This window comes from Anser brachyrhynchus (assembly GCF_964034855.1).
Source record: "Anser brachyrhynchus genome assembly, contig: SCAFFOLD_39, whole genome shotgun sequence".
NCBI classification, from domain to species: domain Eukaryota; kingdom Metazoa; phylum Chordata; class Aves; order Anseriformes; family Anatidae; genus Anser; species Anser brachyrhynchus.
In genome coordinates, this window is record NW_027663823.1 from 1,353,934 (window position 1) to 1,498,112 (window position 144,179).

Genomic DNA, 144,179 nt, shown 5'->3' on the forward strand with positions numbered 1-144,179 from the left:
AAGTAGGAATTGAACCCACACAAGAGAAATCAAAATTCTCCATACTTCCCTTATATTATTTTCTAGTAGAGTCAGCTAATCAAGCTATCGGGCCCATACCCCGAAAATGATGGTTTAACCCCCTCCTCTACTAATGAACCCTTACGCGACCCCAATCATAACCTTCAGCCTCATCTTGGGCACCACAATCACAATTTCCAGCAACCACTGAGTTCTGGCCTGGACAGGACTGGAGATCAACACACTAGCCATCATTCCCCTAATTGCCAAATCCCACCACCCACGAGCAGTAGAAGCCGCAACGAAATACTTCCTAACCCAAGCAGCTGCTTCCGCCCTGGTCCTATTCTCTAGCATAACCAATGCCTGAGTCACTGGCCAATGAGACATCACACAAATAAACCACCCAACCTCCTGTCTACTACTGACAGCAGCAATCGCTATTAAACTGGGCCTAGTGCCATTTCACTTCTGATTCCCAGAAGTACTACAAGGATCGCCACTAATAACAGCCCTGCTACTCTCGACCCTCATAAAATTCCCCCCACTAACCCTGCTCCTACTAACATCCAAATCCCTCGACCCAGCTCTACTCACCGCCATGGCCCTAGCCTCAACAGCACTAGGAGGCTGAATAGGACTGAACCAAACACAAACACGCAAAATCCTAGCCTTCTCGTCCATCTCCCACTTAGGCTGAATCGCCATCATCCTAGTTTACAGCCCCAAATTGGCCTTACTTACCTTCTACCTATACACAATCATAACATCAGCCGTATTCCTAGCCCTTAACAAAATCAAAGCCCTTAACCTATCCATGATCACAACCTCATGAACAAAAACCCCAGTGCTAAACGCCACCCTAATACTAGTACTTTTATCCCTAGCAGGCCTCCCCCCATTAACAGGCTTTATACCAAAGTGACTTATCATCCAAGAACTAACTAAACAGGAAATAACACCAGCAGCCATGGCAATTGCCATGCTATCACTGCTCAGCCTCTTCTTCTACCTACGCCTCGCATACCACTCAACAATTACCCTTCCCCCCAACTCCTCTAACCACATAAAACAATGATACACTAGCAAAGCCCCAAGCACACCTACTGCGGTCCTTGCCTCACTATCAATCCTCTTACTTCCCCTGTCCCCAATAATACATGCCATTGTCTAGAAACTTAGGATAACACCCCAAACCGAAGGCCTTCAAAGCCTTAAATAAGAGTTAAACCCTCTTAGTTTCTGCACATTAAGACTTACAGAATATTAACCTGTATCTTCTGAATGCAAGTCAGACGCTTTAATTAAGCTAAAGCCTCCCTAGACAGATGGGCTTCGATCTCACAAAACTCTAGTTAACAGCTAAATGCCTAAACCAATTGGCTTCTGCCTACAAAGACCCTGACGCACCCTAGTGCGCATCGATGAGCTTGCAACTCAACATGAATTTCACTACAGAGCCGATAAGAAGAGGAATTAAACCTCTGTAAAAAGGACTACAGCCTAACGCTTCAACACTCAGCCATCTTACCCGTCACCTTCATCAACCGATGACTATTTTCCACTAACCATAAGGATATTGGCACCCTGTACCTCATCTTCGGGGCATGAGCAGGAATAGTCGGCACCGCACTCAGCCTATTAATCCGCGCAGAACTAGGACAACCAGGAACTCTCCTAGGCGACGACCAAATTTACAATGTAATCGTTACCGCTCACGCCTTTGTAATAAGCTTCTTTATAGTCATACCCATCATGATCGGAGGATTCGGCAACTGATTAGTCCCCCTCATAATCGGTGCCCCCGACATAGCATTCCCGCGAATAAACAACATAAGCTTTTGACTCCTCCCCCCATCATTCCTCCTCCTACTAGCCTCATCCACTGTAGAAGCTGGCGCCGGCACAGGCTGAACTGTCTACCCTCCCCTAGCAGGTAACCTTGCCCACGCCGGAGCTTCAGTAGACCTGGCTATCTTCTCACTCCACTTAGCCGGTATCTCCTCCATCCTTGGGGCCATCAACTTTATCACCACAGCCATCAACATAAAACCCCCCGCACTCTCACAATACCAAACCCCACTATTTGTCTGATCCGTACTAATTACCGCCATCCTACTCCTTCTATCACTCCCCGTACTCGCCGCCGGTATTACAATATTACTAACTGATTGAAACCTAAACACCACATTCTTCGACCCCGCTGGAGGAGGAGACCCAATCCTGTACCAACACCTATTCTGATTCTTCGGACACCCAGAAGTCTATATTCTGATCCTACCGGGGTTTGGAATCATCTCACACGTAGTCACGTACTACTCAGGCAAAAAGGAGCCCTTCGGCTACATGGGAATAGTCTGAGCCATACTATCCATCGGCTTCCTAGGATTCATCGTCTGAGCTCACCACATGTTTACAGTAGGAATAGACGTTGATACCCGAGCCTACTTTACATCAGCCACTATAATCATTGCCATCCCTACCGGAATCAAAGTATTTAGCTGACTAGCCACCCTGCACGGAGGAACAATCAAATGAGACCCCCCCAATACTATGAGCTCTAGGATTTATCTTCCTATTTACCATCGGAGGATTAACAGGAATCGTTCTTGCAAACTCTTCCCTAGACATCGCCCTGCACGACACGTACTACGTAGTTGCCCACTTCCACTACGTCCTATCCATAGGCGCCGTCTTTGCCATTCTAGCAGGATTTACTCACTGATTCCCACTACTCACTGGGTTTACCCTACACCAAACATGAGCAAAAGCCCACTTCGGGGTAATATTTACAGGAGTAAACCTAACGTTCTTCCCCCAGCACTTCCTAGGCCTAGCAGGAATACCCCGACGATACTCGGACTATCCCGACGCCTACACACTATGAAACACCATTTCCTCCATCGGCTCCCTAATCTCAATAGTAGCCGTAATCATACTAATATTCATCATCTGAGAAGCCTTTTCGGCCAAACGAAAAGTCCTACAACCAGAACTAACTACCACAAACGTTGAATGAATCCACGGCTGCCCTCCCCCATACCATACTTTCGAGGAACCGGCCTTCGTCCAAGTACAAGAAAGGAAGGAATCGAACCCTCACATGCTGGTTTCAAGCCAACTGCATTAACCGCTCATGCTTCTTTCTTATGAGACGTTAGTAAACCAATTACATAGCCTTGTCAAGACTAAATCACAGGTAAAAATCCTGTACATCTCATGTGGCCAACCACTCCCAACTAGGATTCCAAGACGCCTCATCACCCATCATAGAAGAACTCGTTGAATTCCACGACCACGCCCTAATCGTTGCCCTAGCTATCTGCAGCCTAGTTCTCTACCTTTTAGCCCACATACTAACAGAAAAACTCTCGTCCAATGCTGTAGACGCCCAAGAAGTAGAGCTGATCTGGACAATCCTACCTGCTATCGTCCTGGTACTCCTCGCCCTCCCATCCCTACAAATCCTCTACATAATGGACAAAATCGATGAACCAGACCTCACCCTAAAAGCCATCGGCCACCAATGATACTGAAGCTACGAATACACAGACTTCAAAGACCTATCATTCGACTCCTACATAGTGCCCACCCCAGACTTACCCAACGGCCACTTCCGACTGCTAGAAGTTGACCACCGCGTAGTTATCCCAATAGAATCCCCCATCCGCGTGATCATTACTGCAGGAGACGTACTCCACTCCTGAGCAGTCCCAACGCTCGGAGTTAAAACAGACGCAATCCCAGGCCGACTAAACCATCAACAGTCCTACGTGATCTGAGTTCAGACCGGAGCAATCCAGGTCGGTTTCTATCTATGACACACTCTCCCCAGTACGAAAGGACCGGGAAAGTGGGGCCAATAACACAAGCACACCCCCCCCCCTCTAAGCAGTGAAACCAACTAAACCGTGAAGAGGGCCTTCCCCCACCACTTTCAATCCTAGAAAAGGACCAGCTAGAGTGGCAGAGCCCGGCAAGTGCAGAAGGCTTAAGCCCTTTCCCCAGAGGTTCAAATCCTCTCCCTAGCTTCACCCATGATTCAAATAACAACACTAAGCTGCCTCGTTATATCCCTCCTATACATCATCCCAATCCTGATTGCCGTAGCCTTCCTAACCCTAGTAGAACGGAAAATCCTAAGCTACATACAATCCCGCAAAGGCCCTAACGTTGTCGGGCCTTTTGGCCTACTTCAACCATTTGCGGACGGACTGAAACTATTTACCAAAGAGCCCATCCGACCCTCTACCTCTTCCCCACTTCTATTCATTCTGATACCAATACTAGCCCTTGTCCTAGCCCTCACCACTTGAGCACCACTACCACTCCCATTTCCCCTAGCAGATCTAAACCTCGGAGTTCTCTTCCTAATAGCCATGTCAAGCCTAGCCGTCTACTCAGTCCTATGATCAGGCTGAGCCTCGAACTCAAAATACGCACTAATCGGAGCCCTACGGGCAGTAGCACAGACCATTTCATACAAAGTGACACTGGCCATAATCCTGCTATCAATAATCATACTAAGCGGAAGCTACACACTCAGCTCCTTTGCCGTCGCACAGGAGCCTCTATACTTCATTTTCTCCTCATGACCCCTAGCAATAATATGATACGTATCCACCCTAGCAGAGACAAACCGAGCTCCTTTTGACCTCACAGAGGGCGAATCTGAGCTAGTCTCAGGGTTTAACGTTGAATACGCCGCAGGACCCTTCGCCTTATTCTTCCTAGCTGAATATGCGAACATTATGCTAATAAATACACTTACAGCCATCATATTCCTAAACCCAAGCGCCCTAGGGCCACCCACAGAACTATTCCCCGTCATCCTAGCCACAAAAGTCCTCCTACTATCTTCTGGTTTCTTATGGGTCCGAGCTTCATACCCACGATTCTGATATGACCAACTAATGCACCTACTATGAAAAAACTTCCTACCCCTCACACTAGCTCTGTGCCTCTGACACATCAGCATACCTATCTGCTATGCAGGCCTACCTCCTTACATAAGGAAATGTGCCTGAACTACAAAGGGTCACTATGATAAAGTGAACATAGAGGTATAACAGCCCTCTCATTTCCTGTTGACCTTAGAAAAGTAGGAATTGAACCCACACAAGAGAAATCAAAATTCTCCATACTTCCCTTATATTATTTTCTAGTAGAGTCAGCTAATCAAGCTATCGGGCCCATACCCCGAAAATGATGGTTTAACCCCCTCCTCTACTAATGAACCCTTACGCGACCCCAATCATAACCTTCAGCCTCATCTTGGGCACCACAATCACAATTTCCAGCAACCACTGAGTTCTGGCCTGGACAGGACTGGAGATCAACACACTAGCCATCATTCCCCTAATTGCCAAATCCCACCACCCACGAGCAGTAGAAGCCGCAACGAAATACTTCCTAACCCAAGCAGCTGCTTCCGCCCTGGTCCTATTCTCTAGCATAACCAATGCCTGAGTCACTGGCCAATGAGACATCACACAAATAAACCACCCAACCTCCTGTCTACTACTGACAGCAGCAATCGCTATTAAACTGGGCCTAGTGCCATTTCACTTCTGATTCCCAGAAGTACTACAAGGATCGCCACTAATAACAGCCCTGCTACTCTCGACCCTCATAAAATTCCCCCCACTAACCCTGCTCCTACTAACATCCAAATCCCTCGACCCAGCTCTACTCACCGCCATGGCCCTAGCCTCAACAGCACTAGGAGGCTGAATAGGACTGAACCAAACACAAACACGCAAAATCCTAGCCTTCTCGTCCATCTCCCACTTAGGCTGAATCGCCATCATCCTAGTTTACAGCCCCAAATTGGCCTTACTTACCTTCTACCTATACACAATCATAACATCAGCCGTATTCCTAGCCCTTAACAAAATCAAAGCCCTTAACCTATCCATGATCACAACCTCATGAACAAAAACCCCAGTGCTAAACGCCACCCTAATACTAGTACTTTTATCCCTAGCAGGCCTCCCCCCATTAACAGGCTTTATACCAAAGTGACTTATCATCCAAGAACTAACTAAACAGGAAATAACACCAGCAGCCATGGCAATTGCCATGCTATCACTGCTCAGCCTCTTCTTCTACCTACGCCTCGCATACCACTCAACAATTACCCTTCCCCCCAACTCCTCTAACCACATAAAACAATGATACACTAGCAAAGCCCCAAGCACACCTACTGCGGTCCTTGCCTCACTATCAATCCTCTTACTTCCCCTGTCCCCAATAATACATGCCATTGTCTAGAAACTTAGGATAACACCCCAAACCGAAGGCCTTCAAAGCCTTAAATAAGAGTTAAACCCTCTTAGTTTCTGCACATTAAGACTTACAGAATATTAACCTGTATCTTCTGAATGCAAGTCAGACGCTTTAATTAAGCTAAAGCCTCCCTAGACAGATGGGCTTCGATCTCACAAAACTCTAGTTAACAGCTAAATGCCTAAACCAATTGGCTTCTGCCTACAAAGACCCTGACGCACCCTAGTGCGCATCGATGAGCTTGCAACTCAACATGAATTTCACTACAGAGCCGATAAGAAGAGGAATTAAACCTCTGTAAAAAGGACTACAGCCTAACGCTTCAACACTCAGCCATCTTACCCGTCACCTTCATCAACCGATGACTATTTTCCACTAACCATAAGGATATTGGCACCCTGTACCTCATCTTCGGGGCATGAGCAGGAATAGTCGGCACCGCACTCAGCCTATTAATCCGCGCAGAACTAGGACAACCAGGAACTCTCCTAGGCGACGACCAAATTTACAATGTAATCGTTACCGCTCACGCCTTTGTAATAAGCTTCTTTATAGTCATACCCATCATGATCGGAGGATTCGGCAACTGATTAGTCCCCCTCATAATCGGTGCCCCCGACATAGCATTCCCGCGAATAAACAACATAAGCTTTTGACTCCTCCCCCCATCATTCCTCCTCCTACTAGCCTCATCCACTGTAGAAGCTGGCGCCGGCACAGGCTGAACTGTCTACCCTCCCCTAGCAGGTAACCTTGCCCACGCCGGAGCTTCAGTAGACCTGGCTATCTTCTCACTCCACTTAGCCGGTATCTCCTCCATCCTTGGGGCCATCAACTTTATCACCACAGCCATCAACATAAAACCCCCCGCACTCTCACAATACCAAACCCCACTATTTGTCTGATCCGTACTAATTACCGCCATCCTACTCCTTCTATCACTCCCCGTACTCGCCGCCGGTATTACAATATTACTAACTGATTGAAACCTAAACACCACATTCTTCGACCCCGCTGGAGGAGGAGACCCAATCCTGTACCAACACCTATTCTGATTCTTCGGACACCCAGAAGTCTATATTCTGATCCTACCGGGGTTTGGAATCATCTCACACGTAGTCACGTACTACTCAGGCAAAAAGGAGCCCTTCGGCTACATGGGAATAGTCTGAGCCATACTATCCATCGGCTTCCTAGGATTCATCGTCTGAGCTCACCACATGTTTACAGTAGGAATAGACGTTGATACCCGAGCCTACTTTACATCAGCCACTATAATCATTGCCATCCCTACCGGAATCAAAGTATTTAGCTGACTAGCCACCCTGCACGGAGGAACAATCAAATGAGACCCCCCCAATACTATGAGCTCTAGGATTTATCTTCCTATTTACCATCGGAGGATTAACAGGAATCGTTCTTGCAAACTCTTCCCTAGACATCGCCCTGCACGACACGTACTACGTAGTTGCCCACTTCCACTACGTCCTATCCATAGGCGCCGTCTTTGCCATTCTAGCAGGATTTACTCACTGATTCCCACTACTCACTGGGTTTACCCTACACCAAACATGAGCAAAAGCCCACTTCGGGGTAATATTTACAGGAGTAAACCTAACGTTCTTCCCCCAGCACTTCCTAGGCCTAGCAGGAATACCCCGACGATACTCGGACTATCCCGACGCCTACACACTATGAAACACCATTTCCTCCATCGGCTCCCTAATCTCAATAGTAGCCGTAATCATACTAATATTCATCATCTGAGAAGCCTTTCCGGCCAAACGAAAAGTCCTACAACCAGAACTAACTACCACAAACGTTGAATGAATCCACGGCTGCCCTCCCCCATACCATACTTTCGAGGAACCGGCCTTCGTCCAAGTACAAGAAAGGAAGGAATCGAACCCTCACATGCTGGTTTCAAGCCAACTGCATTAACCGCTCATGCTTCTTTCTTATGAGACGTTAGTAAACCAATTACATAGCCTTGTCAAGACTAAATCACAGGTAAAAATCCTGTACATCTCATGTGGCCAACCACTCCCAACTAGGATTCCAAGACGCCTCATCACCCATCATAGAAGAACTCGTTGAATTCCACGACCACGCCCTAATCGTTGCCCTAGCTATCTGCAGCCTAGTTCTCTACCTTTTAGCCCACATACTAACAGAAAAACTCTCGTCCAATGCTGTAGACGCCCAAGAAGTAGAGCTGATCTGGACAATCCTACCTGCTATCGTCCTGGTACTCCTCGCCCTCCCATCCCTACAAATCCTCTACATAATGGACAAAATCGATGAACCAGACCTCACCCTAAAAGCCATCGGCCACCAATGATACTGAAGCTACGAATACACAGACTTCAAAGACCTATCATTCGACTCCTACATAGTGCCCACCCCAGACTTACCCAACGGCCACTTCCGACTGCTAGAAGTTGACCACCGCGTAGTTATCCCAATAGAATCCCCCATCCGCGTGATCATTACTGCAGGAGACGTACTCCACTCCTGAGCAGTCCCAACGCTCGGAGTTAAAACAGACGCAATCCCAGGCCGACTAAACCATCAACAGTCCTACGTGATCTGAGTTCAGACCGGAGCAATCCAGGTCGGTTTCTATCTATGACACACTCTCCCCAGTACGAAAGGACCGGGAAAGTGGGGCCAATAACACAAGCACACCCCCCCCCCTCTAAGCAGTGAAACCAACTAAACCGTGAAGAGGGCCTTCCCCCACCACTTTCAATCCTAGAAAAGGACCAGCTAGAGTGGCAGAGCCCGGCAAGTGCAGAAGGCTTAAGCCCTTTCCCCAGAGGTTCAAATCCTCTCCCTAGCTTCACCCATGATTCAAATAACAACACTAAGCTGCCTCGTTATATCCCTCCTATACATCATCCCAATCCTGATTGCCGTAGCCTTCCTAACCCTAGTAGAACGGAAAATCCTAAGCTACATACAATCCCGCAAAGGCCCTAACGTTGTCGGGCCTTTTGGCCTACTTCAACCATTTGCGGACGGACTGAAACTATTTACCAAAGAGCCCATCCGACCCTCTACCTCTTCCCCACTTCTATTCATTCTGATACCAATACTAGCCCTTGTCCTAGCCCTCACCACTTGAGCACCACTACCACTCCCATTTCCCCTAGCAGATCTAAACCTCGGAGTTCTCTTCCTAATAGCCATGTCAAGCCTAGCCGTCTACTCAGTCCTATGATCAGGCTGAGCCTCGAACTCAAAATACGCACTAATCGGAGCCCTACGGGCAGTAGCACAGACCATTTCATACGAAGTGACACTGGCCATAATCCTGCTATCAATAATCATACTAAGCGGAAGCTACACACTCAGCTCCTTTGCCATCGCACAGGAGCCTCTATACTTCATTTTCTCCTCATGACCCCTAGCAATAATATGATACGTATCCACCCTAGCAGAGACAAACCGAGCTCCTTTTGACCTCACAGAGGGCGAATCTGAGCTAGTCTCAGGGTTTAACGTTGAATACGCCGCAGGACCCTTCGCCTTATTCTTCCTAGCTGAATATGCGAACATTATGCTAATAAATACACTTACAGCCATCATATTCCTAAACCCAAGCGCCCTAGGGCCACCCACAGAACTATTCCCCGTCATCCTAGCCACAAAAGTCCTCCTACTATCTTCTGGTTTCTTATGGGTCCGAGCTTCATACCCACGATTCCGATATGACCAACTAATGCACCTACTATGAAAAAACTTCCTACCCCTCACACTAGCTCTGTGCCTCTGACACATCAGCATACCTATCTGCTATGCAGGCCTACCTCCTTACATAAGGAAATGTGCCTGAACTACAAAGGGTCACTATGATAAAGTGAACATAGAGGTATAACAGCCCTCTCATTTCCTGTTGACCTTAGAAAAGTAGGAATTGAACCCACACAAGAGAAATCAAAATTCTCCATACTTCCCTTATATTATTTTCTAGTAGAGTCAGCTAATCAAGCTATCGGGCCCATACCCCGAAAATGATGGTTTAACCCCCTCCTCTACTAATGAACCCTTACGCGACCCCAATCATAACCTTCAGCCTCATCTTGGGCACCACAATCACAATTTCCAGCAACCACTGAGTTCTGGCCTGGACAGGACTGGAGATCAACACACTTGCCATCATTCCCCTAATTGCCAAATCCCACCACCCACGAGCAGTAGAAGCCGCAACGAAATACTTCCTAACCCAAGCAGCTGCTTCCGCCCTGGTCCTATTCTCTAGCATAACCAATGCCTGAGTCACCGGCCAATGAGACATCACACAAATAAACCACCCAACCTCCTGTCTACTACTGACAGCAGCAATCGCTATTAAACTGGGCCTAGTGCCATTTCACTTCTGATTCCCAGAAGTACTACAAGGATCGCCACTAATAACAGCCCTGCTACTCTCGACCCTCATAAAATTCCCCCCACTAACCCTGCTCCTACTAACATCCAAATCCCTCGACCCAGCTCTACTCACCGCCATGGCCCTAGCCTCAACAGCACTGGGAGGCTGAATAGGACTGAACCAAACACAAACACGCAAAATCCTAGCCTTCTCGTCCATCTCCCACTTAGGCTGAATCGCCATCATCCTAGTTTACAGCCCCAAATTGGCCTTACTTACCTTCTACCTATACACAATCATAACATCAGCCGTATTCCTAGCCCTTAACAAAATCAAAGCCCTTAACCTATCCATGATCACAACCTCATGAACAAAAACCCCAGTGCTAAACGCCACCCTAATACTAGTGACACACTCTCCCCAGTACGAAAGGACCGGGAAAGTGGGGCCAATACCACAAGCACGCCCCCCCCCTCCAAGCAGTGAAACCAACTAAACCGTGAAGAGGGCCTTCCCCCACCACTTTCAATCCTAGAAAAGGACCAGCTAGAGTGGCAGAGCCCGGCAAGTGCAGAAGGCTTAAGCCCTTTCCCCAGAGGTTCAAATCCTCTCCCTAGCTTCACCCATGATTCAAATAACAACACTAAGCTGCCTCGTTATATCCCTCCTATACATCATCCCAATCCTGATTGCCGTAGCCTTCCTAACCCTAGTAGAACGGAAAATCCTAAGCTACATACAATCCCGCAAAGGCCCTAACGTTGTCGGGCCTTTTGGCCTACTTCAACCATTTGCGGACGGACTGAAACTATTTACCAAAGAGCCCATCCGACCCTCTACCTCTTCCCCACTTCTATTCATTCTGATACCAATACTAGCCCTTGTCCTAGCCCTCACCACTTGAGCACCACTACCACTCCCATTTCCCCTAGCAGATCTAAACCTCGGAGTTCTCTTCCTAATAGCCATGTCAAGCCTAGCCGTCTACTCAGTCCTATGATCAGGCTGAGCCTCGAACTCAAAATACGCACTAATCGGAGCCCTACGGGCAGTAGCACAGACCATTTCATACGAAGTGACACTGGCCATAATCCTGCTATCAATAATCATACTAAGCGGAAGCTACACACTCAGCTCCTTTGCCATCGCACAGGAGCCTCTATACTTCATTTTCTCCTCATGACCCCTAGCAATAATATGATATGTATCCACCCTAGCAGAGACAAACCGAGCTCCTTTTGACCTCACAGAGGGTGAATCTGAGCTAGTCTCAGGGTTTAACGTTGAATACGCCGCAGGACCCTTCGCCTTATTCTTCCTAGCTGAATATGCGAACATTATGCTAATAAATACACTTACAGCCATCATATTCCTAAACCCAAGCGCCCTAGGGCCACCCACAGAACTATTCCCCGTCATCCTAGCCACAAAAGTCCTCCTACTATCTTCTGGTTTCTTATGGGTCCGAGCTTCATACCCACGATTCCGATATGACCAACTAATGCACCTACTATGAAAAAACTTCCTACCCCTCACACTAGCTCTGTGCCTCTGACACATCAGCATACCTATCTGCTATGCAGGCCTACCTCCTTACATAAGGAAATGTGCCTGAACTACAAAGGGTCACTATGATAAAGTGAACATAGAGGTATAACAGCCCTCTCATTTCCTGTTGACCTTAGAAAAGTAGGAATTGAACCCACACAAGAGAAATCAAAATTCTCCATACTTCCCTTATATTATTTTCTAGTAGAGTCAGCTAATCAAGCTATCGGGCCCATACCCCGAAAATGATGGTTTAACCCCCTCCTCTACTAATGAACCCTTACGCGACCCCAATCATAACCTTCAGCCTCATCTTGGGCACCACAATCACAATTTCCAGCAACCACTGAGTTCTGGCCTGGACAGGACTGGAGATCAACGCACTAGCCATCATTCCCCTAATTGCCAAATCCCACCACCCACGAGCAGTAGAAGCCGCAACGAAATACTTCCTAACCCAAGCAGCTGCTTCCGCCCTGGTCCTATTCTCTAGCATAACCAATGCCTGAGTCACCGGCCAATGAGACATCACACAAATAAACCACCCAACCTCCTGTCTACTACTGACAGCAGCAATCGCTATTAAACTGGGCCTAGTGCCATTTCACTTCTGATTCCCAGAAGTACTACAAGGATCGCCACTAATAACAGCCCTGCTACTCTCGACCCTCATAAAATTCCCCCCACTAACCCTGCTCCTACTAACATCCAAATCCCTCGACCCAGCTCTACTCACCGCCATGGCCCTAGCCTCAACAGCACTAGGAGGCTGAATAGGACTGAACCAAACACAAACACGCAAAATCCTAGCCTTCTCGTCCATCTCCCACTTAGGCTGAATCGCCATCATCCTAGTTTACAGCCCCAAATTGGCCTTACTTACCTTCTACCTATACACAATCATAACATCAGCCGTATTCCTAGCCCTTAACAAAATCAAAGCCCTTAACCTATCCATGATCACAACCTCATGAACAAAAACCCCAGTGCTAAACGCCACCCTAATACTAGTACTTTTATCCCTAGCAGGCCTCCCCCCATTAACAGGCTTTATACCAAAGTGACTTATCATCCAAGAACTAACTAAACAGGAAATAACACCAGCAGCCATGGCAATTGCCATGCTATCACTGCTCAGCCTCTTCTTCTACCTACGCCTCGCATACCACTCAACAATTACCCTTCCCCCCAACTCCTCTAACCACATAAAACAATGATACACTAGCAAAGCCCCAAGCACACCTACTGCGGTCCTTGCCTCACTATCAATCCTCTTACTTCCCCTGTCCCCAATAATACATGCCATTGTCTAGAAACTTAGGATAACACCCCAAACCGAAGGCCTTCAAAGCCTTAAATAAGAGTTAAACCCTCTTAGTTTCTGCACATTAAGACTTACAGAATATTAACCTGTATCTTCTGAATGCAAGTCAGACGCTTTAATTAAGCTAAAGCCTCCCTAGACAGATGGGCTTCGATCCCACAAAACTCTAGTTAACAGCTAAATGCCTAAACCAATTGGCTTCTGCCTACAAAGACCCTGACGCACCCTAGTGCGCATCGATGAGCTTGCAACTCAACATGAATTTCACTACAGAGCCGATAAGAAGAGGAATTAAACCTCTGTAAAAAGGACTACAGCCTAACGCTTCAACACTCAGCCATCTTACCCGTCACCTTCATCAACCGATGACTATTTTCCACTAACCATAAGGATATTGGCACCCTGTACCTCATCTTCGGGGCATGAGCAGGAATAGTTGGCACCGCACTCAGCCTATTAATCCGCGCAGAACTAGGACAACCAGGAACTCTCCTAGGCGACGACCAAATTTACAATGTAATCGTTACCGCTCACGCCTTTGTAATAAGCTTCTTTATAGTCATACCCATCATGATCGGAGGATTCGGCAACTGATTAGTCCCCCTCATAATCGGTGCCCCCGACATAGCATTCCCGCGAATAAACAACATAAGCTTTTGACTCCTCCCCCCATCATTCCTCCTCCTACTAGCCTCATCCACTGTAGAAGCTGGCGCCGGCACAGGCTGAACTGTCTACCCTCCCCTAGCAGGTAACCTTGCCCACGCCGGAGCTTCAGTAGACCTGGCTATCTTCTCACTCCACTTAGCCGGTATCTCCTCCATCCTTGGGGCCATCAACTTTATCACCACAGCCATCAACATAAAACCCCCCGCACTCTCACAATACCAAACCCCACTATTTGTCTGATCCGTACTAATTACCGCCATCCTACTCCTTCTATCACTCCCCGTACTCGCCGCCGGTATTACAATATTACTAACTGATCGAAACCTAAACACCACATTCTTCGACCCCGCTGGAGGAGGAGACCCAATCCTGTACCAACACCTATTCTGATTCTTCGGACACCCAGAAGTCTATATTCTGATCCTACCGGGGTTCGGAATCATCTCACACGTAGTCACGTACTACTCAGGCAAAAAGGAGCCCTTCGGCTACATGGGAATAGTCTGAGCCATACTATCCATCGGCTTCCTAGGATTCATCGTCTGAGCTCACCACATGTTTACAGTAGGAATAGACGTTGATACCCGAGCCTACTTTACATCAGCCACTATAATCATTGCCATCCCTACCGGAATCAAAGTATTTAGCTGACTAGCCACCCTGCACGGAGGAACAATCAAATGAGACCCCCCCAATACTATGAGCTCTAGGATTTATCTTCCTATTTACCATCGGAGGATTAACAGGAATCGTTCTTGCAAACTCTTCCCTAGACATCGCCCTGCACGACACGTACTACGTAGTTGCCCACTTCCACTACGTCCTATCCATAGGCGCCGTCTTTGCCATTCTAGCAGGATTTACTCACTGATTCCCACTACTCACTGGGTTTACCCTACACCAAACATGAGCAAAAGCCCACTTCGGGGTAATATTTACAGGAGTAAACCTAACGTTCTTCCCCCAGCACTTCCTAGGCCTAGCAGGAATACCCCGACGATACTCGGACTATCCCGACGCCTACACACTATGAAACACCATTTCCTCCATCGGCTCCCTAATCTCAATAGTAGCCGTAATCATACTAATATTCATCATCTGAGAAGCCTTTCCGGCCAAACGAAAAGTCCTACAACCAGAACTAACTACCACAAACGTTGAATGAATCCACGGCTGCCCTCCCCCATACCATACTTTCGAGGAACCGGCCTTCGTCCAAGTACAAGAAAGGAAGGAATCGAACCCTCACATGCTGGTTTCAAGCCAACTGCATTAACCGCTCATGCTTCTTTCTTATGAGACCTGGATTGCTCCGATCTGAACTCAGATCACGTAGGACTGTTAATCGTTGAACAAACGAACCCTTAATAGCGGCTGCACCATTAGGATGTCCTGATCCAACATCGAGGTCGTAAACCCCCCTGTCGATATGGGCTCTTGAGGGGGATTGCGCTGTTATCCCTGGGGTAGCTTGGTCCATTAATCAATTATATTGGGTCTGGTCACTGTTAGCACTTTGAGGGGTAGCTCTAGGTAAAGAGGTATGGTCTTGTTTTTGGAGGATTTGTTCTCCTCCAAGGTCGCCCCAACCGAAAAATATCGACCAGGCTCTGCGATGGTAGTGGCCCCAGTGGGGTTGATTGAGGATTCGCGGTGGTCGTTGATTTTTAAGTTCCACAGGGTCTTCTCGTCTTATGTTCACATCCCCGCTTTTGCACGGGGAGATCAATTTCACTGATTATCTGTGAGAGACAGTTAAGACCTCGTTTAGCCATTCATACAAGTCTCGATTTATGGGACAATTGATTGCGCTATCTTTGCACGGTTAGGATACCGCGGCCGTTAAACCTAAGTCACCGGGCAGGCATCACCTTCAATACTTGTTTAATTTGCTGAAGGCTATGTTTTTGGTAAACAGTCGGGCCTTATTAATTTGCCGAGTTCCTTTCACAGATTTTAATCGCTCTTATAGGCGCTCCTGAGTCGGGTTAACAGGGTTAGTTAATACGTGGTCTTGTAGGGGTTTTTGTATCTGTCTAGGTCTGTTAATAATGTTTCTATGTAAGCTTGCGCTGTTAGAGGGGTGTGGCCCTGTACATGAGGGGCCTAGGATGATTCCTAGGATTGTTATGAGGATGGCAGCGGTTTTGGTGATAAGGGGTATGGTTATTGGGGGGGTTTTGGTTGGTGTGATGAAAGAGGTAATGATTATTCCTGCTGTAATGCTGCCTAGGGCGAGTCGGGTTAGGGGGGCGGTGATTAGTGGGTTGTTTTCGTTTATTGATACTACTGGGGGGATTCGGGTTTGTCCAGCTTGGACTAGGATGGTTATGCGGATGCTGTAGGTTGCGGTGAATGCTGTGGCTATAAGGGTTAGGAGTAGGGCTCAAGTATTTAGGTATGATGTGTTTAAGCTTTCGATGATGAGGTCTTTTGAGTAGAATCCGGCTAGGAATGGGGTTCCTATCAGCGCCAGGTTTCCGATGGTTAGGCAGGAAGTAGTGACTGGGAGTATTTTCTGTAGGCCTCCTATCTTTCGGATATCTTGTTCTCCGTTTAGGTTGTGGATGATAGACCCTGAGCATAGGAATAGTATGGCTTTAAAGAAGGCATGGGTTGAGATGTGTAGGAAGGCTAGTTGTGGGAGGTTTAGTCCGATAGTGACTATTATTAGTCCTAGTTGGCTGGATGTTGAGAAAGCAATGATTTTTTTGATGTCATTTTGGGTTAGGGCGCATGTGGCAGCGAATAGGGTTGATAGAGCACCTAGGCATAGGCAGGCAGTTAGGGCTGTCTGGTTGGTGGCTAGCAGGGGGTGCATGCGGATGAGCAGGAAGATTCCGGCTACTACTATGGTACTGGAGTGCAGTAGGGCTGATACTGGGGTGGGGCCTTCTATTGCTGCGGGCAGTCATGGGTGGAGTCCAAATTGGGCGGATTTTCCTGCGGCTGCGAGGATTAATCCTATGAGGGGGAGGATTGGGGTTTGGTGGGGGTGTACGGCTTGTTGGATCTCTCAGGTGTTGAATGTTGAAGCTAGTCATGCTATGCTCAGGATCAGTCCGACGTCTCCGATTCGGTTGTAGATTACGGCTCGTAGGGCGGCGGTGTTGGCATCTGCTCGGCCTTGTCATCAGCCGATGAGAAGGAAGGACATGATTCGTACTCCTTCCCAGCCTACGAATAGGAGGAATATGTTGTTTGCGGTTGTTAGGAGGAGTATGGCGACTAGGAATGTCAGTAGGTAGGTGAAAAATTTTGTTACGTATGGCTCTGAGGCCATGTATCATATGGCGAATTGTAGGATTGATCATGTTACAAATAGGGCGATTGGAAGAAATGTTATTGAGTATTGGTCTATTTTTAGGCTCAGGGGGATTTTAAAGTTTATAATGAATTTTCACTCCCAGTGGCAGGTGACAGATTCTACTCCCGAGTAGATGAATGCGGTTGTAGGGGCTAGGCTAATTAGGAATGCGGTTTTAACAGCGCGGGTGGTGGCTTGTGGGGTGTTTTTAAAGTTTTTAAATAGAAATGGCAGGATGATTGGGGTTAGGAGGATTGTCAGCGTGAGTAGTGTGAGGGAGTTGATTAGTAGTGTGGGGTTCACTATTTTTACTTGGATTTGCACCAAGATGGGTGGTTCCTAAGACCAGTGGATTGCTGTTATCCTTTAAAAGTAAGGGGGCTGAGGTTTTAGGCTCAGATGTAAGAGTTAGCAGCTCTTGTTGGTTAAACCCTCCCCTCGGCAGGTAAGAAGGTTTGAACTTCTATTCTTAGAATCACAGTCTAATGTTTGGTTTAAACTATACTTGCATGAGGGGATTCCGGAGATCAGTTCGGGTTTGAGGATTAGGAGGAATATTGGGATAATGTGGAGTGTTATGAGCAGGTGTTCTCGCGTGGTTGAGTTTTGCATAGATGTGATGTGGGAGGGGATTGAGCCTCGTTGGGTCATTAGTAGTATGAATAAGGTGTAGGAGGCGGTTAGTAGGGTTGCGATTCCTGTTAGGATGATCGTGAAGGCAGATCAGTTGAATAAGGTGATTATAATGGTTAGCTCTGCTATGAGGTTTGTTGTTGGGGGTAAGGCTATGTTTGTTAGATTGGCCAGCAATCATCAGGTAGCTATGAGTGGTAGGAGAGGTTGTAGGCCTCGTGTGAGTAGTAGAATTCGGCTGTGCGTACGTTCATAGTTTGTGTTGGCTAGGCAGAATAGTATGGAGGAAGTTAGTCCATGGGAAATTATTAGGATCATTGCCCCTGAGAATGATCAGTGGGTTTGGATTATTCCTGCGGCGATAACTAGGCCTATGTGGCTAACGGATGAATAAGCGATTAGTGATTTTAGGTCTGTCTGTCGTAGGCAGATTGAGCTAGTCATTAGGGCGCCTCATAGGGCCAGGGTTAGGAAGGGGTAGTGCAGGAGGTTGGACAGTGGGCCCATAAATAGAGTGACTCGTATAATTCCGTATCCTCCTAGCTTTAGTAGTAGGGCGGCGAGGAGTATTGAGCCTGCGATGGGTGCTTCTACGTGGGCTTTTGGCAGTCAGAGGTGTAGGCCGTATAGTGGGGCTTTTACTATGAATGCTATGAGCAGTGCTAGACCTGATAGTATTCCTGTCCATGAGGTGGATAGGGTTGGGTGGGTTACTTGTAGGGTTGGCAGGTGCAGGGTGCCAATTTTCACGTATAGGTGTATGATTGTGATTAGCAGGGGTAGAGAGCTTACTGGCGTGTAGAATAGCAGGTAGATGCCAGCGCTTAGGCGTTCTGGTTGGTTCCCCCATCGGGTGATTAAGATTAGGGTGGGAATGAGGGTTGCTTCAAATGAGATGTAAAATAGTGCTAGTTCTGTGGTGGAAAAGGCTAGTAGGATGAATGGCTGGACTGCGACTAAGGTTGAGATAAAGATTCGTTTGCGTTGTAGGGGTTCTTGTTGCAGGTGGTTTTGGCTTGCTATGATTATGAGTGGGAGTAGTCAGCAGGATAGTACTAGGAGGGGGGATGAGATTTGGTCAATTCCTGTTCAGTTGGATAAAAATTTGTAGGGGTAGTAGGTTGGGATTAATCACTGTAGGCTTAGGGCAGCGATTAGGAGGCTGTATAAGGTGGTGTTAGTCCATAGAAATTTTGGTGGAGACAGCAGGGCTGTTGGAAGAAGTATGATTGTGGGTAGGATGATTTTTAGCATTGCAGGAGGTTTAGGTTGTGTAGATGGTCGGAGCCATGTGTGCGGGTGGAGGCTACTAGGATGGCCAGGCCTGTGCCCGCCTCACACGCTGAGAAGGTTAGCATGAGAATTGGTACCATGGTGAATGAGGAGACTTGGTTTTCGATGGATCATATTGATAGGCCTACGAATATCGATAATATTATGCTTTCAAGGCATAGTAGGGCGGATACTAGGTGGGTTCGGTGGAAGGCTAGTCCTAGTCCGCTGAAAATGAAGGCTGAGTAGAAGCTTAAATGTAGGGGCGACATAAGAAAGTTACAGGGTTGGCTGTAATCTGCTGGGTCGAAACCAGCTATCTTTTTGGTTAGACTAACTTTCTGTTATTCTGCTCATTCTAGGCCCCCTTGAATTCACTCGTAGGCCAGTCCGAGTGTTAGGAGAAGGAGGATCACTACAGTTCAGGTGAGGGTCATTAGGGGGGATTGGAGTTGGACGGCTCATGGCAGGGGGAGTAGGAGGGCGATTTCTAGGTCGAATAGGACGAACAGGATGGCTACTGAGGAAGAATCGGACTGAGAATGGTAATCGAGCAGATCCAAGTGGGTCGAAGCCACATTCGTACGGTGAGAGTTTCTCTGAGTCGGGGTTTATTTGGGCGAGTCAGAAGTTTAATGCGGTTAGGGCGGCGCTTAGGATTGATGATAGGGCGAATATGAACATGAGTGCGTTCATTGCTCTCCTCTGGGTTTATACCAGATTCTAGAGATTGGAAGTCAATTGTAATTAATATACTAGAAGAGCAAGATCCTCATCAGTAGATGGTTATGTAGAGGAATAGTCAGATGATGTCTACGAAGTGTCAGTATCAGGCTGCTGCCTCGAATCCGAAGTGGTGGTCTGATGTAAAGTGGAACTTGATCAGTCGGAAGAGGCAGACGGTCAGGAAGGAGGATCCGATGATTACGTGGAGTCCGTGGAATCCAGTGGCAACGAAGAAGGTAGATCCGTAGACGCTATCGGCGATTGAGAATGGGGCTTCGTGGTATTCTATTGCTTGTAGGGCTGTGAAGTAGAATCCCAGGAGGATCGTTAGGGTTAGGGCGTGGATGGCGTGTTTTCGGTTTCCTTCTGTGATGCTGTGATGGGCTCACGTTACGGTAACGCCTGAGGCTAGTAGGATGGCTGTGTTTAGTAGGGGGACTTCTATCGGGTTGAGTGGTTTAATTCCTGTTGGGGGTCGTTGGCCTCCTAGTTCTGGGGTTGGGGCCAGGCTCGAGTGGAAGAACGCTCAGAAGAACCCTAAGAAGAAGAATGCTTCGGATGTGATGAAAAGGATTATGCCGTATCGTAGGCCTTTTTGGACTGTGGGAGTGTGATGGCCTTGGAAGGTGCTTTCTCGTACAATGTCTCGTCATCATTGGAGTATTACTAGGAGTATTGAGATGAGGCCTAGGGTTAGTAGTATGGATGAGTTGTAGTGGAATCACATGATTAATCCTGAGGTTGTGAGTAGGGCGGCAGCTGCCCCGAAGATTGGTCAAGGGCTTGGGTCAACTATGTGGTATGAGTGTGCTTGGTGTGCCATTAGATGTTTTCTTGTAAGTATAGGCTTAGAAGGAGCACGAAGACGTAGGCCTGGATTATGGCTACTGCTACTTCTAGGATGGTTAGGAGTAGTAGGATGATTATTGTTAGGATGGATACTGCAGGAAGGGTGGGTATTAATGCAATGGAGGCTGTAGAGATGAGTTGGATGAGTAAGTGTCCTGCTGTAAGGTTGGCTGTAAGGCGGACTCCGAGGGCTAGGGGGCGGATTAGTAGGCTGGTTGTTTCGATCAGGATTAGTGCGGGGATTAGGGGTGTAGGGGTACCTTCGGGTAATAGGTGGGCTAAAGAGGCTGATGGTTGGTTTCGTAGGCCTGTTAGTAGTGTGGCGAGCCATAGTGGGAAGGCTAGGGCTATGTTCATAGATAGTTGGGTGGTTGGGGTGAATGTATATGGAAGGAGGCCTAGAAGGTTGATTGTAAGAAGTATGATTATTAGGGATGTAAATATTATGGCTCATTTGTGGCCATTTTTGTTGAGTGGGACTATTAGTTGTTTTGTGATTAGGTGAAGGAGTCATGTTTGGATAGTAGAAAGGCGGTTGTTGATTCATCGGTTGTTTGGGGACGGGAATAGTAGGGCTGGGAAGAGTAGGGATAGTAGGATTAAGGGGATGCCGAATAGATTGGGGCTGGAAAATTGGTCAAAGAAGCTTAGGTTCATGGTCAGGATCATGGTGTGGGTTTGGTAGTGAGGGAGGTCTTATTTGATGGGGGGTTGGTTGTGGTGAAGGCTAGTAGTTTTGGTTGGATGAGGAGTGCTAGGGTTAATCAGGTTATAATTATGATTGAAAATCATGGTGCGGGGTTAAGCTGTGGCATATCATTAAGGAGGGGGAAGTCCCTCTTTGGCTAGCTTAAAAGGCTAGTGCTGTTGCATAGCTTCTTAATGATTAGGATGATGATAGAAGGGACAATCAGGCCTCGAAATGTGGGAGTGGGGTTGATTCTACTACAATGGGTATGTAGCTGTGATTAGCCCCGCAAATTTCTGAGCATTGTCCGTAAAAAATCCCAGGCCGGGTGGTAATGAATGAAGTTTGGTTTAGTCGGCCTGGGATTGCGTCTGTTTTAACTCCGAGCGTTGGGACTGCTCAGGAGTGGAGTACGTCTCCTGCAGTAATGATCACGCGGATGGGGGATTCTATTGGGATAACTACGCGGTGGTCAACTTCTAGCAGTCGGAAGTGGCCGTTGGGTAAGTCTGGGGTGGGCACTATGTAGGAGTCGAATGATAGGTCTTTGAAGTCTGTGTATTCGTAGCTTCAGTATCATTGGTGGCCGATGGCTTTTAGGGTGAGGTCTGGTTCATCGATTTTGTCCATTATGTAGAGGATTTGTAGGGATGGGAGGGCGAGGAGTACCAGGACGATAGCAGGTAGGATTGTCCAGATCAGCTCTACTTCTTGGGCGTCTACAGCATTGGACGAGAGTTTTTCTGTTAGTATGTGGGCTAAAAGGTAGAGAACTAGGCTGCAGATAGCTAGGGCAACGATTAGGGCGTGGTCGTGGAATTCAACGAGTTCTTCTATGATGGGTGATGAGGCGTCTTGGAATCCTAGTTGGGAGTGGTTGGCCACATGAGATGTACAGGATTTTTACCTGTGATTTAGTCTTGACAAGGCTATGTAATTGGTTTACTAACGTCTCATAAGAAAGAAGCATGAGCGGTTAATGCAGTTGGCTTGAAACCAGCATGTGAGGGTTCGATTCCTTCCTTTCTTGTACTTGGACGAAGGCCGGTTCCTCGAAAGTATGGTATGGGGGAGGGCAGCCGTGGATTCATTCAACGTTTGTGGTAGTTAGTTCTGGTTGTAGGACTTTTCGTTTGGCCGAAAAGGCTTCTCAGATGATGAATATTAGTATGATTACGGCTACTATTGAGATTAGGGAGCCGATGGAGGAAATGGTGTTTCATAGTGTGTAGGCGTCGGGATAGTCCGAGTATCGTCGGGGTATTCCTGCTAGGCCTAGGAAGTGCTGGGGGAAGAACGTTAGGTTTACTCCTGTAAATATTACCCCGAAGTGGGCTTTTGCTCATGTTTGGTGTAGGGTAAACCCAGTGAGTAGTGGGAATCAGTGAGTAAATCCTGCTAGAATGGCAAAGACGGCGCCTATGGATAGGACGTAGTGGAAGTGGGCAACTACGTAGTACGTGTCGTGCAGGGCGATGTCTAGGGAAGAGTTTGCAAGAACGATTCCTGTTAATCCTCCGATGGTAAATAGGAAGATAAATCCTAGAGCTCATAGTATTGGGGGGGTCTCATTTGATTGTTCCTCCGTGCAGGGTGGCTAGTCAGCTAAATACTTTGATTCCGGTAGGGATGGCAATGATTATAGTGGCTGATGTAAAGTAGGCTCGGGTATCAACGTCTATTCCTACTGTAAACATGTGGTGAGCTCAGACGATGAATCCTAGGAAGCCGATGGATAGTATGGCTCAGACTATTCCCATGTAGCCGAAGGGCTCCTTTTTGCCTGAGTAGTACGTGACTACGTGTGAGATGATTCCGAACCCCGGTAGGATCAGAATATAGACTTCTGGGTGTCCGAAGAATCAGAATAGGTGTTGGTACAGGATTGGGTCTCCTCCTCCAGCGGGGTCGAAGAATGTGGTGTTTAGGTTTCGATCAGTTAGTAATATTGTAATACCGGCGGCGAGTACGGGGAGTGATAGAAGGAGTAGGATGGCGGTAATTAGTACGGATCAGACAAATAGTGGGGTTTGGTATTGTGAGAGTGCGGGGGGTTTTATGTTGATGGCTGTGGTGATAAAGTTGATGGCCCCAAGGATGGAGGAGATACCGGCTAAGTGGAGTGAGAAGATAGCCAGGTCTACTGAAGCTCCGGTGTGGGCAAGGTTACCTGCTAGGGGAGGGTAGACAGTTCAGCCTGTGCCGGCGCCAGCTTCTACAGTGGATGAGGCTAGTAGGAGGAGGAATGATGGGGGGAGGAGTCAAAAGCTTATGTTGTTTATTCGCGGGAATGCTATGTCGGGGGCACCGATTATGAGGGGGACTAATCAGTTGCCGAATCCTCCGATCATGATGGGTATGACTATAAAGAAGCTTATTACAAAGGCGTGAGCGGTAACGATTACATTGTAAATTTGGTCGTCGCCTAGGAGAGTTCCTGGTTGTCCTAGTTCTGCGCGGATTAATAGGCTGAGTGCGGTGCCGACTATTCCTGCTCATGCCCCGAAGATGAGGTACAGGGTGCCAATATCCTTATGGTTAGTGGAAAATAGTCATCGGTTGATGAAGGTGACGGGTAAGATGGCTGAGTGTTGAAGCGTTAGGCTGTAGTCCTTTTTACAGAGGTTTAATTCCTCTTCTTATCGGCTCTGTAGTGAAATTCATGTTGAGTTGCAAGCTCATCGATGTGCACTAGGGTGCGTCAGGGTCTTTGTAGGCAGAAGCCAATTGGTTTAGGCATTTAGCTGTTAACTAGAGTTTTGTGGGATCGAAGCCCATCTGTCTAGGGAGGCTTTAGCTTAATTAAAGCGTCTGACTTGCATTCAGAAGATACAGGTTAATATTCTGTAAGTCTTAATGTGCAGAAACTAAGAGGGTTTAACTCTTATTTAAGGCTTTGAAGGCCTTCGGTTTGGGGTGTTATCCTAAGTTTCTAGACAATGGCATGTATTATTGGGGACAGGGGAAGTAAGAGGATTGATAGTGAGGCAAGGACCGCAGTAGGTGTGCTTGGGGCTTTGCTAGTGTATCATTGTTTTATGTGGTTAGAGGAGTTGGGGGGAAGGGTAATTGTTGAGTGGTATGCGAGGCGTAGGTAGAAGAAGAGGCTGAGCAGTGATAGCATGGCAATTGCCATGGCTGCTGGTGTTATTTCCTGTTTAGTTAGTTCTTGGATGATAAGTCACTTTGGTATAAAGCCTGTTAATGGGGGGAGGCCTGCTAGGGATAAAAGTACTAGTATTAGGGTGGCGTTTAGCACTGGGGTTTTTGTTCATGAGGTTGTGATCATGGATAGGTTAAGGGCTTTGATTTTGTTAAGGGCTAGGAATACGGCTGATGTTATGATTGTGTATAGGTAGAAGGTAAGTAAGGCCAATTTGGGGCTGTAAACTAGGATGATGGCGATTCAGCCTAAGTGGGAGATGGACGAGAAGGCTAGGATTTTGCGTGTTTGTGTTTGGTTCAGTCCTATTCAGCCTCCTAGTGCTGTTGAGGCTAGGGCCATGGCGGTGAGTAGAGCTGGGTCGAGGGATTTGGATGTTAGTAGGAGCAGGGTTAGTGGGGGGAATTTTATGAGGGTCGAGAGTAGCAGGGCTGTTATTAGTGGCGATCCTTGTAGTACTTCTGGGAATCAGAAGTGAAATGGCACTAGGCCCAGTTTAATAGCGATTGCTGCTGTCAGTAGTAGACAGGAGGTTGGGTGGTTTATTTGTGTGATGTCTCATTGGCCGGTGACTCAGGCATTGGTTATGCTAGAGAATAGGACCAGGGCGGAAGCAGCTGCTTGGGTTAGGAAGTATTTCGTTGCGGCTTCTACTGCTCGTGGGTGGTGGGATTTGGCAATTAGGGGAATGATGGCTAGTGCGTTGATCTCCAGTCCTGTCCAGGCCAGAACTCAGTGGTTGCTGGAAATTGTGATTGTGGTGCCCAAGATGAGGCTGAAGGTTATGATTGGGGTCGCGTAAGGGTTCATTAGTAGAGGAGGGGGTTAAACCATCATTTTCGGGGTATGGGCCCGATAGCTTGATTAGCTGACTCTACTAGAAAATAATATAAGGGAAGTATGGAGAATTTTGATTTCTCTTGTGTGGGTTCAATTCCTACTTTTCTAAGGTCAACAGGAAATGAGAGGGCTGTTATACCTCTATGTTCACTTTATCATAGTGACCCTTTGTAGTTCAGGCACATTTCCTTATGTAAGGAGGTAGGCCTGCATAGCAGATAGGTATGCTGATGTGTCAGAGGCACAGAGCTAGTGTGAGGGGTAGGAAGTTTTTTCATAGTAGGTGCATTAGTTGGTCATATCGGAATCGTGGGTATGAAGCTCGGACCCATAAGAAACCAGAAGATAGTAGGAGGACTTTTGTGGCTAGGATGACGGGGAATAGTTCTGTGGGTGGCCCTAGGGCGCTTGGGTTTAGGAATATGATGGCTGTAAGTGTATTTATTAGCATAATGTTCGCATATTCAGCTAGGAAGAATAAGGCGAAGGGTCCTGCGGCGTATTCAACGTTAAACCCTGAGACTAGCTCAGATTCACCCTCTGTGAGGTCAAAAGGAGCTCGGTTTGTCTCTGCTAGGGTGGATACGTATCATATTATTGCTAGGGGTCATGAGGAGAAAATGAAGTATAGAGGCTCCTGTGCGATGGCAAAGGAGCTGAGTGTGTAGCTTCCGCTTAGTATGATTATTGATAGCAGGATTATGGCCAGTGTCACTTCGTATGAAATGGTCTGTGCTACTGCCCGTAGGGCTCCGATTAGTGCGTATTTTGAGTTCGAGGCTCAGCCTGATCATAGGACTGAGTAGACGGCTAGGCTTGACATGGCTATTAGGAAGAGAACTCCGAGGTTTAGATCTGCTAGGGGAAATGGGAGTGGTAGTGGTGCTCAAGTGGTGAGGGCTAGGACAAGGGCTAGTATTGGTATCAGAATGAATAGAAGTGGGGAAGAGGTAGAGGGTCGGATGGGCTCTTTGGTAAATAGTTTCAGTCCGTCCGCAAATGGTTGAAGTAGGCCAAAAGGCCCGACAACGTTAGGGCCTTTGCGGGATTGTATGTAGCTTAGGATTTTCCGTTCTACTAGGGTTAGGAAGGCTACGGCAATCAGGATTGGGATGATGTATAGGAGGGATATAACGAGGCAGCTTAGTGTTGTTATTTGAATCATGGGTGAAGCTAGGGAGAGGATTTGAACCTCTGGGGAAAGGGCTTAAGCCTTCTGCACTTGCCGGGCTCTGCCACTCTAGCTGGTCCTTTTCTAGGATTGAAAGTGGTGGGGGAAGGCCCTCTTCACGGTTTAGTTGGTTTCACTGCTTGGAGGGGGGGGGCGTGCTTGTGGTATTGGCCCCACTTTCCCGGTCCTTTCGTACTGGGGAGAGTGTGTCATAGATAGAAACCGACCTGGATTGCTCCGGTCTGAACTCAGATCACGTAGGACTGTTAATCGTTGAACAAACGAACCCTTAATAGCGGCTGCACCATTAGGATGTCCTGATCCAACATCGAGGTCGTAAACCCCCCTGTCGATATGGGCTCTTGAGGGGGATTGCGCTGTTATCCCTGGGGTAGCTTGGTCCATTAATCAATTATATTGGGTCTGGTCACTGTTAGCACTTTGAGGGGTAGCTCTAGGTAAAGAGGTATGGTCTTGTTTTTGGAGGATTTGTTCTCCTCCAAGGTCGCCCCAACCGAAAAATATCGACCAGGCTCTGCGATGGTAGTGGCCCCAGTGGGGTTGATTGAGGATTCGCGGTGGTCGTTGATTTTTAAGTTCCACAGGGTCTTCTCGTCTTATGTTCACATCCCCGCTTTTGCACGGGGAGATCAATTTCACTGATTATCTGTGAGAGACAGTTAAGACCTCGTTTAGCCATTCATACAAGTCTCGATTTATGGGACAATTGATTGCGCTACCTTTGCACGGTTAGGATACCGCGGCCGTTAAACCTAAGTCACCGGGCAGGCATCACCTTCAATACTTGTTTAATTTGCTGAAGGCTATGTTTTTGGTAAACAGTCGGGCCTTATTAATTTGCCGAGTTCCTTTCACAGATTTTAATCGCTCTTATAGGCGCTCCTGAGTCGGGTTAACAGGGTTAGTTAATACGTGGTCTTGTAGGGGTTTTTGTATCTGTCTAGGTCTGTTAATAATGTTTCTATGTAAGCTTGCGCCGTTAGAGGGGTGTGGCCCTGTACATGAGGGGCCTAGGATGATTCCTAGGATTGTTATGAGGATGGCAGCGGTTTTGGTGATAAGGGGTATGGTTATTGGGGGGGTTTTGGTTGGTGTGATGAAAGAGGTAATGATTATTCCTGCTGTAATGCTGCCTAGGGCGAGTCGGGTTAGGGGGGCGGTGATTAGTGGGTTGTTTTCGTTTATTGATACTACTGGGGGGATTCGGGTTTGTCCAGCTTGGACTAGGATGGTTATGTGGATGCTGTAGGTTGCGGTGAATGCTGTGGCTATAAGGGTTAGGAGTAGGGCTCAAGTATTTAGGTATGATGTGTTTAAGCTTTCGATGATGAGGTCTTTTGAGTAGAATCCGGCTAGGAATGGGGTTCCTATCAGCGCCAGGTTTCCGATGGTTAGGCAGGAAGTAGTGACTGGGAGTATTTTCTGTAGGCCTCCTATCTTTCGGATATCTTGTTCTCCGTTTAGGTTGTGGATGATAGACCCTGAGCATAGGAATAGTATGGCTTTAAAGAAGGCATGGGTTGAGATGTGTAGGAAGGCTAGTTGTGGGAGGTTTAGTCCGATAGTGACTATTATTAGTCCTAGTTGGCTGGATGTTGAGAAAGCAATGATTTTTTTGATGTCATTTTGGGTTAGGGCGCATGTGGCAGCGAATAGGGTTGATAGAGCACCTAGGCATAGGCAGGCAGTTAGGGCTGTCTGGTTGGTGGCTAGCAGGGGGTGCATGCGGATGAGCAGGAAGATTCCGGCTACTACTATGGTACTGGAGTGCAGTAGGGCTGATACTGGGGTGGGGCCTTCTATTGCTGCGGGCAGTCATGGGTGGAGTCCAAATTGGGCGGATTTTCCTGCGGCTGCGAGGATTAATCCTATGAGGGGGAGGATTGGGGTTTGGTGGGGGTGTACGGCTTGTTGGATCTCTCAGGTGTTGAATGTTGAAGCTAGTCATGCTATGCTCAGGATCAGTCCGACGTCTCCGATTCGGTTGTAGATTGCGGCTCGTAGGGCGGCGGTGTTGGCATCTGCTCGGCCTTGTCATCAGCCGATGAGAAGGAAGGACATGATTCGTACTCCTTCCCAGCCTACGAATAGGAGGAATATGTTGTTTGCGGTTGTTAGGAGGAGTATGGCGACTAGGAATGTCAGTAGGTAGGTGAAAAATTTTGTTACGTATGGCTCTGAGGCCATGTATCATATGGCGAATTGTAGGATTGATCATGTTACAAATAGGGCGATTGGAAGAAATGTTATTGAGTATTGGTCTATTTTTAGGCTCAGGGGGATTTTAAAGTTTATAATGAATTTTCACTCCCAGTGGCAGGTGACAGATTCTACTCCCGAGTAGATGAATGCGGTTGTAGGGGCTAGGCTAATTAGGAATGCGGTTTTAACAGCGCGGGTGGTGGCTTGTGGGGTGTTTTTAAAGTTTTTAAATAGAAATGGCAGGATGATTGGGGTTAGGAGGATTGTCAGCGTGAGTAGTGTGAGGGAGTTGATTAGTAGTGTGGGGTTCACTATTTTTACTTGGATTTGCACCAAGATGGGTGGTTCCTAAGACCAGTGGATTGCTGTTATCCTTTAAAAGTAAGGGGGCTGAGGTTTTAGGCTCAGATGTAAGAGTTAGCAGCTCTTGTTGGTTAAACCCTCCCCTCGGCAGGTAAGAAGGTTTGAACTTCTATTCTTAGAATCACAGTCTAATGTTTGGTTTAAACTATACTTGCATGAGGGGATTCCGGAGATCAGTTCGGGTTTGAGGATTAGGAGGAATATTGGGATAATGTGGAGTGTTATGAGCAGGTGTTCTCGCGTGGTTGAGTTTTGCATAGATGTGATGTGGGAGGGGATTGAGCCTCGTTGGGTCATTAGTAGTATGAATAAGGTGTAGGAGGCGGTTAGTAGGGTTGCGATTCCTGTTAGGATGATCGTGAAGGCAGATCAGTTGAATAAGGTGATTATAATGGTTAGCTCTGCTATGAGGTTTGTTGTTGGGGGTAAGGCTATGTTTGTTAGATTGGCCAGCAATCATCAGGTAGCTATGAGTGGTAGGAGAGGTTGTAGGCCTCGTGTGAGTAGTAGAATTCGGCTGTGCGTACGTTCATAGTTTGTGTTGGCTAGGCAGAATAGTATGGAGGAAGTTAGTCCATGGGAAATTATTAGGATCATTGCCCCTGAGAATGATCAGTGGGTTTGGATTATTCCTGCGGCGATAACTAGGCCTATGTGGCTAACGGATGAATAAGCGATTAGTGATTTTAGGTCTGTCTGTCGTAGGCAGATTGAGCTAGTCATTAGGGCGCCTCATAGGGCCAGGGTTAGGAAGGGGTAGTGCAGGAGGTTGGACAGTGGGCCCATAAATAGAGTGACTCGTATAATTCCGTATCCTCCTAGCTTTAGTAGTAGGGCGGCGAGGAGTATTGAGCCTGCGATGGGTGCTTCTACGTGGGCTTTTGGCAGTCAGAGGTGTAGGCCGTATAGTGGGGCTTTTACTATGAATGCTATGAGCAGTGCTAGACCTGATAGTATTCCTGTCCATGAGGTGGATAGGGTTGGGTGGGTTACTTGTAGGGTTGGCAGGTGCAGGGTGCCAATTTTCACGTATAGGTGTATGATTGTGATTAGCAGGGGTAGAGAGCTTACTGGCGTGTAGAATAGCAGGTAGATGCCAGCGCTTAGGCGTTCTGGTTGGTTCCCCCATCGGGTGATTAAGATTAGGGTGGGAATGAGGGTTGCTTCAAATGAGATGTAAAATAGTGCTAGTTCTGTGGTGGAAAAGGCTAGTAGGATGAATGGCTGGACTGCGACTAAGGTTGAGATAAAGATTCGTTTGCGTTGTAGGGGTTCTTGTTGCAGGTGGTTTTGGCTTGCTATGATTATGAGTGGGAGTAGTCAGCAGGATAGTACTAGGAGGGGGGATGAGATTTGGTCAATTCCTGTTCAGTTGGATAAAAATTTGTAGGGGTAGTAGGTTGGGATTAATCACTGTAGGCTTAGGGCAGCGATTAGGAGGCTGTATAAGGTGGTGTTAGTCCATAGAAATTTTGGTGGAGACAGCAGGGCTGTTGGAAGAAGTATGATTGTGGGTAGGATGATTTTTAGCATTGCAGGAGGTTTAGGTTGTGTAGATGGTCGGAGCCATGTGTGCGGGTGGAGGCTACTAGGATGGCCAGGCCTGTGCCCGCCTCACACGCTGAGAAGGTTAGCATGAGAATTGGTACCATGGTGAATGAGGAGACTTGGTTTTCGATGGATCATATTGATAGGCCTACGAATATCGATAATATTATGCTTTCAAGGCATAGTAGGGCGGATACTAGGTGGGTTCGGTGGAAGGCTAGTCCTAGTCCGCTGAAAATGAAGGCTGAGTAGAAGCTTAAATGTAGGGGCGACATAAGAAAGTTACAGGGTTGGCTGTAATCTGCTGGGTCGAAACCAGCTATCTTTTTGGTTAGACTAACTTTCTGTTATTCTGCTCATTCTAGGCCCCCTTGAATTCACTCGTAGGCCAGTCCGAGTGTTAGGAGAAGGAGGATCACTACAGTTCAGGTGAGGGTCATTAGGGGGGATTGGAGTTGGACGGCTCATGGCAGGGGGAGTAGGAGGGCGATTTCTAGGTCGAATAGGACGAACAGGATGGCTACTGAGGAAGAATCGGACTGAGAATGGTAATCGAGCAGATCCAAGTGGGTCGAAGCCACATTCGTACGGTGAGAGTTTCTCTGAGTCGGGGTTTATTTGGGCGAGTCAGAAGTTTAATGCGGTTAGGGCGGCGCTTAGGATTGATGATAGGGCGAATATGAACATGAGTGCGTTCATTGCTCTCCTCTGGGTTTATACCAGATTCTAGAGATTGGAAGTCAATTGTAATTAATATACTAGAAGAGCAAGATCCTCATCAGTAGATGGTTATGTAGAGGAATAGTCAGATGATGTCTACGAAGTGTCAGTATCAGGCTGCTGCCTCGAATCCGAAGTGGTGGTCTGATGTAAAGTGGAACTTGATCAGTCGGAAGAGGCAGACGGTCAGGAAGGAGGATCCGATGATTACGTGGAGTCCGTGGAATCCAGTGGCAACGAAGAAGGTAGATCCGTAGACGCTATCGGCGATTGAGAATGGGGCTTCGTGGTATTCTATTGCTTGTAGGGCTGTGAAGTAGAATCCCAGGAGGATCGTTAGGGTTAGGGCGTGGATGGCGTGTTTTCGGTTTCCTTCTGTGATGCTGTGATGGGCTCACGTTACGGTAACGCCTGAGGCTAGTAGGATGGCTGTGTTTAGTAGGGGGACTTCTATCGGGTTGAGTGGTTTAATTCCTGTTGGGGGTCGTTGGCCTCCTAGTTCTGGGGTTGGGGCCAGGCTCGAGTGGAAGAACGCTCAGAAGAACCCTAAGAAGAAGAATGCTTCGGATGTGATGAAAAGGATTATGCCGTATCGTAGGCCTTTTTGGACTGTGGGAGTGTGATGGCCTTGGAAGGTGCTTTCTCGTACAATGTCTCGTCATCATTGGAGTATTACTAGGAGTATTGAGATGAGGCCTAGGGTTAGTAGTATGGATGAGTTGTAGTGGAATCACATGATTAATCCTGAGGTTGTGAGTAGGGCGGCGGCTGCCCCGAAGATTGGTCAAGGGCTTGGGTCAACTATGTGGTATGAGTGTGCTTGGTGTGCCATTAGATGTTTTCTTGTAAGTATAGGCTTAGAAGGAGCACGAAGACGTAGGCCTGGATTATGGCTACTGCTACTTCTAGGATGGTTAGGAGTAGTAGGATGATTATTGTTAGGATGGATACTGCAGGAAGGGTGGGTATTAATGCAATGGAGGCTGTAGAGATGAGTTGGATGAGTAAGTGTCCTGCTGTAAGGTTGGCTGTAAGGCGGACTCCGAGGGCTAGGGGGCGGATTAGTAGGCTGGTTGTTTCGATCAGGATTAGTGCGGGGATTAGGGGTGTAGGGGTACCTTCGGGTAATAGGTGGGCTAAAGAGGCTGATGGTTGGTTTCGTAGGCCTGTTAGTAGTGTGGCGAGCCATAGTGGGAAGGCTAGGGCTATGTTCATAGATAGTTGGGTGGTTGGGGTGAATGTATATGGAAGGAGGCCTAGAAGGTTGATTGTAAGAAGTATGATTATTAGGGATGTAAATATTATGGCTCATTTGTGGCCATTTTTGTTGAGTGGGACTATTAGTTGTTTTGTGATTAGGTGAAGGAGTCATGTTTGGATAGTAGAAAGGCGGTTGTTGATTCATCGGTTGTTTGGGGACGGGAATAGTAGGGCTGGGAAGAGTAGGGATAGTAGGATTAAGGGGATGCCGAATAGATTGGGGCTGGAAAATTGGTCAAAGAAGCTTAGGTTCATGGTCAGGATCATGGTGTGGGTTTGGTAGTGAGGGAGGTCTTATTTGATGGGGGGTTGGTTGTGGTGAAGGCTAGTAGTTTTGGTTGGATGAGGAGTGCTAGGGTTAATCAGGTTATAATTATGATTGAAAATCATGGTGCGGGGTTAAGCTGTGGCATATCATTAAGGAGGGGGAAGTCCCTCTTTGGCTAGCTTAAAAGGCTAGTGCTGTTGCATAGCTTCTTAATGATTAGGATGATGATAGAAGGGACGATCAGGCCTCGAAATGTGGGAGTGGGGTTGATTCTACTACAATGGGTATGTAGCTGTGATTAGCCCCGCAAATTTCTGAGCATTGTCCGTAAAAAATCCCAGGCCGGGTGGTAATGAATGAAGTTTGGTTTAGTCGGCCTGGGATTGCGTCTGTTTTAACTCCGAGCGTTGGGACTGCTCAGGAGTGGAGTACGTCTCCTGCAGTAATGATCACGCGGATGGGGGATTCTATTGGGATAACTACGCGGTGGTCAACTTCTAGCAGTCGGAAGTGGCCGTTGGGTAAGTCTGGGGTGGGCACTATGTAGGAGTCGAATGATAGGTCTTTGAAGTCTGTGTATTCGTAGCTTCAGTATCATTGGTGGCCGATGGCTTTTAGGGTGAGGTCTGGTTCATCGATTTTGTCCATTATGTAGAGGATTTGTAGGGATGGGAGGGCGAGGAGTACCAGGACGATAGCAGGTAGGATTGTCCAGATCAGCTCTACTTCTTGGGCGTCTACAGCATTGGACGAGAGTTTTTCTGTTAGTATGTGGGCTAAAAGGTAGAGAACTAGGCTGCAGATAGCTAGGGCAACGATTAGGGCGTGGTCGTGGAATTCAACGAGTTCTTCTATGATGGGTGATGAGGCGTCTTGGAATCCTAGTTGGGAGTGGTTGGCCACATGAGATGTACAGGATTTTTACCTGTGATTTAGTCTTGACAAGGCTATGTAATTGGTTTACTAACGTCTCATAAGAAAGAAGCATGAGCGGTTAACCTCCTGGGAGACCCAGAAAACTTCACCCCAGCAAACCCGCTAGTAACCCCACCACACATCAAGCCAGAATGATACTTCCTATTCGCCTACGCCATCCTACGTTCAATCCCAAATAAACTAGGAGGCGTATTAGCACTGGCCGCCTCCGTACTGATCCTATTCCTAATCCCATTCCTGCACAAATCAAAACAACGAGCAATAACATTCCGACCACTCTCCCAGCTCCTATTCTGAGTACTAGTCGCCGACCTCCTCGTCCTAACATGAGTAGGAAGCCAACCCGTCGAACACCCATTCATCATCATCGGCCAACTCGCTTCAATCGCCTACTTCACTATCCTCCTATTTCTCCTCCCCGCCGCAAGCACCCTAGAAAACAAAATACTCAACTGCTAAATACTCTAATAGTTTATAAAAACATTGGTCTTGTAAACCAAAGATTGAAGACTTACCACTTCTTAGAGTACCCCAAACTCAGAAAAAAAGGACTCAAACCTTTATCTCCAGCTCCCAAAGCTGGCATTTTCAATAAACTATTCTCTGACCCTAACCCCTAAACCGCCCGAATAGCACCCCGCGACAACCCCCGCACAAGCTCCAATACAACAAACAAAGTCAACAACAGCCCCCAACCCGCCACTAAAAACATCCCTGCCCCATGTGAATAAAACATGGAAACTCCACTAAAGTCCGACCGAACAACAAACACCCCAACATTATTCACAGTAGAAACCCCGAACTTCCAAGCCCCCATAAATCCCCCAAACACCAACCCCCCAAAAACAATTGCCACAAACGCTACTGCACATCCAATCACCCGTCAATCCCCCCAAGCCCCAGGGAAAGGCTCCGCTGCTAAAGCTACTGAATAAACAAACACCACCAGCATACCCCCCAAATACACCATAAACAGCACTAAAGCCACGAACGAAACCCCAAGGCCCAGCAACCACCCGCACCCCGCCACAGACGCTAACACCAAACCAACAACCCCATAATACGGCGAAGGATTCGACGCCACACCCAAAACACCCACCGCAAAGCAAATCCCTAAAAAAAACATAAAATAAGTCATTATTCCTGCCCGGACACTACCCGAGGCCTGCGGCTCGAAAAGCCGCCATTGTTCTCAACTACAGGAACTAACCGCAAGCCCCCAATAATTCTACCCCATCTATGCCATTATGCTTAACCCCCCCCCCCTCCCCCCCCGAGGCGGGGGTATTTGGTTATGCATATTCGTGCATAAATTTATATACCCCATATACATACATACTATAGTACCAGTAATATACATTATATACGGACTATCTTATAAGCAGGTGCTAAACCCATACATGTACACGGCCATTAAACCCTTAAACACACTCCTACCAAACCACCCGGCATGAATGTTCTAGGACCATACCCCACAACACCCAATACAACTCCACTCAAGCGCATAACAAGACCCCATTTTAATGAATGCTCACAGGACATGCTCCAACAACAACTCTCCACCACATATCTCATGCAGTTCGTATCAGACGGATTTATTAATCGTACTCCTCACGTGAAATCAGCAACCCGTTGCACATAATGTCCGGTATGACTAGCTTCAGGCCCATACGTTCCCCCTAAACCCCTCGCCCTCCTCACATTTTTGCGCCTCTGGTTCCTCGGTCAGGGCCATCCATTGGGTTCACTCACCCCTCCTTGCCCTTCAAAGTGGCATCTGTGAGTACTTTCACCTTCTCAATGCGTAATCGCGGCATGTTCCAGCTTTTTGGCGCCTCTGGTTCCTCTTATTTTTTCCGGGGTTACCTCACAGGTGGCTATTCCCAGTGATCTCGGGGGTCCCACAATCTAAGCCTGGACACACCTGCCTCACGGCCTATCCTATATTTCAAGGGTCCCTCGATGAGACGGTTGGCGTATATGGGGAATCATCCTGACACTGATGCACTTTGACCACATTCAGTTAATGTTACCTCCACCCTCCGGGTTAAATGGGGCTATTGGATGAATGCTCGTTGGACATAGCACAAAACAACAAATCATTAAGCGCAACCCCTGCGCTTCACAAACTAAACCAGTAAACTTTCGCTAACCACCATGTAGCATAAACCTTCATCGCCCAATCCCAGCAAACTACCTCTAAAACTCCATTAATCATCCCTTCCATGACATCATCGGAACGATGTACATATACACACAAACACATACAAAATAACTTAAACTTATTAGAGAAACTCCAGTACTAAAAATAGTAAACACAAGCAATAATTTCATATACTTCACTCTCACTCACCACTCAACTATCAGCTAACCACACCCCCGTCCACATAGCTTAACACAAAGCATGGCACTGAAGTTGCCAAGATGGCATAAAACATGCCTGCGGACAAAAGACTTAGTCCTAACCTTACGGTTGGTTTTTGCTAAATATATACATGCAAGTATCCGCGCCCCAGTGTAAACGCCCTCGACCACCTACCCCCATACAGGCCTTGAGGAGCGGGTATCAGGCACACCCAAGTAGTAGCCCAAGACGCCTCGCTAAGCCACGCCCCCACGGGTATTCAGCAGTAATTAACATTAAGCAATGAGTGCAAACTTGACTTAGTTATAGCAACAGCCTAACTTCAAGGGTTGGTAAATCTTGTGCCAGCCACCGCGGTCATACAAGAAACCCAAATCAACCGTCCTATTGACACGGCGTAAAGAGTGGTAAAATGCCTATCCTAGCTAACTAAGATCAAAATGCAACTGAGCTGTCATAAGCCCAAGATGCACCTAAACACACCATTAAGATGATCTTAGGAACTAACGACTGATTTAAACCCACGAAAGCCAGGGCCCAAACTGGGATTAGATACCCCACTATGCCTGGCCCTAAATCTTGATACTTACTTTACCGAAGTATCCGCCAGAGAACTACGAGCACAAACGCTTAAAACTCTAAGGACTTGGCGGTGCCCCAAACCCACCTAGAGGAGCCTGTTCTACAATCGATAATCCCCGATTAACCCAACCACCCCTTGCCAACACAGCCTACATACCGCCGTCGCCAGCCCACCTCGAATGAGAGCACAACAGTGGACACAATAGCACCCCGCTAATAAGACAGGTCAAGGTATAGCCTATGGAGTGGAAGAAATGGGCTACATTCCCCATTCATAGGGCACACGGAAAGAAGCGTGAAACCACTTCTGGAAGGCAGATTTAGCAGTAAAGTGGGACAATAGAGCCTACTTTAAGCCGGCCCTGGGGCACGTACATACCGCCCGTCACCCTCCTCAAAAGCCACATCCCACATAACTAATACCATAAATACGCTGAAGATGAGGTAAGTCGTAACAAGGTAAGTGTACCGGAAGGTGTACTTAGAATATCAAGATGTAGCTATAACACCAAAGCACTCAGCTTACACCTGAAAGATATCTACTAGACCGGATCGTCTTGAAGCCCCCCCTCTAGCTCAACCACACAAATAGTACACCAAAACTAAAGAATTTACTAAACTAATTAAACTAAAGCATTTTACAGTCTTAGTATAGGCGATAGAAAAGACACTTAGACGCGATAGAGACCCCAGTACCGTAAGGGAAAGATGAAATAGCAGTGAAACAATCAAAGCGACAGACAGCAAAGATCAACCCTTGTACCTTTTGCATCATGGTTTAGCGAGAACAACCAAGCAAAGTGAACTAAAGTTTGCCCCCCCGAAACCCAAGCGAGCTACTTTCAAGCAGTTAAAGAGAGCGAACCCGTCTCTGTTGCAAAAGAGTGGGATGACTTGTCAGTAGAGGTGAAAAGCCAACCGAGCTGGGTGATAGCTGGTTACCTGTGAAACGAATCTAAGTTCCCCCTTAATCCTCCCTACCGGACATCCTGAACCCTAATGAGATGATTAAGAGATTGGCTTAAAACCAGCATGTGAGGGTTCGATTCCTTCCTTTCTTGTACTTGGACGAAGGCCGGTTCCTCGAAAGTATGGTATGGGGGAGGGCAGCCGTGGATTCATTCAACGTTTGTGGTAGTTAGTTCTGGTTGTAGGACTTTTCGTTTGGCCGGAAAGGCTTCTCAGATGATGAATATTAGTATGATTACGGCTACTATTGAGATTAGGGAGCCGATGGAGGAAATGGTGTTTCATAGTGTGTAGGCGTCGGGATAGTCCGAGTATCGTCGGGGTATTCCTGCTAGGCCTAGGAAGTGCTGGGGGAAGAACGTTAGGTTTACTCCTGTAAATATTACCCCGAAGTGGGCTTTTGCTCATGTTTGGTGTAGGGTAAACCCAGTGAGTAGTGGGAATCAGTGAGTAAATCCTGCTAGAATGGCAAAGACGGCGCCTATGGATAGGACGTAGTGGAAGTGGGCAACTACGTAGTACGTGTCGTGCAGGGCGATGTCTAGGGAAGAGTTTGCAAGAACGATTCCTGTTAATCCTCCGATGGTAAATAGGAAGATAAATCCTAGAGCTCATAGTATTGGGGGGGTCTCATTTGATTGTTCCTCCGTGCAGGGTGGCTAGTCAGCTAAATACTTTGATTCCGGTAGGGATGGCAATGATTATAGTGGCTGATGTAAAGTAGGCTCGGGTATCAACGTCTATTCCTACTGTAAACATGTGGTGAGCTCAGACGATGAATCCTAGGAAGCCGATGGATAGTATGGCTCAGACTATTCCCATGTAGCCGAAGGGCTCCTTTTTGCCTGAGTAGTACGTGACTACGTGTGAGATGATTCCAAACCCCGGTAGGATCAGAATATAGACTTCTGGGTGTCCGAAGAATCAGAATAGGTGTTGGTACAGGATTGGGTCTCCTCCTCCAGCGGGGTCGAAGAATGTGGTGTTTAGGTTTCAATCAGTTAGTAATATTGTAATACCGGCGGCGAGTACGGGGAGTGATAGAAGGAGTAGGATGGCGGTAATTAGTACGGATCAGACAAATAGTGGGGTTTGGTATTGTGAGAGTGCGGGGGGTTTTATGTTGATGGCTGTGGTGATAAAGTTGATGGCCCCAAGGATGGAGGAGATACCGGCTAAGTGGAGTGAGAAGATAGCCAGGTCTACTGAAGCTCCGGCGTGGGCAAGGTTACCTGCTAGGGGAGGGTAGACAGTTCAGCCTGTGCCGGCGCCAGCTTCTACAGTGGATGAGGCTAGTAGGAGGAGGAATGATGGGGGGAGGAGTCAAAAGCTTATGTTGTTTATTCGCGGGAATGCTATGTCGGGGGCACCGATTATGAGGGGGACTAATCAGTTGCCGAATCCTCCGATCATGATGGGTATGACTATAAAGAAGCTTATTACAAAGGCGTGAGCGGTAACGATTACATTGTAAATTTGGTCGTCGCCTAGGAGAGTTCCTGGTTGTCCTAGTTCTGCGCGGATTAATAGGCTGAGTGCGGTGCCGACTATTCCTGCTCATGCCCCGAAGATGAGGTACAGGGTGCCAATATCCTTATGGTTAGTGGAAAATAGTCATCGGTTGATGAAGGTGACGGGTAAGATGGCTGAGTGTTGAAGCGTTAGGCTGTAGTCCTTTTTACAGAGGTTTAATTCCTCTTCTTATCGGCTCTGTAGTGAAATTCATGTTGAGTTGCAAGCTCATCGATGCGCACTAGGGTGCGTCAGGGTCTTTGTAGGCAGAAGCCAATTGGTTTAGGCATTTAGCTGTTAACTAGAGTTTTGTGGGATCGAAGCCCGTCTGTCTAGGGAGGCTTTAGCTTAATTAAAGCGTCTGACTTGCATTCAGAAGATACAGGTTAATATTCTGTAAGTCTTAATGTGCAGAAACTAAGAGGGTTTAACTCTTATTTAAGGCTTTGAAGGCCTTCGGTTTGGGGTGTTATCCTAAGTTTCTAGACAATGGCATGTATTATTGGGGACAGGGGAAGTAAGAGGATTGATAGTGAGGCAAGGACCGCAGTAGGTGTGCTTGGGGCTTTGCTAGTGTATCATTGTTTTATGTGGTTAGAGGAGTTGGGGGGAAGGGTAATTGTTGAGTGGTATGCGAGGCGTAGGTAGAAGAAGAGGCTGAGCAGTGATAGCATGGCAATTGCCATGGCTGCTGGTGTTATTTCCTGTTTAGTTAGTTCTTGGATGATAAGTCACTTTGGTATAAAGCCTGTTAATGGGGGGAGGCCTGCTAGGGATAAAAGTACTAGTATTAGGGTGGCGTTTAGCACTGGGGTTTTTGTTCATGAGGTTGTGATCATGGATAGGTTAAGGGCTTGGATTTTGTTAAGGGCTAGGAATACGGCTGATGTTATGATTGTGTATAGGTAGAAGGTAAGTAAGGCCAATTTGGGGCTGTAAACTAGGATGATGGCAATTCAGCCTAAGTGGGAGATGGACGAGAAGGCTAGGATTTTGCGTGTTTGTGTTTGGTTCAGTCCTATTCAGCCTCCTAGTGCTGTTGAGGCTAGGGCCATGGCGGTGAGTAGAGCTGGGTCGAGGGATTTGGATGTTAGTAGGAGCAGGGTTAGTGGGGGGAATTTTATGAGGGTCGAGAGTAGCAGGGCTGTTATTAGACCGGATAGACATGTCTATTCGGCATCCCCTTAATCCTACTATCCCTACTCTTCCCAGCCCTACTATTCCCGTCCCCAAACAACCGATGAATCAACAACCGCCTTTCTACTATCCAAACATGACTCCTTCACCTAATCACAAAACAACTAATAGTCCCACTCAACAAAAATGGCCACAAATGAGCCATAATATTTACATCCCTAATAATCATACTTCTTACAATCAACCTTCTAGGCCTCCTTCCATATACATTCACCCCAACCACCCAACTATCTATGAACATAGCCCTAGCCTTCCCACTATGGCTCGCCACACTACTAACAGGCCTACGAAACCAACCATCAGCCTCTTTAGCCCACCTATTACCCGAAGGTACCCCTACACCCCTAATCCCCGCACTAATCCTGATCGAAACAACCAGCCTACTAATCCGCCCCCTAGCCCTCGGAGTCCGCCTTACAGCCAACCTTACAGCAGGACACTTACTCATCCAACTCATCTCTACAGCCTCCATTGCATTAATACCCACCCTTCCTGCAGTATCCATCCTAACAATAATCATCCTACTACTCCTAACCATCCTAGAAGTAGCAGTAGCCATAATCCAGGCCTACGTCTTCGTGCTCCTTCTAAGCCTATACTTACAAGAAAACATCTAATGGCACACCAAGCACACTCATACCACATAGTTGACCCAAGCCCTTGACCAATCTTCGGGGCAGCTGCCGCCCTACTCACAACCTCAGGATTAATCATGTGATTCCACTACAACTCATCCATACTACTAACCCTAGGCCTCATCTCAATACTCCTAGTAATACTCCAATGATGACGAGACATTGTACGAGAAAGCACCTTCCAAGGCCATCACACTCCCACAGTCCAAAAAGGCCTACGATACGGCATAATCCTTTTCATCACATCCGAAGCATTCTTCTTCTTAGGGTTCTTCTGAGCGTTCTTCCACTCGAGCCTGGCCCCAACCCCAGAACTAGGAGGCCAACGACCCCCAACAGGAATTAAACCACTCAACCCGATAGAAGTCCCCCTACTAAACACAGCCATCCTACTAGCCTCAGGCGTTACCGTAACGTGAGCCCATCACAGCATCACAGAAGGAAACCGAAAACACGCCATCCACGCCCTAACCCTAACGATCCTCCTGGGATTCTACTTCACAGCCCTACAAGCAATAGAATACCACGAAGCCCCATTCTCAATCGCCGATAGCGTCTACGGATCTACCTTCTTCGTTGCCACTGGATTCCACAGACTCCACGTAATCATCGGATCCTCCTTCCTGACCGTCTGCCTCTTCCGACTGATCAAGTTCCACTTTACATCAGACCACCACTTCGGATTCGAGGCAGCAGCCTGATACTGACACTTCGTAGACGTCATCTGACTAGTCCTCTACATAACCATCTACTGATGAGGATCTTGCTCTTCTAGTATATTAATTACAATTGACTTCCAATCTCTAGAATCTGGTATAAACCCAGAGGAGAGCAATGAACGCACTCATGTTCATATTCGCCCTATCATCAATCCTAAGCACCGCCCTAACCGCATTAAACTTCTGACTCGCCCAAATAAACCCCGACTCAGAGAAACTCTCACCGTACGAATGTGGATTCGACCCACTTGGATCTGCTCGATTACCATTCTCAGTCCGATTCTTTCTCAGTAGCCATCCTGTTCGTCCTATTCGACCTAGAAATCGCCCTCCTACTCCCCCTGCCATGAGCCGTCCAACTCCAATCCCCCCTAATGACCCTCACCTGAACTGTAGTGATCCTCCTTCTCCTAACACTCGGACTGGCCTACGAGTGAATTCAAGGGGGCCTAGAATGAGCAGAATAACAGAAAGTTAGTCTAACCAAAAAGATAGCTGGTTTCGACCCAGCAGATTACAGCCAACCCTGTAACTTTCTTATGTCGCCCCTACATTTAAGCTTCTACTCAGCCTTCATTTTCAGCGGACTAGGACTAGCCTTCCACCGAACCCACCTAGTATCCGCCCTACTATGCCTTGAAAGCATAATATTATCGATATTCGTAGGCCTATCAATATGATCCATCGAAAACCAAGTCTCCTCATTCACCATGGTACCAATTCTCATGCTAACCTTCGCAGCGTGTGAGGCGGGCACAGGCCTGGCCATCCTAGTAGCCTCCACCCGCACACATGGCTCCGACCATCTACACAACCTAAACCTCCTGCAATGCTAAAAATCATCCTACCCACAATCATACTTCTTCCAACAGCCCTGCTGTCTCCACCAAAATTTCTATGGACTAACACCACCTTATACAGCCTCCTAATCGCTGCCCTAAGCCTACAGTGATTAATCCCAACCTACTACCCCTACAAATTTTTATCCAACTGAACAGGAATTGACCAAATCTCATCCCCCCTCCTAGTACTATCCTGCTGACTACTCCCACTCATAATCATAGCAAACCAAAACCACCTGCAACAAGAACCCCTACAACGCAAACGAATCTTTATCTCAACCTTAGTCGCAGTCCAGCCATTCATCCTACTAGCCTTTTCCACCACAGAACTAGCACTATTTTACATCTCATTTGAAGCAACCCTCATTCCCACCCTAATCTTAATCACCCGATGGGGGAACCAACCAGAACGCCTAAGCGCTGGCATCTACCTGCTATTCTACACGCCAGTAAGCTCTCTACCCCTGCTAATCACAATCATACACCTATACGTGAAAATTGGCACCCTGCACCTGCCAACCCTACAACTAACCCACCCAACCCTATCCACCTCATGGACAGGAATACTATCAGGTCTAGCACTGCTCATAGCATTCATAGTAAAAGCCCCACTATACGGCCTACACCTCTGACTGCCAAAAGCCCACGTAGAAGCACCCATCGCAGGCTCAATACTCCTCGCCGCCCTACTACTAAAGCTAGGAGGATACGGAATTATACGAGTCACTCTATTTATGGGCCCACTGTCCAACCTCCTGCACTACCCCTTCCTAACCCTGGCCCTATGAGGCGCCCTAATGACTAGCTCAATCTGCCTACGACAGACAGACCTAAAATCACTAATCGCTTATTCATCCGTTAGCCACATAGGCCTAGTTATCGCCGCAGGAATAATCCAAACCCACTGATCATTCTCAGGGGCAATGATCCTAATAATTTCCCATGGACTAACTTCCTCCATACTATTCTGCCTAGCCAACACAAACTATGAACGTACGCACAGCCGAATTCTACTACTCACACGAGGCCTACAACCTCTCCTACCACTCATAGCTACCTGATGATTGCTGGCCAATCTAACAAACATAGCCTTACCCCCAACAACAAACCTCATAGCAGAGCTAACCATTATAATCACCTTATTCAACTGATCTGCCTTCACGATCATCCTAACAGGAATCGCAACCCTACTAACCGCCTCCTACACCTTATTCATACTACTAATGACCCAACGAGGCTCAATCCCCTCCCACATCACATCTATGCAAAACTCAACCACGCGAGAACACCTGCTCATAACACTCCACATTATCCCAATATTCCTCCTAATCCTCAAACCCGAACTGATCTCCGGAATCCCCTCATGCAAGTATAGTTTAAACCAAACATTAGACTGTGATTCTAAGAATAGAAGTTCAAACCTTCTTACCTGCCGAGGGGAGGGTTTAACCAACAAGAGCTGCTAACTCTTACATCTGAGCCTAAAACCTCAGCCCCCTTACTTTTAAAGGATAACAGCAATCCACTGGTCTTAGGAACCACCCATCTTGGTGCAAATCCAAGTAAAAATAGTGAACCCCACACTACTAATCAACTCCCTCACACTACTCACGCTGACAATCCTCCTAACCCCAATCATCCTGCCATTTCTATTTAAAAACTTTAAAAACACCCCACAAGCCACCACCCGCGCTGTTAAAACCGCATTCCTAATTAGCCTAGCCCCTACAACCGCATTCATCTACTCGGGAGTAGAATCTGTCACCTGCCACTGGGAGTGAAAATTCATTATAAACTTTAAAATCCCCCTGAGCCTAAAAATAGACCAATACTCAATAACATTTCTTCCAATCGCCCTATTTGTAACATGATCAATCCTACAATTCGCCATATGATACATGGCCTCAGAGCCATACGTAACAAAATTTTTCACCTACCTACTGACATTCCTAGTCGCCATACTCCTCCTAACAACCGCAAACAACATATTCCTCCTATTCGTAGGCTGGGAAGGAGTACGAATCATGTCCTTCCTTCTCATCGGCTGATGACAAGGCCGAGCAGATGCCAACACCGCCGCCCTACGAGCCGTAATCTACAACCGAATCGGAGACGTCGGACTGATCCTGAGCATAGCATGACTAGCTTCAACATTCAACACCTGAGAGATCCAACAAGCCGTACACCCCCACCAAACCCCAATCCTCCCCCTCATAGGATTAATCCTCGCAGCCGCAGGAAAATCCGCCCAATTTGGACTCCACCCATGACTGCCCGCAGCAATAGAAGGCCCCACCCCAGTATCAGCCCTACTGCACTCCAGTACCATAGTAGTAGCCGGAATCTTCCTGCTCATCCGCATGCACCCCCTGCTAGCCACCAACCAGACAGCCCTAACTGCCTGCCTATGCCTAGGTGCTCTATCAACCCTATTCGCTGCCACATGCGCCCTAACCCAAAATGACATCAAAAAAATCATTGCTTTCTCAACATCCAGCCAACTAGGACTAATAATAGTCACTATCGGACTAAACCTCCCACAACTAGCCTTCCTACACATCTCAACCCATGCCTTCTTTAAAGCCATACTATTCCTATGCTCAGGGTCTATCATCCACAACCTAAACGGAGAACAAGATATCCGAAAGATAGGAGGCCTACAGAAAATACTCCCAGTCACTACTTCCTGCCTAACCATCGGAAACCTGGCGCTGATAGGAACCCCATTCCTAGCCGGATTCTACTCAAAAGACCTCATCATCGAAAGCTTAAACACATCATACCTAAATACTTGAGCCCTACTCCTAACCCTTATAGCCACAGCATTCACCGCAACCTACAGCATCCGCATAACCATCCTAGTCCAAGCTGGACAAACCCGAATCCCCCCAATAGTATCAATAAACGAAAACAACCCACTAATCACCGCCCCCCTAACCCGACTCGCCCTAGGCAGCATTACAGCAGGAATAATCATTACCTCTTTCATCACACCAACCAAAACCCCCCCAATAACCATACCCCTTATCACCAAAACCGCTGCCATCCTCATAACAATCCTAGGAATCATCCTAGGCCCCTCATGTACAGGGCCACACCCCTCTAACGGCGCAAGCTTACATAGAAACATTATTAACAGACCTAGACAGATACAAAAACCCCTACAAGACCACGTATTAACTAACCCTGTTAACCCGACTCAGGAGCGCCTATAAGAGCGATTAAAATCTGTGAAAGGAACTCGGCAAATTAATAAGGCCCGACTGTTTACCAAAAACATAGCCTTCAGCAAATTAAACAAGTATTGAAGGTGATGCCTGCCCGGTGACTTAGGTTTAACGGCCGCGGTATCCTAACCGTGCAAAGATAGCGCAATCAATTGTCCCATAAATCGAGACTTGTATGAATGGCTAAACGAGGTCTTAACTGTCTCTCACAGATAATCAGTGAAATTGATCTCCCCGTGCAAAAGCAGGGATGTGAACATAAGACGAGAAGACCCTGTGGAACTTAAAAATCAACGACCACCGCGAATCCTCAATCAACCCCACTGGGGCCACTACCATCGCAGAGCCTGGTCGATATTTTTCGGTTGGGGCGACCTTGGAGGAGAACAAATCCTCCAAAAACAAGACCATACCTCTTTACCTAGAGCTACCCCTCAAAGTGCTAACAGTGACCAGACCCAATATAATTGATTAATGGACCAAGCTACCCCAGGGATAACAGCGCAATCCCCCTCAAGAGCCCATATCGACAGGGGGGTTTACGACCTCGATGTTGGATCAGGACATCCTAATGGTGCAGCCGCTATTAAGGGTTCGTTTGTTCAACGATTAACAGTCCTACGTGATCTGAGTTCAGACCGGAGCAATCCAGGTCGGTTTCTATCTATGACACACTCTCCCCAGTACGAAAGGACCGGGAAAGTGGGGCCAATACCACAAGCACGCCCCCCCCCCTCTAAGCAGTGAAACCAACTAAACCGTGAAGAGGGCCTTCCCCCACCACTTTCAATCCTAGAAAAGGACCAGCTAGAGTGGCAGAGCCCGGCAAGTGCAGAAGGCTTAAGCCCTTTCCCCAGAGGTTCAAATCCTCTCCCTAGCTTCACCCATGATTCAAATAACAACACTAAGCTGCCTCGTTATATCCCTCCTATACATCATCCCAATCCTGATTGCCGTAGCCTTCCTAACCCTAGTAGAACGGAAAATCCTAAGCTACATACAATCCCGCAAAGGCCCTAACGTTGTCGGGCCTTTTGGCCTACTTCAACCATTTGCGGACGGACTGAAACTATTTACCAAAGAGCCCATCCGACCCTCTACCTCTTCCCCACTTCTATTCATTCTGATACCAATACTAGCCCTTGTCCTAGCCCTCACCACTTGAGCACCACTACCACTCCCATTTCCCCTAGCAGATCTAAACCTCGGAGTTCTCTTCCTAATAGCCATGTCAAGCCTAGCCGTCTACTCAGTCCTATGATCAGGCTGAGCCTCGAACTCAAAATACGCACTAATCGGAGCCCTACGGGCAGTAGCACAGACCATTTCATACGAAGTGACACTGGCCATAATCCTGCTATCAATAATCATACTAAGCGGAAGCTACACACTCAGCTCCTTTGCCATCGCACAGGAGCCTCTATACTTCATTTTCTCCTCATGACCCCTAGCAATAATATGATACGTATCCACCCTAGCAGAGACAAACCGAGCTCCTTTTGACCTCACAGAGGGTGAATCTGAGCTAGTCTCAGGGTTTAACGTTGAATACGCCGCAGGACCCTTCGCCTTATTCTTCCTAGCTGAATATGCGAACATTATGCTAATAAATACACTTACAGCCATCATATTCCTAAACCCAAGCGCCCTAGGGCCACCCACAGAACTATTCCCCGTCATCCTAGCCACAAAAGTCCTCCTACTATCTTCTGGTTTCTTATGGGTCCGAGCTTCATACCCACGATTCCGATATGACCAACTAATGCACCTACTATGAAAAAACTTCCTACCCCTCACACTAGCTCTGTGCCTCTGACACATCAGCATACCTATCTGCTATGCAGGCCTACCTCCTTACATAAGGAAATGTGCCTGAACTACAAAGGGTCACTATGATAAAGTGAACATAGAGGTATAACAGCCCTCTCATTTCCTGTTGACCTTAGAAAAGTAGGAATTGAACCCACACAAGAGAAATCAAAATTCTCCATACTTCCCTTATATTATTTTCTAGTAGAGTCAGCTAATCAAGCTATCGGGCCCATACCCCGAAAATGATGGTTTAACCCCCTCCTCTACTAATGAACCCTTACGCGACCCCAATCATAACCTTCAGCCTCATCTTGGGCACCACAATCACAATTTCCAGCAACCACTGAGTTCTGGCCTGGACAGGACTGGAGATCAACGCACTAGCCATCATTCCCCTAATTGCCAAATCCCACCACCCACGAGCAGTAGAAGCCGCAACGAAATACTTCCTAACCCAAGCAGCTGCTTCCGCCCTGGTCCTATTCTCTAGCATAACCAATGCCTGAGTCACCGGCCAATGAGACATCACACAAATAAACCACCCAACCTCCTGTCTACTACTGACAGCAGCAATCGCTATTAAACTGGGCCTAGTGCCATTTCACTTCTGATTCCCAGAAGTACTACAAGGATCGCCACTAATAACAGCCCTGCTACTCTCGACCCTCATAAAATTCCCCCCACTAACCCTGCTCCTACTAACATCCAAATCCCTCGACCCAGCTCTACTCACCGCCATGGCCCTAGCCTCAACAGCACTAGGAGGCTGAATAGGACTGAACCAAACACAAACACGCAAAATCCTAGCCTTCTCGTCCATCTCCCACTTAGGCTGAATCGCCATCATCCTAGTTTACAGCCCCAAATTGGCCTTACTTACCTTCTACCTATACACAATCATAACATCAGCCGTATTCCTAGCCCTTAACAAAATCAAAGCCCTTAACCTATCCATGATCACAACCTCATGAACAAAAACCCCAGTGCTAAACGCCACCCTAATACTAGTACTTTTATCCCTAGCAGGCCTCCCCCCATTAACAGGCTTTATACCAAAGTGACTTATCATCCAAGAACTAACTAAACAGGAAATAACACCAGCAGCCATGGCAATTGCCATGCTATCACTGCTCAGCCTCTTCTTCTACCTACGCCTCGCATACCACTCAACAATTACCCTTCCCCCCAACTCCTCTAACCACATAAAACAATGATACACTAGCAAAGCCCCAAGCACACCTACTGCGGTCCTTGCCTCACTATCAATCCTCTTACTTCCCCTGTCCCCAATAATACATGCCATTGTCTAGAAACTTAGGATAACACCCCAAACCGAAGGCCTTCAAAGCCTTAAATAAGAGTTAAACCCTCTTAGTTTCTGCACATTAAGACTTACAGAATATTAACCTGTATCTTCTGAATGCAAGTCAGACGCTTTAATTAAGCTAAAGCCTCCCTAGACAGATGGGCTTCGATCCCACAAAACTCTAGTTAACAGCTAAATGCCTAAACCAATTGGCTTCTGCCTACAAAGACCCTGACGCACCCTAGTGCGCATCGATGAGCTTGCAACTCAACATGAATTTCACTACAGAGCCGATAAGAAGAGGAATTAAACCTCTGTAAAAAGGACTACAGCCTAACGCTTCAACACTCAGCCATCTTACCCGTCACCTTCATCAACCGATGACTATTTTCCACTAACCATAAGGATATTGGCACCCTGTACCTCATCTTCGGGGCATGAGCAGGAATAGTCGGCACCGCACTCAGCCTATTAATCCGCGCAGAACTAGGACAACCAGGAACTCTCCTAGGCGACGACCAAATTTACAATGTAATCGTTACCGCTCACGCCTTTGTAATAAGCTTCTTTATAGTCATACCCATCATGATCGGAGGATTCGGCAACTGATTAGTCCCCCTCATAATCGGTGCCCCCGACATAGCATTCCCGCGAATAAACAACATAAGCTTTTGACTCCTCCCCCCATCATTCCTCCTCCTACTAGCCTCATCCACTGTAGAAGCTGGCGCCGGCACAGGCTGAACTGTCTACCCTCCCCTAGCAGGTAACCTTGCCCACGCCGGAGCTTCAGTAGACCTGGCTATCTTCTCACTCCACTTAGCCGGTATCTCCTCCATCCTTGGGGCCATCAACTTTATCACCACAGCCATCAACATAAAACCCCCCGCACTCTCACAATACCAAACCCCACTATTTGTCTGATCCGTACTAATTACCGCCATCCTACTCCTTCTATCACTCCCCGTACTCGCCGCCGGTATTACAATATTACTAACTGATCGAAACCTAAACACCACATTCTTCGACCCCGCTGGAGGAGGAGACCCAATCCTGTACCAACACCTATTCTGATTCTTCGGACACCCAGAAGTCTATATTCTGATCCTACCGGGGTTCGGAATCATCTCACACGTAGTCACGTACTACTCAGGCAAAAAGGAGCCCTTCGGCTACATGGGAATAGTCTGAGCCATACTATCCATCGGCTTCCTAGGATTCATCGTCTGAGCTCACCACATGTTTACAGTAGGAATAGACGTTGATACCCGAGCCTACTTTACATCAGCCACTATAATCATTGCCATCCCTACCGGAATCAAAGTATTTAGCTGACTAGCCACCCTGCACGGAGGAACAATCAAATGAGACCCCCCCAATACTATGAGCTCTAGGATTTATCTTCCTATTTACCATCGGAGGATTAACAGGAATCGTTCTTGCAAACTCTTCCCTAGACATCGCCCTGCACGACACGTACTACGTAGTTGCCCACTTCCACTACGTCCTATCCATAGGCGCCGTCTTTGCCATTCTAGCAGGATTTACTCACTGATTCCCACTACTCACTGGGTTTACCCTACACCAAACATGAGCAAAAGCCCACTTCGGGGTAATATTTACAGGAGTAAACCTAACGTTCTTCCCCCAGCACTTCCTAGGCCTAGCAGGAATACCCCGACGATACTCGGACTATCCCGACGCCTACACACTATGAAACACCATTTCCTCCATCGGCTCCCTAATCTCAATAGTAGCCGTAATCATACTAATATTCATCATCTGAGAAGCCTTTCCGGCCAAACGAAAAGTCCTACAACCAGAACTAACTACCACAAACGTTGAATGAATCCACGGCTGCCCTCCCCCATACCATACTTTCGAGGAACCGGCCTTCGTCCAAGTACAAGAAAGGAAGGAATCGAACCCTCACATGCTGGTTTCAAGCCAACTGCATTAACCGCTCATGCTTCTTTCTTATGAGACGTTAGTAAACCAATTACATAGCCTTGTCAAGACTAAATCACAGGTAAAAATCCTGTACATCTCATGTGGCCAACCACTCCCAACTAGGATTCCAAGACGCCTCATCACCCATCATAGAAGAACTCGTTGAATTCCACGACCACGCCCTAATCGTTGCCCTAGCTATCTGCAGCCTAGTTCTCTACCTTTTAGCCCACATACTAACAGAAAAACTCTCGTCCAATGCTGTAGACGCCCAAGAAGTAGAGCTGATCTGGACAATCCTACCTGCTATCGTCCTGGTACTCCTCGCCCTCCCATCCCTACAAATCCTCTACATAATGGACAAAATCGATGAACCAGACCTCACCCTAAAAGCCATCGGCCACCAATGATACTGAAGCTACGAATACACAGACTTCAAAGACCTATCATTCGACTCCTACATAGTGCCCACCCCAGACTTACCCAACGGCCACTTCCGACTGCTAGAAGTTGACCACCGCGTAGTTATCCCAATAGAATCCCCCATCCGCGTGATCATTACTGCAGGAGACGTACTCCACTCCTGAGCAGTCCCAACGCTCGGAGTTAAAACAGACGCAATCCCAGGCCGACTAAACCAAACTTCATTCATTACCACCCGGCCTGGGATTTTTTACGGACAATGCTCAGAAATTTGCGGGGCTAATCACAGCTACATACCCATTGTAGTAGAATCAACCCCACTCCCACATTTCGAGGCCTGATCGTCCCTTCTATCATCATCCTAATCATTAAGAAGCTATGCAACAGCACTAGCCTTTTAAGCTAGCCAAAGAGGGACTTCCCCCTCCTTAATGATATGCCACAGCTTAACCCCGCACCATGATTTTCAATCATAATTATAACCTGATTAACCCTAGCACTCCTCATCCAACCAAAACTACTAGCCTTCACCACAACCAACCCCCCATCAAATAAGACCTCCCTCACTACCAAACCCACACCATGATCCTGACCATGAACCTAAGCTTCTTTGGCCAATTTTCCAGCCCCAATCTATTCGGCATCCCCTTAATCCTACTATCCCTACTCTTCCCAGCCCTACTATTCCCGTCCCCAAACAACCGATGAATCAACAACCGCCTTTCTACTATCCAAACATGACTCCTTCACCTAATCACAAAACAACTAATAGTCCCACTCAACAAAAATGGCCACAAATGAGCCATAATATTTACATCCCTAATAATCATACTTCTTACAATCAACCTTCTAGGCCTCCTTCCATATACATTCACCCCAACCACCCAACTATCTATGAACATAGCCCTAGCCTTCCCACTATGGCTCGCCACACTACTAACAGGCCTACGAAACCAACCATCAGCCTCTTTAGCCCACCTATTACCCGAAGGTACCCCTACACCCCTAATCCCCGCACTAATCCTGATCGAAACAACCAGCCTACTAATCCGCCCCCTAGCCCTCGGAGTCCGCCTTACAGCCAACCTTACAGCAGGACACTTACTCATCCAACTCATCTCTACAGCCTCCATTGCATTAATACCCACCCTTCCTGCAGTATCCATCCTAACAATAATCATCCTACTACTCCTAACCATCCTAGAAGTAGCAGTAGCCATAATCCAGGCCTACGTCTTCGTGCTCCTTCTAAGCCTATACTTACAAGAAAACATCTAATGGCACACCAAGCACACTCATACCACATAGTTGACCCAAGCCCTTGACCAATCTTCGGGGCAGCTGCCGCCCTACTCACAACCTCAGGATTAATCATGTGATTCCACTACAACTCATCCATACTACTAACCCTAGGCCTCATCTCAATACTCCTAGTAATACTCCAATGATGACGAGACATTGTACGAGAAAGCACCTTCCAAGGCCATCACACTCCCACAGTCCAAAAAGGCCTACGATACGGCATAATCCTTTTCATCACATCCGAAGCATTCTTCTTCTTAGGGTTCTTCTGAGCGTTCTTCCACTCGAGCCTGGCCCCAACCCCAGAACTAGGAGGCCAACGACCCCCAACAGGAATTAAACCACTCAACCCGATAGAAGTCCCCCTACTAAACACAGCCATCCTACTAGCCTCAGGCGTTACCGTAACGTGAGCCCATCACAGCATCACAGAAGGAAACCGAAAACACGCCATCCACGCCCTAACCCTAACGATCCTCCTGGGATTCTACTTCACAGCCCTACAAGCAATAGAATACCACGAAGCCCCATTCTCAATCGCCGATAGCGTCTACGGATCTACCTTCTTCGTTGCCACTGGATTCCACGGACTCCACGTAATCATCGGATCCTCCTTCCTGACCGTCTGCCTCTTCCGACTGATCAAGTTCCACTTTACATCAGACCACCACTTCGGATTCGAGGCAGCAGCCTGATACTGACACTTCGTAGACGTCATCTGACTATTCCTCTACATAACCATCTACTGATGAGGATCTTGCTCTTCTAGTATATTAATTACAATTGACTTCCAATCTCTAGAATCTGGTATAAACCCAGAGGAGAGCAATGAACGCACTCATGTTCATATTCGCCCTATCATCAATCCTAAGCGCCGCCCTAACCGCATTAAACTTCTGACTCGCCCAAATAAACCCCGACTCAGAGAAACTCTCACCGTACGAATGTGGATTCGACCCACTTGGATCTGCTCGATTACCATTCTCAGTCCGATTCTTCCTCAGTAGCCATCCTGTTCGTCCTATTCGACCTAGAAATCGCCCTCCTACTCCCCCTGCCATGAGCCGTCCAACTCCAATCCCCCCTAATGACCCTCACCTGAACTGTAGTGATCCTCCTTCTCCTAACACTCGGACTGGCCTATGAGTGAATTCAAGGGGGCCTAGAATGAGCAGAATAACAGAAAGTTAGTCTAACCAAAAAGATAGCTGGTTTCGACCCAGCAGATTACAGCCAACCCTGTAACTTTCTTATGTCGCCCCTACATTTAAGCTTCTACTCAGCCTTCATTTTCAGCGGACTAGGACTAGCCTTCCACCGAACCCACCTAGTATCCGCCCTACTATGCCTTGAAAGCATAATATTATCGATATTCGTAGGCCTATCAATATGATCCATCGAAAACCAAGTCTCCTCATTCACCATGGTACCAATTCTCATGCTAACCTTCTCAGCGTGTGAGGCGGGCACAGGCCTGGCCATCCTAGTAGCCTCCACCCGCACACATGGCTCCGACCATCTACACAACCTAAACCTCCTGCAATGCTAAAAATCATCCTACCCACAATCATACTTCTTCCAACAGCCCTGCTGTCTCCACCAAAATTTCTATGGACTAACACCACCTTATACAGCCTCCTAATCGCTGCCCTAAGCCTACAGTGATTAATCCCAACCTACTACCCCTACAAATTTTTATCCAACTGAACAGGAATTGACCAAATCTCATCCCCCCTCCTAGTACTATCCTGCTGACTACTCCCACTCATAATCATAGCAAGCCAAAACCACCTGCAACAAGAACCCCTACAACGCAAACGAATCTTTATCTCAACCTTAGTCGCAGTCCAGCCATTCATCCTACTAGCCTTTTCCACCACAGAACTAGCACTATTTTACATCTCATTTGAAGCAACCCTCATTCCCACCCTAATCTTAATCACCCGATGGGGGAACCAACCAGAACGCCTAAGCGCTGGCATCTACCTGCTATTCTACACGCCAGTAAGCTCTCTACCCCTGCTAATCACAATCATACACCTATACGTGAAAATTGGCAACCTGCACCTGCCAACCCTACAACTAACCCACCCAACCCTATCCACCTCATGGACAGGAATACTATCAGGTCTAGCACTGCTCATAGCATTCATAGTAAAAGCCCCACTATACGGCCTACACCTCTGACTGCCAAAAGCCCACGTAGAAGCACCCATCGCAGGCTCAATACTCCTCGCCGCCCTACTACTAAAGCTAGGAGGATACGGAATTATACGAGTCACTCTATTTATGGGCCCACTGTCCAACCTCCTGCACTACCCCTTCCTAACCCTGGCCCTATGAGGCGCCCTAATGACTAGCTCAATCTGCCTACGACAGACAGACCTAAAATCACTAATCGCTTATTCATCCGTTAGCCACATAGGCCTAGTTATCGCCGCAGGAATAATCCAAACCCACTGATCATTCTCAGGGGCAATGATCCTAATAATTTCCCATGGACTAACTTCCTCCATACTATTCTGCCTAGCCAACACAAACTATGAACGTACGCACAGCCGAATTCTACTACTCACACGAGGCCTACAACCTCTCCTACCACTCATAGCTACCTGATGATTGCTGGCCAATCTAACAAACATAGCCTTACCCCCAACAACAAACCTCATAGCAGAGCTAACCATTATAATCACCTTATTCAACTGATCTGCCTTCACGATCATCCTAACAGGAATCGCAACCCTACTAACCGCCTCCTACACCTTATTCATACTACTAATGACCCAACGAGGCTCAATCCCCTCCCACATCACATCTATGCAAAACTCAACCACGCGAGAACACCTGCTCATAACACTCCACATTATCCCAATATTCCTCCTAATCCTCAAACCCGAACTGATCTCCGGAATCCCCTCATGCAAGTATAGTTTAAACCAAACATTAGACTGTGATTCTAAGAATAGAAGTTCAAACCTTCTTACCTGCCGAGGGGAGGGTTTAACCAACAAGAGCTGCTAACTCTTACATCTGAGCCTAAAACCTCAGCCCCCTTACTTTTAAAGGATAACAGCAATCCACTGGTCTTAGGAACCACCCATCTTGGTGCAAATCCAAGTAAAAGGAGTGAACCCCACACTACTAATCAACTCCCTCACACTACTCACGCTGACAATCCTCCTAACCCCAATCATCCTGCCATTTCTATTTAAAAACTTTAAAAACACCCCACAAGCCACCACCCGCGCTGTTAAAACCGCATTCCTAATTAGCCTAGCCCCTACAACCGCATTCATCTACTCGGGAGTAGAATCTGTCACCTGCCACTGGGAGTGAAAATTCATTATAAACTTTAAAATCCCCCTGAGCCTAAAAATAGACCAATACTCAATAACATTTCTTCCAATCGCCCTATTTGTAACATGATCAATCCTACAATTCGCCATATGATACATGGCCTCAGAGCCATACGTAACAAAATTTTTCACCTACCTACTGACATTCCTAGTCGCCATACTCCTCCTAACAACCGCAAACAACATATTCCTCCTATTCGTAGGCTGGGAAGGAGTACGAATCATGTCCTTCCTTCTCATCGGCTGATGACAAGGCCGAGCAGATGCCAACACCGCCGCCCTACGAGCCGTAATCTACAACCGAATCGGAGACGTCGGACTGATCCTGAGCATAGCATGACTAGCTTCAACATTCAACACCTGAGAGATCCAACAAGCCGTACACCCCCACCAAACCCCAATCCTCCCCCTCATAGGATTAATCCTCGCAGCCGCAGGAAAATCCGCCCAATTTGGACTCCACCCATGACTGCCCGCAGCAATAGAAGGCCCCACCCCAGTATCAGCCCTACTGCACTCCAGTACCATAGTAGTAGCCGGAATCTTCCTGCTCATCCGCATGCACCCCCTGCTAGCCACCAACCAGACAGCCCTAACTGCCTGCCTATGCCTAGGTGCTCTATCAACCCTATTCGCTGCCACATGCGCCCTAACCCAAAATGACATCAAAAAAATCATTGCTTTCTCAACATCCAGCCAACTAGGACTAATAATAGTCACTATCAGACTAAACCTCCCACAACTAGCCTTCCTACACATCTCAACCCATGCCTTCTTTAAAGCCATACTATTCCTATGCTCAGGGTCTATCATCCACAACCTAAACGGAGAACAAGATATCCGAAAGATAGGAGGCCTACAGAAAATACTCCCAGTCACTACTTCCTGCCTAACCATCGGAAACCTGGCGCTGATAGGAACCCCATTCCTAGCCGGATTCTACTCAAAAGACCTCATCATCGAAAGCTTAAACACATCATACCTAAATACTTGAGCCCTACTCCTAACCCTTATAGCCACAGCATTCACCGCAACCTACAGCATCCGCATAACCATCCTAGTCCAAGCTGGACAAACCCGAATCCCCCCAGTAGTATCAATAAACGAAAACAACCCACTAATCACCGCCCCCCTAACCCGACTCGCCCTAGGCAGCATTACAGCAGGAATAATCATTACCTCTTTCATCACACCAACCAAAACCCCCCCAATAACCATACCCCTTATCACCAAAACCGCTGCCATCCTCATAACAATCCTAGGAATCATCCTAGGCCCCTCATGTACAGGGCCACACCCCTCTAACGGCGCAAGCTTACATAGAAACATTATTAACAGACCTAGACAGATACAAAAACCCCTACAAGACCACGTATTAACTAACCCTGTTAACCCGACTCAGGAGCGCCTATAAGAGCGATTAAAATCTGTGAAAGGAACTCGGCAAATTAATAAGGCCCGACTGTTTACCAAAAACATAGCCTTCAGCAAATTAAACAAGTATTGAAGGTGATGCCTGCCCGGTGACTTAGGTTTAACGGCCGCGGTATCCTAACCGTGCAAAGATAGCGCAATCAATTGTCCCATAAATCGAGACTTGTATGAATGGCTAAACGAGGTCTTAACTGTCTCTCACAGATAATCAGTGAAATTGATCTCCCCGTGCAAAAGCGGGGATGTGAACATAAGACGAGAAGACCCTGTGGAACTTAAAAATCAACGACCACCGCGAATCCTCAATCAACCCCACTGGGGCCACTACCATCGCAGAGCCTGGTCGATATTTTTCGGTTGGGGCGACCTTGGAGGAGAACAAATCCTCCAAAAACAAGACCATACCTCTTTACCTAGAGCTACCCCTCAAAGTGCTAACAGTGACCAGACCCAATATAATTGATTAATGGACCAAGCTACCCCAGGGATAACAGCGCAATCCCCCTCAAGAGCCCATATCGACAGGGGGGTTTACGACCTCGATGTTGGATCAGGACATCCTAATGGTGCAGCCGCTATTAAGGGTTCGTTTGTTCAACGATTAACAGTCCTACGTGATCTGAGTTCAGACCGGAGCAATCCAGGTCGGTTTCTATCTATGACACACTCTCCCCAGTACGAAAGGACCGGGAAAGTGGGGCCAATACCACAAGCACGCCCCCCCCCTCTAAGCAGTGAAACCAACTAAACCGTGAAGAGGGCCTTCCCCCACCACTTTCAATCCTAGAAAAGGACCAGCTAGAGTGGCAGAGCCCGGCAAGTGCAGAAGGCTTAAGCCCTTTCCCCAGAGGTTCAAATCCTCTCCCTAGCTTCACCCATGATTCAAATAACAACACTAAGCTGCCTCATTATATCCCTCCTATACATCATCCCAATCCTGATTGCCGTAGCCTTCCTAACCCTAGTAGAACGGAAAATCCTAAGCTACATACAATCCCGCAAAGGCCCTAACGTTGTCGGGCCTTTTGGCCTACTTCAACCATTTGCGGACGGACTGAAACTATTTACCAAAGAGCCCATCCGACCCTCTACCTCTTCCCCACTTCTATTCATTCTGATACCAATACTAGCCCTTGTCCTAGCCCTCACCACTTGAGCACCACTACCACTCCCATTTCCCCTAGCAGATCTAAACCTCGGAGTTCTCTTCCTAATAGCCATGTCAAGCCTAGCCGTCTACTCAGTCCTATGATCAGGCTGAGCCTCGAACTCAAAATACACACTAATCGGAGCCCTACGGGCAGTAGCACAGACCATTTCATACGAAGTGACACTGGCCATAATCCTGCTATCAATAATCATACTAAGCGGAAGCTACACACTCAGCTCCTTTGCCATCGCACAGGAGCCTCTATACTTCATTTTCTCCTCATGACCCCTAGCAATAATATGATACGTATCCACCCTAGCAGAGACAAACCGAGCTCCTTTTGACCTCACAGAGGGTGAATCTGAGCTAGTCTCAGGGTTTAACGTTGAATACGCCGCAGGACCCTTCGCCTTATTCTTCCTAGCTGAATATGCGAACATTATGCTAATAAATACACTTACAGCCATCATATTCCTAAACCCAAGCGCCCTAGGGCCACCCACAGAACTATTCCCCGTCATCCTAGCCACAAAAGTCCTCCTACTATCTTCTGGTTTCTTATGGGTCCGAGCTTCATACCCACGATTCCGATATGACCAACTAATGCACCTACTATGAAAAAACTTCCTACCCCTCACACTAGCTCTGTGCCTCTGACACATCAGCATACCTATCTGCTATGCAGGCCTACCTCCTTACATAAGGAAATGTGCCTGAACTACAAAGGGTCACTATGATAAAGTGAACATAGAGGTATAACAGCCCTCTCATTTCCTGTTGACCTTAGAAAAGTAGGAATTGAACCCACACAAGAGAAATCAAAATTCTCCATACTTCCCTTATATTATTTTCTAGTAGAGTCAGCTAATCAAGCTATCGGGCCCATACCCCGAAAATGATGGTTTAACCCCCTCCTCTACTAATGAACCCTTACGCGACCCCAATCATAACCTTCAGCCTCATCTTGGGCACCACAATCACAATTTCCAGCAACCACTGAGTTCTGGCCTGGACAGGACTGGAGATCAACGCACTAGCCATCATTCCCCTAATTGCCAAATCCCACCACCCACGAGCAGTAGAAGCCGCAACGAAATACTTCCTAACCCAAGCAGCTGCTTCCGCCCTGGTCCTATTCTCTAGCATAACCAATGCCTGAGTCACCGGCCAATGAGACATCACACAAATAAACCACCCAACCTCCTGTCTACTACTGACAGCAGCAATCGCTATTAAACTGGGCCTAGTGCCATTTCACTTCTGATTCCCAGAAGTACTACAAGGATCGCCACTAATAACAGCCCTGCTACTCTCGACCCTCATAAAATTCCCCCCACTAACCCTGCTCCTACTAACATCCAAATCCCTCGACCCAGCTCTACTCACCGCCATGGCCCTAGCCTCAACAGCACTAGGAGGCTGAATAGGACTGAACCAAACACAAACACGCAAAATCCTAGCCTTCTCGTCCATCTCCCACTTAGGCTGAATCGCCATCATCCTAGTTTACAGCCCCAAATTGGCCTTACTTACCTTCTACCTATACACAATCATAACATCAGCCGTATTCCTAGCCCTTAACAAAATCCAAGCCCTTAACCTATCCATGATCACAACCTCATGAACAAAAACCCCAGTGCTAAACGCCACCCTAATACTAGTACTTTTATCCCTAGCAGGCCTCCCCCCATTAACAGGCTTTATACCAAAGTGACTTATCATCCAAGAACTAACTAAACAGGAAATAACACCAGCAGCCATGGCAATTGCCATGCTATCACTGCTCAGCCTCTTCTTCTACCTACGCCTCGCATACCACTCAACAATTACCCTTCCCCCCAACTCCTCTAACCACATAAAACAATGATACACTAGCAAAGCCCCAAGCACACCTACTGCGGTCCTTGCCTCACTATCAATCCTCTTACTTCCCCTGTCCCCAATAATACATGCCATTGTCTAGAAACTTAGGATAACACCCCAAACCGAAGGCCTTCAAAGCCTTAAATAAGAGTTAAACCCTCTTAGTTTCTGCACATTAAGACTTACAGAATATTAACCTGTATCTTCTGAATGCAAGTCAGACGCTTTAATTAAGCTAAAGCCTCCCTAGACAGATGGGCTTCGATCCCACAAAACTCTAGTTAACAGCTAAATGCCTAAACCAATTGGCTTCTGCCTACAAAGACCCTGACGCACCCTAGTGCGCATCGATGAGCTTGCAACTCAACATGAATTTCACTACAGAGCCGATAAGAAGAGGAATTAAACCTCTGTAAAAAGGACTACAGCCTAACGCTTCAACACTCAGCCATCTTACCCGTCACCTTCATCAACCGATGACTATTTTCCACTAACCATAAGGATATTGGCACCCTGTACCTCATCTTCGGGGCATGAGCAGGAATAGTCGGCACCGCACTCAGCCTATTAATCCGCGCAGAACTAGGACAACCAGGAACTCTCCTAGGCGACGACCAAATTTACAATGTAATCGTTACCGCTCACGCCTTTGTAATAAGCTTCTTTATAGTCATACCCATCATGATCGGAGGATTCGGCAACTGATTAGTCCCCCTCATAATCGGTGCCCCCGACATAGCATTCCCGCGAATAAACAACATAAGCTTTTGACTCCTCCCCCCATCATTCCTCCTCCTACTAGCCTCATCCACTGTAGAAGCTGGCGCCGGCACAGGCTGAACTGTCTACCCTCCCCTAGCAGGTAACCTTGCCCACGCCGGAGCTTCAGTAGACCTGGCTATCTTCTCACTCCACTTAGCCGGTATCTCCTCCATCCTTGGGGCCATCAACTTTATCACCACAGCCATCAACATAAAACCCCCCGCACTCTCACAATACCAAACCCCACTATTTGTCTGATCCGTACTAATTACCGCCATCCTACTCCTTCTATCACTCCCCGTACTCGCCGCCGGTATTACAATATTACTAACTGATTGAAACCTAAACACCACATTCTTCGACCCCGCTGGAGGAGGAGACCCAATCCTGTACCAACACCTATTCTGATTCTTCGGACACCCAGAAGTCTATATTCTGATCCTACCGGGGTTTGGAATCATCTCACACGTAGTCACGTACTACTCAGGCAAAAAGGAGCCCTTCGGCTACATGGGAATAGTCTGAGCCATACTATCCATCGGCTTCCTAGGATTCATCGTCTGAGCTCACCACATGTTTACAGTAGGAATAGACGTTGATACCCGAGCCTACTTTACATCAGCCACTATAATCATTGCCATCCCTACCGGAATCAAAGTATTTAGCTGACTAGCCACCCTGCACGGAGGAACAATCAAATGAGACCCCCCCAATACTATGAGCTCTAGGATTTATCTTCCTATTTACCATCGGAGGATTAACAGGAATCGTTCTTGCAAACTCTTCCCTAGACATCGCCCTGCACGACACGTACTACGTAGTTGCCCACTTCCACTACGTCCTATCCATAGGCGCCGTCTTTGCCATTCTAGCAGGATTTACTCACTGATTCCCACTACTCACTGGGTTTACCCTACACCAAACATGAGCAAAAGCCCACTTCGGGGTAATATTTACAGGAGTAAACCTAACGTTCTTCCCCCAGCACTTCCTAGGCCTAGCAGGAATACCCCGACGATACTCGGACTATCCCGACGCCTACACACTATGAAACACCATTTCCTCCATCGGCTCCCTAATCTCAATAGTAGCCGTAATCATACTAATATTCATCATCTGAGAAGCCTTTCCGGCCAAACGAAAAGTCCTACAACCAGAACTAACTACCACAAACGTTGAATGAATCCACGGCTGCCCTCCCCCATACCATACTTTCGAGGAACCGGCCTTCGTCCAAGTACAAGAAAGGAAGGAATCGAACCCTCACATGCTGGTTTCAAGCCAACTGCATTAACCGCTCATGCTTCTTTCTTATGAGACGTTAGTAAACCAATTACATAGCCTTGTCAAGACTAAATCACAGGTAAAAATCCTGTACATCTCATGTGGCCAACCACTCCCAACTAGGATTCCAAGACGCCTCATCACCCATCATAGAAGAACTCGTTGAATTCCACGACCACGCCCTAATCGTTGCCCTAGCTATCTGCAGCCTAGTTCTCTACCTTTTAGCCCACATACTAACAGAAAAACTCTCGTCCAATGCTGTAGACGCCCAAGAAGTAGAGCTGATCTGGACAATCCTACCTGCTATCGTCCTGGTACTCCTCGCCCTCCCATCCCTACAAATCCTCTACATAATGGACAAAATCGATGAACCAGACCTCACCCTAAAAGCCATCGGCCACCAATGATACTGAAGCTACGAATACACAGACTTCAAAGACCTATCATTCGACTCCTACATAGTGCCCACCCCAGACTTACCCAACGGCCACTTCCGACTGCTAGAAGTTGACCACCGCGTAGTTATCCCAATAGAATCCCCCATCCGCGTGATCATTACTGCAGGAGACGTACTCCACTCCTGAGCAGTCCCAACGCTCGGAGTTAAAACAGACGCAATCCCAGGCCGACTAAACCAAACTTCATTCATTACCACCCGGCCTGGGAATTTTTACGGACAATGCTCAGAAATTTGCGGGGCTAATCACAGCTACATACCCATTGTAGTAGAATCAACCCCACTCCCACATTTCGAGGCCTGATCGTCCCTTCTATCATCATCCTAATCATTAAGAAGCTATGCAACAGCACTAGCCTTTTAAGCTAGCCAAAGAGGGACTTCCCCCTCCTTAATGATATGCCACAGCTTAACCCCGCACCATGATTTTCAATCATAATTATAACCTGATTAACCCTAGCACTCCTCATCCAACCAAAACTACTAGCCTTCACCACAACCAACCCCCCATCAAATAAGACCTCCCTCACTACCAAACCCACACCATGATCCTGACCATGAACCTAAGCTTCTTTGACCAATTTTCCAGCCCCAATCTATTCGGCATCCCCTTAATCCTACTATCCCTACTCTTCCCAGCCCTACTATTCCCGTCCCCAAACAACCGATGAATCAACAACCGCCTTTCTACTATCCAAACATGACTCCTTCACCTAATCACAAAACAACTAATAGTCCCACTCAACAAAAATGGCCACAAATGAGCCATAATATTTACATCCCTAATAATCATACTTCTTACAATCAACCTTCTAGGCCTCCTTCCATATACATTCACCCCAACCACCCAACTATCTATGAACATAGCCCTAGCCTTCCCACTATGGCTCGCCACACTACTAACAGGCCTACGAAACCAACCATCAGCCTCTTTAGCCCACCTATTACCCGAAGGTACCCCTACACCCCTAATCCCCGCACTAATCCTGATCGAAACAACCAGCCTACTAATCCGCCCCCTAGCCCTCGGAGTCCGCCTTACAGCCAACCTTACAGCAGGACACTTACTCATCCAACTCATCTCTACAGCCTCCATTGCATTAATACCCACCCTTCCTGCAGTATCCATCCTAACAATAATCATCCTACTACTCCTAACCATCCTAGAAGTAGCAGTAGCCATAATCCAGGCCTACGTCTTCGTGCTCCTTCTAAGCCTATACTTACAAGAAAACATCTAATGGCACACCAAGCACACTCATACCACATAGTTGACCCAAGCCCTTGACCAATCTTCGGGGCAGCTGCCGCCCTACTCACAACCTCAGGATTAATCATGTGATTCCACTACAACTCATCCATACTACTAACCCTAGGCCTCATCTCAATACTCCTAGTAATACTCCAATGATGACGAGACATTGTACGAGAAAGCACCTTCCAAGGCCATCACACTCCCACAGTCCAAAAAGGCCTACGATACGGCATAATCCTTTTCATCACATCCGAAGCATTCTTCTTCTTAGGGTTCTTCTGAGCGTTCTTCCACTCGAGCCTGGCCCCAACCCCAGAACTAGGAGGCCAACGACCCCCAACAGGAATTAAACCACTCAACCCGATAGAAGTCCCCCTACTAAACACAGCCATCCTACTAGCCTCAGGCGTTACCGTAACGTGAGCCCATCACAGCATCACAGAAGGAAACCGAAAACACGCCATCCACGCCCTAACCCTAACGATCCTCCTGGGATTCTACTTCACAGCCCTACAAGCAATAGAATACCACGAAGCCCCATTCTCAATCGCCGATAGCGTCTACGGATCTACCTTCTTCGTTGCCACTGGATTCCACGGACTCCACGTAATCATCGGATCCTCCTTCCTGACCGTCTGCCTCTTCCGACTGATCAAGTTCCACTTTACATCAGACCACCACTTCGGATTCGAGGCAGCAGCCTGATACTGACACTTCGTAGACATCATCTGACTATTCCTCTACATAACCATCTACTGATGAGGATCTTGCTCTTCTAGTATATTAATTACAATTGACTTCCAATCTCTAGAATCTGGTATAAACCCAGAGGAGAGCAATGAACGCACTCATGTTCATATTCGCCCTATCATCAATCCTAAGCGCCGCCCTAACCGCATTAAACTTCTGACTCGCCCAAATAAACCCCGACTCAGAGAAACTCTCACCGTACGAATGTGGCTTCGACCCACTTGGATCTGCTCGATTACCATTCTCAGTCCGATTCTTCCTCAGTAGCCATCCTGTTCGTCCTATTCGACCTAGAAATCGCCCTCCTACTCCCCCTGCCATGAGCCGTCCAACTCCAATCCCCCCTAATGACCCTCACCTGAACTGTAGTGATCCTCCTTCTCCTAACACTCGGACTGGCCTACGAGTGAATTCAAGGGGGCCTAGAATGAGCAGAATAACAGAAAGTTAGTCTAACCAAAAAGATAGCTGGTTTCGACCCAGCAGATTACAGCCAACCCTGTAACTTTCTTATGTCGCCCCTACATTTAAGCTTCTACTCAGCCTTCATTTTCAGCGGACTAGGACTAGCCTTCCACCGAACCCACCTAGTATCCGCCCTACTATGCCTTGAAAGCATAATATTATCGATATTCGTAGGCCTATCAATATGATCCATCGAAAACCAAGTCTCCTCATTCACCATGGTACCAATTCTCATGCTAACCTTCTCAGCGTGTGAGGCGGGCACAGGCCTGGCCATCCTAGTAGCCTCCACCCGCACACATGGCTCCGACCATCTACACAACCTAAACCTCCTGCAATGCTAAAAATCATCCTACCCACAATCATACTTCTTCCAACAGCCCTGCTGTCTCCACCAAAATTTCTATGGACTAACACCACCTTATACAGCCTCCTAATCGCTGCCCTAAGCCTACAGTGATTAATCCCAACCTACTACCCCTACAAATTTTTATCCAACTGAACAGGAATTGACCAAATCTCATCCCCCCTCCTAGTACTATCCTGCTGACTACTCCCACTCATAATCATAGCAAACCAAAACCACCTGCAACAAGAACCCCTACAACGCAAACGAATCTTTATCTCAACCTTAGTCGCAGTCCAGCCATTCATCCTACTAGCCTTTTCCACCACAGAACTAGCACTATTTTACATCTCATTTGAAGCAACCCTCATTCCCACCCTAATCTTAATCACCCGATGGGGGAACCAACCAGAACGCCTAAGCGCTGGCATCTACCTGCTATTCTACACGCCAGTAAGCTCTCTACCCCTGCTAATCACAATCATACACCTATACGTGAAAATTGGCACCCTGTACCTGCCAACCCTACAACTAACCCACCCAACCCTATCCACCTCATGGACAGGAATACTATCAGGTCTAGCACTGCTCATAGCATTCATAGTAAAAGCCCCACTATACGGCCTACACCTCTGACTGCCAAAAGCCCACGTAGAAGCACCCATCGCAGGCTCAATACTCCTCGCCGCCCTACTACTAAAGCTAGGAGGATACGGAATTATACGAGTCACTCTATTTATGGGCCCACTGTCCAACCTCCTGCACTACCCCTTCCTAACCCTGGCCCTATGAGGCGCCCTAATGACTAGCTCAATCTGCCTACGACAGACAGACCTAAAATCACTAATCGCTTATTCATCCGTTAGCCACATAGGCCTAGTTATCGCCGCAGGAATAATCCAAACCCACTGATCATTCTCAGGGGCAATGATCCTAATAATTTCCCATGGACTAACTTCCTCCATACTATTCTGCCTAGCCAACACAAACTATGAACGTACGCACAGCCGAATTCTACTACTCACACGAGGCCTACAACCTCTCCTACCACTCATAGCTACCTGATGATTGCTGGCCAATCTAACAAACATAGCCTTACCCCCAACAACAAACCTCATAGCAGAGCTAACCATTATAATCACCTTATTCAACTGATCTGCCTTCACGATCATCCTAACAGGAATCGCAACCCTACTAACCGCCTCCTACACCTTATTCATACTACTAATGACCCAACGAGGCTCAATCCCCTCCCACATCACATCTATGCAAAACTCAACCACGCGAGAACACCTGCTCATAACACTCCACATTATCCCAATATTCCTCCTAATCCTCAAACCCGAACTGATCTCCGGAATCCCCTCATGCAAGTATAGTTTAAACCAAACATTAGACTGTGATTCTAAGAATAGAAGTTCAAACCTTCTTACCTGCCGAGGGGAGGGTTTAACCAACAAGAGCTGCTAACTCTTACATCTGAGCCTAAAACCTCAGCCCCCTTACTTTTAAAGGATAACAGAATCCACTGGTCTTAGGAACCACCCATCTTGGTGCAAATCCAAGTAAAAATAGTGAACCCCACACTACTAATCAACTCCCTCACACTACTCACGCTGACAATCCTCCTAACCCCAATCATCCTGCCATTTCTATTTAAAAACTTTAAAAACACCCCACAAGCCACCACCCGCGCTGTTAAAACCGCATTCCTAATTAGCCTAGCCCCTACAACCGCATTCATCTACTCGGGAGTAGAATCTGTCACCTGCCACTGGGAGTGAAAATTCATTATAAACTTTAAAATCCCCCTGAGCCTAAAAATCGACCAATACTCAATAACATTTCTTCCAATCGCCCTATTTGTAACATGATCAATCCTACAATTCGCCATATGATACATGGCCTCAGAGCCATACGTAACAAAATTTTTCACCTACCTACTGACATTCCTAGTCGCCATACTCCTCCTAACAACCGCAAACAACATATTCCTCCTATTCGTAGGCTGGGAAGGAGTACGAATCATGTCCTTCCTTCTCATCGGCTGATGACAAGGCCGAGCAGATGCCAACACCGCCGCCCTACGAGCCGTAATCTACAACCGAATCGGAGACGTCGGACTGATCCTGAGCATAGCATGACTAGCTTCAACATTCAACACCTGAGAGATCCAACAAGCCGTACACCCCCACCAAACCCCAATCCTCCCCCTCATAGGATTAATCCTCGCAGCCGCAGGAAAATCCGCCCAATTTGGACTCCACCCATGACTGCCCGCAGCAATAGAAGGCCCCACCCCAGTATCAGCCCTACTGCACTCCAGTACCATAGTAGTAGCCGGAATCTTCCTGCTCATCCGCATGCACCCCCTGCTAGCCACCAACCAGACAGCCCTAACTGCCTGCCTATGCCTAGGTGCTCTATCAACCCTATTCGCTGCCACATGCGCCCTAACCCAAAATGACATCAAAAAAATCATTGCTTTCTCAACATCCAGCCAACTAGGACTAATAATAGTCACTATCGGACTAAACCTCCCACAACTAGCCTTCCTACACATCTCAACCCATGCCTTCTTTAAAGCCATACTATTCCTATGCTCAGGGTCTATCATCCACAACCTAAACGGAGAACAAGATATCCGAAAGATAGGAGGCCTACAGAAAATACTCCCAGTCACTACTTCCTGCCTAACCATCGGAAACCTGGCGCTGATAGGAACCCCATTCCTAGCCGGATTCTACTCAAAAGACCTCATCATCGAAAGCTTAAACACATCATACCTAAATACTTGAGCCCTACTCCTAACCCTTATAGCCACAGCATTCACCGCAACCTACAGCATCCGCATAACCATCCTAGTCCAAGCTGGACAAACCCGAATCCCCCCAATAGTATCAATAAACGAAAACAACCCACTAATCACCGCCCCCCTAACCCGACTCGCCCTAGGCAGCATTACAGCAGGAATAATCATTACCTCTTTCATCACACCAACCAAAACCCCCCCAATAACCATACCCCTTATCACCAAAACCGCTGCCATCCTCATAACAATCCTAGGAATCATCCTAGGCCCCTCATGTACAGGGCCACACCCCTCTAACGGCGCAAGCTTACATAGAAACATTATTAACAGACCTAGACAGATACAAAAACCCCTACAAGACCACGTATTAACTAACCCTGTTAACCCGACTCAGGAGCGCCTATAAGAGCGATTAAAATCTGTGAAAGGAACTCGGCAAATTAATAAGGCCCGACTGTTTACCAAAAACATAGCCTTCAGCAAATTAAACAAGTATTGAAGGTGATGCCTGCCCGGTGACTTAGGTTTAACGGCTGCGGTATCCTAACCGTGCAAAGATAGCGCAATCAATTGTCCCATAAATCGAGACTTGTATGAATGGCTAAACGAGGTCTTAACTGTCTCTCACAGATAATCAGTGAAATTGATCTCCCCATGCAAAAGCGGGGATGTGAACATAAGACGAGAAGACCCTGTGGAACTTAAAAATCAACGACCACCGCGAATCCTCAATCAACCCCACTGGGGCCACTACCATCGCAGAGCCTGGTCGATATTTTTCGGTTGGGGCGACCTTGGAGGAGAACAAATCCTCCAAAAACAAGACCATACCTCTTTACCTAGAGCTACCCCTCAAAGTGCTAACAGTGACCAGACCCAATATAATTGATTAATGGACCAAGCTACCCCAGGGATAACAGCGCAATCCCCCTCAAGAGCCCATATCGACAGGGGGGTTTACGACCTCGATGTTGGATCAGGACATCCTAATGGTGCAGCCGCTATTAAGGGTTCGTTTGTTCAACGATTAACAGTCCTACGTGATCTGAGTTCAGACCGGAGCAATCCAGGTCGGTTTCTATCTATGACACACTCTCCCCAGTACGAAAGGACCGGGAAAGTGGGGCCAATACCACAAGCACGCCCCCCCCCTCTAAGCAGTGAAACCAGCTAAACCGTGAAGAGGGCCTTCCCCCACCACTTTCAATCCTAGAAAAGGACCAGCTAGAGTGGCAGAGCCCGGCAAGTGCAGAAGGCTTAAGCCCTTTCCCCAGAGGTTCAAATCCTCTCCCTAGCTTCACCCATGATTCAAATAACAACACTAAGCTGCCTCGTTATATCCCTCCTATACATCATCCCAATCCTGATTGCCGTAGCCTTCCTAACCCTAGTAGAACGGAAAATCCTAAGCTACATACAATCCCGCAAAGGCCCTAACGTTGTCGGGCCTTTTGGCCTACTTCAACCATTTGCGGACGGACTGAAACTATTTACCAAAGAGCCCATCCGACCCTCTACCTCTTCCCCACTTCTATTCATTCTGATACCAATACTAGCCCTTGTCCTAGCCCTCACCACTTGAGCACCACTACCACTCCCATTTCCCCTAGCAGATCTAAACCTCGGAGTTCTCTTCCTAATAGCCATGTCAAGCCTAGCCGTCTACTCAGTCCTATGATCGGGCTGAGCCTCGAACTCAAAATACGCACTAATCGGAGCCCTACGGGCAGTAGCACAGACCATTTCATACGAAGTGACACTGGCCATAATCCTGCTATCAATAATCATACTAAGCGGAAGCTACACACTCAGCTCCTTTGCCATCGCACAGGAGCCTCTATACTTCATTTTCTCCTCATGACCCCTAGCAATAATATGATACGTATCCACCCTAGCAGAGACAAACCGAGCTCCTTTTGACCTCACAGAGGGTGAATCTGAGCTAGTCTCAGGGTTTAACGTTGAATACGCCGCAGGACCCTTCGCCTTATTCTTCCTAGCTGAATATGCGAACATTATGCTAATAAATACACTTACAGCCATCATATTCCTAAACCCAAGCGCCCTAGGGCCACCCACAGAACTATTCCCCGTCATCCTAGCCACAAAAGTCCTCCTACTATCTTCTGGTTTCTTATGGGTCCGAGCTTCATACCCACGATTCCGATATGACCAACTAATGCACCTACTATGAAAAAACTTCCTACCCCTCACACTAGCTCTGTGCCTCTGACACATCAGCATACCTATCTGCTATGCAGGCCTACCTCCTTACATAAGGAAATGTGCCTGAACTACAAAGGGTCACTATGATAAAGTGAACATAGAGGTATAACAGCCCTCTCATTTCCTGTTGACCTTAGAAAAGTAGGAATTGAACCCACACAAGAGAAATCAAAATTCTCCATACTTCCCTTATATTATTTTCTAGTAGAGTCAGCTAATCAAGCTATCGGGCCCATACCCCGAAAATGATGGTTTAACCCCCTCCTCTACTAATGAACCCTTACGCGGCCCCAATCATAACCTTCAGCCTCATCTTGGGCACCACAATCACAATTTCCAGCAACCACTGAGTTCTGGCCTGGACAGGACTGGAGATCAACGCACTAGCCATCATTCCCCTAATTGCCAAATCCCACCACCCACGAGCAGTAGAAGCCGCAACGAAATACTTCCTAACCCAAGCAGCTGCTTCCGCCCTGGTCCTATTCTCTAGCATAACCAATGCCTGAGTCACCGGCCAATGAGACATCACACAAATAAACCACCCAACCTCCTGTCTACTACTGACAGCAGCAATCGCTATTAAACTGGGCCTAGTGCCATTTCACTTCTGATTCCCAGAAGTACTACAAGGATCGCCACTAATAACAGCCCTGCTACTCTCGACCCTCATAAAATTCCCCCCACTAACCCTGCTCCTACTAACATCCAAATCCCTCGACCCAGCTCTACTCACCGCCATGGCCCTAGCCTCAACAGCACTAGGAGGCTGAATAGGACTGAACCAAACACAAACACGCAAAATCCTAGCCTTCTCGTCCATCTCCCACTTAGGCTGAATCGCCATCATCCTAGTTTACAGCCCCAAATTGGCCTTACTTACCTTCTACCTATACACAATCATAACATCAGCCGTATTCCTAGCCCTTAACAAAATCAAAGCCCTTAACCTATCCATGATCACAACCTCATGAACAAAAACCCCAGTGCTAAACGCCACCCTAATACTAGTACTTTTATCCCTAGCAGGCCTCCCCCCATTAACAGGCTTTATACCAAAGTGACTTATCATCCAAGAACTAACTAAACAGGAAATAACACCAGCAGCCATGGCAATTGCCATGCTATCACTGCTCAGCCTCTTCTTCTACCTACGCCTCGCATACCACTCAACAATTACCCTTCCCCCCAACTCCTCTAACCACATAAAACAATGATACACTAGCAAAGCCCCAAGCACACCTACTGCGGTCCTTGCCTCACTATCAATCCTCTTACTTCCCCTGTCCCCAATAATACATGCCATTGTCTAGAAACTTAGGATAACACCCCAAACCGAAGGCCTTCAAAGCCTTAAATAAGAGTTAAACCCTCTTAGTTTCTGCACATTAAGACTTACAGAATATTAACCTGTATCTTCTGAATGCAAGTCAGACGCTTTAATTAAGCTAAAGCCTCCCTAGACAGATGGGCTTCGATCCCACAAAACTCTAGTTAACAGCTAAATGCCTAAACCAATTGGCTTCTGCCTACAAAGACCCTGACGCACCCTAGTGCGCATCGATGAGCTTGCAACTCAACATGAATTTCACTACAGAGCCGATAAGAAGAGGAATTAAACCTCTGTAAAAAGGACTACAGCCTAACGCTTCAACACTCAGCCATCTTACCCGTCACCTTCATCAACCAATGACTATTTTCCACTAACCATAAGGATATTGGCACCCTGTACCTCATCTTCGGGGCATGAGCAGGAATAGTCGGCACCGCACTCAGCCTATTAATCCGCGCAGAACTAGGACAACCAGGAACTCTCCTAGGCGACGACCAAATTTACAATGTAATCGTTACCGCTCACGCCTTTGTAATAAGCTTCTTTATAGTCATACCCATCATGATCGGAGGATTCGGCAACTGATTAGTCCCCCTCATAATCGGTGCCCCCGACATAGCATTCCCGCGAATAAACAACATAAGCTTTTGACTCCTCCCCCCATCATTCCTCCTCCTACTAGCCTCATCCACTGTAGAAGCTGGCGCCGGCACAGGCTGAACTGTCTACCCTCCCCTAGCAGGTAACCTTGCCCACGCCGGAGCTTCAGTAGACCTGGCTATCTTCTCACTCCACTTAGCCGGTATCTCCTCCATCCTTGGGGCCATCAACTTTATCACCACAGCCATCAACATAAAACCCCCCGCACTCTCACAATACCAAACCCCACTATTTGTCTGATCCGTACTAATTACCGCCATCCTACTCCTTCTATCACTCCCCGTACTCGCCGCCGGTATTACAATATTACTAACTGATTGAAACCTAAACACCACATTCTTCGACCCCGCTGGAGGAGGAGACCCAATCCTGTACCAACACCTATTCTGATTCTTCGGACACCCAGAAGTCTATATTCTGATCCTACCGGGGTTTGGAATCATCTCACACGTAGCCACGTACTACTCAGGCAAAAAGGAGCCCTTCGGCTACATGGGAATAGTCTGAGCCATACTATCCATCGGCTTCCTAGGATTCATCGTCTGAGCTCACCACATGTTTACAGTAGGAATAGACGTTGATACCCGAGCCTACTTTACATCAGCCACTATAATCATTGCCATCCCTACCGGAATCAAAGTATTTAGCTGACTAGCCACCCTGCACGGAGGAACAATCAAATGAGACCCCCCCAATACTATGAGCTCTAGGATTTATCTTCCTATTTACCATCGGAGGATTAACAGGAATCGTTCTTGCAAACTCTTCCCTAGACATCGCCCTGCACGACACGTACTACGTAGTTGCCCACTTCCACTACGTCCTATCCATAGGCGCCGTCTTTGCCATTCTAGCAGGATTTACTCACTGATTCCCACTACTCACTGGGTTTACCCTACACCAAACATGAGCAAAAGCCCACTTCGGGGTAATATTTACAGGAGTAAACCTAACGTTCTTCCCCCAGCACTTCCTAGGCCTAGCAGGAATACCCCGACGATACTCGGACTATCCCGACGCCTACACACTATGAAACACCATTTCCTCCATCGGCTCCCTAATCTCAATAGTAGCCGTAATCATACTAATATTCATCATCTGAGAAGCCTTTTCGGCCAAACGAAAAGTCCTACAACCAGAACTAACTACCACAAACGTTGAATGAATCCACGGCTGCCCTCCCCCATACCATACTTTCGAGGAACCGGCCTTCGTCCAAGTACAAGAAAGGAAGGAATCGAACCCTCACATGCTGGTTTCAAGCCAACTGCATTAACCGCTCATGCTTCTTTCTTATGAGACGTTAGTAAACCAATTACATAGCCTTGTCAAGACTAAATCACAGGTAAAAATCCTGTACATCTCATGTGGCCAACCACTCCCAACTAGGATTCCAAGACGCCTCATCACCCATCATAGAAGAACTCGTTGAATTCCACGACCACGCCCTAATCGTTGCCCTAGCTATCTGCAGCCTAGTTCTCTACCTTTTAGCCCACATACTAACAGAAAAACTCTCGTCCAATGCTGTAGACGCCCAAGAAGTAGAGCTGATCTGGACAATCCTACCTGCTATCGTCCTGGTACTCCTCGCCCTCCCATCCCTACAAATCCTCTACATAATGGACAAAATCGATGAACCAGACCTCACCCTAAAAGCCATCGGCCACCAATGATACTGAAGCTACGAATACACAGACTTCAAAGACCTATCATTCGACTCCTACATAGTGCCCACCCCAGACTTACCCAACGGCCACTTCCGACTGCTAGAAGTTGACCACCGCGTAGTTATCCCAATAGAATCCCCCATCCGCGTGATCATTACTGCAGGAGACGTACTCCACTCCTGAGCAGTCCCAACGCTCGGAGTTAAAACAGACGCAATCCCAGGCCGACTAAACCAAACTTCATTCATTACCACCCGGCCTGGGAATTTTTACGGACAATGCTCAGAAATTTGCGGGGCTAATCACAGCTACATACCCATTGTAGTAGAATCAACCCCACTCCCACATTTCGAGGCCTGATCGTCCCTTCTATCATCATCCTAATCATTAAGAAGCTATGCAACAGCACTAGCCTTTTAAGCTAGCCAAAGAGGGACTTCCCCCTCCTTAATGATATGCCACAGCTTAACCCCGCACCATGATTTTCAATCATAATTATAACCTGATTAACCCTAGCACTCCTCATCCAACCAAAACTACTAGCCTTCACCACAACCAACCCCCCATCAAATAAGACCTCCCTCACTACCAAACCCACACCATGATCCTGACCATGAACCTAAGCTTCTTTGACCAATTTTCCAGCCCCAATCTATTCGGCATCCCCTTAATCCTACTATCCCTACTCTTCCCAGCCCTACTATTCCCGTCCCCAAACAACCGATGAATCAACAACCGCCTTTCTACTATCCAAACATGACTCCTTCACCTAATCACAAAACAACTAATAGTCCCACTCAACAAAAATGGCCACAAATGAGCCATAATATTTACATCCCTAATAATCATACTTCTTACAATCAACCTTCTAGGCCTCCTTCCATATACATTCACCCCAACCACCCAACTATCTATGAACATAGCCCTAGCCTTCCCACTATGGCTCGCCACACTACTAACAGGCCTACGAAACCAACCATCAGCCTCTTTAGCCCACCTATTACCCGAAGGTACCCCTACACCCCTAATCCCCGCACTAATCCTGATCGAAACAACCAGCCTACTAATCCGCCCCCTAGCCCTCGGAGTCCGCCTTACAGCCAACCTTACAGCAGGACACTTACTCATCCAACTCATCTCTACAGCCTCCATTGCATTAATACCCACCCTTCCTGCAGTATCCATCCTAACAATAATCATCCTACTACTCCTAACCATCCTAGAAGTAGCAGTAGCCATAATCCAGGCCTACGTCTTCGTGCTCCTTCTAAGCCTATACTTACAAGAAAACATCTAATGGCACACCAAGCACACTCATACCACATAGTTGACCCAAGCCCTTGACCAATCTTCGGGGCAGCCGCCGCCCTACTCACAACCTCAGGATTAATCATGTGATTCCACTACAACTCATCCATACTACTAACCCTAGGCCTCATCTCAATACTCCTAGTAATACTCCAATGATGACGAGACATTGTACGAGAAAGCACCTTCCAAGGCCATCACACTCCCACAGTCCAAAAAGGCCTACGATACGGCATAATCCTTTTCATCACATCCGAAGCATTCTTCTTCTTAGGGTTCTTCTGAGCGTTCTTCCACTCGAGCCTGGCCCCAACCCCAGAACTAGGAGGCCAACGACCCCCAACAGGAATTAAACCACTCAACCCGATAGAAGTCCCCCTACTAAACACAGCCATCCTACTAGCCTCAGGCGTTACCGTAACGTGAGCCCATCACAGCATCACAGAAGGAAACCGAAAACACGCCATCCACGCCCTAACCCTAACGATCCTCCTGGGATTCTACTTCACAGCCCTACAAGCAATAGAATACCACGAAGCCCCATTCTCAATCGCCGATAGCGTCTACGGATCTACCTTCTTCGTTGCCACTGGATTCCACGGACTCCACGTAATCATCGGATCCTCCTTCCTGACCGTCTGCCTCTTCCGACTGATCAAGTTCCACTTTACATCAGACCACCACTTCGGATTCGAGGCAGCAGCCTGATACTGACACTTCGTAGACATCATCTGACTATTCCTCTACATAACCATCTACTGATGAGGATCTTGCTCTTCTAGTATATTAATTACAATTGACTTCCAATCTCTAGAATCTGGTATAAACCCAGAGGAGAGCAATGAACGCACTCATGTTCATATTCGCCCTATCATCAATCCTAAGCGCCGCCCTAACCGCATTAAACTTCTGACTCGCCCAAATAAACCCCGACTCAGAGAAACTCTCACCGTACGAATGTGGCTTCGACCCACTTGGATCTGCTCGATTACCATTCTCAGTCCGATTCTTCCTCAGTAGCCATCCTGTTCGTCCTATTCGACCTAGAAATCGCCCTCCTACTCCCCCTGCCATGAGCCGTCCAACTCCAATCCCCCCTAATGACCCTCACCTGAACTGTAGTGATCCTCCTTCTCCTAACACTCGGACTGGCCTACGAGTGAATTCAAGGGGGCCTAGAATGAGCAGAATAACAGAAAGTTAGTCTAACCAAAAAGATAGCTGGTTTCGACCCAGCAGATTACAGCCAACCCTGTAACTTTCTTATGTCGCCCCTACATTTAAGCTTCTACTCAGCCTTCATTTTCAGCGGACTAGGACTAGCCTTCCACCGAACCCACCTAGTATCCGCCCTACTATGCCTTGAAAGCATAATATTATCGATATTCGTAGGCCTATCAATATGATCCATCGAAAACCAAGTCTCCTCATTCACCATGGTACCAATTCTCATGCTAACCTTCTCAGCGTGTGAGGCGGGCACAGGCCTGGCCATCCTAGTAGCCTCCACCCGCACACATGGCTCCGACCATCTACACAACCTAAACCTCCTGCAATGCTAAAAATCATCCTACCCACAATCATACTTCTTCCAACAGCCCTGCTGTCTCCACCAAAATTTCTATGGACTAACACCACCTTATACAGCCTCCTAATCGCTGCCCTAAGCCTACAGTGATTAATCCCAACCTACTACCCCTACAAATTTTTATCCAACTGAACAGGAATTGACCAAATCTCATCCCCCCTCCTAGTACTATCCTGCTGACTACTCCCACTCATAATCATAGCAAGCCAAAACCACCTGCAACAAGAACCCCTACAACGCAAACGAATCTTTATCTCAACCTTAGTCGCAGTCCAGCCATTCATCCTACTAGCCTTTTCCACCACAGAACTAGCACTATTTTACATCTCATTTGAAGCAACCCTCATTCCCACCCTAATCTTAATCACCCGATGGGGGAACCAACCAGAACGCCTAAGCGCTGGCATCTACCTGCTATTCTACACGCCAGTAAGCTCTCTACCCCTGCTAATCACAATCATACACCTATACGTGAAAATTGGCACCCTGCACCTGCCAACCCTACAACTAACCCACCCAACCCTATCCACCTCATGGACAGGAATACTATCAGGTCTAGCACTGCTCATAGCATTCATAGTAAAAGCCCCACTATACGGCCTACACCTCTGACTGCCAAAAGCCCACGTAGAAGCACCCATCGCAGGCTCAATACTCCTCGCCGCCCTACTACTAAAGCTAGGAGGATACGGAATTATACGAGTCACTCTATTTATGGGCCCACTGTCCAACCTCCTGCACTACCCCTTCCTAACCCTGGCCCTATGAGGCGCCCTAATGACTAGCTCAATCTGCCTACGACAGACAGACCTAAAATCACTAATCGCTTATTCATCCGTTAGCCACATAGGCCTAGTTATCGCCGCAGGAATAATCCAAACCCACTGATCATTCTCAGGGGCAATGATCCTAATAATTTCCCATGGACTAACTTCCTCCATACTATTCTGCCTAGCCAACACAAACTATGAACGTACGCACAGCCGAATTCTACTACTCACACGAGGCCTACAACCTCTCCTACCACTCATAGCTACCTGATGGTTGCTGGCCAATCTAACAAACATAGCCTTACCCCCAACAACAAACCTCATAGCAGAGCTAACCATTATAATCACCTTATTCAACTGATCTGCCTTCACGATCATCCTAACAGGAATCGCAACCCTACTAACCGCCTCCTACACCTTATTCATACTACTAATGACCCAACGAGGCTCAATCCCCTCCCACATCACATCTATGCAAAACTCAACCACGCGAGAACACCTGCTCATAACACTCCACATTATCCCAATATTCCTCCTAATCCTCAAACCCGAACTGATCTCCGGAATCCCCTCATGCAAGTATAGTTTAAACCAAACATTAGACTGTGATTCTAAGAATAGAAGTTCAAACCTTCTTACCTGCCGAGGGGAGGGTTTAACCAACAAGAGCTGCTAACTCTTACATCTGAGCCTAAAACCTCAGCCCCCTTACTTTTAAAGGATAACAGCAATCCACTGGTCTTAGGAACCACCCATCTTGGTGCAAATCCAAGTAAAAGTAGTGAACCCCACACTACTAATCAACTCCCTCACACTACTCACGCTGACAATCCTCCTAACCCCAATCATCCTGCCATTTCTATTTAAAAACTTTAAATACACCCCACAAGCCACCACCCGCGCTGTTAAAACCGCATTCCTAATTAGCCTAGCCCCTACAACCGCATTCATCTACTCGGGAGTAGAATCTGTCACCTGCCACTGGGAGTGAAAATTCATTATAAACTTTAAAATCCCCCTGAGCCTAAAAATAGACCAATACTCAATAACATTTCTTCCAATCGCCCTATTTGTAACATGATCAATCCTACAATTCGCCATATGATACATGGCCTCAGAGCCATACGTAACAAAATTTTTCACCTACCTACTGACATTCCTAGTCGCCATACTCCTCCTAACAACCGCAAACAACATATTCCTCCTATTCGTAGGCTGGGAAGGAGTACGAATCATGTCCTTCCTTCTCATCGGCTGATGACAAGGCCGAGCAGATGCCAACACCGCCGCCCTACGAGCCGTAATCTACAACCGAATCGGAGACGTCGGACTGATCCTGAGCATAGCATGACTAGCTTCAACATTCAACACCTGAGAGATCCAACAAGCCGTACACCCCCACCAAACCCCAATCCTCCCCCTCATAGGATTAATCCTCGCAGCCGCAGGAAAATCCGCCCAATTTGGACTCCACCCATGACTGCCCGCAGCAATAGAAGGCCCCACCCCAGTATCAGCCCTACTGCACTCCAGTACCATAGTAGTAGCCGGAATCTTCCTGCTCATCCGCATGCACCCCCTGCTAGCCACCAACCAGACAGCCCTAACTGCCTGCCTATGCCTAGGTGCTCTATCAACCCTATTCGCTGCCACATGCGCCCTAACCCAAAATGACATCAAAAAAATCATTGCTTTCTCAACATCCAGCCAACTAGGACTAATAATAGTCACTATCGGACTAAACCTCCCACAACTAGCCTTCCTACACATCTCAACCCATGCCTTCTTTAAAGCCATACTATTCCTATGCTCAGGGTCTATCATCCACAACCTAAACGGAGAACAAGATATCCGAAAGATAGGAGGCCTACAGAAAATACTCCCAGTCACTACTTCCTGCCTAACCATCGGAAACCTGGCGCTGATAGGAACCCCATTCCTAGCCGGATTCTACTCAAAAGACCTCATCATCGAAAGCTTAAACACATCATACCTAAATACTTGAGCCCTACTCCTAACCCTTATAGCCACAGCATTCACCGCAACCTACAGCATCCGCATAACCATCCTAGTCCAAGCTGGACAAACCCGAATCCCCCCAATAGTATCAATAAACGAAAACAACCCACTAATCACCGCCCCCCTAACCCGACTCGCCCTAGGCAGCATTACAGCAGGAATAATCATTACCTCTTTCATCACACCAACCAAAACCCCCCCAATAACCATACCCCTTATCACCAAAACTGCTGCCATCCTCATAACAATCCTAGGAATCATCCTAGCCCTAGAACTATCGAACATAACACACACCCTCACTCACCCCAAACCAAACCCCCTCATAAACTTCTCCTCTGCATTAGGGTACTTCAACCCCCTAGTACACCGATTCTTCTCCAAAAACCTGCTAGAAAAGGGACAAAACATTGCCCTACACTTGATCGACCTCTCCTGACTCAAAAAAATAGGGCCAGAGGGCCTTGCTGAACTACAAGTAGCCGCAAGCAAAGCCGCAACCTCAATACACACAGGGCTAATTAAGGCCTACCTAGGATCCTTCGCCCTCTCCATCCTGGTAATAATCCTAATAACACACAGACTCACTAATGGCCCCTAACATCCGCAAATCCCATCCCCTACTAAAAATAATCAACAACTCCCTAATCGACCTACCCGCCCCCTCCAACATCTCTGCCTGATGAAACTTCGGCTCCCTTCTAGCCATCTGCTTAGCCACACAAATCCTAACAGGCCTGCTACTAGCCATACACTACACCGCAGACACTTCACTCGCCTTCTCCTCAGTAGCTCACACATGCCGAGACGTCCAGTACGGATGGCTCATCCGCAACCTCCACGCCAACGGTGCTTCGCTCTTCTTTATCTGCATCTACTTACACATCGGACGAGGCCTCTACTACGGCTCCTACCTATACAAAGAAACCTGAAACACAGGAGTAATCCTCCTACTCACCCTAATAGCAACTGCCTTCGTAGGGTATGTCCTACCATGAGGACAAATGTCATTCTGAGGGGCCACCGTAATCACCAACCTATTCTCAGCCATCCCGTACATTGGGCAAACTCTAGTAGAATGAGCCTGAGGAGGATTCTCAGTAGACAATCCAACCTTAACCCGATTCTTCGCCATCCACTTCCTACTGCCCTTCCTAATTGCAGGAATCACCCTAGTCCACCTAACCTTCCTACACGAATCAGGCTCAAATAACCCACTAGGAATCGTATCAGACTGCGACAAAATCCCATTCCACGCATACTTCTCCATTAAAGACAGCTTAGGGCTTACCCTAATAATCACCCCTCTAATAGAACTAGCCCTATTTTCACCGAACCTCCTGGTTCTTGGAATCCTAGTTGGGAGTGGTTGGCCACATGAGATGTACAGGATTTTTACCTGTGATTTAGTCTTGACAAGGCTATGTAATTGGTTTACTAACGTCTCATAAGAAAGAAGCATGAGCGGTTAATGCAGTTGGCTTGAAACCCATCCCCAGTGGTGCAAGTGCACTCTCTGGACTCACTGCACTGCATCCCCAGTGGTGCCAGTGCACTCTCTGGACTCACTGGACTGCATCCCCAGTGGTGCCAGTGCATTCTCTGGACTCACTGCACTGCATCCCCAGTGGTGCCAGTGCACTCTCTGGACTCACTGCAGTGCAGCCCCAGTGGTGCCAGTGCAGTCTCTGGACTCACTGCAGTGCATCCCCAGTGGTGCCAGTGCAGTCTCTGGACTCACTGCACTGCATCCCCAGTGGTGCCAGTGCACTCTCTGGACTCACTGCACTGCATCCCCAGTGGTGCCAGTGCACTCTCTGGACTCACTGCAGTGCATCCCCAGTGGTGCCAGTGCAGTCTCTGGACTCACTGCAGTGCATCGCCAGTGGTGCCAGTGCACTCTCTGGACTCACTGAAGTGCATCCCCAGTGGTGTCAGTGCACTCACTGGACTGACTGCACTGCATCCCCAGTGGTACCAGTGCGCTCTCCGGAGTCACAGCACTGCATCCCCATTGGTGCCAGTGCACTCACTGGACTCACTGTACTGCATCACAGGTGGTGCCAGTGCACTCTCTGGACTCACTACAGTGAATCCCCGGTGGTGCCAGTGCACTCTCTGCACTCACTGCACAGCATCCCCAGTGGTGCCAGTGCACTCACTGGACTCACTGGACTGCATCCCCAGTGGTGCCAGTGCACTCTCTGGACTCACTGCACTGCATCCCCAGTGGTGCCAGTGCACTCTCTGGACTCACTGCACTGCATCCCCAGTGGTGTCAGTGCACTCTTTGGACTCACTGAAGTGCATCCCCAGTGGTGCCAGTGCACTCTCTGGACTCACTGCAGTGCATCCCCAGTGGTGCCAGTGCACTCTCTGGACTCACTGCACTGCATCCCCAGTGGTGATGGTACAATCTCTGGACTGACTGTAGTGCATCCCCAGTGATGCCAGTGCACTCTCTGGACTCACTGCAGTGCATCCCCGGTGGTGCCAGTGCACTCTCTGGACTCACTGCAGTGCATCCCCAGTGGTGCCAGTGCACTCTCTGGACTCACTGCACTGCATCCCCAGTGGTGATGGTACAATCTCTGGACTGACTGTAGTGCATCCCCAGTGATGCCAGTGCACTCTCTGGACTCACTGCAGTGCATCCCCGGTGGTGCCAGTGCACTCTCTGGACTCACTGCCCGTAGGCCTCGGGTAGTGTCCGGGCAGGAATAATGACTTATTTTATGTTTTTTTTAGGGATTTGCTTTGCGGTGGGTGTTTTGGGTGTGGCGTCGAATCCTTCGCCGTATTATGGGGTTGTTGGTTTGGTGTTAGCGTCTGTGGCGGGGTGCGGGTGGTTGCTGGGCCTTGGGGTTTCGTTCGTGGCTTTAGTGCTGTTTATGGTGTATTTGGGGGGTATGCTGGTGGTGTTTGTTTATTCAGTAGCTTTAGCAGCGGAGCCTTTCCCTGGGGCTTGGGGGGATTGACGGGTGATTGGATGTGCAGTAGCGTTTGTGGCAATTGTTTTTGGGGGGTTGGTGTTTGGGGGGTTTATGGGGGCTTGGAAGTTCGGGGTTTCTACTGTGAATAATGTTGGGGTGTTTGTTGTTCGGTCGGATTTTAGTGGAGTTTCCATGTTTTATTCACATGGGGCAGGGATGTTTTTAGTGGCGGGTTGGGGGCTGTTGTTGACTTTGTTTGTTGTATTGGAGCTTGTGCGGGGGTTGTCGCGGGGTGCTATTCGGGCGGTTTAGGGGTTAGGGTCAGAGAATAGTTTATTGAAAATGCCAGCTTTGGGAGCTGGAGATAAAGGTTTGAGTCCTTTTTTTCTGAGTTTGGGGTACTCTAAGAAGTGGTAAGTCTTCAATCTTTGGTTTACAAGACCAATGTTTTTATAAACTATTAGAGTATTTAGCAGTTGAGTATTTTGTTTTCTAGGGCGCTTGCGGCGGGGAGGAGAAATAGGAGGATAGTGAAGTAGGCGATTGAAGCGAGTTGGCCGATGATGATGAATGGGTGTTCGACGGGTTGGCTTCCTACTCATGTTAGGACGAGGAGGTCGGCGACTAGTACTCAGAATAGGAGCTGGGAGAGTGGTCGGAATGTTATTGCTCGTTGTTTTGATTTGTGCAGGAATGGGATTAGGAATAGGATCAGTACGGAGGCGGCCAGTGCTAATACGCCTCCTAGTTTATTTGGGATTGAACGTAGGATGGCGTAGGCGAATAGGAAGTATCATTCTGGCTTGATGTGTGGTGGGGTTACTAGCGGGTTTGCTGGGGTGAAGTTTTCTGGGTCTCCCAGGAGGTTAACCGCTCATGCTTCTTTCTTATGAGACGTTAGTAAACCAATTACATAGCCTTGTCAAGACTAAATCACAGGTAAAAATCCTGTACATCTCATGTGGCCAACCACTCCCAACTAGGATTCCAAGACGCCTCATCACCCATCATAGAAGAACTCGTTGAATTCCACGACCACGCCCTAATCGTTGCCCTAGCTATCTGCAGCCTAGTTCTCTACCTTTTAGCCCACATACTAACAGAAAAACTCTCGTCCAATGCTGTAGACGCCCAAGAAGTAGAGCTGATCTGGACAATCCTACCTGCTATCGTCCTGGTACTCCTCGCCCTCCCATCCCTACAAATCCTCTACATAATGGACGAAATCGACGAACCAGACCTCACCCTAAAAGCCATCGGCCACCAATGATACTGAAGCTACGAATACACAGACTTCAAAGACCTATCATTCGACTCCTACATAGTGCCCACCCCAGACTTACCCAACGGCCACTTCCGACTGCTAGAAGTTGACCACCGCGTAGTTATCCCAATAGAATCCCCCATCCGCGTAATCATTACTGCAGGAGACGTACTCCACTCCTGAGCAGTCCCAACGCTCGGAGTTAAAACAGACGCAATCCCAGGCCGACTAAACCAAACTTCATTCATTACCACCCGGCCTGGGAATTTTTACGGACAATGCTCAGAAATTTGCGGGGCTAATCACAGCTACATACCCATTGTAGTAGAATCAACCCCACTCCCACATTTCGAGGCCTGATCGTCCCTTCTATCATCATCCTAATCATTAAGAAGCTATGCAACAGCACTAGCCTTTTAAGCTAGCCAAAGAGGGACTTCCCCCTCCTTAATGATATGCCACAGCTTAACCCCGCACCATGATTTTCAATCATAATTATAACCTGATTAACCCTAGCACTCCTCATCCAACCAAAACTACTAGCCTTCACCACAACCAACCCCCCATCAAATAAGACCTCCCTCACTACCAAACCCACACCATGATCCTGACCATGAACCTAAGCTTCTTTGACCAATTTTCCAGCCCCAATCTATTCGGCATCCCCTTAATCCTACTATCCCTACTCTTCCCAGCCCTACTATTCCCGTCCCCAAACAACCGATGAATCAACAACCGCCTTTCTACTATCCAAACATGACTCCTTCACCTAATCACAAAACAACTAATAGTCCCACTCAACAAAAATGGCCACAAATGAGCCATAATATTTACATCCCTAATAATCATACTTCTTACAATCAACCTTCTAGGCCTCCTTCCATATACATTCACCCCAACCACCCAACTATCTATGAACATAGCCCTAGCCTTCCCACTATGGCTCGCCACACTACTAACAGGCATGTTTAACCATGTACGTGCCCCAGGGCCGGCTTAAAGTAGGCTCTATTGTCCCACCTTACTGCTAAATCCGCCTTCCAGAAGTGGTTTCACGCTTCTTTCCGTGTGCCCTATGAATGGGGAATGTAGCCCATTTCTTCCACTCCATAGGCTATACCTTGACCTGTCTTATTAGCGGGGTGCTATTGTGTCCACTGTTGTGCTCTCATTCGAGGTGGGCTGGCCACGGCGGTATGTAGGCTGTGTTGGCAAGGGGTGGTTGGGTTAATCGGGGATTATCGATTGTAGAACAGGCTCCTCTAGGTGGGTTTGGGGCACCGCCAAGTCCTTAGAGTTTTAAGCGTTTGTGCTCGTAGTTCTCTGGCGGATACTTCGGTAAAGTAAGTATCAAGATTTAGGGCCAGGCATAGTGGGGTATCTAATCCCAGTTTGGGCCCTGGCTTTCGTGGGTTTAAATCAGTCGTTAGTTCCTAAGATCATCTTAATGGTGTGTTTAGGTGCATCTTGGGCTTATGACAGCTCAGTTGCATTTTGATCTTAGTTAGCTAGGATAGGCATTTTACCACTCTTTACGCCGTGTCAATAGGACGGTTGATTTGGGTTTCTTGTATGACCGCGGTGGCTGGCACAAGATTTACCAACCCTTGAAGTTAGGCTGTTGCTATAACTAAGTCAAGTTTGCACTCATTGCTTAATGTTAATTACTGCTGAATACCCGTGGGGGCGTGGCTTAGCGAGGCGTCTTGGGCTACTACTTGGGTGTGCCTGATACCCGCTCCTCAAGGCCTGTATGGGGGTAGGTGGTCGAGGGCGTTTACACTGGGGCGCGGATACTTGCATGTATATATTTAGCAAAAACCAACCGTAAGGTTAGGACTAAGTCTTTTGTCCGCAGGCATGTTTTATGCCATCTTGGCAACTTCAGTGCCATGCTTTGTGTTAAGCTATGTGGACGGGGGTGTGGTTAGCTGATAGTTGAGTGGTGAGTGAGAGTGAAGTATATGAAATTATTGCTTGTGTTTACTATTTTTAGTACTGGAGTTTCTCTAATAAGTTTAAGTTATTTTGTATGTGTTTGTGTGTATATATACATCGTTCCGATGATGTCATGGAAGGGATGATTAATGGAGTTTTAGAGGTAGTTTGCTGGGATTGGGCGATGAAGGTTTATGCTACATGGTGGTTAGCGAAAGTTTACTGGTTTAGTTTGTGAAGCGCAGGGGTTGCGCTTAATGATTTGTTGTTTTGTGCTATGTCCAACGAGCATTCATCCAATAGCCCCATTTAACCCGGAGGGTGGAGGTAACATTAACTGAATGTGGTCAAAGTGCATCAGTGTCAGGATGATTCCCCATATACGCCAACCGTCTCATCGAGGGACCCTTGAAATATAGGATAGGCCGTGAGGCAGGTGTGTCCAGGCTTAGATTGTGGGACCCCCGAGATCACTGGGAATAGCCACCTGTGAGGTAACCCCGGAAAAAATAAGAGGAACCAGAGGCGCCAAAAAGCTGGAACATGCCGCGATTACGCATTGAGAAGGTGAAAGTACTCACAGATGCCACTTTGAAGGGCAAGGAGGGGTGAGTGAACCCAATGGATGGCCCTGACCGAGGAACCAGAGGCGCAAAAATGTGAGGAGGGCGAGGGGTTTAGGGGGAACGTATGGGCCTGAAGCTAGTCATACCGGACATTATGTGCAACGGGTTGCTGATTTCACGTGAGGAGTACGATTAATAAATCCGTCTGATACGAACTGCATGAGATATGTGGTGGAGAGTTGTTGTTGGAGCATGTCCTGTGAGCATTCATTAAAATGGGGTCTTGTTATGCGCTTGAGTGGAGTTGTATTGGGTGTTGTGGGGTATGGTCCTAGAACATTCATGCCGGGTGGTTTGGTAGGAGTGTGTTTAAGGGTTTAATGGCCGTGTACATGTATGGGTTTAGCACCTGCTTATAAGATAGTCCGTATATAATGTATATTACTGGTACTATAGTATGTATGTATATGGGGTATATAAATTTATGCACGAATATGCATAACCAAATACCCCCGCCTCGGGGGGGGAGGGGGGGGAGGGTTAAGCATAATGGCATAGATGGGGTAGAATTATTGGGGGCTTGCGGTTAGTTCCTGTAGTTGAGAACAATGGCGGCTTTTCGAGCCGCAGGCCTCGGGTAGTGTCCGGGCAGGAATAATGACTTATTTTATGTTTTTTTTAGGGATTTGCTTTGCGGTGGGTGTTTTGGGTGTGGCGTCGAATCCTTCGCCGTATTATGGGGTTGTTGGTTTGGTGTTAGCGTCTGTGGCGGGGTGCGGGTGGTTGCTGGGCCTTGGGGTTTCGTTCGTGGCTTTAGTGCTGTTTATGGTGTATTTGGGGGGTATGCTGGTGGTGTTTGTTTATTCAGTAGCTTTAGCAGCGGAGCCTTTCCCTGGGGCTTGGGGGGATTGACGGGTGATTGGATGTGCAGTAGCGTTTGTGGCAATTGTTTTTGGGGGGTTGGTGTTTGGGGGGTTTATGGGGGCTTGGAAGTTCGGGGTTTCTACTGTGAATAATGTTGGGGTGTTTGTTGTTCGGTCGGACTTTAGTGGAGTTTCCATGTTTTATTCACATGGGGCAGGGATGTTTTTAGTGGCGGGTTGGGGGCTGTTGTTGACTTTGTTTGTTGTATTGGAGCTTGTGCGGGGGTTGTCGCGGGGTGCTATTTGGGCGGTTTAGGGGTTAGGGTCAGAGAATAGTTTATTGAAAATGCCAGCTTTGGGAGCTGGAGATAAAGGTTTGAGTCCTTTTTTTCTGAGTTTGGGGTACTCTAAGAAGTGGTAAGTCTTCAATCTTTGGTTTACAAGACCAATGTTTTTATAAACTATTAGAGTATTTAGCAGTTGAGTATTTTGTTTTCTAGGGCGCTTGCGGCGGGGAGGAGAAATAGGAGGATAGTGAAGTAGGCGATTGAAGCGAGTTGGCCGATGATGATGAATGGGTGTTCGACGGGTTGGCTTCCTACTCATGTTAGGACGAGGAGGTCGGCGACTAGTACTCAGAATAGGAGCTGGGAGAGTGGTCGGAATGTTATTGCTCGTTGTTTTGATTTGTGCAGGAATGGGATTAGGAATAGGATCAGTACGGAGGCGGCCAGTGCTAATACGCCTCCTAGTTTATTTGGGATTGAACGTAGGATGGCGTAGGCGAATAGGAAGTATCATTCTGGCTTGATGTGTGGTGGGGTTACTAGCGGGTTTGCTGGGGTGAAGTTTTCTGGGTCTCCCAGGAGGTTAACCGCTCATGCTTCTTTCTTATGAGACGTTAGTAAACCAATTACATAGCCTTGTCAAGACTAAATCACAGGTAAAAATCCTGTACATCTCATGTGGCCAACCACTCCCAACTAGGATTCCAAGACGCCTCATCACCCATCATAGAAGAACTCGTTGAATTCCACGACCACGCCCTAATCGTTGCCCTAGCTATCTGCAGCCTAGTTCTCTACCTTTTAGCCCACATACTAACAGAAAAACTCTCGTCCAATGCTGTAGACGCCCAAGAAGTAGAGCTGATCTGGACAATCCTACCTGCTATCGTCCTGGTACTCCTCGCCCTCCCATCCCTACAAATCCTCTACATAATGGACGAAATCGACGAACCAGACCTCACCCTAAAAGCCATCGGCCACCAATGATACTGAAGCTACGAATACACAGACTTCAAAGACCTATCATTCGACTCCTACATAGTGCCCACCCCAGACTTACCCAACGGCCACTTCCGACTGCTAGAAGTTGACCACCGCGTAGTTATCCCAATAGAATCCCCCATCCGCGTGATCATTACTGCAGGAGACGTACTCCACTCCTGAGCAGTCCCAACGCTCGGAGTTAAAACAGACGCAATCCCAGGCCGACTAAACCAAACTTCATTCATTACCACCCGGCCTGGGATTTTTTACGGACAATGCTCAGAAATTTGCGGGGCTAATCACAGCTACATACCCATTGTAGTAGAATCAACCCCACTCCCACATTTCGAGGCCTGATCGTCCCTTCTATCATCATCCTAATCATTAAGAAGCTATGCAACAGCACTAGCCTTTTAAGCTAGCCAAAGAGGGACTTCCCCCTCCTTAATGATATGCCACAGCTTAACCCCGCACCATGATTTTCAATCATAATTATAACCTGATTAACCCTAGCACTCCTCATCCAACCAAAACTACTAGCCTTCACCACAACCAACCCCCCATCAAATAAGACCTCCCTCACTACCAAACCCACACCATGATCCTGACCATGAACCTAAGCTTCTTTGACCAATTTTCCAGCCCCAATCTATTCGGCATCCCCTTAATCCTACTATCCCTACTCTTCCCAGCCCTACTATTCCCGTCCCCAAACAACCGATGAATCAACAACCGCCTTTCTACTATCCAAACATGACTCCTTCACCTAATCACAAAACAACTAATAGTCCCACTCAACAAAAATGGCCACAAATGAGCCATAATATTTACATCCCTAATAATCATACTTCTTACAATCAACCTTCTAGGCCTCCTTCCATATACATTCACCCCAACCACCCAACTATCTATGAACATAGCCCTAGCCTTCCCACTATGGCTCGCCACACTACTAACAGGCCTACGAAACCAACCATCAGCCTCTTTAGCCCACCTATTACCCGAAGGTACCCCTACACCCCTAATCCCCGCACTAATCCTGATCGAAACAACCAGCCTACTAATCCGCCCCCTAGCCCTCGGAGTCCGCCTTACAGCCAACCTTACAGCAGGACACTTACTCATCCAACTCATCTCTACAGCCTCCATTGCATTAATACCCACCCTTCCTGCAGTATCCATCCTAACAATAATCATCCTACTACTCCTAACCATCCTAGAAGTAGCAGTAGCCATAATCCAGGCCTACGTCTTCGTGCTCCTTCTAAGCCTATACTTACAAGAAAACATCTAATGGCACACCAAGCACACTCATACCACATAGTTGACCCAAGCCCTTGACCAATCTTCGGGGCAGCCGCCGCCCTACTCACAACCTCAGGATTAATCATGTGATTCCACTACAACTCATCCATACTACTAACCCTAGGCCTCATCTCAATACTCCTAGTAATACTCCAATGATGACGAGACATTGTACGAGAAAGCACCTTCCAAGGCCATCACACTCCCACAGTCCAAAAAGGCCTACGATACGGCATAATCCTTTTCATCACATCCGAAGCATTCTTCTTCTTAGGGTTCTTCTGAGCGTTCTTCCACTCGAGCCTGGCCCCAACCCCAGAACTAGGAGGCCAACGACCCCCAACAGGAATTAAACCACTCAACCCGATAGAAGTCCCCCTACTAAACACAGCCATCCTACTAGCCTCAGGCGTTACCGTAACGTGAGCCCATCACAGCATCACAGAAGGAAACCGAAAACACGCCATCCACGCCCTAACCCTAACGATCCTCCTGGGATTCTACTTCACAGCCCTACAAGCAATAGAATACCACGAAGCCCCATTCTCAATCGCCGATAGCGTCTACGGATCTACCTTCTTCGTTGCCACTGGATTCCACGGACTCCACGTAATCATCGGATCCTCCTTCCTGACCGTCTGCCTCTTCCGACTGATCAAGTTCCACTTTACATCAGACCACCACTTCGGATTCGAGGCAGCAGCCTGATACTGACACTTCGTAGACATCATCTGACTATTCCTCTACATAACCATCTACTGATGAGGATCTTGCTCTTCTAGTATATTAATTACAATTGACTTCCAATCTCTAGAATCTGGTATAAACCCAGAGGAGAGCAATGAACGCACTCATGTTCATATTCGCCCTATCATCAATCCTAAGCGCCGCCCTAACCGCATTAAACTTCTGACTCGCCCAAATAAACCCCGACTCAGAGAAACTCTCACCGTACGAATGTGGCTTCGACCCACTTGGATCTGCTCGATTACCATTCTCAGTCCGATTCTTCCTCAGTAGCCATCCTGTTCGTCCTATTCGACCTAGAAATCGCCCTCCTACTCCCCCTGCCATGAGCCGTCCAACTCCAATCCCCCCTAATGACCCTCACCTGAACTGTAGTGATCCTCCTTCTCCTAACACTCGGACTGGCCTACGAGTGAATTCAAGGGGGCCTAGAATGAGCAGAATAACAGAAAGTTAGTCTAACCAAAAAGATAGCTGGTTTCGACCCAGCAGATTACAGCCAACCCTGTAACTTTCTTATGTCGCCCCTACATTTAAGCTTCTACTCAGCCTTCATTTTCAGCGGACTAGGACTAGCCTTCCACCGAACCCACCTAGTATCCGCCCTACTATGCCTTGAAAGCATAATATTATCGATATTCGTAGGCCTATCAATATGATCCATCGAAAACCAAGTCTCCTCATTCACCATGGTACCAATTCTCATGCTAACCTTCTCAGCGTGTGAGGCGGGCACAGGCCTGGCCATCCTAGTAGCCTCCACCCGCACACATGGCTCCGACCATCTACACAACCTAAACCTCCTGCAATGCTAAAAATCATCCTACCCACAATCATACTTCTTCCAACAGCCCTGCTGTCTCCACCAAAATTTCTATGGACTAACACCACCTTATACAGCCTCCTAATCGCTGCCCTAAGCCTACAGTGATTAATCCCAACCTACTACCCCTACAAATTTTTATCCAACTGAACAGGAATTGACCAAATCTCATCCCCCCTCCTAGTACTATCCTGCTGACTACTCCCACTCATAATCATAGCAAGCCAAAACCACCTGCAACAAGAACCCCTACAACGCAAACGAATCTTTATCTCAACCTTAGTCGCAGTCCAGCCATTCATCCTACTAGCCTTTTCCACCACAGAACTAGCACTATTTTACATCTCATTTGAAGCAACCCTCATTCCCACCCTAATCTTAATCACCCGATGGGGGAACCAACCAGAACGCCTAAGCGCTGGCATCTACCTGCTATTCTACACGCCAGTAAGCTCTCTACCCCTGCTAATCACAATCATACACCTATACGTGAAAATTGGCACCCTGCACCTGCCAACCCTACAACTAACCCACCCAACCCTATCCACCTCATGGACAGGAATACTATCAGGTCTAGCACTGCTCATAGCATTCATAGTAAAAGCCCCACTATACGGCCTACACCTCTGACTGCCAAAAGCCCACGTAGAAGCACCCATCGCAGGCTCAATACTCCTCGCCGCCCTACTACTAAAGCTAGGAGGATACGGAATTATACGAGTCACTCTATTTATGGGCCCACTGTCCAACCTCCTGCACTACCCCTTCCTAACCCTGGCCCTATGAGGCGCCCTAATGACTAGCTCAATCTGCCTACGACAGACAGACCTAAAATCACTAATCGCTTATTCATCCGTTAGCCACATAGGCCTAGTTATCGCCGCAGGAATAATCCAAACCCACTGATCATTCTCAGGGGCAATGATCCTAATAATTTCCCATGGACTAACTTCCTCCATACTATTCTGCCTAGCCAACACAAACTATGAACGTACGCACAGCCGAATTCTACTACTCACACGAGGCCTACAACCTCTCCTACCACTCATAGCTACCTGATGGTTGCTGGCCAATCTAACAAACATAGCCTTACCCCCAACAACAAACCTCATAGCAGAGCTAACCATTATAATCACCTTATTCAACTGATCTGCCTTCACGATCATCCTAACAGGAATCGCAACCCTACTAACCGCCTCCTACACCTTATTCATACTACTAATGACCCAACGAGGCTCAATCCCCTCCCACATCACATCTATGCAAAACTCAACCACGCGAGAACACCTGCTCATAACACTCCACATTATCCCAATATTCCTCCTAATCCTCAAACCCGAACTGATCTCCGGAATCCCCTCATGCAAGTATAGTTTAAACCAAACATTAGACTGTGATTCTAAGAATAGAAGTTCAAACCTTCTTACCTGCCGAGGGGAGGGTTTAACCAACAAGAGCTGCTAACTCTTACATCTGAGCCTAAAACCTCAGCCCCCTTACTTTTAAAGGATAACAGCAATCCACTGGTCTTAGGAACCACCCATCTTGGTGCAAATCCAAGTAAAAGTAGTGAACCCCACACTACTAATCAACTCCCTCACACTACTCACGCTGACAATCCTCCTAACCCCAATCATCCTGCCATTTCTATTTAAAAACTTTAAATACACCCCACAAGCCACCACCCGCGCTGTTAAAACCGCATTCCTAATTAGCCTAGCCCCTACAACCGCATTCATCTACTCGGGAGTAGAATCTGTCACCTGCCACTGGGAGTGAAAATTCATTATAAACTTTAAAATCCCCCTGAGCCTAAAAATAGACCAATACTCAATAACATTTCTTCCAATCGCCCTATTTGTAACATGATCAATCCTACAATTCGCCATATGATACATGGCCTCAGAGCCATACGTAACAAAATTTTTCACCTACCTACTGACATTCCTAGTCGCCATACTCCTCCTAACAACCGCAAACAACATATTCCTCCTATTCGTAGGCTGGGAAGGAGTACGAATCATGTCCTTCCTTCTCATCGGCTGATGACAAGGCCGAGCAGATGCCAACACCGCCGCCCTACGAGCCGTAATCTACAACCGAATCGGAGACGTCGGACTGATCCTGAGCATAGCATGACTAGCTTCAACATTCAACACCTGAGAGATCCAACAAGCCGTACACCCCCACCAAACCCCAATCCTCCCCCTCATAGGATTAATCCTCGCAGCCGCAGGAAAATCCGCCCAATTTGGACTCCACCCATGACTGCCCGCAGCAATAGAAGGCCCCACCCCAGTATCAGCCCTACTGCACTCCAGTACCATAGTAGTAGCCGGAATCTTCCTGCTCATCCGCATGCACCCCCTGCTAGCCACCAACCAGACAGCCCTAACTGCCTGCCTATGCCTAGGTGCTCTATCAACCCTATTCGCTGCCACATGCGCCCTAACCCAAAATGACATCAAAAAAATCATTGCTTTCTCAACATCCAGCCAACTAGGACTAATAATAGTCACTATCGGACTAAACCTCCCACAACTAGCCTTCCTACACATCTCAACCCATGCCTTCTTTAAAGCCATACTATTCCTATGCTCAGGGTCTATCATCCACAACCTAAACGGAGAACAAGATATCCGAAAGATAGGAGGCCTACAGAAAATACTCCCAGTCACTACTTCCTGCCTAACCATCGGAAACCTGGCGCTGATAGGAACCCCATTCCTAGCCGGATTCTACTCAAAAGACCTCATCATCGGAAGCTTAAACACATCATACCTAAATACTTGAGCCCTACTCCTAACCCTTATAGCCACAGCATTCACCGCAACCTACAGCATCCGCATAACCATCCTAGTCCAAGCTGGACAAACCCGAATCCCCCCAATAGTATCAATAAACGAAAACAACCCACTAATCACCGCCCCCCTAACCCGACTCGCCCTAGGCAGCATTACAGCAGGAATAATCATTACCTCTTTCATCACACCAACCAAAACCCCCCCAATAACCATACCCCTTATCACCAAAACTGCTGCCATCCTCATAACAATCCTAGGAATCATCCTAGCCCTAGAACTATCGAACATAACACACACCCTCACTCACCCCAAACCAAACCCCCTCATAAACTTCTCCTCTGCATTAGGGTACTTCAACCCCCTAGTACACCGATTCTTCTCCAAAAACCTGCTAGAAAAGGGACAAAACATTGCCCTACACTTGATCGACCTCTCCTGACTCAAAAAAATAGGGCCAGAGGGCCTTGCTGAACTACAAGTAGCCGCAAGCAAAGCCGCAACCTCAATACACACAGGGCTAATTAAGGCCTACCTAGGATCCTTCGCCCTCTCCATCCTGGTAATAATCCTAATAACACACAGACTCACTAATGGCCCCTAACATCCGCAAATCCCATCCCCTACTAAAAATAATCAACAACTCCCTAATCGACCTACCCGCCCCCTCCAACATCTCTGCCTGATGAAACTTCGGCTCCCTTCTAGCCATCTGCTTAGCCACACAAATCCTAACAGGCCTGCTACTAGCCATACACTACACCGCAGACACTTCACTCGCCTTCTCCTCAGTAGCTCACACATGCCGAGACGTCCAGTACGGATGGCTCATCCGCAACCTCCACGCCAACGGTGCTTCGCTCTTCTTTATCTGCATCTACTTACACATCGGACGAGGCCTCTACTACGGCTCCTACCTATACAAAGAAACCTGAAACACAGGAGTAATCCTCCTACTCACCCTAATAGCAACTGCCTTCGTAGGGTATGTCCTACCATGAGGACAAATGTCATTCTGAGGGGCCACCGTAATCACCAACCTATTCTCAGCCATCCCGTACATTGGGCAAACTCTAGTAGAATGAGCCTGAGGAGGATTCTCAGTAGACAATCCAACCTTAACCCGATTCTTCGCCATCCACTTCCTACTGCCCTTCCTAATTGCAGGAATCACCCTAGTCCACCTAACCTTCCTACACGAATCAGGCTCAAATAACCCACTAGGAATCGTATCAGACTGCGACAAAATCCCATTCCACGCATACTTCTCCATTAAAGACAGCTTAGGGCTTACCCTAATAATCACCCCTCTAATAGAACTAGCCCTATTTTCACCGAACCTCCTGGTTCTTGGAATCCTAGTTGGGAGTGGTTGGCCACATGAGATGTACAGGATTTTTACCTGTGATTTAGTCTTGACAAGGCTATGTAATTGGTTTACTAACGTCTCATAAGAAAGAAGCATGAGCGGTTAATGCAGTTGGCTTGAAACCCATCCCCAGTGGTGCAAGTGCACTCTCTGAACTCACTGAAGTGCATCCCCAGTGGTGCCAGTGCACTCTCTGGACTCACTGGACTGCATCCCCAGTGGTGCCAGTGCATTCTCTGGACTCACTGCACTGCATCCCCAGTGGTGCCAGTGCACTCTCTGGACTCACTGCAGTGCAGCCCCAGTGGTGCCAGTGCAGTCTCTGGACTCACTGCAGTGCATCCCCAGTGGTGCCAGTGCAGTCTCTGGACTCACTGCACTGCATCCCCAGTGGTGCCAGTGCACTCTCTGGACTCACTGCACTGCATCCCCAGTGGTGCCAGTGCACTCTCTGGACTCACTGCAGTGCATCCCCAGTGGTGCCAGTGCAGTCTCTGGACTCACTGCAGTGCATCGCCAGTGGTGCCAGTGCACTCTCTGGACTCACTGAAGTGCATCCCCAGTGGTGTCAGTGCACTCACTGGACTGACTGCACTGCATCCCCAGTGGTACCAGTGCGCTCTCCGGAGTCACAGCACTGCATCCCCATTGGTGCCAGTGCACTCACTGGACTCACTGTACTGCATCACAGGTGGTGCCAGTGCACTCTCTGGACTCACTACAGTGAATCCCCGGTGGTGCCAGTGCACTCTCTGCACTCACTGCACAGCATCCCCAGTGGTGCCAGTGCACTCACTGGACTCACTGGACTGCATCCCCAGTGGTGCCAGTGCACTCTCTGGACTCACTGAACTGCATCCCCAGTGGTGCCAGTGCACTCTCTGGACTCACTGCACTGCATCCCCAGTGGTGTCAGTGCACTCTTTGGACTCACTGAAGTGCATCCCCAGTGGTGCCAGTGCACTCTCTGGACTCACTGCAGTGCATCCCCAGTGGTGCCAGTGCACTCTCTGGACTCACTGCACTGCATCCCCAGTGGTGATGGTACAATCTCTGGACTGACTGTAGTGCATCCCCAGTGATGCCAGTGCACTCTCTGGACTCACTGCAGTGCATCCCCGGTGGTGCCAGTGCACTCTCTGGACTCACTGCAGTGCATCCCCAGTGGTGCCAGTGCACTCTCTGGACTCACTGCACTGCATCCCCAGTGGTGATGGTACAATCTCTGGACTGACTGTAGTGCATCCCCAGTGATGCCAGTGCACTCTCTGGACTCACTGCAGTGCATCCCCGGTGGTGCCAGTGCACTCTCTGGACTCACTGCCCGTAGGCCTCGGGTAGTGTCCGGGCAGGAATAATGACTTATTTTATGTTTTTTTTAGGGATTTGCTTTGCGGTGGGTGTTTTGGGTGTGGCGTCGAATCCTTCGCCGTATTATGGGGTTGTTGGTTTGGTGTTAGCGTCTGTGGCGGGGTGCGGGTGGTTGCTGGGCCTTGGGGTTTCGTTCGTGGCTTTAGTGCTGTTTATGGTGTATTTGGGGGGTATGCTGGTGGTGTTTGTTTATTCAGTAGCTTTAGCAGCGGAGCCTTTCCCTGGGGCTTGGGGGGATTGACGGGTGATTGGATGTGCAGTAGCGTTTGTGGCAATTGTTTTTGGGGGGTTGGTGTTTGGGGGGTTTATGGGGGCTTGGAAGTTCGGGGTTTCTACTGTGAATAATGTTGGGGTGTTTGTTGTTCGGTCGGATTTTAGTGGAGTTTCCATGTTTTATTCACATGGGGCAGGGATGTTTTTAGTGGCGGGTTGGGGGCTGTTGTTGACTTTGTTTGTTGTATTGGAGCTTGTGCGGGGGTTGTCGCGGGGTGCTATTCGGGCGGTTTAGGGGTTAGGGTCAGAGAATAGTTTATTGAAAATGCCAGCTTTGGGAGCTGGAGATAAAGGTTTGAGTCCTTTTTTTCTGAGTTTGGGGTACTCTAAGAAGTGGTAAGTCTTCAATCTTTGGTTTACAAGACCAATGTTTTTATAAACTATTAGAGTATTTAGCAGTTGAGTATTTTGTTTTCTAGGGCGCTTGCGGCGGGGAGGAGAAATAGGAGGATAGTGAAGTAGGCGATTGAAGCGAGTTGGCCGATGATGATGAATGGGTGTTCGACGGGTTGGCTTCCTACTCATGTTAGGACGAGGAGGTCGGCGACTAGTACTCAGAATAGGAGCTGGGAGAGTGGTCGGAATGTTATTGCTCGTTGTTTTGATTTGTGCAGGAATGGGATTAGGAATAGGATCAGTACGGAGGCGGCCAGTGCTAATACGCCTCCTAGTTTATTTGGGATTGAACGTAGGATGGCGTAGGCGAATAGGAAGTATCATTCTGGCTTGATGTGTGGTGGGGTTACTAGCGGGTTTGCTGGGGTGAAGTTTTCTGGGTCTCCCAGGAGGTTAACCGCTCATGCTTCTTTCTTATGAGACGTTAGTAAACCAATTACATAGCCTTGTCAAGACTAAATCACAGGTAAAAATCCTGTACATCTCATGTGGCCAACCACTCCCAACTAGGATTCCAAGACGCCTCATCACCCATCATAGAAGAACTCGTTGAATTCCACGACCACGCCCTAATCGTTGCCCTAGCTATCTGCAGCCTAGTTCTCTACCTTTTAGCCCACATACTAACAGAAAAACTCTCGTCCAATGCTGTAGACGCCCAAGAAGTAGAGCTGATCTGGACAATCCTACCTGCTATCGTCCTGGTACTCCTCGCCCTCCCATCCCTACAAATCCTCTACATAATGGACGAAATCGACGAACCAGACCTCACCCTAAAAGCCATCGGCCACCAATGATACTGAAGCTACGAATACACAGACTTCAAAGACCTATCATTCGACTCCTACATAGTGCCCACCCCAGACTTACCCAACGGCCACTTCCGACTGCTAGAAGTTGACCACCGCGTAGTTATCCCAATAGAATCCCCCATCCGCGTAATCATTACTGCAGGAGACGTACTCCACTCCTGAGCAGTCCCAACGCTCGGAGTTAAAACAGACGCAATCCCAGGCCGACTAAACCAAACTTCATTCATTACCACCCGGCCTGGGAATTTTTACGGACAATGCTCAGAAATTTGCGGGGCTAATCACAGCTACATACCCATTGTAGTAGAATCAACCCCACTCCCACATTTCGAGGCCTGATCGTCCCTTCTATCATCATCCTAATCATTAAGAAGCTATGCAACAGCACTAGCCTTTTAAGCTAGCCAAAGAGGGACTTCCCCCTCCTTAATGATATGCCACAGCTTAACCCCGCACCATGATTTTCAATCATAATTATAACCTGATTAACCCTAGCACTCCTCATCCAACCAAAACTACTAGCCTTCACCACAACCAACCCCCCATCAAATAAGACCTCCCTCACTACCAAACCCACACCATGATCCTGACCATGAACCTAAGCTTCTTTGACCAATTTTCCAGCCCCAATCTATTCGGCATCCCCTTAATCCTACTATCCCTACTCTTCCCAGCCCTACTATTCCCGTCCCCAAACAACCGATGAATCAACAACCGCCTTTCTACTATCCAAACATGACTCCTTCACCTAATCACAAAACAACTAATAGTCCCACTCAACAAAAATGGCCACAAATGAGCCATAATATTTACATCCCTAATAATCATACTTCTTACAATCAACCTTCTAGGCCTCCTTCCATATACATTCACCCCAACCACCCAACTATCTATGAACATAGCCCTAGCCTTCCCACTATGGCTCGCCACACTACTAACAGGCATGTTTAACCATGTACGTGCCCCAGGGCCGGCTTAAAGTAGGCTCTATTGTCCCACCTTACTGCTAAATCCGCCTTCCAGAAGTGGTTTCACGCTTCTTTCCGTGTGCCCTATGAATGGGGAATGTAGCCCATTTCTTCCACTCCATAGGCTATACCTTGACCTGTCTTATTAGCGGGGTGCTATTGTGTCCACTGTTGTGCTCTCATTCGAGGTGGGCTGGCCACGGCGGTATGTAGGCTGTGTTGGCAAGGGGTGGTTGGGTTAATCGGGGATTATCGATTGTAGAACAGGCTCCTCTAGGTGGGTTTGGGGCACCGCCAAGTCCTTAGAGTTTTAAGCGTTTGTGCTCGTAGTTCTCTGGCGGATACTTCGGTAAAGTAAGTATCAAGATTTAGGGCCAGGCATAGTGGGGTATCTAATCCCAGTTTGGGCCCTGGCTTTCGTGGGTTTAAATCAGTCGTTAGTTCCTAAGATCATCTTAATGGTGTGTTTAGGTGCATCTTGGGCTTATGACAGCTCAGTTGCATTTTGATCTTAGTTAGCTAGGATAGGCATTTTACCACTCTTTACGCCGTGTCAATAGGACGGTTGATTTGGGTTTCTTGTATGACCGCGGTGGCTGGCACAAGATTTACCAACCCTTGAAGTTAGGCTGTTGCTATAACTAAGTCAAGTTTGCACTCATTGCTTAATGTTAATTACTGCTGAATACCCGTGGGGGCGTGGCTTAGCGAGGCGTCTTGGGCTACTACTTGGGTGTGCCTGATACCCGCTCCTCAAGGCCTGTATGGGGGTAGGTGGTCGAGGGCGTTTACACTGGGGCGCGGATACTTGCATGTATATATTTAGCAAAAACCAACCGTAAGGTTAGGACTAAGTCTTTTGTCCGCAGGCATGTTTTATGCCATCTTGGCAACTTCAGTGCCATGCTTTGTGTTAAGCTATGTGGACGGGGGTGTGGTTAGCTGATAGTTGAGTGGTGAGTGAGAGTGAAGTATATGAAATTATTGCTTGTGTTTACTATTTTTAGTACTGGAGTTTCTCTAATAAGTTTAAGTTATTTTGTATGTGTTTGTGTGTATATATACATCGTTCCGATGATGTCATGGAAGGGATGATTAATGGAGTTTTAGAGGTAGTTTGCTGGGATTGGGCGATGAAGGTTTATGCTACATGGTGGTTAGCGAAAGTTTACTGGTTTAGTTTGTGAAGCGCAGGGGTTGCGCTTAATGATTTGTTGTTTTGTGCTATGTCCAACGAGCATTCATCCAATAGCCCCATTTAACCCGGAGGGTGGAGGTAACATTAACTGAATGTGGTCAAAGTGCATCAGTGTCAGGATGATTCCCCATATACGCCAACCGTCTCATCGAGGGACCCTTGAAATATAGGATAGGCCGTGAGGCAGGTGTGTCCAGGCTTAGATTGTGGGACCCCCGAGATCACTGGGAATAGCCACCTGTGAGGTAACCCCGGAAAAAATAAGAGGAACCAGAGGCGCCAAAAAGCTGGAACATGCCGCGATTACGCATTGAGAAGGTGAAAGTACTCACAGATGCCACTTTGAAGGGCAAGGAGGGGTGAGTGAACCCAATGGATGGCCCTGACCGAGGAACCAGAGGCGCAAAAATGTGAGGAGGGCGAGGGGTTTAGGGGGAACGTATGGGCCTGAAGCTAGTCATACCGGACATTATGTGCAACGGGTTGCTGATTTCACGTGAGGAGTACGATTAATAAATCCGTCTGATACGAACTGCATGAGATATGTGGTGGAGAGTTGTTGTTGGAGCATGTCCTGTGAGCATTCATTAAAATGGGGTCTTGTTATGCGCTTGAGTGGAGTTGTATTGGGTGTTGTGGGGTATGGTCCTAGAACATTCATGCCGGGTGGTTTGGTAGGAGTGTGTTTAAGGGTTTAATGGCCGTGTACATGTATGGGTTTAGCACCTGCTTATAAGATAGTCCGTATATAATGTATATTACTGGTACTATAGTATGTATGTATATGGGGTATATAAATTTATGCACGAATATGCATAACCAAATACCCCCGCCTCGGGGGGGGAGGGGGGGGAGGGTTAAGCATAATGGCATAGATGGGGTAGAATTATTGGGGGCTTGCGGTTAGTTCCTGTAGTTGAGAACAATGGCGGCTTTTCGAGCCGCAGGCCTCGGGTAGTGTCCGGGCAGGAATAATGACTTATTTTATGTTTTTTTTAGGGATTTGCTTTGCGGTGGGTGTTTTGGGTGTGGCGTCGAATCCTTCGCCGTATTATGGGGTTGTTGGTTTGGTGTTAGCGTCTGTGGCGGGGTGCGGGTGGTTGCTGGGCCTTGGGGTTTCGTTCGTGGCTTTAGTGCTGTTTATGGTGTATTTGGGGGGTATGCTGGTGGTGTTTGTTTATTCAGTAGCTTTAGCAGCGGAGCCTTTCCCTGGGGCTTGGGGGGATTGACGGGTGATTGGATGTGCAGTAGCGTTTGTGGCAATTGTTTTTGGGGGGTTGGTGTTTGGGGGGTTTATGGGGGCTTGGAAGTTCGGGGTTTCTACTGTGAATAATGTTGGGGTGTTTGTTGTTCGGTCGGACTTTAGTGGAGTTTCCATGTTTTATTCACATGGGGCAGGGATGTTTTTAGTGGCGGGTTGGGGGCTGTTGTTGACTTTGTTTGTTGTATTGGAGCTTGTGCGGGGGTTGTCGCGGGGTGCTATTTGGGCGGTTTAGGGGTTAGGGTCAGAGAATAGTTTATTGAAAATGCCAGCTTTGGGAGCTGGAGATAAAGGTTTGAGTCCTTTTTTTCTGAGTTTGGGGTACTCTAAGAAGTGGTAAGTCTTCAATCTTTGGTTTACAAGACCAATGTTTTTATAAACTATTAGAGTATTTAGCAGTTGAGTATTTTGTTTTCTAGGGCGCTTGCGGCGGGGAGGAGAAATAGGAGGATAGTGAAGTAGGCGATTGAAGCGAGTTGGCCGATGATGATGAATGGGTGTTCGACGGGTTGGCTTCCTACTCATGTTAGGACGAGGAGGTCGGCGACTAGTACTCAGAATAGGAGCTGGGAGAGTGGTCGGAATGTTATTGCTCGTTGTTTTGATTTGTGCAGGAATGGGATTAGGAATAGGATCAGTACGGAGGCGGCCAGTGCTAATACGCCTCCTAGTTTATTTGGGATTGAACGTAGGATGGCGTAGGCGAATAGGAAGTATCATTCTGGCTTGATGTGTGGTGGGGTTACTAGCGGGTTTGCTGGGGTGAAGTTTTCTGGGTCTCCCAGGAGGTTAACCGCTCATGCTTCTTTCTTATGAGACGTTAGTAAACCAATTACATAGCCTTGTCAAGACTAAATCACAGGTAAAAATCCTGTACATCTCATGTGGCCAACCACTCCCAACTAGGATTCCAAGACGCCTCATCACCCATCATAGAAGAACTCGTTGAATTCCACGACCACGCCCTAATCGTTGCCCTAGCTATCTGCAGCCTAGTTCTCTACCTTTTAGCCCACATACTAACAGAAAAACTCTCGTCCAATGCTGTAGACGCCCAAGAAGTAGAGCTGATCTGGACAATCCTACCTGCTATCGTCCTGGTACTCCTCGCCCTCCCATCCCTACAAATCCTCTACATAATGGACGAAATCGACGAACCAGACCTCACCCTAAAAGCCATCGGCCACCAATGATACTGAAGCTACGAATACACAGACTTCAAAGACCTATCATTCGACTCCTACATAGTGCCCACCCCAGACTTACCCAACGGCCACTTCCGACTGCTAGAAGTTGACCACCGCGTAGTTATCCCAATAGAATCCCCCATCCGCGTGATCATTACTGCAGGAGACGTACTCCACTCCTGAGCAGTCCCAACGCTCGGAGTTAAAACAGACGCAATCCCAGGCCGACTAAACCAAACTTCATTCATTACCACCCGGCCTGGGATTTTTTACGGACAATGCTCAGAAATTTGCGGGGCTAATCACAGCTACATACCCATTGTAGTAGAATCAACCCCACTCCCACATTTCGAGGCCTGATCGTCCCTTCTATCATCATCCTAATCATTAAGAAGCTATGCAACAGCACTAGCCTTTTAAGCTAGCCAAAGAGGGACTTCCCCCTCCTTAATGATATGCCACAGCTTAACCCCGCACCATGATTTTCAATCATAATTATAACCTGATTAACCCTAGCACTCCTCATCCAACCAAAACTACTAGCCTTCACCACAACCAACCCCCCATCAAATAAGACCTCCCTCACTACCAAACCCACACCATGATCCTGACCATGAACCTAAGCTTCTTTGACCAATTTTCCAGCCCCAATCTATTCGGCATCCCCTTAATCCTACTATCCCTACTCTTCCCAGCCCTACTATTCCCGTCCCCAAACAACCGATGAATCAACAACCGCCTTTCTACTATCCAAACATGACTCCTTCACCTAATCACAAAACAACTAATAGTCCCACTCAACAAAAATGGCCACAAATGAGCCATAATATTTACATCCCTAATAATCATACTTCTTACAATCAACCTTCTAGGCCTCCTTCCATATACATTCACCCCAACCACCCAACTATCTATGAACATAGCCCTAGCCTTCCCACTATGGCTCGCCACACTACTAACAGGCCTACGAAACCAACCATCAGCCTCTTTAGCCCACCTATTACCCGAAGGTACCCCTACACCCCTAATCCCCGCACTAATCCTGATCGAAACAACCAGCCTACTAATCCGCCCCCTAGCCCTCGGAGTCCGCCTTACAGCCAACCTTACAGCAGGACACTTACTCATCCAACTCATCTCTACAGCCTCCATTGCATTAATACCCACCCTTCCTGCAGTATCCATCCTAACAATAATCATCCTACTACTCCTAACCATCCTAGAAGTAGCAGTAGCCATAATCCAGGCCTACGTCTTCGTGCTCCTTCTAAGCCTATACTTACAAGAAAACATCTAATGGCACACCAAGCACACTCATACCACATAGTTGACCCAAGCCCTTGACCAATCTTCGGGGCAGCTGCCGCCCTACTCACAACCTCAGGATTAATCATGTGATTCCACTACAACTCATCCATACTACTAACCCTAGGCCTCATCTCAATACTCCTAGTAATACTCCAATGATGACGAGACATTGTACGAGAAAGCACCTTCCAAGGCCATCACACTCCCACAGTCCAAAAAGGCCTACGATACGGCATAATCCTTTTCATCACATCCGAAGCATTCTTCTTCTTAGGGTTCTTCTGAGCGTTCTTCCACTCGAGCCTGGCCCCAACCCCAGAACTAGGAGGCCAACGACCCCCAACAGGAATTAAACCACTCAACCCGATAGAAGTCCCCCTACTAAACACAGCCATCCTACTAGCCTCAGGCGTTACCGTAACGTGAGCCCATCACAGCATCACAGAAGGAAACCGAAAACACGCCATCCACGCCCTAACCCTAACGATCCTCCTGGGATTCTACTTCACAGCCCTACAAGCAATAGAATACCACGAAGCCCCATTCTCAATCGCCGATAGCGTCTACGGATCTACCTTCTTCGTTGCCACTGGATTCCACGGACTCCACGTAATCATCGGATCCTCCTTCCTGACCGTCTGCCTCTTCCGACTGATCAAGTTCCACTTTACATCAGACCACCACTTCGGATTCGAGGCAGCAGCCTGATACTGACACTTCGTAGACATCATCTGACTATTCCTCTACATAACCATCTACTGATGAGGATCTTGCTCTTCTAGTATATTAATTACAATTGACTTCCAATCTCTAGAATCTGGTATAAACCCAGAGGAGAGCAATGAACGCACTCATGTTCATATTCGCCCTATCATCAATCCTAAGCGCCGCCCTAACCGCATTAAACTTCTGACTCGCCCAAATAAACCCCGACTCAGAGAAACTCTCACCGTACGAATGTGGCTTCGACCCACTTGGATCTGCTCGATTACCATTCTCAGTCCGATTCTTCCTCAGTAGCCATCCTGTTCGTCCTATTCGACCTAGAAATCGCCCTCCTACTCCCCCTGCCATGAGCCGTCCAACTCCAATCCCCCCTAATGACCCTCACCTGAACTGTAGTGATCCTCCTTCTCCTAACACTCGGACTGGCCTACGAGTGAATTCAAGGGGGCCTAGAATGAGCAGAATAACAGAAAGTTAGTCTAACCAAAAAGATAGCTGGTTTCGACCCAGCAGATTACAGCCAACCCTGTAACTTTCTTATGTCGCCCCTACATTTAAGCTTCTACTCAGCCTTCATTTTCAGCGGACTAGGACTAGCCTTCCACCGAACCCACCTAGTATCCGCCCTACTATGCCTTGAAAGCATAATATTATCGATATTCGTAGGCCTATCAATATGATCCATCGAAAACCAAGTCTCCTCATTCACCATGGTACCAATTCTCATGCTAACCTTCTCAGCGTGTGAGGCGGGCACAGGCCTGGCCATCCTAGTAGCCTCCACCCGCACACATGGCTCCGACCATCTACACAACCTAAACCTCCTGCAATGCTAAAAATCATCCTACCCACAATCATACTTCTTCCAACAGCCCTGCTGTCTCCACCAAAATTTCTATGGACTAACACCACCTTATACAGCCTCCTAATCGCTGCCCTAAGCCTACAGTGATTAATCCCAACCTACTACCCCTACAAATTTTTATCCAACTGAACAGGAATTGACCAAATCTCATCCCCCCTCCTAGTACTATCCTGCTGACTACTCCCACTCATAATCATAGCAAACCAAAACCACCTGCAACAAGAACCCCTACAACGCAAACGAATCTTTATCTCAACCTTAGTCGCAGTCCAGCCATTCATCCTACTAGCCTTTTCCACCACAGAACTAGCACTATTTTACATCTCATTTGAAGCAACCCTCATTCCCACCCTAATCTTAATCACCCGATGGGGGAACCAACCAGAACGCCTAAGCGCTGGCATCTACCTGCTATTCTACACGCCAGTAAGCTCTCTACCCCTGCTAATCACAATCATACACCTATACGTGAAAATTGGCACCCTGCACCTGCCAACCCTACAAGTAACCCACCCAACCCTATCCACCTCATGGACAGGAATACTATCAGGTCTAGCACTGCTCATAGCATTCATAGTAAAAGCCCCACTATACGGCCTACACCTCTGACTGCCAAAAGCCCACGTAGAAGCACCCATCGCAGGCTCAATACTCCTCGCCGCCCTACTACTAAAGCTAGGAGGATACGGAATTATACGAGTCACTCTATTTATGGGCCCACTGTCCAACCTCCTGCACTACCCCTTCCTAACCCTGGCCCTATGAGGCGCCCTAATGACTAGCTCAATCTGCCTACGACAGACAGACCTAAAATCACTAATCGCTTATTCATCCGTTAGCCACATAGGCCTAGTTATCGCCGCAGGAATAATCCAAACCCACTGATCATTCTCAGGGGCAATGATCCTAATAATTTCCCATGGACTAACTTCCTCCATACTATTCTGCCTAGCCAACACAAACTATGAACGTACGCACAGCCGAATTCTACTACTCACACGAGGCCTACAACCTCTCCTACCACTCATAGCTACCTGATGATTGCTGGCCAATCTAACAAACATAGCCTTACCCCCAACAACAAACCTCATAGCAGAGCTAACCATTATAATCACCTTATTCAACTGATCTGCCTTCACGATCATCCTAACAGGAATCGCAACCCTACTAACCGCCTCCTACACCTTATTCATACTACTAATGACCCAACGAGGCTCAATCCCCTCCCACATCACATCTATGCAAAACTCAACCACGCGAGAACACCTGCTCATAACACTCCACATTATCCCAATATTCCTCCTAATCCTCAAACCCGAACTGATCTCCGGAATCCCCTCATGCAAGTATAGTTTAAACCAAACATTAGACTGTGATTCTAAGAATAGAAGTTCAAACCTTCTTACCTGCCGAGGGGAGGGTTTAACCAACAAGAGCTGCTAACTCTTACATCTGAGCCTAAAACCTCAGCCCCCTTACTTTTAAAGGATAACAGCAATCCACTGGTCTTAGGAACCACCCATCTTGGTGCAAATCCAAGTAAAAATAGTGAACCCCACACTACTAATCAACTCCCTCACACTACTCACGCTGACAATCCTCCTAACCCCAATCATCCTGCCATTTCTATTTAAAAACTTTAAAAACACCCCACAAGCCACCACCCGCGCTGTTAAAACCGCATTCCTAATTAGCCTAGCCCCTACAACCGCATTCATCTACTCGGGAGTAGAATCTGTCACCTGCCACTGGGAGTGAAAATTCATTATAAACTTTAAAATCCCCCTGAGCCTAAAAATAGACCAATACTCAATAACATTTCTTCCAATCGCCCTATTTGTAACATGATCAATCCTACAATTCGCCATATGATACATGGCCTCAGAGCCATACGTAACAAAATTTTTCACCTACCTACTGACATTCCTAGTCGCCATACTCCTCCTAACAACCGCAAACAACATATTCCTCCTATTCGTAGGCTGGGAAGGAGTACGAATCATGTCCTTCCTTCTCATCGGCTGATGACAAGGCCGAGCAGATGCCAACACCGCCGCCCTACGAGCCGTAATCTACAACCGAATCGGAGACGTCGGACTGATCCTGAGCATAGCATGACTAGCTTCAACATTCAACACCTGAGAGATCCAACAAGCCGTACACCCCCACCAAACCCCAATCCTCCCCCTCATAGGATTAATCCTCGCAGCCGCAGGAAAATCCGCCCAATTTGGACTCCACCCATGACTGCCCGCAGCAATAGAAGGCCCCACCCCAGTATCAGCCCTACTGCACTCCAGTACCATAGTAGTAGCCGGAATCTTCCTGCTCATCCGCATGCACCCCCTGCTAGCCACCAACCAGACAGCCCTAACTGCCTGCCTATGCCTAGGTGCTCTATCAACCCTATTCGCTGCCACATGCGCCCTAACCCAAAATGACATCAAAAAAATCATTGCTTTCTCAACATCCAGCCAACTAGGACTAATAATAGTCACTATCGGACTAAACCTCCCACAACTAGCCTTCCTACACATCTCAACCCATGCCTTCTTTAAAGCCATACTATTCCTATGCTCAGGGTCTATCATCCACAACCTAAACGGAGAACAAGATATCCGAAAGATAGGAGGCCTACAGAAAATACTCCCAGTCACTACTTCCTGCCTAACCATCGGAAACCTGGCGCTGATAGGAACCCCATTCCTAGCCGGATTCTACTCAAAAGACCTCATCATCGAAAGCTTAAACACATCATACCTAAATACTTGAGCCCTACTCCTAACCCTTATAGCCACAGCATTCACCGCAACCTACAGCATCCGCATAACCATCCTAGTCCAAGCTGGACAAACCCGAATCCCCCCAGTAGTATCAATAAACGAAAACAACCCACTAATCACCGCCCCCCTAACCCGACTCGCCCTAGGCAGCATTACAGCAGGAATAATCATTACCTCTTTCATCACACCAACCAAAACCCCCCCAATAACCATACCCCTTATCACCAAAACCGCTGCCATCCTCATAACAATCCTAGGAATCATCCTAGGCCCCTCATGTACAGGGCCACACCCCTCTAACAGCGCAAGCTTACATAGAAACATTATTAACAGACCTAGACAGATACAAAAACCCCTACAAGACCACGTATTAACTAACCCTGTTAACCCGACTCAGGAGCGCCTATAAGAGCGATTAAAATCTGTGAAAGGAACTCGGCAAATTAATAAGGCCCGACTGTTTACCAAAAACATAGCCTTCAGCAAATTAAACAAGTATTGAAGGTGATGCCTGCCCGGTGACTTAGGTTTAACGGCCGCGGTATCCTAACCGTGCAAAGATAGCGCAATCAATTGTCCCATAAATCGAGACTTGTATGAATGGCTAAACGAGGTCTTAACTGTCTCTCACAGATAATCAGTGAAATTGATCTCCCCGTGCAAAAGCGGGGATGTGAACATAAGACGAGAAGACCCTGTGGAACTTAAAAATCAACGACCACCGCGAATCCTCAATCAACCCCACTGGGGCCACTACCATCGCAGAGCCTGGTCGATATTTTTCGGTTGGGGCGACCTTGGAGGAGAACAAATCCTCCAAAAACAAGACCATACCTCTTTACCTAGAGCTACCCCTCAAAGTGCTAACAGTGACCAGACCCAATATAATTGATTAATGGACCAAGCTACCCCAGGGATAACAGCGCAATCCCCCTCAAGAGCCCATATCGACAGGGGGGTTTACGACCTCGATGTTGGATCAGGACATCCTAATGGTGCAGCCGCTATTAAGGGTTCGTTTGTTCAACGATTAACAGTCCTACGTGATCTGAGTTCAGATCGGAGCAATCCAGGTCTCATAAGAAAGAAGCATGAGCGGTTAATGCAGTTGGCTTGAAACCAGCATGTGAGGGTTCGATTCCTTCCTTTCTTGTACTTGGACGAAGGCCGGTTCCTCGAAAGTATGGTATGGGGGAGGGCAGCCGTGGATTCATTCAACGTTTGTGGTAGTTAGTTCTGGTTGTAGGACTTTTCGTTTGGCCGGAAAGGCTTCTCAGATGATGAATATTAGTATGATTACGGCTACTATTGAGATTAGGGAGCCGATGGAGGAAATGGTGTTTCATAGTGTGTAGGCGTCGGGATAGTCCGAGTATCGTCGGGGTATTCCTGCTAGGCCTAGGAAGTGCTGGGGGAAGAACGTTAGGTTTACTCCTGTAAATATTACCCCGAAGTGGGCTTTTGCTCATGTTTGGTGTAGGGTAAACCCAGTGAGTAGTGGGAATCAGTGAGTAAATCCTGCTAGAATGGCAAAGACGGCGCCTATGGATAGGACGTAGTGGAAGTGGGCAACTACGTAGTACGTGTCGTGCAGGGCGATGTCTAGGGAAGAGTTTGCAAGAACGATTCCTGTTAATCCTCCGATGGTAAATAGGAAGATAAATCCTAGAGCTCATAGTATTGGGGGGGTCTCATTTGATTGTTCCTCCGTGCAGGGTGGCTAGTCAGCTAAATACTTTGATTCCGGTAGGGATGGCAATGATTATAGTGGCTGATGTAAAGTAGGCTCGGGTATCAACGTCTATTCCTACTGTAAACATGTGGTGAGCTCAGACGATGAATCCTAGGAAGCCGATGGATAGTATGGCTCAGACTATTCCCATGTAGCCGAAGGGCTCCTTTTTGCCTGAGTAGTACGTGACTACGTGTGAGATGATTCCAAACCCCGGTAGGATCAGAATATAGACTTCTGGGTGTCCGAAGAATCAGAATAGGTGTTGGTACAGGATTGGGTCTCCTCCTCCAGCGGGGTCGAAGAATGTGGTGTTTAGGTTTCAATCAGTTAGTAATATTGTAATACCGGCGGCGAGTACGGGGAGTGATAGAAGGAGTAGGATGGCGGTAATTAGTACGGATCAGACAAATAGTGGGGTTTGGTATTGTGAGAGTGCGGGGGGTTTTATGTTGATGGCTGTGGTGATAAAGTTGATGGCCCCAAGGATGGAGGAGATACCGGCTAAGTGGAGTGAGAAGATAGCCAGGTCTACTGAAGCTCCGGCGTGGGCAAGGTTACCTGCTAGGGGAGGGTAGACAGTTCAGCCTGTGCCGGCGCCAGCTTCTACAGTGGATGAGGCTAGTAGGAGGAGGAATGATGGGGGGAGGAGTCAAAAGCTTATGTTGTTTATTCGCGGGAATGCTATGTCGGGGGCACCGATTATGAGGGGGACTAATCAGTTGCCGAATCCTCCGATCATGATGGGTATGACTATAAAGAAGCTTATTACAAAGGCGTGAGCGGTAACGATTACATTGTAAATTTGGTCGTCGCCTAGGAGAGTTCCTGGTTGTCCTAGTTCTGCGCGGATTAATAGGCTGAGTGCGGTGCCGACTATTCCTGCTCATGCCCCGAAGATGAGGTACAGGGTGCCAATATCCTTATGGTTAGTGGAAAATAGTCATCGGTTGATGAAGGTGACGGGTAAGATGGCTGAGTGTTGAAGCGTTAGGCTGTAGTCCTTTTTACAGAGGTTTAATTCCTCTTCTTATCGGCTCTGTAGTGAAATTCATGTTGAGTTGCAAGCTCATCGATGCGCACTAGGGTGCGTCAGGGTCTTTGTAGGCAGAAGCCAATTGGTTTAGGCATTTAGCTGTTAACTAGAGTTTTGTGGGATCGAAGCCCATCTGTCTAGGGAGGCTTTAGCTTAATTAAAGCGTCTGACTTGCATTCAGAAGATACAGGTTAATATTCTGTAAGTCTTAATGTGCAGAAACTAAGAGGGTTTAACTCTTATTTAAGGCTTTGAAGGCCTTCGGTTTGGGGTGTTATCCTAAGTTTCTAGACAATGGCATGTATTATTGGGGACAGGGGAAGTAAGAGGATTGATAGTGAGGCAAGGACCGCAGTAGGTGTGCTTGGGGCTTTGCTAGTGTATCATTGTTTTATGTGGTTAGAGGAGTTGGGGGGAAGGGTAATTGTTGAGTGGTATGCGAGGCGTAGGTAGAAGAAGAGGCTGAGCAGTGATAGCATGGCAATTGCCATGGCTGCTGGTGTTATTTCCTGGTTAGTTAGTTCTTGGATGATAAGTCACTTTGGTATAAAGCCTGTTAATGGGGGGAGGCCTGCTAGGGATAAAAGTACTAGTATTAGGGTGGCGTTTAGCACTGGGGTTTTTGTTCATGAGGTTGTGATCATGGATAGGTTAAGGGCTTTGATTTTGTTAAGGGCTAGGAATACGGCTGATGTTATGATTGTGTATAGGTAGAAGGTAAGTAAGGCCAATTTGGGGCTGTAAACTAGGATGATGGCGATTCAGCCTAAGTGGGAGATGGACGAGAAGGCTAGGATTTTGCGTGTTTGTGTTTGGTTCAGTCCTATTCAGCCTCCTAGTGCTGTTGAGGCTAGGGCCATGGCGGTGAGTAGAGCTGGGTCGAGGGATTTGGATGTTAGTAGGAGCAGGGTTAGTGGGGGGAATTTTATGAGGGTCGAGAGTAGCAGGGCTGTTATTAGTGGCGATCCTTGTAGTACTTCTGGGAATCAGAAGTGAAATGGCACTAGGCCCAGTTTAATAGCGATTGCTGCTGTCAGTAGTAGACAGGAGGTTGGGTGGTTTATTTGTGTGATGTCTCATTGGCCGGTGACTCAGGCATTGGTTATGCTAGAGAATAGGACCAGGGCGGAAGCAGCTGCTTGGGTTAGGAAGTATTTCGTTGCGGCTTCTACTGCTCGTGGGTGGTGGGATTTGGCAATTAGGGGAATGATGGCTAGTGCGTTGATCTCCAGTCCTGTCCAGGCCAGAACTCAGTGGTTGCTGGAAATTGTGATTGTGGTGCCCAAGATGAGGCTGAAGGTTATGATTGGGGTCGCGTAAGGGTTCATTAGTAGAGGAGGGGGTTAAACCATCATTTTCGGGGTATGGGCCCGATAGCTTGATTAGCTGACTCTACTAGAAAATAATATAAGGGAAGTATGGAGAATTTTGATTTCTCTTGTGTGGGTTCAATTCCTACTTTTCTAAGGTCAACAGGAAATGAGAGGGCTGTTATACCTCTATGTTCACTTTATCATAGTGACCCTTTGTAGTTCAGGCACATTTCCTTATGTAAGGAGGTAGGCCTGCATAGCAGATAGGTATGCTGATGTGTCAGAGGCACAGAGCTAGTGTGAGGGGTAGGAAGTTTTTTCATAGTAGGTGCATTAGTTGGTCATATCGGAATCGTGGGTATGAAGCTCGGACCCATAAGAAACCAGAAGATAGTAGGAGGACTTTTGTGGCTAGGATGACGGGGAATAGTTCTGTGGGTGGCCCTAGGGCGCTTGGGTTTAGGAATATGATGGCTGTAAGTGTATTTATTAGCATAATGTTCGCATATTCAGCTAGGAAGAATAAGGCGAAGGGTCCTGCGGCGTATTCAACGTTAAACCCTGAGACTAGCTCAGATTCACCCTCTGTGAGGTCAAAAGGAGCTCGGTTTGTCTCTGCTAGGGTGGATACGTATCATATTATTGCTAGGGGTCATGAGGAGAAAATGAAGTATAGAGGCTCCTGTGCGATGGCAAAGGAGCTGAGTGTGTAGCTTCCGCTTAGTATGATTATTGATAGCAGGATTATGGCCAGTGTCACTTCGTATGAAATGGTCTGTGCTACTGCCCGTAGGGCTCCGATTAGTGCGTATTTTGAGTTCGAGGCTCAGCCTGATCATAGGACTGAGTAGACGGCTAGGCTTGACATGGCTATTAGGAAGAGAACTCCGAGGTTTAGATCTGCTAGGGGAAATGGGAGTGGTAGTGGTGCTCAAGTGGTGAGGGCTAGGACAAGGGCTAGTATTGGTATCAGAATGAATAGAAGTGGGGAAGAGGTAGAGGGTCGGATGGGCTCTTTGGTAAATAGTTTCAGTCCGTCCGCAAATGGTTGAAGTAGGCCAAAAGGCCCGACAACGTTAGGGCCTTTGCGGGATTGTATGTAGCTTAGGATTTTCCGTTCTACTAGGGTTAGGAAGGCTACGGCAATCAGGATTGGGATGATGTATAGGAGGGATATAACGAGGCAGCTTAGTGTTGTTATTTGAATCATGGGTGAAGCTAGGGAGAGGATTTGAACCTCTGGGGAAAGGGCTTAAGCCTTCTGCACTTGCCGGGCTCTGCCACTCTAGCTGGTCCTTTTCTAGGATTGAAAGTGGTGGGGGAAGGCCCTCTTCACGGTTTAGTTGGTTTCACTGCTTGGAGGGGGGGGGCGTGCTTGTGGTATTGGCCCCACTTTCCCGGTCCTTTCGTACTGGGGAGAGTGTGTCATAGATAGAAACCGACCTGGATTGCTCCGGTCTGAACTCAGATCACGTAGGACTGTTAATCGTTGAACAAACGAACCCTTAATAGCGGCTGCACCATTAGGATGTCCTGATCCAACATCGAGGTCGTAAACCCCCCTGTCGATATGGGCTCTTGAGGGGGATTGCGCTGTTATCCCTGGGGTAGCTTGGTCCATTAATCAATTATATTGGGTCTGGTCACTGTTAGCACTTTGAGGGGTAGCTCTAGGTAAAGAGGTATGGTCTTGTTTTTGGAGGATTTGTTCTCCTCCAAGGTCGCCCCAACCGAAAAATATCGACCAGGCTCTGCGATGGTAGTGGCCCCAGTGGGGTTGATTGAGGATTCGCGGTGGTCGTTGATTTTTAAGTTCCACAGGGTCTTCTCGTCTTATGTTCACATCCCCGCTTTTGCACGGGGAGATCAATTTCACTGATTATCTGTGAGAGACAGTTAAGACCTCGTTTAGCCATTCATACAAGTCTCGATTTATGGGACAATTGATTGCGCTACCTTTGCACGGTTAGGATACCGCGGCCGTTAAACCTAAGTCACCGGGCAGGCATCACCTTCAATACTTGTTTAATTTGCTGAAGGCTATGTTTTTGGTAAACAGTCGGGCCTTATTAATTTGCCGAGTTCCTTTCACAGATTTTAATCGCTCTTATAGGCGCTCCTGAGTCGGGTTAACAGGGTTAGTTAATACGTGGTCTTGTAGGGGTTTTTGTATCTGTCTAGGTCTGTTAATAATGTTTCTATGTAAGCTTGCGCCGTTAGAGGGGTGTGGCCCTGTACATGAGGGGCCTAGGATGATTCCTAGGATTGTTATGAGGATGGCAGCGGTTTTGGTGATAAGGGGTATGGTTATTGGGGGGGTTTTGGTTGGTGTGATGAAAGAGGTAATGATTATTCCTGCTGTAATGCTGCCTAGGGCGAGTCGGGTTAGGGGGGCGGTGATTAGTGGGTTGTTTTCGTTTATTGATACTACTGGGGGGATTCGGGTTTGTCCAGCTTGGACTAGGATGGTTATGCGGATGCTGTAGGTTGCGGTGAATGCTGTGGCTATAAGGGTTAGGAGTAGGGCTCAAGTATTTAGGTATGATGTGTTTAAGCTTTCGATGATGAGGTCTTTTGAGTAGAATCCGGCTAGGAATGGGGTTCCTATCAGCGCCAGGTTTCCGATGGTTAGGCAGGAAGTAGTGACTGGGAGTATTTTCTGTAGGCCTCCTATCTTTCGGATATCTTGTTCTCCGTTTAGGTTGTGGATGATAGACCCTGAGCATAGGAATAGTATGGCTTTAAAGAAGGCATGGGTTGAGATGTGTAGGAAGGCTAGTTGTGGGAGGTTTAGTCCGATAGTGACTATTATTAGTCCTAGTTGGCTGGATGTTGAGAAAGCAATGATTTTTTTGATGTCATTTTGGGTTAGGGCGCATGTGGCAGCGAATAGGGTTGATAGAGCACCTAGGCATAGGCAGGCAGTTAGGGCTGTCTGGTTGGTGGCTAGCAGGGGGTGCATGCGGATGAGCAGGAAGATTCCGGCTACTACTATGGTACTGGAGTGCAGTAGGGCTGATACTGGGGTGGGGCCTTCTATTGCTGCGGGCAGTCATGGGTGGAGTCCAAATTGGGCGGATTTTCCTGCGGCTGCGAGGATTAATCCTATGAGGGGGAGGATTGGGGTTTGGTGGGGGTGTACGGCTTGTTGGATCTCTCAGGTGTTGAATGTTGAAGCTAGTCATGCTATGCTCAGGATCAGTCCGACGTCTCCGATTCGGTTGTAGATTACGGCTCGTAGGGCGGCGGTGTTGGCATCTGCTCGGCCTTGTCATCAGCCGATGAGAAGGAAGGACATGATTCGTACTCCTTCCCAGCCTACGAATAGGAGGAATATGTTGTTTGCGGTTGTTAGGAGGAGTATGGCGACTAGGAATGTCAGTAGGTAGGTGAAAAATTTTGTTACGTATGGCTCTGAGGCCATGTATCATATGGCGAATTGTAGGATTGATCATGTTACAAATAGGGCGATTGGAAGAAATGTTATTGAGTATTGGTCTATTTTTAGGCTCAGGGGGATTTTAAAGTTTATAATGAATTTTCACTCCCAGTGGCAGGTGACAGATTCTACTCCCGAGTAGATGAATGCGGTTGTAGGGGCTAGGCTAATTAGGAATGCGGTTTTAACAGCGCGGGTGGTGGCTTGTGGGGTGTTTTTAAAGTTTTTAAATAGAAATGGCAGGATGATTGGGGTTAGGAGGATTGTCAGCGTGAGTAGTGTGAGGGAGTTGATTAGTAGTGTGGGGTTCACTATTTTTACTTGGATTTGCACCAAGATGGGTGGTTCCTAAGACCAGTGGATTGCTGTTATCCTTTAAAAGTAAGGGGGCTGAGGTTTTAGGCTCAGATGTAAGAGTTAGCAGCTCTTGTTGGTTAAACCCTCCCCTCGGCAGGTAAGAAGGTTTGAACTTCTATTCTTAGAATCACAGTCTAATGTTTGGTTTAAACTATACTTGCATGAGGGGATTCCGGAGATCAGTTCGGGTTTGAGGATTAGGAGGAATATTGGGATAATGTGGAGTGTTATGAGCAGGTGTTCTCGCGTGGTTGAGTTTTGCATAGATGTGATGTGGGAGGGGATTGAGCCTCGTTGGGTCATTAGTAGTATGAATAAGGTGTAGGAGGCGGTTAGTAGGGTTGCGATTCCTGTTAGGATGATCGTGAAGGCAGATCAGTTGAATAAGGTGATTATAATGGTTAGCTCTGCTATGAGGTTTGTTGTTGGGGGTAAGGCTATGTTTGTTAGATTGGCCAGCAATCATCAGGTAGCTATGAGTGGTAGGAGAGGTTGTAGGCCTCGTGTGAGTAGTAGAATTCGGCTGTGCGTACGTTCATAGTTTGTGTTGGCTAGGCAGAATAGTATGGAGGAAGTTAGTCCATGGGAAATTATTAGGATCATTGCCCCTGAGAATGATCAGTGGGTTTGGATTATTCCTGCGGCGATAACTAGGCCTATGTGGCTAACGGATGAATAAGCGATTAGTGATTTTAGGTCTGTCTGTCGTAGGCAGATTGAGCTAGTCATTAGGGCGCCTCATAGGGCCAGGGTTAGGAAGGGGTAGTGCAGGAGGTTGGACAGTGGGCCCATAAATAGAGTGACTCGTATAATTCCGTATCCTCCTAGCTTTAGTAGTAGGGCGGCGAGGAGTATTGAGCCTGCGATGGGTGCTTCTACGTGGGCTTTTGGCAGTCAGAGGTGTAGGCCGTATAGTGGGGCTTTTACTATGAATGCTATGAGCAGTGCTAGACCTGATAGTATTCCTGTCCATGAGGTGGATAGGGTTGGGTGGGTTACTTGTAGGGTTGGCAGGTGCAGGGTGCCAATTTTCACGTATAGGTGTATGATTGTGATTAGCAGGGGTAGAGAGCTTACTGGCGTGTAGAATAGCAGGTAGATGCCAGCGCTTAGGCGTTCTGGTTGGTTCCCCCATCGGGTGATTAAGATTAGGGTGGGAATGAGGGTTGCTTCAAATGAGATGTAAAATAGTGCTAGTTCTGTGGTGGAAAAGGCTAGTAGGATGAATGGCTGGACTGCGACTAAGGTTGAGATAAAGATTCGTTTGCGTTGTAGGGGTTCTTGTTGCAGGTGGTTTTGGCTTGCTATGATTATGAGTGGGAGTAGTCAGCAGGATAGTACTAGGAGGGGGGATGAGATTTGGTCAATTCCTGTTCAGTTGGATAAAAATTTGTAGGGGTAGTAGGTTGGGATTAATCACTGTAGGCTTAGGGCAGCGATTAGGAGGCTGTATAAGGTGGTGTTAGTCCATAGAAATTTTGGTGGAGACAGCAGGGCTGTTGGAAGAAGTATGATTGTGGGTAGGATGATTTTTAGCATTGCAGGAGGTTTAGGTTGTGTAGATGGTCGGAGCCATGTGTGCGGGTGGAGGCTACTAGGATGGCCAGGCCTGTGCCCGCCTCACACGCTGAGAAGGTTAGCATGAGAATTGGTACCATGGTGAATGAGGAGACTTGGTTTTCGATGGATCATATTGATAGGCCTACGAATATCGATAATATTATGCTTTCAAGGCATAGTAGGGCGGATACTAGGTGGGTTCGGTGGAAGGCTAGTCCTAGTCCGCTGAAAATGAAGGCTGAGTAGAAGCTTACATGTAGGGGCGACATAAGAAAGTTACAGGGTTGGCTGTAATCTGCTGGGTCGAAACCAGCTATCTTTTTGGTTAGACTAACTTTCTGTTATTCTGCTCATTCTAGGCCCCCTTGAATTCACTCGTAGGCCAGTCCGAGTGTTAGGAGAAGGAGGATCACTACAGTTCAGGTGAGGGTCATTAGGGGGGATTGGAGTTGGACGGCTCATGGCAGGGGGAGTAGGAGGGCGATTTCTAGGTCGAATAGGACGAACAGGATGGCTACTGAGGAAGAATCGGACTGAGAATGGTAATCGAGCAGATCCAAGTGGGTCGAAGCCACATTCGTACGGTGAGAGTTTCTCTGAGTCGGGGTTTATTTGGGCGAGTCAGAAGTTTAATGCGGTTAGGGCGGCGCTTAGGATTGATGATAGGGCGAATATGAACATGAGTGCGTTCATTGCTCTCCTCTGGGTTTATACCAGATTCTAGAGATTGGAAGTCAATTGTAATTAATATACTAGAAGAGCAAGATCCTCATCAGTAGATGGTTATGTAGAGGAATAGTCAGATGATGTCTACGAAGTGTCAGTATCAGGCTGCTGCCTCGAATCCGAAGTGGTGGTCTGATGTAAAGTGGAACTTGATCAGTCGGAAGAGGCAGACGGTCAGGAAGGAGGATCCGATGATTACGTGGAGTCCGTGGAATCCAGTGGCAACGAAGAAGGTAGATCCGTAGACGCTATCGGCGATTGAGAATGGGGCTTCGTGGTATTCTATTGCTTGTAGGGCTGTGAAGTAGAATCCCAGGAGGATCGTTAGGGTTAGGGCGTGGATGGCGTGTTTTCGGTTTCCTTCTGTGATGCTGTGATGGGCTCACGTTACGGTAACGCCTGAGGCTAGTAGGATGGCTGTGTTTAGTAGGGGGACTTCTATCGGGTTGAGTGGTTTAATTCCTGTTGGGGGTCGTTGGCCTCCTAGTTCTGGGGTTGGGGCCAGGCTCGAGTGGAAGAACGCTCAGAAGAACCCTAAGAAGAAGAATGCTTCGGATGTGATGAAAAGGATTATGCCGTATCGTAGGCCTTTTTGGACTGTGGGAGTGTGATGGCCTTGGAAGGTGCTTTCTCGTACAATGTCTCGTCATCATTGGAGTATTACTAGGAGTATTGAGATGAGGCCTAGGGTTAGTAGTATGGATGAGTTGTAGTGGAATCACATGATTAATCCTGAGGTTGTGAGTAGGGCGGCAGCTGCCCCGAAGATTGGTCAAGGGCTTGGGTCAACTATGTGGTATGAGTGTGCTTGGTGTGCCATTAGATGTTTTCTTGTAAGTATAGGCTTAGAAGGAGCACGAAGACGTAGGCCTGGATTATGGCTACTGCTACTTCTAGGATGGTTAGGAGTAGTAGGATGATTATTGTTAGGATGGATACTGCAGGAAGGGTGGGTATTAATGCAATGGAGGCTGTAGAGATGAGTTGGATGAGTAAGTGTCCTGCTGTAAGGTTGGCTGTAAGGCGGACTCCGAGGGCTAGGGGGCGGATTAGTAGGCTGGTTGTTTCGATCAGGATTAGTGCGGGGATTAGGGGTGTAGGGGTACCTTCGGGTAATAGGTGGGCTAAAGAGGCTGATGGTTGGTTTCGTAGGCCTGTTAGTAGTGTGGCGAGCCATAGTGGGAAGGCTAGGGCTATGTTCATAGATAGTTGGGTGGTTGGGGTGAATGTATATGGAAGGAGGCCTAGAAGGTTGATTGTAAGAAGTATGATTATTAGGGATGTAAATATTATGGCTCATTTGTGGCCATTTTTGTTGAGTGGGACTATTAGTTGTTTTGTGATTAGGTGAAGGAGTCATGTTTGGATAGTAGAAAGGCGGTTGTTGATTCATCGGTTGTTTGGGGACGGGAATAGTAGGGCTGGGAAGAGTAGGGATAGTAGGATTAAGGGGATGCCGAATAGATTGGGGCTGGAAAATTGGTCAAAGAAGCTTAGGTTCATGGTCAGGATCATGGTGTGGGTTTGGTAGTGAGGGAGGTCTTATTTGATGGGGGGTTGGTTGTGGTGAAGGCTAGTAGTTTTGGTTGGATGAGGAGTGCTAGGGTTAATCAGGTTATAATTATGATTGAAAATCATGGTGCGGGGTTAAGCTGTGGCATATCATTAAGGAGGGGGAAGTCCCTCTTTGGCTAGCTTAAAAGGCTAGTGCTGTTGCATAGCTTCTTAATGATTAGGATGATGATAGAAGGGACGATCAGGCCTCGAAATGTGGGAGTGGGGTTGATTCTACTACAATGGGTATGTAGCTGTGATTAGCCCCGCAAATTTCTGAGCATTGTCCGTAAAAAATCCCAGGCCGGGTGGTAATGAATGAAGTTTGGTTTAGTCGGCCTGGGATTGCGTCTGTTTTAACTCCGAGCGTTGGGACTGCTCAGGAGTGGAGTACGTCTCCTGCAGTAATGATCACGCGGATGGGGGATTCTATTGGGATAACTACGCGGTGGTCAACTTCTAGCAGTCGGAAGTGGCCGTTGGGTAAGTCTGGGGTGGGCACTATGTAGGAGTCGAATGATAGGTCTTTGAAGTCTGTGTATTCGTAGCTTCAGTATCATTGGTGGCCGATGGCTTTTAGGGTGAGGTCTGGTTCGTCGATTTCGTCCATTATGTAGAGGATTTGTAGGGATGGGAGGGCGAGGAGTACCAGGACGATAGCAGGTAGGATTGTCCAGATCAGCTCTACTTCTTGGGCGTCTACAGCATTGGACGAGAGTTTTTCTGTTAGTATGTGGGCTAAAAGGTAGAGAACTAGGCTGCAGATAGCTAGGGCAACGATTAGGGCGTGGTCGTGGAATTCAACGAGTTCTTCTATGATGGGTGATGAGGCGTCTTGGAATCCTAGTTGGGAGTGGTTGGCCACATGAGATGTACAGGATTTTTACCTGTGATTTAGTCTTGACAAGGCTATGTAATTGGTTTACTAACGTCTCATAAGAAAGAAGCATGAGCGGTTAACCTCCTGGGAGACCCAGAAAACTTCACCCCAGCAAACCCGCTAGTAACCCCACCACACATCAAGCCAGAATGATACTTCCTATTCGCCTACGCCATCCTACGTTCAATCCCAAATAAACTAGGAGGCGTATTAGCACTGGCCGCCTCCGTACTGATCCTATTCCTAATCCCATTCCTGCACAAATCAAAACAACGAGCAATAACATTCCGACCACTCTCCCAGCTCCTATTCTGAGTACTAGTCGCCGACCTCCTCGTCCTAACATGAGTAGGAAGCCAACCCGTCGAACACCCATTCATCATCATCGGCCAACTCGCTTCAATCGCCTACTTCACTATCCTCCTATTTCTCCTCCCCGCCGCAAGCGCCCTAGAAAACAAAATACTCAACTGCTAAATACTCTAATAGTTTATAAAAACATTGGTCTTGTAAACCAAAGATTGAAGACTTACCACTTCTTAGAGTACCCCAAACTCAGAAAAAAAGGACTCAAACCTTTATCTCCAGCTCCCAAAGCTGGCATTTTCAATAAACTATTCTCTGACCCTAACCCCTAAACCGCCCAAATAGCACCCCGCGACAACCCCCGCACAAGCTCCAATACAACAAACAAAGTCAACAACAGCCCCCAACCCGCCACTAAAAACATCCCTGCCCCATGTGAATAAAACATGGAAACTCCACTAAAGTCCGACCGAACAACAAACACCCCAACATTATTCACAGTAGAAACCCCGAACTTCCAAGCCCCCATAAACCCCCCAAACACCAACCCCCCAAAAACAATTGCCACAAACGCTACTGCACATCCAATCACCCGTCAATCCCCCCAAGCCCCAGGGAAAGGCTCCGCTGCTAAAGCTACTGAATAAACAAACACCACCAGCATACCCCCCAAATACACCATAAACAGCACTAAAGCCACGAACGAAACCCCAAGGCCCAGCAACCACCCGCACCCCGCCACAGACGCTAACACCAAACCAACAACCCCATAATACGGCGAAGGATTCGACGCCACACCCAAAACACCCACCGCAAAGCAAATCCCTAAAAAAAACATAAAATAAGTCATTATTCCTGCCCGGACACTACCCGAGGCCTGCGGCTCGAAAAGCCGCCATTGTTCTCAACTACAGGAACTAACCGCAAGCCCCCAATAATTCTACCCCATCTATGCCATTATGCTTAACCCTCCCCCCCCTCCCCCCCCGAGGCGGGGGTATTTGGTTATGCATATTCGTGCATAAATTTATATACCCCATATACATACATACTATAGTACCAGTAATATACATTATATACGGACTATCTTATAAGCAGGTGCTAAACCCATACATGTACACGGCCATTAAACCCTTAAACACACTCCTACCAAACCACCCGGCATGAATGTTCTAGGACCATACCCCACAACACCCAATACAACTCCACTCAAGCGCATAACAAGACCCCATTTTAATGAATGCTCACAGGACATGCTCCAACAACAACTCTCCACCACATATCTCATGCAGTTCGTATCAGACGGATTTATTAATCGTACTCCTCACGTGAAATCAGCAACCCGTTGCACATAATGTCCGGTATGACTAGCTTCAGGCCCATACGTTCCCCCTAAACCCCTCGCCCTCCTCACATTTTTGCGCCTCTGGTTCCTCGGTCAGGGCCATCCATTGGGTTCACTCACCCCTCCTTGCCCTTCAAAGTGGCATCTGTGAGTACTTTCACCTTCTCAATGCGTAATCGCGGCATGTTCCAGCTTTTTGGCGCCTCTGGTTCCTCTTATTTTTTCCGGGGTTACCTCACAGGTGGCTATTCCCAGTGATCTCGGGGGTCCCACAATCTAAGCCTGGACACACCTGCCTCACGGCCTATCCTATATTTCAAGGGTCCCTCGATGAGACGGTTGGCGTATATGGGGAATCATCCTGACACTGATGCACTTTGACCACATTCAGTTAATGTTACCTCCACCCTCCGGGTTAAATGGGGCTATTGGATGAATGCTCGTTGGACATAGCACAAAACAACAAATCATTAAGCGCAACCCCTGCGCTTCACAAACTAAACCAGTAAACTTTCGCTAACCACCATGTAGCATAAACCTTCATCGCCCAATCCCAGCAAACTACCTCTAAAACTCCATTAATCATCCCTTCCATGACATCATCGGAACGATGTATATATACACACAAACACATACAAAATAACTTAAACTTATTAGAGAAACTCCAGTACTAAAAATAGTAAACACAAGCAATAATTTCATATACTTCACTCTCACTCACCACTCAACTATCAGCTAACCACACCCCCGTCCACATAGCTTAACACAAAGCATGGCACTGAAGTTGCCAAGATGGCATAAAACATGCCTGCGGACAAAAGACTTAGTCCTAACCTTACGGTTGGTTTTTGCTAAATATATACATGCAAGTATCCGCGCCCCAGTGTAAACGCCCTCGACCACCTACCCCCATACAGGCCTTGAGGAGCGGGTATCAGGCACACCCAAGTAGTAGCCCAAGACGCCTCGCTAAGCCACGCCCCCACGGGTATTCAGCAGTAATTAACATTAAGCAATGAGTGCAAACTTGACTTAGTTATAGCAACAGCCTAACTTCAAGGGTTGGTAAATCTTGTGCCAGCCACCGCGGTCATACAAGAAACCCAAATCAACCGTCCTATTGACACGGCGTAAAGAGTGGTAAAATGCCTATCCTAGCTAACTAAGATCAAAATGCAACTGAGCTGTCATAAGCCCAAGATGCACCTAAACACACCATTAAGATGATCTTAGGAACTAACGACTGATTTAAACCCACGAAAGCCAGGGCCCAAACTGGGATTAGATACCCCACTATGCCTGGCCCTAAATCTTGATACTTACTTTACCGAAGTATCCGCCAGAGAACTACGAGCACAAACGCTTAAAACTCTAAGGACTTGGCGGTGCCCCAAACCCACCTAGAGGAGCCTGTTCTACAATCGATAATCCCCGATTAACCCAACCACCCCTTGCCAACACAGCCTACATACCGCCGTGGCCAGCCCACCTCGAATGAGAGCACAACAGTGGACACAATAGCACCCCGCTAATAAGACAGGTCAAGGTATAGCCTATGGAGTGGAAGAAATGGGCTACATTCCCCATTCATAGGGCACACGGAAAGAAGCGTGAAACCACTTCTGGAAGGCGGATTTAGCAGTAAGGTGGGACAATAGAGCCTACTTTAAGCCGGCCCTGGGGCACGTACATGGTTAAACATGCCTGTTAGTAGTGTGGCGAGCCATAGTGGGAAGGCTAGGGCTATGTTCATAGATAGTTGGGTGGTTGGGGTGAATGTATATGGAAGGAGGCCTAGAAGGTTGATTGTAAGAAGTATGATTATTAGGGATGTAAATATTATGGCTCATTTGTGGCCATTTTTGTTGAGTGGGACTATTAGTTGTTTTGTGATTAGGTGAAGGAGTCATGTTTGGATAGTAGAAAGGCGGTTGTTGATTCATCGGTTGTTTGGGGACGGGAATAGTAGGGCTGGGAAGAGTAGGGATAGTAGGATTAAGGGGATGCCGAATAGATTGGGGCTGGAAAATTGGTCAAAGAAGCTTAGGTTCATGGTCAGGATCATGGTGTGGGTTTGGTAGTGAGGGAGGTCTTATTTGATGGGGGGTTGGTTGTGGTGAAGGCTAGTAGTTTTGGTTGGATGAGGAGTGCTAGGGTTAATCAGGTTATAATTATGATTGAAAATCATGGTGCGGGGTTAAGCTGTGGCATATCATTAAGGAGGGGGAAGTCCCTCTTTGGCTAGCTTAAAAGGCTAGTGCTGTTGCATAGCTTCTTAATGATTAGGATGATGATAGAAGGGACGATCAGGCCTCGAAATGTGGGAGTGGGGTTGATTCTACTACAATGGGTATGTAGCTGTGATTAGCCCCGCAAATTTCTGAGCATTGTCCGTAAAAATTCCCAGGCCGGGTGGTAATGAATGAAGTTTGGTTTAGTCGGCCTGGGATTGCGTCTGTTTTAACTCCGAGCGTTGGGACTGCTCAGGAGTGGAGTACGTCTCCTGCAGTAATGATTACGCGGATGGGGGATTCTATTGGGATAACTACGCGGTGGTCAACTTCTAGCAGTCGGAAGTGGCCGTTGGGTAAGTCTGGGGTGGGCACTATGTAGGAGTCGAATGATAGGTCTTTGAAGTCTGTGTATTCGTAGCTTCAGTATCATTGGTGGCCGATGGCTTTTAGGGTGAGGTCTGGTTCGTCGATTTCGTCCATTATGTAGAGGATTTGTAGGGATGGGAGGGCGAGGAGTACCAGGACGATAGCAGGTAGGATTGTCCAGATCAGCTCTACTTCTTGGGCGTCTACAGCATTGGACGAGAGTTTTTCTGTTAGTATGTGGGCTAAAAGGTAGAGAACTAGGCTGCAGATAGCTAGGGCAACGATTAGGGCGTGGTCGTGGAATTCAACGAGTTCTTCTATGATGGGTGATGAGGCGTCTTGGAATCCTAGTTGGGAGTGGTTGGCCACATGAGATGTACAGGATTTTTACCTGTGATTTAGTCTTGACAAGGCTATGTAATTGGTTTACTAACGTCTCATAAGAAAGAAGCATGAGCGGTTAACCTCCTGGGAGACCCAGAAAACTTCACCCCAGCAAACCCGCTAGTAACCCCACCACACATCAAGCCAGAATGATACTTCCTATTCGCCTACGCCATCCTACGTTCAATCCCAAATAAACTAGGAGGCGTATTAGCACTGGCCGCCTCCGTACTGATCCTATTCCTAATCCCATTCCTGCACAAATCAAAACAACGAGCAATAACATTCCGACCACTCTCCCAGCTCCTATTCTGAGTACTAGTCGCCGACCTCCTCGTCCTAACATGAGTAGGAAGCCAACCCGTCGAACACCCATTCATCATCATCGGCCAACTCGCTTCAATCGCCTACTTCACTATCCTCCTATTTCTCCTCCCCGCCGCAAGCGCCCTAGAAAACAAAATACTCAACTGCTAAATACTCTAATAGTTTATAAAAACATTGGTCTTGTAAACCAAAGATTGAAGACTTACCACTTCTTAGAGTACCCCAAACTCAGAAAAAAAGGACTCAAACCTTTATCTCCAGCTCCCAAAGCTGGCATTTTCAATAAACTATTCTCTGACCCTAACCCCTAAACCGCCCGAATAGCACCCCGCGACAACCCCCGCACAAGCTCCAATACAACAAACAAAGTCAACAACAGCCCCCAACCCGCCACTAAAAACATCCCTGCCCCATGTGAATAAAACATGGAAACTCCACTAAAATCCGACCGAACAACAAACACCCCAACATTATTCACAGTAGAAACCCCGAACTTCCAAGCCCCCATAAACCCCCCAAACACCAACCCCCCAAAAACAATTGCCACAAACGCTACTGCACATCCAATCACCCGTCAATCCCCCCAAGCCCCAGGGAAAGGCTCCGCTGCTAAAGCTACTGAATAAACAAACACCACCAGCATACCCCCCAAATACACCATAAACAGCACTAAAGCCACGAACGAAACCCCAAGGCCCAGCAACCACCCGCACCCCGCCACAGACGCTAACACCAAACCAACAACCCCATAATACGGCGAAGGATTCGACGCCACACCCAAAACACCCACCGCAAAGCAAATCCCTAAAAAAAACATAAAATAAGTCATTATTCCTGCCCGGACACTACCCGAGGCCTACGGGCAGTGAGTCCAGAGAGTGCACTGGCACCACCGGGGATGCACTGCAGTGAGTCCAGAGAGTGCACTGGCATCACTGGGGATGCACTACAGTCAGTCCAGAGATTGTACCATCACCACTGGGGATGCAGTGCAGTGAGTCCAGAGAGTGCACTGGCACCACTGGGGATGCACTGCAGTGAGTCCAGAGAGTGCACTGGCACCACCGGGGATGCACTGCAGTGAGTCCAGAGAGTGCACTGGCATCACTGGGGATGCACTACAGTCAGTCCAGAGATTGTACCATCACCACTGGGGATGCAGTGCAGTGAGTCCAGAGAGTGCACTGGCACCACTGGGGATGCACTGCAGTGAGTCCAGAGAGTGCACTGGCACCACTGGGGATGCACTTCAGTGAGTCCAAAGAGTGCACTGACACCACTGGGGATGCAGTGCAGTGAGTCCAGAGAGTGCACTGGCACCACTGGGGATGCAGTGCAGTGAGTCCAGAGAGTGCACTGGCACCACTGGGGATGCAGTCCAGTGAGTCCAGTGAGTGCACTGGCACCACTGGGGATGCTGTGCAGTGAGTGCAGAGAGTGCACTGGCACCACCGGGGATTCACTGTAGTGAGTCCAGAGAGTGCACTGGCACCACCTGTGATGCAGTACAGTGAGTCCAGTGAGTGCACTGGCACCAATGGGGATGCAGTGCTGTGACTCCGGAGAGCGCACTGGTACCACTGGGGATGCAGTGCAGTCAGTCCAGTGAGTGCACTGACACCACTGGGGATGCACTTCAGTGAGTCCAGAGAGTGCACTGGCACCACTGGCGATGCACTGCAGTGAGTCCAGAGACTGCACTGGCACCACTGGGGATGCACTGCAGTGAGTCCAGAGAGTGCACTGGCACCACTGGGGATGCAGTGCAGTGAGTCCAGAGAGTGCACTGGCACCACTGGGGATGCAGTGCAGTGAGTCCAGAGACTGCACTGGCACCACTGGGGATGCACTGCAGTGAGTCCAGAGACTGCACTGGCACCACTGGGGCTGCACTGCAGTGAGTCCAGAGAGTGCACTGGCACCACTGGGGATGCAGTGCAGTGAGTCCAGAGAATGCACTGGCACCACTGGGGATGCAGTCCAGTGAGTCCAGAGAGTGCACTGGCACCACTGGGGATGCACTTCAGTGAGTTCAGAGAGTGCACTTGCACCACTGGGGATGGGTTTCAAGCCAACTGCATTAACCGCTCATGCTTCTTTCTTATGAGACGTTAGTAAACCAATTACATAGCCTTGTCAAGACTAAATCACAGGTAAAAATCCTGTACATCTCATGTGGCCAACCACTCCCAACTAGGATTCCAAGAACCAGGAGGTTCGGTGAAAATAGGGCTAGTTCTATTAGAGGGGTGATTATTAGGGTAAGCCCTAAGCTGTCTTTAATGGAGAAGTATGCGTGGAATGGGATTTTGTCGCAGTCTGATACGATTCCTAGTGGGTTATTTGAGCCTGATTCGTGTAGGAAGGTTAGGTGGACTAGGGTGATTCCTGCAATTAGGAAGGGCAGTAGGAAGTGGATGGCGAAGAATCGGGTTAAGGTTGGATTGTCTACTGAGAATCCTCCTCAGGCTCATTCTACTAGAGTTTGCCCAATGTACGGGATGGCTGAGAATAGGTTGGTGATTACGGTGGCCCCTCAGAATGACATTTGTCCTCATGGTAGGACATACCCTACGAAGGCAGTTGCTATTAGGGTGAGTAGGAGGATTACTCCTGTGTTTCAGGTTTCTTTGTATAGGTAGGAGCCGTAGTAGAGGCCTCGTCCGATGTGTAAGTAGATGCAGATAAAGAAGAGCGAAGCACCGTTGGCGTGGAGGTTGCGGATGAGCCATCCGTACTGGACGTCTCGGCATGTGTGAGCTACTGAGGAGAAGGCGAGTGAAGTGTCTGCGGTGTAGTGTATGGCTAGTAGCAGGCCTGTTAGGATTTGTGTGGCTAAGCAGATGGCTAGAAGGGAGCCGAAGTTTCATCAGGCAGAGATGTTGGAGGGGGCGGGTAGGTCGATTAGGGAGTTGTTGATTATTTTTAGTAGGGGATGGGATTTGCGGATGTTAGGGGCCATTAGTGAGTCTGTGTGTTATTAGGATTATTACCAGGATGGAGAGGGCGAAGGATCCTAGGTAGGCCTTAATTAGCCCTGTGTGTATTGAGGTTGCGGCTTTGCTTGCGGCTACTTGTAGTTCAGCAAGGCCCTCTGGCCCTATTTTTTTGAGTCAGGAGAGGTCGATCAAGTGTAGGGCAATGTTTTGTCCCTTTTCTAGTAGGTTTTTGGAGAAGAATCGGTGTACTAGGGGGTTGAAGTACCCTAATGCAGAGGAGAAGTTTATGAGGGGGTTTGGTTTGGGGTGAGTGAGGGTGTGTGTTATGTTCGATAGTTCTAGGGCTAGGATGATTCCTAGGATTGTTATGAGGATGGCAGCAGTTTTGGTGATAAGGGGTATGGTTATTGGGGGGGTTTTGGTTGGTGTGATGAAAGAGGTAATGATTATTCCTGCTGTAATGCTGCCTAGGGCGAGTCGGGTTAGGGGGGCGGTGATTAGTGGGTTGTTTTCGTTTATTGATACTATTGGGGGGATTCGGGTTTGTCCAGCTTGGACTAGGATGGTTATGCGGATGCTGTAGGTTGCGGTGAATGCTGTGGCTATAAGGGTTAGGAGTAGGGCTCAAGTATTTAGGTATGATGTGTTTAAGCTTCCGATGATGAGGTCTTTTGAGTAGAATCCGGCTAGGAATGGGGTTCCTATCAGCGCCAGGTTTCCGATGGTTAGGCAGGAAGTAGTGACTGGGAGTATTTTCTGTAGGCCTCCTATCTTTCGGATATCTTGTTCTCCGTTTAGGTTGTGGATGATAGACCCTGAGCATAGGAATAGTATGGCTTTAAAGAAGGCATGGGTTGAGATGTGTAGGAAGGCTAGTTGTGGGAGGTTTAGTCCGATAGTGACTATTATTAGTCCTAGTTGGCTGGATGTTGAGAAAGCAATGATTTTTTTGATGTCATTTTGGGTTAGGGCGCATGTGGCAGCGAATAGGGTTGATAGAGCACCTAGGCATAGGCAGGCAGTTAGGGCTGTCTGGTTGGTGGCTAGCAGGGGGTGCATGCGGATGAGCAGGAAGATTCCGGCTACTACTATGGTACTGGAGTGCAGTAGGGCTGATACTGGGGTGGGGCCTTCTATTGCTGCGGGCAGTCATGGGTGGAGTCCAAATTGGGCGGATTTTCCTGCGGCTGCGAGGATTAATCCTATGAGGGGGAGGATTGGGGTTTGGTGGGGGTGTACGGCTTGTTGGATCTCTCAGGTGTTGAATGTTGAAGCTAGTCATGCTATGCTCAGGATCAGTCCGACGTCTCCGATTCGGTTGTAGATTACGGCTCGTAGGGCGGCGGTGTTGGCATCTGCTCGGCCTTGTCATCAGCCGATGAGAAGGAAGGACATGATTCGTACTCCTTCCCAGCCTACGAATAGGAGGAATATGTTGTTTGCGGTTGTTAGGAGGAGTATGGCGACTAGGAATGTCAGTAGGTAGGTGAAAAATTTTGTTACGTATGGCTCTGAGGCCATGTATCATATGGCGAATTGTAGGATTGATCATGTTACAAATAGGGCGATTGGAAGAAATGTTATTGAGTATTGGTCTATTTTTAGGCTCAGGGGGATTTTAAAGTTTATAATGAATTTTCACTCCCAGTGGCAGGTGACAGATTCTACTCCCGAGTAGATGAATGCGGTTGTAGGGGCTAGGCTAATTAGGAATGCGGTTTTAACAGCGCGGGTGGTGGCTTGTGGGGTGTTTTTAAAGTTTTTAAATAGAAATGGCAGGATGATTGGGGTTAGGAGGATTGTCAGCGTGAGTAGTGTGAGGGAGTTGATTAGTAGTGTGGGGTTCACTATTTTTACTTGGATTTGCACCAAGATGGGTGGTTCCTAAGACCAGTGGATTGCTGTTATCCTTTAAAAGTAAGGGGGCTGAGGTTTTAGGCTCAGATGTAAGAGTTAGCAGCTCTTGTTGGTTAAACCCTCCCCTCGGCAGGTAAGAAGGTTTGAACTTCTATTCTTAGAATCACAGTCTAATGTTTGGTTTAAACTATACTTGCATGAGGGGATTCCGGAGATCAGTTCGGGTTTGAGGATTAGGAGGAATATTGGGATAATGTGGAGTGTTATGAGCAGGTGTTCTCGCGTGGTTGAGTTTTGCATAGATGTGATGTGGGAGGGGATTGAGCCTCGTTGGGTCATTAGTAGTATGAATAAGGTGTAGGAGGCGGTTAGTAGGGTTGCGATTCCTGTTAGGATGATCGTGAAGGCAGATCAGTTGAATAAGGTGATTATAATGGTTAGCTCTGCTATGAGGTTTGTTGTTGGGGGTAAGGCTATGTTTGTTAGATTGGCCAGCAATCATCAGGTAGCTATGAGTGGTAGGAGAGGTTGTAGGCCTCGTGTGAGTAGTAGAATTCGGCTGTGCGTACGTTCATAGTTTGTGTTGGCTAGGCAGAATAGTATGGAGGAAGTTAGTCCATGGGAAATTATTAGGATCATTGCCCCTGAGAATGATCAGTGGGTTTGGATTATTCCTGCGGCGATAACTAGGCCTATGTGGCTAACGGATGAATAAGCGATTAGTGATTTTAGGTCTGTCTGTCGTAGGCAGATTGAGCTAGTCATTAGGGCGCCTCATAGGGCCAGGGTTAGGAAGGGGTAGTGCAGGAGGTTGGACAGTGGGCCCATAAATAGAGTGACTCGTATAATTCCGTATCCTCCTAGCTTTAGTAGTAGGGCGGCGAGGAGTATTGAGCCTGCGATGGGTGCTTCTACGTGGGCTTTTGGCAGTCAGAGGTGTAGGCCGTATAGTGGGGCTTTTACTATGAATGCTATGAGCAGTGCTAGACCTGATAGTATTCCTGTCCATGAGGTGGATAGGGTTGGGTGGGTTAGTTGTAGGGTTGGCAGGTGCAGGGTGCCAATTTTCACGTATAGGTGTATGATTGTGATTAGCAGGGGTAGAGAGCTTACTGGCGTGTAGAATAGCAGGTAGATGCCAGCGCTTAGGCGTTCTGGTTGGTTCCCCCATCGGGTGATTAAGATTAGGGTGGGAATGAGGGTTGCTTCAAATGAGATGTAAAATAGTGCTAGTTCTGTGGTGGAAAAGGCTAGTAGGATGAATGGCTGGACTGCGACTAAGGTTGAGATAAAGATTCGTTTGCGTTGTAGGGGTTCTTGTTGCAGGTGGTTTTGGTTTGCTATGATTATGAGTGGGAGTAGTCAGCAGGATAGTACTAGGAGGGGGGATGAGATTTGGTCAATTCCTGTTCAGTTGGATAAAAATTTGTAGGGGTAGTAGGTTGGGATTAATCACTGTAGGCTTAGGGCAGCGATTAGGAGGCTGTATAAGGTGGTGTTAGTCCATAGAAATTTTGGTGGAGACAGCAGGGCTGTTGGAAGAAGTATGATTGTGGGTAGGATGATTTTTAGCATTGCAGGAGGTTTAGGTTGTGTAGATGGTCGGAGCCATGTGTGCGGGTGGAGGCTACTAGGATGGCCAGGCCTGTGCCCGCCTCACACGCTGAGAAGGTTAGCATGAGAATTGGTACCATGGTGAATGAGGAGACTTGGTTTTCGATGGATCATATTGATAGGCCTACGAATATCGATAATATTATGCTTTCAAGGCATAGTAGGGCGGATACTAGGTGGGTTCGGTGGAAGGCTAGTCCTAGTCCGCTGAAAATGAAGGCTGAGTAGAAGCTTAAATGTAGGGGCGACATAAGAAAGTTACAGGGTTGGCTGTAATCTGCTGGGTCGAAACCAGCTATCTTTTTGGTTAGACTAACTTTCTGTTATTCTGCTCATTCTAGGCCCCCTTGAATTCACTCGTAGGCCAGTCCGAGTGTTAGGAGAAGGAGGATCACTACAGTTCAGGTGAGGGTCATTAGGGGGGATTGGAGTTGGACGGCTCATGGCAGGGGGAGTAGGAGGGCGATTTCTAGGTCGAATAGGACGAACAGGATGGCTACTGAGAAAGAATCGGACTGAGAATGGTAATCGAGCAGATCCAAGTGGGTCGAATCCACATTCGTACGGTGAGAGTTTCTCTGAGTCGGGGTTTATTTGGGCGAGTCAGAAGTTTAATGCGGTTAGGGCGGTGCTTAGGATTGATGATAGGGCGAATATGAACATGAGTGCGTTCATTGCTCTCCTCTGGGTTTATACCAGATTCTAGAGATTGGAAGTCAATTGTAATTAATATACTAGAAGAGCAAGATCCTCATCAGTAGATGGTTATGTAGAGGAATAGTCAGATGACGTCTACGAAGTGTCAGTATCAGGCTGCTGCCTCGAATCCGAAGTGGTGGTCTGATGTAAAGTGGAACTTGATCAGTCGGAAGAGGCAGACGGTCAGGAAGGAGGATCCGATGATTACGTGGAGTCTGTGGAATCCAGTGGCAACGAAGAAGGTAGATCCGTAGACGCTATCGGCGATTGAGAATGGGGCTTCGTGGTATTCTATTGCTTGTAGGGCTGTGAAGTAGAATCCCAGGAGGATCGTTAGGGTTAGGGCGTGGATGGCGTGTTTTCGGTTTCCTTCTGTGATGCTGTGATGGGCTCACGTTACGGTAACGCCTGAGGCTAGTAGGATGGCTGTGTTTAGTAGGGGGACTTCTATCGGGTTGAGTGGTTTAATTCCTGTTGGGGGTCGTTGGCCTCCTAGTTCTGGGGTTGGGGCCAGGCTCGAGTGGAAGAACGCTCAGAAGAACCCTAAGAAGAAGAATGCTTCGGATGTGATGAAAAGGATTATGCCGTATCGTAGGCCTTTTTGGACTGTGGGAGTGTGATGGCCTTGGAAGGTGCTTTCTCGTACAATGTCTCGTCATCATTGGAGTATTACTAGGAGTATTGAGATGAGGCCTAGGGTTAGTAGTATGGATGAGTTGTAGTGGAATCACATGATTAATCCTGAGGTTGTGAGTAGGGCGGCAGCTGCCCCGAAGATTGGTCAAGGGCTTGGGTCAACTATGTGGTATGAGTGTGCTTGGTGTGCCATTAGATGTTTTCTTGTAAGTATAGGCTTAGAAGGAGCACGAAGACGTAGGCCTGGATTATGGCTACTGCTACTTCTAGGATGGTTAGGAGTAGTAGGATGATTATTGTTAGGATGGATACTGCAGGAAGGGTGGGTATTAATGCAATGGAGGCTGTAGAGATGAGTTGGATGAGTAAGTGTCCTGCTGTAAGGTTGGCTGTAAGGCGGACTCCGAGGGCTAGGGGGCGGATTAGTAGGCTGGTTGTTTCGATCAGGATTAGTGCGGGGATTAGGGGTGTAGGGGTACCTTCGGGTAATAGGTGGGCTAAAGAGGCTGATGGTTGGTTTCGTAGGCCTGTTAGTAGTGTGGCGAGCCATAGTGGGAAGGCTAGGGCTATGTTCATAGATAGTTGGGTGGTTGGGGTGAATGTATATGGAAGGAGGCCTAGAAGGTTGATTGTAAGAAGTATGATTATTAGGGATGTAAATATTATGGCTCATTTGTGGCCATTTTTGTTGAGTGGGACTATTAGTTGTTTTGTGATTAGGTGAAGGAGTCATGTTTGGATAGTAGAAAGGCGGTTGTTGATTCATCGGTTGTTTGGGGACGGGAATAGTAGGGCTGGGAAGAGTAGGGATAGTAGGATTAAGGGGATGCCGAATAGATTGGGGCTGGAAAATTGGCCAAAGAAGCTTAGGTTCATGGTCAGGATCATGGTGTGGGTTTGGTAGTGAGGGAGGTCTTATTTGATGGGGGGTTGGTTGTGGTGAAGGCTAGTAGTTTTGGTTGGATGAGGAGTGCTAGGGTTAATCAGGTTATAATTATGATTGAAAATCATGGTGCGGGGTTAAGCTGTGGCATATCATTAAGGAGGGGGAAGTCCCTCTTTGGCTAGCTTAAAAGGCTAGTGCTGTTGCATAGCTTCTTAATGATTAGGATGATGATAGAAGGGACGATCAGGCCTCGAAATGTGGGAGTGGGGTTGATTCTACTACAATGGGTATGTAGCTGTGATTAGCCCCGCAAATTTCTGAGCATTGTCCGTAAAAAATCCCAGGCCGGGTGGTAATGAATGAAGTTTGGTTTAGTCGGCCTGGGATTGCGTCTGTTTTAACTCCGAGCGTTGGGACTGCTCAGGAGTGGAGTACGTCTCCTGCAGTAATGATCACGCGGATGGGGGATTCTATTGGGATAACTACGCGGTGGTCAACTTCTAGCAGTCGGAAGTGGCCGTTGGGTAAGTCTGGGGTGGGCACTATGTAGGAGTCGAATGATAGGTCTTTGAAGTCTGTGTATTCGTAGCTTCAGTATCATTGGTGGCCGATGGCTTTTAGGGTGAGGTCTGGTTCATCGATTTTGTCCATTATGTAGAGGATTTGTAGGGATGGGAGGGCGAGGAGTACCAGGACGATAGCAGGTAGGATTGTCCAGATCAGCTCTACTTCTTGGGCGTCTACAGCATTGGACGAGAGTTTTTCTGTTAGTATGTGGGCTAAAAGGTAGAGAACTAGGCTGCAGATAGCTAGGGCAACGATTAGGGCGTGGTCGTGGAATTCAACGAGTTCTTCTATGATGGGTGATGAGGCGTCTTGGAATCCTAGTTGGGAGTGGTTGGCCACATGAGATGTACAGGATTTTTACCTGTGATTTAGTCTTGACAAGGCTATGTAATTGGTTTACTAACGTCTCATAAGAAAGAAGCATGAGCGGTTAATGCAGTTGGCTTGAAACCAGCATGTGAGGGTTCGATTCCTTCCTTTCTTGTACTTGGACGAAGGCCGGTTCCTCGAAAGTATGGTATGGGGGAGGGCAGCCGTGGATTCATTCAACGTTTGTGGTAGTTAGTTCTGGTTGTAGGACTTTTCGTTTGGCCGGAAAGGCTTCTCAGATGATGAATATTAGTATGATTACGGCTACTATTGAGATTAGGGAGCCGATGGAGGAAATGGTGTTTCATAGTGTGTAGGCGTCGGGATAGTCCGAGTATCGTCGGGGTATTCCTGCTAGGCCTAGGAAGTGCTGGGGGAAGAACGTTAGGTTTACTCCTGTAAATATTACCCCGAAGTGGGCTTTTGCTCATGTTTGGTGTAGGGTAAACCCAGTGAGTAGTGGGAATCAGTGAGTAAATCCTGCTAGAATGGCAAAGACGGCGCCTATGGATAGGACGTAGTGGAAGTGGGCAACTACGTAGTACGTGTCGTGCAGGGCGATGTCTAGGGAAGAGTTTGCAAGAACGATTCCTGTTAATCCTCCGATGGTAAATAGGAAGATAAATCCTAGAGCTCATAGTATTGGGGGGGTCTCATTTGATTGTTCCTCCGTGCAGGGTGGCTAGTCAGCTAAATACTTTGATTCCGGTAGGGATGGCAATGATTATAGTGGCTGATGTAAAGTAGGCTCGGGTATCAACGTCTATTCCTACTGTAAACATGTGGTGAGCTCAGACGATGAATCCTAGGAAGCCGATGGATAGTATGGCTCAGACTATTCCCATGTAGCCGAAGGGCTCCTTTTTGCCTGAGTAGTACGTGACTACGTGTGAGATGATTCCAAACCCCGGTAGGATCAGAATATAGACTTCTGGGTGTCCGAAGAATCAGAATAGGTGTTGGTACAGGATTGGGTCTCCTCCTCCAGCGGGGTCGAAGAATGTGGTGTTTAGGTTTCAATCAGTTAGTAATATTGTAATACCGGCGGCGAGTACGGGGAGTGATAGAAGGAGTAGGATGGCGGTAATTAGTACGGATCAGACAAATAGTGGGGTTTGGTATTGTGAGAGTGCGGGGGGTTTTATGTTGATGGCTGTGGTGATAAAGTTGATGGCCCCAAGGATGGAGGAGATACCGGCTAAGTGGAGTGAGAAGATAGCCAGGTCTACTGAAGCTCCGGCGTGGGCAAGGTTACCTGCTAGGGGAGGGTAGACAGTTCAGCCTGTGCCGGCGCCAGCTTCTACAGTGGATGAGGCTAGTAGGAGGAGGAATGATGGGGGGAGGAGTCAAAAGCTTATGTTGTTTATTCGCGGGAATGCTATGTCGGGGGCACCGATTATGAGGGGGACTAATCAGTTGCCGAATCCTCCGATCATGATGGGTATGACTATAAAGAAGCTTATTACAAAGGCGTGAGCGGTAACGATTACATTGTAAATTTGGTCGTCGCCTAGGAGAGTTCCTGGTTGTCCTAGTTCTGCGCGGATTAATAGGCTGAGTGCGGTGCCGACTATTCCTGCTCATGCCCCGAAGATGAGGTACAGGGTGCCAATATCCTTATGGTTAGTGGAAAATAGTCATCGGTTGATGAAGGTGACGGGTAAGATGGCTGAGTGTTGAAGCGTTAGGCTGTAGTCCTTTTTAGAGAGGTTTAATTCCTCTTCTTATCGGCTCTGTAGTGAAATTCATGTTGAGTTGCAAGCTCATCGATGCGCACTAGGGTGCGTCAGGGTCTTTGTAGGCAGAAGCCAATTGGTTTAGGCATTTAGCTGTTAACTAGAGTTTTGTGGGATCGAAGCCCATCTGTCTAGGGAGGCTTTAGCTTAATTAAAGCGTCTGACTTGCATTCAGAAGATACAGGTTAATATTCTGTAAGTCTTAATGTGCAGAAACTAAGAGGGTTTAACTCTTATTTAAGGCTTTGAAGGCCTTCGGTTTGGGGTGTTATCCTAAGTTTCTAGACAATGGCATGTATTATTGGGGACAGGGGAAGTAAGAGGATTGATAGTGAGGCAAGGACCGCAGTAGGTGTGCTTGGGGCTTTGCTAGTGTATCATTGTTTTATGTGGTTAGAGGAGTTGGGGGGAAGGGTAATTGTTGAGTGGTATGCGAGGCGTAGGTAGAAGAAGAGGCTGAGCAGTGATAGCATGGCAATTGCCATGGCTGCTGGTGTTATTTCCTGTTTAGTTAGTTCTTGGATGATAAGTCACTTTGGTATAAAGCCTGTTAATGGGGGGAGGCCTGCTAGGGATAAAAGTACTAGTATTAGGGTGGCGTTTAGCACTGGGGTTTTTGTTCATGAGGTTGTGATCATGGATAGGTTAAGGGCTTTGATTTTGTTAAGGGCTAGGAATACGGCTGATGTTATGATTGTGTATAGGTAGAAGGTAAGTAAGGCCAATTTGGGGCTGTAAACTAGGATGATGGCGATTCAGCCTAAGTGGGAGATGGACGAGAAGGCTAGGATTTTGCGTGTTTGTGTTTGGTTCAGTCCTATTCAGCCTCCTAGTGCTGTTGAGGCTAGGGCCATGGCGGTGAGTAGAGCTGGGTCGAGGGATTTGGATGTTAGTAGGAGCAGGGTTAGTGGGGGGAATTTTATGAGGGTCGAGAGTAGCAGGGCTGTTATTAGTGGCGATCCTTGTAGTACTTCTGGGAATCAGAAGTGAAATGGCACTAGGCCCAGTTTAATAGCGATTGCTGCTGTCAGTAGTAGACAGGAGGTTGGGTGGTTTATTTGTGTGATGTCTCATTGGCCGGTGACTCAGGCATTGGTTATGCTAGAGAATAGGACCAGGGCGGAAGCAGCTGCTTGGGTTAGGAAGTATTTCGTTGCGGCTTCTACTGCTCGTGGGTGGTGGGATTTGGCAATTAGGGGAATGATGGCTAGTGCGTTGATCTCCAGTCCTGTCCAGGCCAGAACTCAGTGGTTGCTGGAAATTGTGATTGTGGTGCCCAAGATGAGGCTGAAGGTTATGATTGGGGTCGCGTAAGGGTTCATTAGTAGAGGAGGGGGTTAAACCATCATTTTCGGGGTATGGGCCCGATAGCTTGATTAGCTGACTCTACTAGAAAATAATATAAGGGAAGTATGGAGAATTTTGATTTCTCTTGTGTGGGTTCAATTCCTACTTTTCTAAGGTCAACAGGAAATGAGAGGGCTGTTATACCTCTATGTTCACTTTATCATAGTGACCCTTTGTAGTTCAGGCACATTTCCTTATGTAAGGAGGTAGGCCTGCATAGCAGATAGGTATGCTGATGTGTCAGAGGCACAGAGCTAGTGTGAGGGGTAGGAAGTTTTTTCATAGTAGGTGCATTAGTTGGTCATATCGGAATCGTGGGTATGAAGCTCGGACCCATAAGAAACCAGAAGATAGTAGGAGGACTTTTGTGGCTAGGATGACGGGGAATAGTTCTGTGGGTGGCCCTAGGGCGCTTGGGTTTAGGAATATGATGGCTGTAAGTGTATTTATTAGCATAATGTTCGCATATTCAGCTAGGAAGAATAAGGCGAAGGGTCCTGCGGCGTATTCAACGTTAAACCCTGAGACTAGCTCAGATTCACCCTCTGTGAGGTCAAAAGGAGCTCGGTTTGTCTCTGCTAGGGTGGATACGTATCATATTATTGCTAGGGGTCATGAGGAGAAAATGAAGTATAGAGGCTCCTGTGCGATGGCAAAGGAGCTGAGTGTGTAGCTTCCGCTTAGTATGATTATTGATAGCAGGATTATGGCCAGTGTCACTTCGTATGAAATGGTCTGTGCTACTGCCCGTAGGGCTCCGATTAGTGCGTATTTTGAGTTCGAGGCTCAGCCCGATCATAGGACTGAGTAGACGGCTAGGCTTGACATGGCTATTAGGAAGAGAACTCCGAGGTTTAGATCTGCTAGGGGAAATGGGAGTGGTAGTGGTGCTCAAGTGGTGAGGGCTAGGACAAGGGCTAGTATTGGTATCAGAATGAATAGAAGTGGGGAAGAGGTAGAGGGTCGGATGGGCTCTTTGGTAAATAGTTTCAGTCCGTCCGCAAATGGTTGAAGTAGGCCAAAAGGCCCGACAACGTTAGGGCCTTTGCGGGATTGTATGTAGCTTAGGATTTTCCGTTCTACTAGGGTTAGGAAGGCTACGGCAATCAGGATTGGGATGATGTATAGGAGGGATATAACGAGGCAGCTTAGTGTTGTTATTTGAATCATGGGTGAAGCTAGGGAGAGGATTTGAACCTCTGGGGAAAGGGCTTAAGCCTTCTGCACTTGCCGGGCTCTGCCACTCTAGCTGGTCCTTTTCTAGGATTGAAAGTGGTGGGGGAAGGCCCTCTTCACGGTTTAGTTGGTTTCACTGCTTAGAGGGGGGGGGCGTGCTTGTGGTATTGGCCCCACTTTCCCGGTCCTTTCGTACTGGGGAGAGTGTGTCATAGATAGAAACCGACCTGGATTGCTCCGGTCTGAACTCAGATCACGTAGGACTGTTAATCATTGAACAAACGAACCCTTAATAGCGGCTGCACCATTAGGATGTCCTGATCCAACATCGAGGTCGTAAACCCCCCTGTCGATATGGGCTCTTGAGGGGGATTGCGCTGTTATCCCTGGGGTAGCTTGGTCCATTAATCAATTATATTGGGTCTGGTCACTGTTAGCACTTTGAGGGGTAGCTCTAGGTAAAGAGGTATGGTCTTGTTTTTGGAGGATTTGTTCTCCTCCAAGGTCGCCCCAACCGAAAAATATCGACCAGGCTCTGCGATGGTAGTGGCCCCAGTGGGGTTGATTGAGGATTCGCGGTGGTCGTTGATTTTTAAGTTCCACAGGGTCTTCTCGTCTTATGTTCACATCCCCGCTTTTGCACGGGGAGATCAATTTCACTGATTATCTGTGAGAGACAGTTAAGACCTCGTTTAGCCATTCATACAAGTCTCGATTTATGGGACAATTGATTGCGCTATCTTTGCACGGTTAGGATACCGCGGCCGTTAAACCTAAGTCACCGGGCAGGCATCACCTTCAATACTTGTTTAATTTGCTGAAGGCTATGTTTTTGGTAAACAGTCGGGCCTTATTAATTTGCCGAGTTCCTTTCACAGATTTTAATCGCTCTTATAGGCGCTCCTGAGTCGGGTTAACAGGGTTAGTTAATACGTGGTCTTGTAGGGGTTTTTGTATCTGTCTAGGTCTGTTAATAATGTTTCTATGTAAGCTTGCGCCGTTAGAGGGGTGTGGCCCTGTACATGAGGGGCCTAGGATGATTCCTAGGATTGTTATGAGGATGGCAGCGGTTTTGGTGATAAGGGGTATGGTTATTGGGGGGGTTTTGGTTGGTGTGATGAAAGAGGTAATGATTATTCCTGCTGTAATGCTGCCTAGGGCGAGTCGGGTTAGGGGGGCGGTGATTAGTGGGTTGTTTTCGTTTATTGATACTATTGGGGGGATTCGGGTTTGTCCAGCTTGGACTAGGATGGTTATGCGGATGCTGTAGGTTGCGGTGAATGCTGTGGCTATAAGGGTTAGGAGTAGGGCTCAAGTATTTAGGTATGATGTGTTTAAGCTTTCGATGATGAGGTCTTTTGAGTAGAATCCGGCTAGGAATGGGGTTCCTATCAGCGCCAGGTTTCCGATGGTTAGGCAGGAAGTAGTGACTGGGAGTATTTTCTGTAGGCCTCCTATCTTTCGGATATCTTGTTCTCCGTTTAGGTTGTGGATGATAGACCCTGAGCATAGGAATAGTATGGCTTTAAAGAAGGCATGGGTTGAGATGTGTAGGAAGGCTAGTTGTGGGAGGTTTAGTCCGATAGTGACTATTATTAGTCCTAGTTGGCTGGATGTTGAGAAAGCAATGATTTTTTTGATGTCATTTTGGGTTAGGGCGCATGTGGCAGCGAATAGGGTTGATAGAGCACCTAGGCATAGGCAGGCAGTTAGGGCTGTCTGGTTGGTGGCTAGCAGGGGGTGCATGCGGATGAGCAGGAAGATTCCGGCTACTACTATGGTACTGGAGTGCAGTAGGGCTGATACTGGGGTGGGGCCTTCTATTGCTGCGGGCAGTCATGGGTGGAGTCCAAATTGGGCGGATTTTCCTGCGGCTGCGAGGATTAATCCTATGAGGGGGAGGATTGGGGTTTGGTGGGGGTGTACGGCTTGTTGGATCTCTCAGGTGTTGAATGTTGAAGCTAGTCATGCTATGCTCAGGATCAGTCCGACGTCTCCGATTCGGTTGTAGATTACGGCTCGTAGGGCGGCGGTGTTGGCATCTGCTCGGCCTTGTCATCAGCCGATGAGAAGGAAGGACATGATTCGTACTCCTTCCCAGCCTACGAATAGGAGGAATATGTTGTTTGCGGTTGTTAGGAGGAGTATGGCGACTAGGAATGTCAGTAGGTAGGTGAAAAATTTTGTTACGTATGGCTCTGAGGCCATGTATCATATGGCGAATTGTAGGATTGATCATGTTACAAATAGGGCGATTGGAAGAAATGTTATTGAGTATTGGTCTATTTTTAGGCTCAGGGGGATTTTAAAGTTTATAATGAATTTTCACTCCCAGTGGCAGGTGACAGATTCTACTCCCGAGTAGATGAATGCGGTTGTAGGGGCTAGGCTAATTAGGAATGCGGTTTTAACAGCGCGGGTGGTGGCTTGTGGGGTGTTTTTAAAGTTTTTAAATAGAAATGGCAGGATGATTGGGGTTAGGAGGATTGTCAGCGTGAGTAGTGTGAGGGAGTTGATTAGTAGTGTGGGGTTCACTATTTTTACTTGGATTTGCACCAAGATGGGTGGTTCCTAAGACCAGTGGATTGCTGTTATCCTTTAAAAGTAAGGGGGCTGAGGTTTTAGGCTCAGATGTAAGAGTTAGCAGCTCTTGTTGGTTAAACCCTCCCCTCGGCAGGTAAGAAGGTTTGAACTTCTATTCTTAGAATCACAGTCTAATGTTTGGTTTAAACTATACTTGCATGAGGGGATTCCGGAGATCAGTTCGGGTTTGAGGATTAGGAGGAATATTGGGATAATGTGGAGTGTTATGAGCAGGTGTTCTCGCGTGGTTGAGTTTTGCATAGATGTGATGTGGGAGGGGATTGAGCCTCGTTGGGTCATTAGTAGTATGAATAAGGTGTAGGAGGCGGTTAGTAGGGTTGCGATTCCTGTTAGGATGATCGTGAAGGCAGATCAGTTGAATAAGGTGATTATAATGGTTAGCTCTGCTATGAGGTTTGTTGTTGGGGGTAAGGCTATGTTTGTTAGATTGGCCAGCAATCATCAGGTAGCTATGAGTGGTAGGAGAGGTTGTAGGCCTCGTGTGAGTAGTAGAATTCGGCTGTGCGTACGTTCATAGTTTGTGTTGGCTAGGCAGAATAGTATGGAGGAAGTTAGTCCATGGGAAATTATTAGGATCATTGCCCCTGAGAATGATCAGTGGGTTTGGATTATTCCTGCGGCGATAACTAGGCCTATGTGGCT